The sequence below is a fragment of the Oryx dammah genome, unplaced genomic scaffold, assembly GCF_014754425.2.
Source record: "Oryx dammah isolate SB20612 unplaced genomic scaffold, SCBI_Odam_1.1 HiC_scaffold_18, whole genome shotgun sequence".
NCBI classification, from domain to species: domain Eukaryota; kingdom Metazoa; phylum Chordata; class Mammalia; order Artiodactyla; family Bovidae; genus Oryx; species Oryx dammah.
In genome coordinates, this window is record NW_024070202.1 from 72,230,450 (window position 1) to 72,374,628 (window position 144,179).

The 144,179-nt window shown below is 37.9% G+C and overlaps 3 protein-coding genes and 1 pseudogene across 5 annotated transcripts in view; 1 reads left to right on the forward strand and 3 right to left on the reverse strand.

The window, feature by feature from the left end:
* Window positions 1–3,592: 3,592 nt before the first annotated feature.
* On the reverse strand, window positions 3,593–84,746 carry STK31 (serine/threonine kinase 31). The gene is made up of 23 exons (XM_040259770.1): window positions 84,706–84,746; window positions 84,565–84,617; window positions 78,072–78,170; window positions 73,256–73,330; window positions 71,602–71,760; window positions 69,412–69,770; window positions 68,121–68,295; window positions 66,028–66,143; window positions 64,300–64,459; window positions 61,309–61,431; window positions 47,083–47,262; window positions 45,441–45,557; window positions 44,347–44,466; window positions 40,084–40,215; window positions 38,776–38,877; window positions 37,190–37,270; window positions 35,393–35,518; window positions 34,660–34,785; window positions 32,791–32,877; window positions 31,925–32,074; window positions 28,150–28,272; window positions 10,379–10,447; window positions 3,593–3,980 (listed from the first exon to the last, which is right to left on the reverse strand). Exons 1-23 carry the CDS (start codon window positions 84,731–84,733, stop codon window positions 3,753–3,755), a joined length of 2,988 nt encoding a protein of 995 aa, XP_040115704.1. The 5' UTR covers window positions 84,734–84,746; the 3' UTR covers window positions 3,593–3,752.
* Window positions 84,747–91,636: 6,890 nt separating this feature from the next.
* Window positions 91,637–117,013, reverse strand: FAM221A (family with sequence similarity 221 member A). 3 transcript variants are annotated; one of them, XM_040259772.1, is made up of 7 exons: window positions 116,890–117,013; window positions 114,368–114,541; window positions 109,378–109,568; window positions 105,994–106,200; window positions 100,683–100,787; window positions 97,991–98,070; window positions 91,637–91,738 (listed from the first exon to the last, which is right to left on the reverse strand). In XM_040259772.1, the coding sequence occupies exons 1-7, from the start codon at window positions 116,952–116,954 to the stop codon at window positions 91,670–91,672; spliced, it is 891 nt and encodes a 296-aa protein (XP_040115706.1). In that variant the 5' UTR covers window positions 116,955–117,013; the 3' UTR covers window positions 91,637–91,669. The 3 variants fall into 3 exon arrangements, with proteins under 3 accessions (XP_040115706.1, XP_040115705.1, XP_040115707.1); XM_040259771.1 differs by having other exon boundaries at window positions 97,991–98,073; window positions 116,890–117,012; XM_040259773.1 differs by having other exon boundaries at window positions 97,991–98,073; window positions 109,432–109,568; window positions 116,890–117,001.
* Window positions 117,014–127,167: 10,154 nt separating this feature from the next.
* Window positions 127,168–127,624, reverse strand: LOC120877455 (annotated as a pseudogene).
* Window positions 127,625–132,697: 5,073 nt separating this feature from the next.
* The window catches only part of ADAM22 (ADAM metallopeptidase domain 22), a 235,196-nt gene continuing 223,714 nt past the window's right edge, over window positions 132,698–144,179 (forward strand). The window contains exons 1-2 of the mRNA XM_040259774.1: window positions 132,698–132,788; window positions 133,250–133,410. Coding sequence (XP_040115708.1) covers window positions 132,698–132,788; window positions 133,250–133,410 — 252 coding nt within the window. The remainder of the gene's footprint in view (window positions 132,789–133,249; window positions 133,411–144,179) is intronic.

Sequence of the window (144,179 nt, forward strand, 5' to 3'; positions counted from 1 at the left end):
ATGCCACAAAATCTGAAACTCTAGTTTCAGAAGTTACTAGGTATGCAAAAAAAAATTGTTGCGCCGATTTCAACATATGTTGGTTAAATAAAACTAAACAAATTTCTTTTCTGGAAAACTTTTTAGAAACTTTACCCTCTAATATGCATGATCAAGTCTCCAATTTAGCATTACTACCCAAAACAGCTAGTCACAATTTTTATGTGATGAACATCCCAAGGGACTAGTGTTCAGAACACATCTGGAATATGCTTATCTAATTCTTTATTTAAAATAGTAAGTAAAGTGATCTATTCTTTGTCCCTTTATTCAGGTTTAAAACCTAACTACTATCTCTTTATTACTTAATCAGCTAGAATTAATTCTACTGTAAAACAAGAAACCCCCAAAAGAACAAAAGCTTAAATGTGTGGCAATGGTTCTCTTTAGTATATATTACAAAAATTATTTAGAAGAAAATGACTTATACTAGAACAATGTTAGTGGAGGCCATGGAATTCCAGTTGAGCTATTTCAAATCCTAAAAGATGATGCTGGTAAGGTGCTACACTCAATATGCCAACAAATTTGGAAAACTCAGTAGTGGCCACAGGACTGGAAAAGGTCAGTTTTCATTTCAATCCCAAAGAATGGCAATGCCAAAGAATGTTCAAACTACTGCACAATTGCACTCATCTCACAGCTAGCAAAGTAATGCTCAAAATCCTCCAAGCCAGGCTTCAACAGTACGTGAACCATGAACTTCGAGATGTTCAACTAGGATTTAGAAAAGGCAGAGGAACCAGAGATCAAATTGCCAACATCCGCTGGATCATCAAAAAAGCAAGAGAGTTCCAGAAAAACATCTACTTCTGCTTTAATGACTATGTCAAAGCCTTTGACTGTGTGGATTACAACAGCTGTGGAAAATTCTTAAGAGATGGGAATACCAGAACATCTTACCTGCCTCCTGCAAAACCTGTATGCAGGTCAGGAAGCAACAGAACCAGATATGGAACAACAGACTGGTTCCAAATTGGGAAAGGAGTATGTCAAGGCTGCATATTATCACCTTGCTTATTTAATCTCTATGCAGAGTACATCATGCAAAATGCCAGGCTGGATGACTGGAATCAAGATTGCTGGGAGAAATATCAATAACCTCAGATATGCAGATGACACCACCCTTATGGCAGAAAGTAAAGAGGAACTAAAGAGCCTCTTGATGAAGGTAAAAGAGGAAAGTGAAAAGGCTGGCTTAAAAATTAACATTCAAACAACTAAGATCATGGTATCCAGTCCCATCACTTCATGGCAAACAGACGAGGAAACAATGCAAACAGTGACAGACTTTATTTTCTTGGGCTCCAAAATCACTACAAATGATGACTGCAGCCATGAAATTAAAACGCTTGCTCCTTGAAAGAAAAGCTATGACCAACCAACATAGACAGCACATTAAAAAGCAGGGATATTACTTTGCCAACAAAGGTCCATCTAGTCAAAGCTATAGTTTTTGCAGTAGTCATGTATGGATGTGAGAGTTGGACTATAAAGCAAGCTGAGCGCTGAAGAATTGGTACTTTTGAACTGTGGTGTCAGAGAAGATTCTTGAGAGTCCCTTGGACTGCAATGAGATCCAACTAGTCCATTCTAAAGGAAATCAGTCCTGAATATTCATTGGAAGGACTGATGCTGAAGCTGAAATGCCAATACTTTGGCCACCATATCCAAAGAACTAACTCCTTAGAAAAGACCATGATGCTGGGAAAGGTTGAAGGCAGAAGTGAACTACAGAGGATGAGATGGTTGCAGAGCATCACTGACACGGTAGACATGAGTTTGAGCAAGCTCCAGGAGTTGGTGATGGACAGGGAAGCCTGGTGTGCTGTAGTCCATGGAGTGGCAAAGAGTCAGACATGACTGTGTGACTGAACAATGACTTACAGTGCTTGCTAAGAAACAGACTGCCAGGCTCCACCCCCAGATTCTTCTTATAAAATCTGGAGTGGAGCCTAGAATTTGCATTTCAAATAAGCCTTCAGGTGATGCTGAGTCTGTTGATATAGGGACCACACTCTGACATAAGGATTTCCTCTCTCAAGTAACATGAAATCTTGAGAGTAGTTCAAACACTCCAGAATTACCAGAAACATCAGCTCTTCTAACTTGCTGCTCCATCCTCCTAGTTCATGAGTTTCATCCTCAAAGTTACCTCATGATCCAAGGAGACTGCTCAGATTCTAACCACCATGTTATCTTCTGCTGGTGCTAAGTCTCTTCAGTCATGTCTGACTCTGCGCGACCCCACAGACAGCAGCCCACCAAGCTCCCCTGTCCCTGGAATTCTCCAGGCAAGAACACTGGAGTTGGTTGCCATTTCCTTCTCCAATGCATGAAAGTGAAAAGGGAAAGTGAAGTCGCTCAATCGTGTCTGACCCTCAGCACCCCCATGGACTGCAGCCTTCCAGGCTCCTCCATCCATGGGATTTTCCAGGCAAGAGTACTGGAGTGGGGTGCCATTGCCTTCTCCGATGTTAGCTTCTAGGCAACAGGAAAAGGACAGGATAAAAGGATACATCTCCAGTCTAAGTCAGCTCCTTTAAACTAGCCTTACTTTGCAAAATTTAGTCAAAAAGCTTAAACTAAAAAGGAAAATGGTAAATGTATTCTTTTAGCCAAGTACACTGCCATCCTAAACAAAACTGTTACGTATTACTAAGGAAGAAAGGAAGATTAGATTTTTGAATAGGCATTTAGAGACTCTAACATACTACTTTAGTCTACATATCACCAAGTCCAACAAAACTTGGCCTATTTCATAAATCTGACCCATATGTTTCATTACTTTTTCTCTTTCTGTAAATCTTACTTTCATCACAGCTCACCTACTTTATCATAATATCCTTTTGATCACTCTCCCTACCTCTTATCCTGGTAGTAGGTATAAGGTGGATTTTGAGGGAACCAAAGTGGTCTAAAATCCTTCAATAGCTCCACATTTCCTATAGAATTATAAGGTATGAGGCATTTTAGTATTTCATGTTATATCCCCCATATGATTATTCTCTATTAAACACAACAAACTGCTTCTCCCCTCAGTGCTCTCATCATGCTTTCTCTGCTAAGAAGGTACTCTTGATCCTCCTTCACCTTTACTACTCATCCTTTACAATTTAACTAAGGTAGTACCTCCTCCAGAAAGGTTTCCATGACACCCCTCTTCCACAGGATGAGTATCCCTTCTGTGTAATCACATAAAATCTGTCCAGAGCTATCATTAGATATTCTACATTGTATTATGAAGATCTGTTTAGATCTCCAACTTTCTCAACAGATGTATGTGCTTTTAAGTGTAAGGACCATGTTAAATTTATCTTTATATTCCCAGAACTGGGAATAAAGCAGATGCCACCTACCATCTGTTAAACAAAAGTATCACCCTTCATCGTGAGCTGGCCTACATACTGTAACTCTGTATAGAACCTGTCCAACAATCTAATAACCTTTTCTATTACAAGTAATATAGTCTGATAATGCAATTTCAAAAAGTAACTACAGACAGAAAATCCTTCCTTAATAACTCCAGTTAAATGAAATTTCAAAGTATACATTTTTTTTTGCATAGCCAACCATCTTTTATTTTTTACAACTAGAATACCAAAGATACAACCCAACTAGCTCCAGAACACTTCCAGATTTTTTGTTTATTTAACCAAACTAAACAAAAGTTTTAAAAGGAACATCTGCAACAACAAAAGAATACTAATCTATCAATCAAAGCTGGCTTCACCATTTCTTGTCTTTTCCTTATCTTTATCCAAGTTCTTCACCTTTACTTCTTCTTCCTCTTTTTGGGGGACATACTCAGTATCTTTCCCTGAGTTTGGCATTGATTTTCCCTTTGGTAGCAAGAAACAGTCAGCATTCAAAACCTGCTCGGCAGTCACTGAACTTCTACAACAGATCAAGCTACAGAGGAGGGATTTGACATTATCATCCTGCAAGAAAAGAGAGATGTTACAAAGCAAAACTAAAATCGAACTGAACAGAAGGACAAACTTGTAATAAGGAGTACCCAATTCAAAGATAATCTCAATTAATGACATAGAGCTAAAATCAATTTTTCCCATTTTTTAAAGCTTTTTACCAAAATCAACTAGTTTTTATTGGAAAGGGATTAATCTAGTATCAAAACAATGGAATCAAATGACGGGGGGGGGGTAATGCAGAAGGGAAAAGAAAAGAATCACAACTGAAACATTTATCAAAACCAAGTGAAATTCCCAAAAAACACCTAGTATTTTTTTACTTTCCATTTTCTCTTTTTCTAGGGGAACAGTCAGAATTTGACAATGAAAATTTTACATTTAAGTGCCTCTGTCTGAAACGGTAGCCTCCTTTACTTGGTCAACTGCTTTTGGTTTCACTTCTGAAATGATCTCTTGAAACACATCCACCACCACTAACATTACCATGATCATTATGGAGGTCAGAATTTATTATGCACCACAATTTCAAAGAACGTTATTTTGTGTTATCACATGTTGATAACACAATAACATGTTGCTCTTCCATTAATTCCACCTCCCAAAGTATGTTTTTTCTTTTTTGTTCCCTGTGGATGACTCCAATGAGAGCACATTTTATATGGAATAAAAATCACCTATTTACTGCTAGTGTCCTCTAAGGAATATAAGACCAGAAATTTTACTTTCTCATTTCATCCCCAACAATGAGCACAGTGACAGAGCAGGTATTCAGTTTACATCTGGTAACTGAATGAACGTCAATGCCCATACTGCATTCTACAGAGTATGTTTTTAAACATAGTTAAAATGTTTAAGATAGTGACAGAGTCAATTTATAGGCAGATTGATAAGAATTCTGGGGGTCCTCAAGGAGAGAGGGGTCTGGGATTCTTAAGGAGATAGGGGTCTGGAATGCTCAAGGAGAAGGAAAGGACAAACTTTTTTTCTCTCTACATTCCTTAGTCTTAGTCACATAAAACATTTTTAATCTTTAAGCCTGATGTATCTATAACTGATGATTACACAACAAACAACTCAGTTTAAACTCTGTACTAAGGATTAAGATGGAGAAGCTCTATACAGTCAACAAAAACAAGACCAGGAGCTGATTGTGGCTCAGATCATGAACTCCTTATGACCAAATTCAGACTCAAATTGAAGAAAGCAGGGAAAACCGCTAGACCATTCAGGTATGACCTAAATCAAATCCCTTATGATTATACAGTGGAAGTGAGAAATAGATTTAAGGGCCTAGATCTGATAGATAGAGTGCCTGATGAACTATGGAATGAGGTTGATGACATTGTACAGGAGACAGGGATCAACACCATCCCCATGGAAAAGAAATGCAAAAAAGCAAAATGGCTGTCTGGGGAGGCCTTACAAATAGCTGTGAAAAAAAGAGAGGCGAAAAGCAAAGGAGAAAGGGAAAGATATAAGCATCTGAATACAGAGTTCCAAAGAATAGCAAGAAGAGATAAGAAAGCCTTCTTCAGCAATCAATGCAAAGAAATAGAGGAAAAGAACAGAATGGGAAAGACTAGAGAGCTCTTCAAGAAAATTAGAGATACCAAGGGAACATTTCATGCAAAGATGGGCTCAATAAAGGACAGAAATGGTCTGGACTTAACAGAAGCAGAAGATATTAAGAAGAGGTGGCAAGAATACACGGAAGAACTGTACAAAAAAGATCTTCATGACCCAGATAATCGTGATAATGTAATCACTAATCTAGAGCCAGACATCCTGGAATGTGAAGTCAAGTGGGCCTTGGAAAGCATCACTACGAACAAAGCTAGTGGAGGTGATGGAATTCCAGTTGAGCTGTTTCAAATCCTGAAAGATAATGCTGTGAAAGTGCTGCATTCAATATGCCAGCAAGTTTGGAAAACTCAGCAGTGGCCACAGGACTGGAAAAGGTCAGTTTTCATTCCAATTCCAAAGAAAGGCAATGCCAAAGAATGCTCTACCGCACAATTGCACTCTTCTCACATGCTAGTGAAGTAATGCTCAAAATTCTCCAAACCAGGCTTCAGCAATACGTGAACCATGAACTCCCTGATGCTCAAGCTGGTTTTCGAAAAGGCAAAGGAACCAGAGATCAAATTGCCAACATCCACTAGATCATGGAAAAAGCAAGAGAGTTCCAGAAAAACATCTATTTCTGCTTTATTGACTATGCCAAAGCCTTTGACTGTGTGGATCACAATAAACTGTGGTAAATTCTGAAAGAGATGGGAATACCAGACCACCTAACCTGCCTCTTGAGAAATCTGTATGCAGGTCAGGAAGCAACAGTTAGAACTTGACATGGAACAGACTGGTTCCAAATAGGAAAAAGAGTACGTCAAGGCTGTATATTGTCACCCTGCTTATTTAACTTATATGCAGAGTACATCATGAGAAACGCTGGACTGTAAGAAGCAGAGGCTGGAATCAAGATTGCCTGGAGAAATATCAATAACCTCAGATATGCAGATGACACCACCCTTATGGCAGAAAGTGAAGAGGAACTAAAAAGCCTCTTGATGAAAGTGAAAGAGGAGAGTGAAAAAGTTGGCTTAAAGCTCAACATTCAGAAAACGAAGATCATGGTATCTGGTCCCATCAATTCATGGGAAATAGATGGGGAAACAGTAGAAACGGTGTCAGACTTTATTTTTTGGGGCTCCAAAATCACTGCAGATGGTGACTGCAGCCATGAAATTAAAAGACGCTTACTTACTCCTTGGAAGAAAAGTTATGACCAACCTAGATAGCATATTCAAAAGCAGAGACATTACTTTGCTGACTAAGGTCCGTCTAGTCAAGGCTATGGTTTTCCCTGTGGTCATGTATGGATGTGAGAGTTGGACTGTGAAGAAGGCTGAGCGCTGAAGAACTGATGCTTTTGAACTGTGGTGTTGGAGAAGACTCTTGAGAATCCCTTGGACTGCAAAGAGATCCAATCAGTCCATTCTGAAGGAGATCAGCTCTGGGATTTCTTTGGAAGGAATGATGCGAAAGCTGAAGCTCCAGTACTTTGGCCACCTCATGCAAAGAGTTGACTCATTGGAAAAGACTCTGATGCTGGGAGGGATTGAGGGCAGGAGGAGAAGGGGATGACCGAGGATGAGATGGCTGGATGGCATCACGGACTTGATGGACGTGAGTCTGAGTGAACTCCGGGAGATGGTGATGGACAGGGAGGCCTGGCGTGCTGCAATTCATGGGGTCGCAAAGAGTCGGACATGACTGAGCGACTGAACTGAACTAAGGATTATAGAACAACAATGTATCCTGCTTGAGGACAGTTTCTCCTTCCTAAAAACCTCTGGCTAATCCTATTATCTTAAAATGTAAATTATAGGAGTGGGTCTAGTAAGATCTTTACAACCTCCAGATATTCTTTTGATTTATTGTAATAACTAATTAAAAAGTATTTAAAATGAATCACTCAGTCGTGTCCGACTCTTTGCGACCCCGTGGACTGCAGCCCACCAGGCTCCTCTGTCCATGGGATTCTCCAGGCAAGAATACTGGAGTAGGTTGCCATTTCCTTCTCCAGGGGATCTTCTCAACCCAGGTCTCCTGCATTGCAGGCAGACACAGGCAGACGCTTCTGCCTGCGTCTGTTACATAAAAAGTATGTAACTCCCTTGCTAACATGAGCAAAGGGGCACTCTTTCTGCCCCCTTCTGATGTCTATGTCAGAAGTTTTCTCTATTTTTCATACTTTAATAAAACTTTGTTACACAAAAGTTCTGAGCAATCAAGCCTCATCTCTGGCCCCAGACTGAATTCTCCTCCAGAGGTGAAGAATCCCAGCGTCTTTCCTGGTTCAGCAACAGCCTTTCAATAGTACCTTTAGTATGTATTGTTTTTATTTAGTCACTAAGGTGTGTCTGATTCATTTGCGACCTCATGGACTGTGGCCTGCTAGATTCTGTCATGGGATTTTCCAGGTAAGGAGACTGGAGTGGGTTGCCATTTCCTTCTCCAAGGGATCTTCCTAACCCAGGGATCGAACCCGCGTCTCCTGCATTGGGAGGCAAGTCCTTTAGCTCTAAGTCACCCGGGAAGCCCAATGAGATACTAGTATACATCTCCAAGAATGGCTACAATCCAAAATACTGACTGAATAGCAGTAAGGCTGTGGAGCACTCTCATTTATTGCTGATGTCAACCAAAACTGAAAAATGTTACTTAGAAGACAGTTCTATACTATATTATTTAAAACTACTATTAAAAACCATACTATTTTAAAATATTATTACCATATAATCCAACAATTGCACTCCAAGGAAATAAAAACTTATGTCCACACAAAAAGCTGCACATGGATGTTTACTGCAGTTTCACTCATAATTTGTCAAAACCTGGAAACAACCAAGTTGTCCTTCGGTAGGTGAACGTATAAATAGACTGTGGTACATACAGATAATGGAAAAAGGTTAAGAATAAATGAACTATCAAACCATGAAAAGATGTGAAGGAATCTTACGTGCCTATGATTATGTGGGAAAAAGCCAATTTTAAGAGGCTACATACTCTATGGTTCCAATTATATGACATTCTGGAAAAGTCAAAACTATGGAGACAAGAAAAAGATCAGTCTTCAGGGGTTTGGAGAAAGTAGAGATGAACAGGTAGAGTATAGAGGATTTTTAGGGCGGTGAAAATACTCTGTATATTAATGATAGATATATGGCATTATACATGTGTTCAAACTTTAAGAATGTACCACACTAAGAGTAAGTCCTAATATAAACGATGGACTTAAGGCAACAGCAATGTCAATGGAGGTATCACCTGCAACAAATAACTCTGCTTGGGAATGTTGATAATGGATAAACTATGTATGAGAGAGAAGGAGATATATGGGAAATCTCTACCTTCTATTCACTTTTGCTATAAATCTTAAAATTGCTCTTAAAGCCATAAAAGCAGTTGTAAAACATAAAATAAATAATTTCTTTAAAAAAACTGGCAAGAGAACTTGTACAGCCTGATCATTACACTTAAAAAACAATTATTATTATTACTTTCTGGCTGCACTGGATCTTCACTGCTGCGTGAGACCTTTCTCTATTTGTGCTAGAAGGGCTGTTTCTAGTTGTGATGTGTGTGCTTCTCACTGTGGTGGCTTCTCTTGCTGCAGAACAAGGGCTCTAGGGCACGGGGGCTTCAGCAGTTGCAGCCCACAGCCTTAGCTGCCCTGCAATGTGTAAAATCTTCCCAGACCAGGGAGCAAACCCATGTCCCCTGAAATGGTAGGAGGATCTGTAACCACTGAACCACCAGGGAAGATCATTATACTTTTGTAGACTTGTTTACTGCCATATTTAACCCCTTAACATCTAGTCACACTGGGGATGATTCCATTATAAAAGACTTTAATATTTTCATGTCTTAGTTCAGATACTGTCTTTACCTGAAATGCCTCGTACCTCATTCTAACTTTCCTAAAATCCTAATTCAACCTTGAAGATTCACTTCAAATAACTATGTGGTGGCATTTACCAATAGCTTCTTCCCTCCATCTTTACCTGACAAATTTAAATATTAGCTTCCTCCAAACTATTTTCTTAAAATTCTGTATAATCAGATATTGGTTGTTTACTTGTTCATATTTCTAAATCATTAATTTCTTCAATGTTTCAATCCTAAAAAGCAGACCCTAGTTCAATTCCTGATATAGAACAGACTCAAAATATGTTGGTTGTATACATATGTATATCTCAAAGCAATATGAATAGCATAGATGTACGACAAAGAAAAGATACAGCTGCTGCTGCTGCTAAGTCACTTCAGTCGTGTCTGACTCCGTGCGACCCCATAGACGGCAGCCCACCAGGCTCCCCCGTCCCTGGGATTCTCCAGGCAAGAACACTGGAGTGGGTTGCCATTTCCTTCTCCAATGCATGAAAGTGAAAAGTGAAAGTGAAGTCGCTCAGTTGTGTCCAACTTTTAGTGACCCCATGGACTGCAGCCTACCAGGCGCGTCCGTCCATGGGATTTTCCAGGCAAGAGTACTGGAGTGGGGTGCCATTGCCTTCTCTGAAAGATACAGCTAGGTACTTATAAAAAGTAGTAGAACACTAATTTTAATAAACTATTATCTTTGAAGGTATAGAAACTACTGCTTTTCCTTAATTATTACACACATTATATATAATTTATTTGAAAAATTCCAGTAGTAATCTATAGCAATAATTTTCTGGCAAGGGTGTAAGTAGGGCACTTAAATTTTTTCAGTACTTATTTACTGGGAACGTTATTTGTAGTCTTAAAAAAATTAGAGGACTTCTTCAGTTAAATAAGTTGATACTACTGCTCACACCTGTATCACAGGTTTCCAACAAGTAAATGACAAAAAGGTCACATACCAAATGAAACTGATCCATCTTTGGGGTTCCATCCTCATTAGTTTCAAATTCCTGATTCTGAACTGAAAGCTGTTAAAGAAATGAGAATGAATAAATTCCAAACATACTAAAATACCAATCCTACAGCAAAGGCAATTCTGAAACTGTTAAGGTTCTAGAGAGAAGAGAAGAACTCAAAGAAAGCATATTAGTCCTTGCAAGAAAAAAAAAAAACTTTCATAATAACAACTACCAAGAAGTCCCTGGGGTTCCTAACATATCAATGCACACACTCTTAAGCACATTTAATACTTCATTTTACAAGCAAATATATTAAAATGCAGTGGCTTATAAAGTGTTGGTTTAACCAATACTCGTACGTTAAACACAAAGAAAATTTTCATGCAAGTTTCCTTCTTCCCTGAAACCTGTGTTCAAAAAATTCGTTAAAATTTTATGAAGTATTAAATATGAAGAACTTCTTACATGTACAAGTTCAGTTCAGTCGCTCAGTCGTGTTCAACTCTTTGCAACCCCATGAATCCTAGCACGCCAGGCCTCCATGTCATTTACCAACTCCCGGAGTTCACTCAGACTCACGTCCATCGAGTCCGTGATGCCATCCAGCCATCTCATCCTCGGTCATCCCCTTCTCCTCCTGCCCTCAATCCCTCCCAGCATCAGAGTCTTTTCCAATGAGTCAACTCTTTGCATGAGGTGGCCAAAGTACTGGAGTTTCAGCTTTCGCATCATTCCTTCCAAAGAAATCCCAGAGCTGATCTCCTTCAGAATGGACTGATTGGATCTCCCTGCAGTCCAAGGGACTCTCAAGAGTCTTCTCCAACACCACAGTTCAAAAGCATCAATTCTTTGGTGCTCAGCCTTCTTCACAGTCCAACTCTCACATCCATACATGACCACAGGGAAAACCATAGCCTTGACTAGACGGACCTTAGTCAGCAAAGTAATGTCTCTGCTTTTGAATATGCTATCTAGGTTGGTCATAACTTTTCTTCCAAGGAGTAAGCGTCTTTTAATTTCACAGCTACAATCACCATCTGCAGTGATTTTGGAACCCAGAAAAATAAAGTCTGACACTGTTTCTACTGTTCCCCCATCTATTTCCCATGAAGTGATGGGACCGGATGCCATGATCTTCGTTTTCTGAATGTTGAGCTTTAAGCCAACTTTTTCACTCTCCTCTTTCACTTTCATCAAGAGACTTTTTAGTTTCTCTTCACTTTCTGCCATAAGGGTGGTGTCATCTGCATATCTGAGGTTATTGATATTTCTCCCGGCAATCTTGATTCCAGCTTCTGCTTCTTCCAGTCCACCGTTTCTCATGATGTACTCTGCATATAAGTTAAATAAGCCGGGTAACAATATACAGCCTTGACGTACTCCTTTTTGTATTTGGAACCAGTCTGTTGTTCCACGTCCAGTTCTAACTGTTGCTTCCTGACCTGCATACAGATTTCTCAAGAGGCAAGTCAGGTCGTCTGGTATTCCCATCTCTTTAAGAATTTTCCACAGTTTATTGTGATCCACACAGTCAAAGGCTTTGGCATAGCCAATAAGGCAGAAATAGATGTTTTTCTGGAACTCTCTTGCTTTTTCCATGATCCAGCGAATGTTGGCAATTTGATTTCTGGTTCCTCTGCCTTTTCGAAAACCAGCTTGAACATCAGGGAGTTCACGGTTTCACGTACTGCTGAAGCCTGGGTTGGAGAATCTTGAGCATTACTTTACTAGCATGTGAGATGAGTGCAATTATGAGGTAGTTTGAGCACTCTTTGGCATTGCCTTTCTTTGGGTTGGGATGAAAACTGACCTTTTCCAGTCCTGTGACCACTGCTGAGTTTTCCAAATTTGCTGGCATATTGAGTGCAGCACTTTCACAGCATCATCTTTCAGGATTTGAAATAGCTCAACTGGAATTCCATCATCTCCACTAGCTTTGTTCGTAGTGATGCTTTTCAAGGCCCACTTGACTTCACATTCCAGGATGTCTGGCTTTAGATGAGTGATCACACCATTGTGATTATCTGGGTCGTGAAGATCTTTTTTGTACAGTTCTTCCGTGTATTCTTGCCACCTCTTCTTAATATCTTCTGCTTCTGTTAGGTCCATTCCATTTCTGTTCTTTATCGAGCCCATCTTTGCATGAAATGTTCCCTTGGTATCTCTAATTTTCTTGAAGAGCTCTCTAGTCTTTCCCATTCTGTTCTTTTCCTCTATTTCTTTGCACTGATCACTGAAGGCTTTCTTATCTCTTCTTGCTATTCTTTGGAACTCTGCATTCAGATGCTTATATCTTTCCTTTTCTCCTTTGTTTTTCATCTCTCTTCTCTTCACAGCTATTTGTAAGGCCTCCCCAACAGCCATTTTGCTTTTTTGCATTTCTTTTACATGGGGATGGTCTTGATTCCTGTCTCCTGTACAATGTCACGAACCTCATTCCATAGTTCATCCGGCACTCTATCTATCAGATCTAGGCCCTTAAATCTATTTCTCACTTCCACTGTATAATCATAAGGGATTTGATTTAGGTCATACCTGAATGGTCTAGCGGTTTTCCCTATTGTCTTCAATTTGAGTCTGAATTTGGTAATAAGGAGTTCATGATCTGAGCCACAGTCTTGTTTTTGTTGACTGTATAGAGCTTCTCCATCTTTGGCTGCAAAGAATATAATCAATCTGATTTTGGTGTTGACCATCTGGTGATGTCCGTGTATAGAGTCTTCTCTTGTGTTGTTGGAAGAGGGTGTTTGCTATGACCAGTGCATTTTCTTGGCAAAAGTCTATTAGTCTTTGCCCTGCTTCATTCTGCATTCCAAGGCCAAATTTGCCTGTTACTCCAGGTGTTTCTTGACTTCCTACTTTTGCATTTCAGTCCCCTATAATGAAAAGGACACCTTTTGGGGATGTTAGTTCTAAAAGGTCTTATAGGTCTTCACAGAACCGTTCAACTTCAGCTTCTTCAGTGTTACTGGTTGGGGCACAGACTTTGATTACTGTGATATTGAATGGTTTGCCTTGGAAACGAACAGAGATCATTCTGTCATTTTTAAGACTGCATCAAAGTACTGCATTTTGGACTCTTTTGTTGACCATGATGGCTACTCCATTTCTTCTGAGGGATTCCTGCCCACAGTAGTAGATATAATGGTCATTGGAGTTAAATTCACCCATTCCAGTCCATTTTAGTTCGCTGATTCCTAGAATGTCGACGTTCACCCTTGCCATCTCGTCTGACCACTTTCAATTTCCCTTGATTCATGGACCTGACATTCCAGGTTCCTATGCAATGCTGCTCTTTACAGCATCAGACCTTGCTTCTATCACCAGTCACATCCACAGCTGGGTATTGTTTTTGCTTTGGCTCCATCCCTTCATTCTTTCTGCAGTTATTTCTCCACTGATCTCCAGTAGCATATTGGGGACCTACTGACCTGGGGAGTTCCTCTTTCAGTACAAAGATACTCTAAATCCCATGTATCTATCACCCAGCCCTGACAACCATCAACCAATGACCACTCTTGCCCTATGTACAAATCCATGCATATTATTTTTGAAACTCTACACATCTCATCATTTTATCTATAAATATTTCAGTATATACTTCTAAAAGGTCAAGTCTTATTTTGACATAATCACAAAATCACACTTGTTCTGTCGCTAAGTTGTATCTGACTCTGTGAACCCAGGAACTATAGCACACCAGGATTCCCTGTCCTCCACTATCTCCCAGAGTTTGTTCAAACTCCTGTCCATTGAATCAGTGATGCTATCCAATCATCTCATCCTCTGCTGCCTGCTTCTCCTCCTGTCCTCAGGCTTTTGCAGCACCAGGGTCATTTCCAATGAATCAGCTCTTTGCATCAGGAGACCAAAGTACTGGAGCTTCAGCATCAATTCTTCCAATTATATTAAAGATTGATTTCCTTTAGGATTGACTGGTTTGATTTCCTTTCAGTCCAAGGAATTCTCTAGAGTCTTCTCCAGCAACACAATTCGAAAGCGTCAATTCTGTGGTGCTCAGCCTTCTTTATGGTCAAACTCTCACATCCATACATGACTACTGGAAAAAAACATAGCTTTGATTATACAGTCCTTTATTGGCAAAGTGATGTTTCTGCTTTTTTACTTGCTGTCTATATTTTCCATCATTTTTATTCCAAGGAACAAGCATCTTTTAATTTCACAGCTGCGGTCACCATCCACAGTGATTTTGGCACCCAAGAAAATAAGATCTGTCACTGTTTCCACTCTTCCCTACCTATCTGCCATGAAGAGATATTTCTAAAAGATAAAGTCTTATTTTGACAGAGTCACAATACCATATTGAAAATTAATATAAAATATTGTTTTCAAATTTTTAATCATCTCATACTTTATTTTTATATCATTTAAGTTTAGATCCAAATAAATTCCATGTATTATAATTTAAAAATGAGCAAAACCACTTCTAATCTCTTCCTGTTCTTCATCACTGAGTACAACTATAAAGGCTGAAAATAACATAACATATAATCAAAGGAGAGCTCCATAGGTCAAAAGAGGAAGGCAAACTGATGAAAAGTCCCAGAACTGGACTACAACAGTGACAAGGTGTCTTATGACTTTCTTCCACTAAAAAGAGATAAAGTCTTATTTTGACATAATCACAGTATCACAATAAAAATTAGTAATTCTCTTTAATATAAAATACCGAGTTTTTTTTTTTAAAAAACATGACTCAAATAGGGTAAACTCAAAGAAAACTAACTACATTTCTAAAAACTGAAATTAAATTAATGAAATTAATGAAAACTAATGAAATTAACAAATATTTATAACATTTATGAAAAGTGAAAGCAAAGAAAAAAATCTTAAGTGAAAATAAGCATAAGAAACATTACCTACATGGTAACAGAAATTTGACTAAGAGAGAATTTCTCATGCAAAACCATGGAAACAATAAGTGGGACATTTTCAACTGATAAAAAGAAAGAATTTTCAACCACAAATTCTATATTCAGTGAAACTCTCAGGAAAGAAGGTGAAATCAAGCAGTTTTCAGATGATGGAAAATTAAAGGAATTTGTCACTATGAGACTTAAAGAATGGCTAAAGGAAATACTTCAAACAGAAAGGAAATAATTTTTCTAAAAAAGGAGTATTGGAGCATTAGAAAAGAGGAAATGACAATGTAAAGAACAGACACATGAATAAACCAAAGACTTTCCTTCCTGTCATGAGTTTCCTAAATCATATATGATGACTATTTAAAAGTGGGGTGGGTAAAGCAACTTAAATAGAAGGCTTCAGCACTTTGGTCAAACTGTGAAAACACTCATACCAGTAGAATAGGGGAAGACACACAAATGTGAAAAAAGCTATTATCAAAAAGACAAGAAAGAACAAGTGTTGGAGAGGATGTGGAAAAAAAGGAATCTTGGAATCTTTGTACACTATTGATGACACTGTAAATTAGTGCAGCTGCTGTGTAAAAATACAGAGAATTCTCAATTAGGAACAGAACTTGTATATGACTCAGCTATTCTACTTCTGAATATTTATCCAAATAACACAAAACCACTCATTACCAGCGATGGGGATTTGAGACAAATCATCTCATTTCTCTTTGCCTCAGGTTCCTCACTTATAAGGCTAATGTAAGAATTAAAGTGGTTAAATACTTAAAAAGTAACTAATGCATGGCACATACTCCATGTTATCTACTTTTTTAAAATTTCAGATAACTTGGAACATATTAGTAAAATAAGGCTCAAATTTCTCCAAGCCAGGCTTCAGCAATATATGAACTGTGAACTTCCAAATGTTCAAGCTAGTTTTAGAAGAGGCAGAGGAACCAGAGATCAAATTGCCAACATCCGCTGGATCATTGAAGAAGCAAGAGAGTTTGAAGAGGAACTAAAAAGCCTCTTGATGAAAGTTAAAGAGGAGAGTGAAAAAGTTGGCTTAGAGCTCAACATTCAGAAAACGAAGAGCATGGCATCCGGTCCCATCACTTCATGGGAAACAGATGGGGAAACGGTGGAAACAGTGTCAGACTATTTCTGGGGGCTCCAAAATCACTGCAGATGGTGATTGCAGTCAGGAAATTAAAAGACGCTTACTCCTTGGGAGGAAAGTTATGACCAACCTAGATAGCATATTAAAAAGCAGACGTTACTTTGTCAACAAAGGTCTGTCTAGTCAAGGCTATGGTTTTTCCAGTGGTCACGTATGGATGTGAGAGTTGGACTGTGAAGAAAGCTGAGTGCCAAAGAACTGATGCTTTTGAACTGTGGTGTTGGAGAAGACTCTTGAGAGTCCCTTGGACTGCAAGGAGATCCAATCAGTCCATTCTGGAGTTTGAGTGAACTCCGGGAGTTAGTGATGGACAGGGAGGCCTGGCGTGCTGCAATTCATGGGGTTGCAAAGAGTCGGACACGACTGAGGGACTGGACTGAACTGACCTAACATATAGTTAGCAATGTATACACTGTCTCTATGAGGGTCTCTGGTCTTATTACCAAGAACAACTATAATTAAATACTGACAATAGTTGAATCTGGCTGAAGGTAAGGGGTTTCCTTATTTCTTCCTTTGCTTTAAATATGTAAAACTTTCCACAACAACAGTTAAGGCAATATCTGTGCTTGTCCTGACTTACTGACTTGCTTTTACCTGACGGATAATGATTTATGTAACAGATTAAGTTTCTCATAATGGTTGGAGGAAAGATAAGAGCTATCCTAGTGACTCATTCATCAGGGAGGGAAACAGGTTTGTTTATAAATACCAACTCTGTTCAGTCAATGCTACTTCTTAATGGGTGCTGTTTGAGGTCATATAAGAGCTCAGTGAACAGGATTATTATGTTGCAGTGTCTGCTATGAGCATAGAAGAAAGGAATGGCAACATATACACTGTACATTATCAGCTTTAAGTAGGTTTTTGTGGTGTGCATTTTGAAGCACTCCCATTCATGGCTCCACTTTATATCCACATCCTTTATTTTCTTTCTTCTCATCTTCAATATATAATGTCCTGTTCTGCTTTCAATACCCCATGAACTGTCTTATAGCCTTTCTGGAACAAGACAAGGTATTTTGCAAATGAAGGTAAAGTTAGCCGAAAGGAAGGCACATATATATATATATATATATATATATATATATATACACACATACATACAGTGCTGAAACTCTGGCAAAAGAACTACTTTTTAAAAAATTGATAAATTTTTAATCGGAGGAACACTGTTTTACAATCTGTGTTGGTTTCTGCTGTGTAACAATGCAAATCATTCAAGATTTACTCTCTTAAATGCGAGACTCACAACAAACAGGTGACACAAGAAGTTATGAAAATAAAAAACACCAGCCAAGGGAGGTCTGTAAGTGAAAACTTCAGCAGGTTGTGAGCTAAGTCCTTAGACATGCTAATGTTTAATAGACAGGCAGTACTAAAGAGGATTAAAACAAATGCCCAAACATAAGGCAAAAGAATAATTTAGTAGGTGGTGTGTCATAAAAAATTATTACCTTAGATATTTTTGCAGATAGATCAGACTTACCCATAATTTTAGGCTGAAGGAAAAGTGAAAAGAGAAATAGACTAAAGATACAGTGAAGGTCGAGGGCACATACAGAAGGCTTGCAATGAAGAAAGAGCACTTTAATTCTCTGAGACAGAAGACGACAGAAAACTGGGTAAAGAGACAACCAGTTTGTAGACAGAAGCACTGAAATTCGATGGAAAGCACATTACCATGATCTCAGTTTTTTGCTTTTTTTTTTTAAAGGCAAGGTCTACTTAAATGAATGGGGATGAAATTTAGGCAGGGTCCTGAGGATAGCAGTAAAAGGTTTAAGTAATCATTGAAGGAAATAAGAGAATGAACGGGCAGGTAAAAGGACTAAAAGAAAACTCTGAGACCTAACAGAACTGAGACTGATGGGGTTTCAACATTCTTCAAAAGCATTCACTTCCCAAGGTATTCAAGGGCTCCCATTTTCACACTAGTATCCACTTTTAAATCTGAATAAAACACAATCAACAAACCTAAGACGACTCAGAAAGGTGGAAATGAGAAGGTAAAATGCAAAGAAGAAGGTGAAGTGATGAGGAACCTTGGGACTTAAGAAATGACATAATGGTCAATTCCGTGGGTTTTGACTCTCCTATATCTCACACTGAATGCTAGAGAAGTCTGCAACCCAGAAATGGCAAGAGCCATAGACCAAAAAAGTCCCAAGAAAAGCCTACTACATCTAGTCAAAGGACTGGGAATAGGGTCTTGTAGAACAGAAAATGTTTTTGGTTCAGTTCAGTCGCTCAGTCGTGTCTGACTCTTTGCGACCCCATGAACCCCAGCACGCCAGGTCTCCCTGTCCATCACTAACTCCCAGAGTTTACCCAAACTCATGTCCAGTGAGTTGGTGAAGCCATCCAACCATCTCATCCTGTGTCATCCCCTTTTCCTCCTGCCCTCAATCTTTCCCGCATCAGGGTCTTTTCAAATGAGTCAGTTCTTTGCATCAGGTGGCCAAAGTACTGGAGTTTCAGCTTCAACATCAGTCCTTCCAATGAACACCCAGGACCGATCTCCATTAGGATGGACTGGTTGAATCACCTTGCAGTCCAAGGGAACTCTCAAGAGTCTTCTCTAACACCACAATTCAAAAGCATCAATTCCTCAGTGCTCAGCTTTCTTTATAGTTCAACTCTCACATCCATACATGTCTACTGGAAAAACCACCGCCTTGACTAGACGAACCTTTGTTGACAAAGTAATGTCTCTGCTTTTTAATATGCTGTCTAGGTTGGTCCTAACTTTCCTTCCAAGGAGTAAGCTTTTAATTTTGTCTTTTAATTTCATGGCTGCAATAACCATCTGCAGTGATTTTGGAGCCCAAAAAGATAAAGTCTGACACTGTTTCCCCATCTATTTGCCATGAAGTGATGGGACCAGATGCCATGATCTTAGTTTTCTGAATGATAAGCTTTAAGCCAACCTTTTCACTCTCCTCTTTCACTTTCATCAAGAGGCTATTTAGTTCTTCTTTGCTTTCTGCCATAAGGGTGCTGTCATCTGCATATCTAAGGTTATTGATATTTCTCCCGGCAATCTTGATTCCAGCTTTTGCTTCTTCCAGCCCAGCGTTTCTCATGATGTACTCTGTATAGCAGTTAAATAAGCAAGGTGACAATATACAGCCTTGACATACTCCTTTTCCTATTTGGAATCAGTCTGCTGTTCCATGTCCAGTTCTAACTGTTGCTTCCTGACCTGCATACAGATTTCTCAAGAGGCAGGTCAGGTGGTCTGGTATTCCCATCTTTTTCAGAATTTTCCATAGTTTACTGTGATCCACACAGTCAAAGGCTTTGGCATAGCCAATAACGCAGAAATAGATCTTTTTCCGGAACTCTCTTGCTTTTTCGATGATCCAGTGGATGTTGGCAATTTGATCTCTGGTTCCTCTGCCTTTTCTAAAATCATCTTGAACATCTGGGAATTCACGGTTCACATATTGCTGAAGCCTGGTTTGGAGAATTCTGAGCATTACTTCACTAGCGTGTGAGATGAGTGCAATTGTGCGGTAGTTTGAGCATTCTTTGGCAGTGTCTTTCTTTGGGATTGGAATGAAAAATGACCTTTTCCAGTCCTGTGACCACTGCTGAGTTTTCCAAATTTGCTGGCATATTGAGTGCAGCATTTTCACAGCATCATCTTTCAGGATTTGAAATAGCTCAACTGGAATTCCATCATCTCCACTAGCTTTGTTCATAGTGATGCTTTCTAAGGCCCACTTGACTTCACATTCCAGGATGTCTGGCTCTAGGTGAGTGATCACACCATCATGATTATCTGGGTCATGAAGATCTCTTTTGTATAGTTCTTCTGTGTATTCTTGTCACCTCTTCATAAGATCGTCTGCTTCTGTTAGGTCCATTCCATTTCTGTCCTTTATCGAGCCCATCTTTGCAGGAAATGTTCCCTTGGTATCTCTAATTCTCTTGAAGAGATCTCTAGTCCTTCCCATTCTGTTGTTTTCTTCTATTTATTTGCATTGATCACTGAGGAAAGCTTTCTTATCTCTCCTTGCTCTTCTTTGGAACTCTGTACTCAAAAGGGTATATCTTTCCTTTGCTTTTCGTGTCTCTTCTTTTCACAGCTATTTGTAAGGCCTCCTCAGACGGCCATTTTGCTTTTCTTTTTTGGCGGGATGGTCTTGATCCCTGTCTCCTGTAGAATGTCACGAACCTCAGTCCATAGTTCATCAGGCACTTTGTCTGTCAGATCTAGGTCTTAAATCTATTTCTCATTTCCTCTGTATAATCATAAGGGATTTGATTTAGGTCATACCTGAATGATCTAGTGGTTTTCCCTACTTTCTTCAATTTAAGTCTGAATTTGGCAATAAGGAGTTCATGAGCTGTTCCACAGTCTGCTTCTGGTCTTGTTTTTGCTGACTATATAGAGCTTCTCCATCTTTGGCTGCAAAGAATATGGTAATAGTCTCTATTCCAGCCAAATACCAAGGGAAAAACTGTGTCAGCAAGGCTGAGTGGCGAGTTGGACCTCCACCCTATCCATCAATGAAGAGGCAGAACAAAGCTGTATATGATGGCACTAGCTGCAATCTACCCAAACTGGTACTGCCAATGGGACCCAGCAGAGAGGTATCTTCTACTCTACCCTCAGCAGCAACAAAGCAGAAAAATTAGTGCAGGCACTATTAGCCAGCACTCTATTTTCCCTCTCTATTCCCCAAGGGTCAGCAGGACCACGCCAGTGGAAACGAAACTTATACCCTCACAAGGCAGCAACAAGGCCGTAACAGTTTAACACTTTGCTCCCCCTCTCCCCAGCATCAACAGGAGTCAAGAGAGAGATGATTTCCTCTCCTACCCACCAGGAAAAAGAAGAGGCAAAGCAGTGCAAATCAGCATCTCACTTTTGCTGAGGTGGTGTCAGCTGAGCTCAGAGGGGAGCTGCAGATCTAATCTCATCTGAAACTCTACACTACACCTAAACAGGGTAATAACTGTCTGCAAAAAAAAAAAAAAGATTAAATAGGATGCACAGTCTCAGAACATAATAGCAGAAATGTTCAGGCTACAGTTAAAAATCATGTCAAAATAAAAACCAACAAGATCTTAAATGAGAAAAAAATAATCAACAGACATCAAGATGACACAGATATAGAGATTATCTGAAAAGATTTTAAAGTAACCATCATAACAATGCTTAGAGACCAATTAGAAACCTGCATGAAAGAAAAAAAAGAAAAGCCTCAGCAAAGAAGACAGAAACGACAGACAAAATCAAATAGAAATTTTAGAACTGAAAAACAACATGAGAGCAACAGAAAGAAAAAACTCACTGGACTGGCTCAATAGCAGAATAAATATGACAATGGAAAGCACCGATGAAATTGAAGACAGAAATGCCACAAAATACCCAATTTGAACAAGAAAAAGAAAATGAACAGAGACTCAGGACCTGTGGGAAAACAACAAAGATTCAAAATGTGTATCATCAATCTCAGAAAAAAAAGGAGAGGGTAAGACTCACAAACTACAGGAGTAATAGCTGAACCAAATTTTACGTATTTGCTGAAAAACAAAGTGCAGCTGAACAAACCCCAAACAAAGTTAAACCCAAAGAAATCCAGGCTAAGACACATCATAATCAAACTTCAGAAAAAAACTGACAAGAGAAAAGTCTTAAAACCAGATGGAGAGGAAAATTACCTACAGAGGAATAGTGATTCAAATAACAGTGGATTTTTCATGAGAAACCAAGAAGGTCCAAAGAAAGCTGAATAGCATTTTTTAAGCAATGAAAAAAAAGAACTATAAACTCAGAATTCTGTACCAGCAAAAAATATTCTTCAGTAATGAAGGTGCAGTTAAGTAAGATGCTCTCAGATGAAGGAAAAAGAAAACTAAAGACTTTTTTGCTCAGGAGACTTACCTTAAAAGAACGGCAAAAACAAGTTCTTAAAATAGAAAGGAAATGATAAAAGAAGAAACACTGGAACATAAGGAACAAGAAAGAACAAAGAAAAGAGTAAAAACATGGGTAGACGTTATAAAAGATCCTTCACTTCACACTTTGAGAAGTGAATTCCAAGTTCTCTGCATTTGGATCCAATACGAAATCAATGATAAGTCTGAGATTCTTGGTTGGATCTCAGAGCAAGTTCAGAAACATATGAAATTCCTGCACAGAGGGCATTAGAGATGTTAGCAGTTCCATTCAGCTAGGAACCCTTAATCCTCCTACACCCAACTCCATAATAGTGAGATCTATTCCACTCATTCTACTTAATTATGATGTTAGAATCACTTCCAGATTTTAGGGGGCTGCCATCCATTTTCCTTCTCTGAGATTTCTCTTAATTGGGGTGTTTTTTGAGAGGTAATCATCATTGATCACATTAGCTGGGTCTAAAAGGAAAAACAAGACATGGAATATTACTTTTCCCTTGTCTCTTATTTTGGGATTAAACATCAAAATGAAGCATAATGTGCCAAAGGTATACCTGAACTCTAAACATAAGTGTTACTCACATCTATTCAAGACTTTCTAGAAGGAGGACATCTCATCAGAGAACTCAAGGTTGGAGATATCTTAATAGGGCACTGTAAAATGTAAGTGTCTTCATAGTAGTCACGGCAATGGCACCTAGTAGCTTCTCTCTGAAGCCTGAGCCCCTTCTGCAACTGTTCATCAATTGGCTTCAGTGAAGGCTATACCTCCAAGGCTGAATATGTGATGTGAATGCAGCAGGCGGTCTTGCATGGAGCCTCAAGACACAGAAATTCTGCGACAGGGCATTACTTAAGAAGTGGTATCCTTCTCTGACTCTCACATGCCTAATGTCTACACTTGGGATAATGATGTGCTCCCTTCACACAATTGTTTAGGAGAAAGCAATGAGATAAAGTTCAAAAAGTACTTAGTAAGTACTTTAGTTACTTACTAGGTGCTCCCAACAAGGGAGGATGTTATCACCATGTTATAAATAGACATAATAACGTCCTTAGTTGGTGAAAATCGCTTAGTCGTGTCCAACTCTTTGCCACCCCATGGACTATCCAAGCCAGAGTACTAGAGTGGGTAGCCTTTCCCTTCTCCAGGGGATCTTCCCAACTGAGGGATAGAACCCAGGTCTCCCGCATTGCAGGTGGATTCTTGGGTTTGCATACTAGTCGAGCCACAAGGGAAGCCCAATAATGTCCTTAAATGAATAAATACAAAGTCTGGTCATACTTTGAAGAAAAATCAAATACATGTAACTTTTATAGTTATTCTCAAGAAATAAAACCTTAAAGGGAAAATATTTTTCTAAAAGCATATAAAGCAGATTACAAAACATCTAAAAATGAAGATTGTGTAAAGAGGCTAAGCAGAAGAATAGGAGTCAAAGGGTGGTCTAGACGTTTTATGATGAAATCCAAAGCTGAAGAAGAAAGGAAGAGAAGCTAGGAGGTTGCTGATTGATTTGGCAGAAAGCGAAGATAGTTAACAAACACACAGTAGATGTAATAGTAGTTACAGTAAAATGAGAAGACAGAAAGTCTTGTCCAGATAAAAATGTACTGGATTGGATTCTACTACTTTCATAAAAGAAAAATTATAGGAAATTACAAAATCCTGGTTTTGGAAAGTAACTTAAATTTCATGAAGACATGGGTCTCAAATTGTTAAGAAGGTCCAAAAAATGATAGGGAAGCCTAGCGTGCTGCAGTCATGGGGTTGCAAAGAATCAGACATGACTGAGAGACTGAACAACAGCAAAGTTGTTCAATGGGTGATCAATATGGCCACTAACATCTTCTAGGAATACCTATGGAGTTGGAATAAAAAAGAAAATCTTCAAATAAGGTTGCAAAGAAAGGTGTAAGTGGCCACGGTGGAGAGTTCATCTACTGATCTTGTTTCACTCAGGAAACAAGAAACATTTATTTAAAAGGAAAAAAAAAAAGAAAAACCTAATACTTTAGCACATAAATGTGGCTAAAATTTAAATGTCCAATTTGCTACCCACAAAGGCATGCTTTTGTTCAGTTACTATTCCAGTGACAGCACTACTAAGAACACTTCTAGGCACAGGAAACAGTAACAAACAAGACAGACAAGCTGCCTAAAAGGAGATTACATACTATGGAGAGAAGCAGATGATAAAAAAGACAAAAGACATAAGTAGTATGCTAAGAGAAAACTAAAGCAGGGGGAAAAGAGTTGCATTTTAAAGAAGGCCAAATTGAAAAAGTGATACTTGAATAAAAGAAAAAAACATTCATTCTTCATTTTAAAATTATTCTGCTTCCTCGCAGTAGCACCCACGGATTTTTTTTTTCAGTATCACATCAGAACTGCTCTAATTTTTAAAACTGACTTCTAGAAATGCCTTTAAGAATTTCAATATAACCTAGAAATATACAAAAGAACCTTAATATAAGGAACTTTAAGAATGTACCAGTTAAAAGATGACTTACTGCTAAAGGTGGGAGGGTCGCCAACACTCAAATACTAAAATTTTCTGTAATTAAAGGCAGTTTTCAGAATGTTTCTGTCATTTAATATGAGTCTCACAACAAAAATGATCCTAAAGCAAAATATCTTTTATGATACATTCCAAAATATTTAGTCAGTATTCCAGTGTTTTAATACTAAATAAGCTGTTAACTTTTACTTTTGCTAATTCCAAAACTTTTAAAAGTCATAATGTAACAGTAAACTATTCATGATGCTGGAAATGAGATCCTTTGCTAATGATTCCAGTTTAACTTTGAAACACAGCCCTTGGGTCCTGACTTTTTTGCCCTTTTATATATTTCACACTGTGGTTTCTATTTTAACTTACTTAGTTCTTTGAGGAGGAAGACCAAAGTATCTGTAAACTTTGGTAGTAACTAACTTTCCTATCAATAAAATAGCTGTTTTTTAAAATAACTTGAACAATTAGAAAACAGTTTTTTAGTTTTTTTACGGTATCACAATAGCTCCAAAAAATTAAATACTGAAGTATAAAATCTAACAACACATATATAGGATCTCTAAGTTCAAAAATAACAAAATGCTGATAGAATAAATTTTAAAAAAGGCCTAAATAAATGGATTTGTGAATTAAAGGACTTAATAAAGATGTCAATTATTCAAATTGCTAATTCTCCCTAAATTGATCTACAGATTTAATGCAGTTCCAAGCAAAGTCACAGAGGTTTTCTGCATTTATAGACAAGCTGTTTCTAAAATGTGTATGGAAAGGCAAAGATACCTGAATTGCTAAAACATTTTTAACAATGATGCAGAGCATCTGAAACTCTCATACAGTGCTGGTTCTGATAACACAAAATGGTATATCCATTCTGAAAAAGTCTGGCAGCACCTAATAAAGTTATACATATAGTTACAATCTACCCAGCAGTCTCCCTCTAGAGAATTTATTCTGGAGAAGTAAAAATAGGATTACACAAAAACCTATACCTAAATGTTCATCAAAGTTTTATTTGGAATAGCCCCAAACTGGAAACAATCCAAATGTCTGCAACAGGTGAACAGATAAACAAAGCTGCTACAGTCACATAAGAGAGTAGTACTCAGCCACAAACATGGAATCAACTCTCAATATACTACAAGGCTTGAATGAATCTCAAAGTCATTATGCTGAGTAAAGAAGTTAGTCTCAAAAGGTTACATACTGTAAGGTAACATTTATATGGCCTTCTGTTAACAAGACAAAACTGTAGTGATAGAAAAGATCAGCAGTTGCCAAGGGTTAAGGGTTAGGGAGAGAGAATAGGGACAGCAAATAGAATTTCTTTTTTTTTTCCTATGAGTTATGGAACTGTTGTGCATTCTAATTGTAGTGATGAGTATACTAATCTACAGTTTGTTAAAATTCACAGGACTGAACACCAAAATCCAATCAACTGTACTACATGATAGTTTACAAATAAAATTTGTAGAAGACCTCAGTCAACATTACAGAAGAGCAGGAATGCAGCACAACAATAGTGTCATATTCATAAAGCGTTTTACTACCAGCTAATGAAGAAAGGAAATTGATGGAATAAAGAGTGCCATTACCACACTTAATTGATATTTTATGATAACTCTCAGGAACCTAAGAACATTTGAGACATTTACTTTTATCCTTATGATGTAAAGATTAAAGAGATTACTGAAGCAATGACAAAAATCATGCCAGTACAATAATCATTTCTATGGCTATCGTGGTTCTATGAAACCAGACAACTTTAAATACATATGACAATATAAGGCTAAAACTTACATAGGATTAACTGGGGCATGGAACTCCCACTGATTACTACTTGGGTAGGTATAAACACCCTTTTAATAATAGCTTTATTGCAGTGTAAGTCATGTACAATAAACCACGTGCATTTAAAGTATATATGATATATACTTCTACAAAATCATCACCATTATCGATGAACATGGTGATCATGCCAAAACATTTCCTTGTGCTCTTTTGTAATCTATCCCTCCCTTCCCCTCTACCCTCAAACCCCAGACCACTGCAAATCTCCTTTCTGTCACCATTGGTAAATTTGCACTTTTTACAATTCTATATAAATAAAACCATAAGTATGCATTCTTTCTTTCCTTCGGCTTTTTTAACTTTGAAGAATTATTTTGAGATTCCTCCATATTGCTGGGTATAAAGGCATACTTTGGAGACAGTGAGAATTCAGTTCTAGATCACTGCAATGAAGCTAAAACTGCAATGAAAAAGTGAGACAATTTTTTTGGCTTCCCATAACATATTTAGTATGCAATAGCATAATTTCTAAAAAACAATGCACATACTTTAAGAATAGTTAATTGCTAAAAAATGCCAACCATAACCTGACAATGCAGAGTTGCTACAAATTTTCAATATATAAAAAACACAATATCTGCAAAGTGCAAAAAAGTGAAGGGCAATAGTATAAGGCATGCTTGTATTAATACTTCATTCCTTTTTATTACTTAGTAGTATTCCAATGGGGCTTCCCTGGTGGCTCAGGGGTAAACAATCTGCTTGCCAATGCAGGAGATGTGGGTTCAATCCCTGGGTCAGGAAGATCCCCGGGAGAAGGAAATGGCACCCCACTCCAGTATTCTTGCCTAGGAAATCCCATGGACAGAGGAGCCTGGCAGGCTACAGTCCATGGGGTCACAAAGAGTAGGACACAACTTAGCAGCTAAATAAAAACGATAACAAGTATTCCAATGGATATAAAGTAGACTATTTATCCATTTACCTGTTTATGGACATCTAGGCTTTCCCACTTTTGGTTATTACAAATGTCTCTACATGTTCAGAGACATTTTAATATATTGAAGAAAATGACTTCAGATCATCATCACTTTCCTTCTTATACTGAAATATAACACATCTGTATGTGTATATCTACACACACTATATATCCCTGTATAATGCATTATTATAAGGCAAAATAGCCTTTTTTTGTGTTTTCCTGTGAAAAGTGAAAGTGTTAGTTGCTCAGTGGTGGCAATCTTGAGCTTCCTTCATGGATCAAACAGTAAAAAATCTGCCTGCAATGCGGGAGACCTGGGTTCTAGCCCTCGGCTGGGAAGATCCCTTGGAAGAAGTCATGGCAATCCATTCCAGTATTCTTGCCTGGAGAATCCCCATGGACAGAAGAGTCTAGCGGGCTACAAACCATGGGATGGCAAAGAGCTGGACTCCAGTGAGCAACTAAGCACTTAACAACAACAAAATGACTGTTTCAATAAAAATGTAACATACCCACAATAAAAGGCAGCCATAAGCATATAAGTCAGAACTCGGAGAAGCAGGTTTTCCCATTTTCAGTTCAGGTGATAGCAAACTTAAGTCACCAACCATCATGTTCACTGAGGCTCGCTGACTCTACAAAAACAGTAGGTCAAATATTTTAGAGGCAACACAGTTGAAGCAGCTTTCTGTGAAGTAATCTGCATTTAATCAACACAAAAAATATTCATTTGAAATATTTTATTCTCTCTCCACTATGAAATATTTTTACCTAATTTCCACTATTATAAACTGCTCTTAAAATCAGTCTCATGAAATTTAACAGTGAGACTACCGTTACACCGCACATTGTAGACTCCAGCTTAAATATTAAGAATCACCGATTCAATAAAATTTAGTACTTTCTTAAAATATACACTTCACTAAGGCAAGAGGTAGTGCTATTTTCTAACTCTGAAAATTATAAGTAATTTTTAAAAATACAAGTATAAAGTACTTTCCTTCCCTACTGACCATTTTCTAAGTATACCATTTCTAATGTGTCAAAAGGATGATCAATGGCAAGAACATGAACCCTGGATTCAGATAAACCTTGACTGCAATACTCACTCTGTCATTTACTTGCTATATGACCTCTGGCTTTAATCTCTTTGAGCCTAAATTAATTAATTTGTACAAAGGAAATTAACTTGTAACTACCCTAGAGTTATTGTAAAGGTAATCAGCACACTAATTACTTAGCATATATTGCTAAGTGTTAATTATCTTCTCCTACCATCCTTATCCTTGCTTCTCAGAATAGGATAGTTTGGGAGTAGTACTTACAAAGACCAGTAGCTATAGTAACACCTGGGAACTTGTTAGAAACACAAAATTTCCACTGCAGAAATGCTGAGTAAAAATCTGCATTTTATGCACACTTGAAACATATACTATCATATAATAATTTCACCTCAATTTCTAAAAACTGCATTTTAACAAGATTCCCAGGAGAATCACATGTAGTGTAAAATCTGAAAAGCAATGTTTTTGACTACGGACTACTTTTCAAATTACTCTTCTGGTTAGTACTTCAACTGAGATTAGGGTGAAAAATTAAGCAAGAAGTGAGTTCAATCCATATTTCAGAATAAGTAATTTTAAGGGTTTCCCCAGTGGTCAACGGTAAAGAATCCACCACAATGTAGGAGACACACAAGACATGGGCTCAATCCCTGGACTGAGATCTCTTGGAGGAGGAAATGGCAACCCACCCCAGTATTCTTGCCAGGAAAATCTCATGGACAGAGGAGCCTGGCTGAGGGGGTCACAAAGAGTCGGAAATGACTGAAGCAACTGCACATGTGCATAACAGCTGACAAATCAGTATAAATCAGGAAGAATACATTGGACTCATATTTATAGCTGGAAGAATGGCATGCCTTGGTAAACTAACCAGGATTCCTAAAAACAGAGAACTTTTAAAAACACACAGTTCAGTTATTTTTAAGATGTTATCCTAATCTTCAAATAAATATAAAATAAACCTTTCAGCAAATTTTATTTGTATAAATCCTCTATAGTCAAGCATTTCATTATAGTTTTACATTTTTATTTTCTCATCTTTTTGAGGTACCGCATGAAAACCACTGAAACTGTATATAAACAGGTGGCATTATTCTAAGACTTGCAGATGACCAATATATAAAGCATTCTGACTTTTATTAGTCAAAAGGGAACTCCACACACAATAAATATTGGCAAGGATGCTGAGAAACTGGAATCCTCATATTATCACTGATGAGTATGTAAAACAGTACAGACACTTTGGAAAACAGCTTTGTTTCTTAAAAAGTGAAACACAGACATCTACCATTTAACCCAGTAATTCCTTCCCTAGGAAAACATATCTCCACACAAAAACTTGTATACTGATGTTCACAGAAGCATTATTCATAATAATCAAAAAGTAGAAACCCAATTACCCACAAACTGATGAATGTAAAAACAAAGTACAGTACATCCATACAATGAAATACTAATTGGGCATTTTAACACCATAATCAAAAAAGACACATGTACCTTAATGTTCACTGCAGCACTATTTACAATAGCTAGGCCATGGAAGCAACCTAGATGTTCATCAACAGATCAATGGATAAAGAAGTTGTGGTATATATATACAATGGAATATTATTCAGCCATATAAAGGAATGCATTTCAGTCAGTCCTAATGAGTGGATGAACCTAGAGCCTATTATCCAGAGTAAAGTAAGTCAGAAAGAGAAAGACAAAGATCATATATTAATGTATATATATATGGAATCTAGGAAGATGGTACTGATAAACCTATCCTCAAGGTAGCAGTAGAGAATCAGACATAAAGAATGGACTTATGGACACAGGTAGGGAAGGAGAGGGGTAGGAAGAATTGAGAGAGTAGTAATGAAACATATGGATTATCATGTGTAAAATTATTAAACTGGTGCAAAAGCAATTTCAGTTTTGCATTGTTGAACTTTACCATTTGATACTGGAATACATTCTGAAATAAATGTGGTTATGTTATTAAAAAATTTTTAGAAAAGGAATGAAGTTCAGGCACATGCTACAAGATGGATAAATCTTGAAAACATTATGCAGAATGAAATATGCTAATCACAAAAGGCCACATATTGTATGATTCCATATGCAGAAAATGTCCACAATAAGTCCATAGGGACAGAAAGTGGATTAGTGGTTTCCAAGAGACTTAATAGAGGAATAGAGGAGGAGTGACTGCAAAGCAGTATGGGGTTTCTTTCCGAAGGTGATTAAAATGTTTCAGAATTAGACAGTGGTGACTGATGCAGAATATTGTGACTATATTAAAATTAGTACTGAAATGTACACATCATATGTGAATTATATTTTAATAAAGAGAAATGCTCCCTTGTGATTATATTTTGAAACTACTTACTCTACCAAAAAGAAAAAATATTTGAAACTACTTACTCTACCAAAAAGAAAAAATATTGAAACTACTTACTCTACCAAAAAAAAAAAAATCACAATATTCTCTTTATCTGATACATGTTATTGCTACAAACTGCCTCTTCTGAGGTAACATGACACCAAATTAACAGCCAATGTCATCAAATTAGAACTTAAACTAAATGGAAAAGTCCAAGATTCCCAAGTTTCTAAAAATGCCCACTAATCAAAAAATAGCAAAGCATGTGTATCTAAATCTAATCTATTAACTCGGAGAGCACCAGCAGATGGGGAGACAGGAGATGGCCATCTACTTTTCCTTGTGTATTCTAGCAATTAAGTGCTTCTTGATGATGATGAAATAATTGTTGTTTGCTGTTATTTGTTCTTTAAGTTATGTCCCACTCTTTTGTGACTCCATGGACTATAACCCATCAGGCTCCTCTATCCTGGGATTTCCAAGACAAGAATACAGGAGTGGGTTGCCATGTCCTTCTCCCAAGGATTGAACCCACGTCTCCTGCAGTGGCAGACAGATTCTTTACCACTGAGCCACCAGGGAAGCTCCAACTGATAAAATAATTAATGCTAATGTTGTCAATGCCATCAACGGTAATTTCAGGTTGCTCCTAAAACTTATGGTTAAAAAAAAATTTAATGCACAACTTCAGAAACTCTTGTCCTAGCATCTAGCTGATAACAAATTAATAGCTTATACTACATGATATACCTTAACCGAAGGCAAAGATCTTATAATAAATTACCGTATGATGCAAAAGTGCCTAATAATACTAAATGAAGTCTAGAACTTATTTATAAAACCACAATATTTTACCCCAGATTTGGTGAAGTCAAAATCTCCAACAATTCCATGTTGACGGTTTAAAGCAAAAACATTGTTCTGATGAAGTGATCCATGAATTATGTCAGCCTTGTGCAATGTATGAAGGCCCTGGGCTACACCCTTCATGACCTTTAAAGCTTCCTATAGAAAATACAAAAAGAAGTCAGGAAGTAGACAAATCATTTTAATAACTGAACCTCTTCTCTAGTTAAAAAACTTTTTCACAAGTGACTAAGCTTCCTCCAAATGAACCTTTAAAAACAATACAGCATAGAGAAAGAATTAAAGGCCAGAAGTCCTGATTATATAACTGGTAATATCATGTAAACATATGTATCACATATGTGTGTATATATATATGTTTAATATGTCTTAGAGACTATAGTCTCTAAGAAGACTTGGATTACAAACAATGACCATAGACCATCTAGGAAAGAAAAGAGGCCAAAAGAGTTACTGTGCAGAAAGAGTCAGGTCATTGTTTACTGTTATTACTAATTCAAATTTACAACAGAAATGAAAGCTACTGCTTAAGACCAAGTGCTATACTATACAATTTACATATGACGCAGCCTAATAGTTACAAGGATTATGCTTTGGTGCCAAAAAGTTCCAATCCCAAGTCCCAACTCAGCCTCTGGATGAGGGACCCTGTAACAGTCACTTTAATCTCTGTGAGCCTCACTTTTCTAATCTGTATATAATGGGATAACTCATAGCCCAGGGGTGATGTGACAAATAATCAAAACTGTACGTTGAAAGTGTGCAGCATACCCTCAACAAACTTTAGGTGATACTTTCTCACTAGACACATCCATGGGAATAATGTGTGTGTGTTTTTTTTTTTTTTTACTTACTTCTGAAGTTAAAGGCATGGTGGACTGAACAGCATTCAGATTTGCCCTAGGATAATATGGGACCATCAGATAAGCCATAGGATCAGACTAAAGAGCAAAACAGAAAATGAGAATCTAAGTGAAAAATTCTTCAAAATATCTTCAGTATACAATGAATGTACAAAATAATTTTTCCACAAAGAATTACTTCTCTGCTGTGCAAAATCTTTTAAATTTAATTAGGTCCATTTGTTTATTTTTGCTTTTTTCTTTTGCTTGGGAGACTGATACAAGAAAATATTGCTAACAATTTATGTCAAAGAGTGTTTCATATATGTTCTTTTCTAGGAGCTCTATGGTTTCCTATCTTACATTTATTTATTAACCTATTTTGAGTTTATTTTTGTATATAGTGTGAGGGAATGCTATAATTTCATTGTTTCATATGTCACTATCCAGCTTTCCCAGCACCACTTGCTGAAAAGACTGTCTAAATAAACGTAAAAGCTTTGCACAGCAAAAGAATCCATCAACAAGATGAAGACAACCTATGGAATGGGAGAAAATATTAAAAAATGATGTGACTAACAAGTAGTTCAATGGTACCCCACTCCAGTACTCTTGCCTGGAAAATCCCATGGACGGAGGAGCCTGGAAGGCTGCAGTCCATGGGGTCGCTAAGAGTCGGACACGACTGAGTGACTTCACTTTCACTTTTCACTTTCATGCATTGGAGAAGGAAATGGCAACCCACTCCAGTGTTCTTGCCTGGAGAATCCCAGGGACGGCGGAGCCTGATGGGCTGCCATCTATGGGGCCGCACAGAGTCGGACACGACTAAAGCAACTTAGCAGCAGCAGCAACAAGTAGTTCATATCCAAAATATACACACAGTTCATACAACTTGATATTAAAAACAATACAAAAGTAAGCAGAATAGATATGTTTCCAAAGAAGACATATAGATGGCTAACAGGCACAGGAAAAGATGTTCAATATCACTAATTATTAGAGAAGTGCACATCAAAACCACAATGAGCTAGCTATCACCTCACAGCTATCAGAAGGGCTATCATCAAAAACATCTACAAATAAATTTTGGAGAAGATATAGAGAAAAGGGAGCCCTTACATTGTTGGTGGTAATGTAAATTGGTACAGGCACTAAGGAAAACAGATGGAGTTCCTTAAAAAACTAAAAATAGAACCACCATACAATCCAGCAATTCTACTTCTGGGTATATATCTAGAAAACAGTAATAACAACAACAAAAATCCTAAAGATATATACACTTCAGTGTTCAAAACAGCACTATTTACAGTGGCCAAGACATGGATGTAACCTAAATGTCCATTTACAAATGAGTGAATTAAGAAGATGTGGTATATACAATGGGATATATATTCCCATTTGCAGCAATGTGGATGGACCTAGAGCATATTATGCTTAGTGAAATAACTCAGAGAAAGACATATACTATATGATATCACTTACATATAGAATCTAAAAAATAATACAAATGAATATATATACAAAACAGAACCAGACTGACAGACATAAAAAACAAACTGTGGTTACCAAACAGGAGATGGAAACTGCAAGGGACATATTAGGGGTATGGGGTTAGTAGATACAAACTATTATATATAAAATAGATAAGCAACAAAGATTTACTATGTAATACAGGGAATTCTACCCATTATCTTACAATGGAATATAATTTGCAAAAATACTGTGCTATGAAATTAATATACCTGAAATTAACACAAAATTGTAAATCAACTATATATTCAATTTAAAAAATTAAAAGCATTTACTTCTATAAAGCTTGTAACTAAAACATATTTTAAATAAAATGTTTTCTGAAAGAGATTAGCATAAAAACTTTACCTTACACAAAAATAAGAATATCAGTGGTAGCAACCCAGATTCTCCTTTAGCTTCTCTCCAAGCTCTGTGATAGGCAGCTGCTCTCTGAATTACCCTGGCTTCCGTGTCGACATCCACAGAATAGCCCTTTTACCAAAAAAGAGGAAGTGGCAGTCCTAAGATTAAAATCTCACTCTAATTATATATCATTTCAACTTAAATTTTATGTAAGTTAAAATATATCTAAATTTATTTTTTAATTGCATGAGTAGTTTTCCTATCTGCTTTTAATGATATAATTTAAAAAGAAAAGAACAATTCTACCAGTAGCTTAAAATGTAGTCTACAATATATACCCACTAAGGCCAAATTAATTATCCAACTATTATGATTAACAGTTTTGCAGGTCAATGAAGAGAAGAAATCAAGGAACAGAAGACTGTTGGAAAAATAGTTGAGATTTCAAATAGAAACCTAAGAAAAATAAGAACTTTGAATCTTAGCTAGATCATATTAAGTTCTCCTGAAAAAAAGAAAAGCAAGTATATCCTATTAAAAAGATATATTATTTAGGGAAATGAGGGAAACTTTAAAAACAAGGTAGTTATGGCAGCCAAACTGGAAATATAATCATGATACCAGTTAATTTATATAATTTAGAAAATAAACAGTGGGTCTTTACTTTCCTGTAAAAGTACCACTACCACATGGTACTTCACTGAATCTCCCACAAGTCCAAAGGACTTAAACTTACCTTTAAAAGAATTATCTGCCCATTAACCTCAGAACGTATCAAAGGACGCTTGCTGCTAAGCTCCTTCATAGGCTCAGCATCAAGAAGATCTCTTTCCAAGCTCATTGTAAGAAGACCACCAGAGTTCTAAGAACAAGTTTTTGTTATAGTTCAAGAAACCAACCAACCACAGCACTTTCAAATAACAAAATTAGTAACATACTATCAGGTGGACTGGATATCATGAACTCTACTGGAGATAACAATAAAATAGAAATATTTAAAGTTTTATATTTTTTCTATTTCCTGGCACTTGAATTCCCACCCAGAATGTAATCACCATACACTTAATCATGCTACACCTCTATACAAGATTCTGAAAATGACTGGGATGAACCCTGTGTCCAAGGAACCCTGATGTTTACTTGGGAAACTTAATGTGTTTCCTAAAAAATATTAAAATGATGAAAAATAAAAAGAAGGCTGCAGAATGGGAATGAGAAGTCTAAAAATTAAGACTACCACAATTCTAGGAACTAACAGAGTTCTAACACCCCTGCCTCTGTTTGAAATGGAATCATTAAAATTGAAAATTTCTTTCAAATAATTTAATTCTACTATGTATTCCTGATAGTTTTTAAAAGGAATAATTTTTTGCACTAAAACATGACTATCGACATTTTAAACCAAGCTGAGTTTTACTGTGGTATAGTCTTATTAATAAGAGGGACTGTGAAATTATTTTGTTTTTTTAAGTGTTGTCACCATATTTAAGTAATCCACAATATATAATCAACCTACAAGGGATTTCCTAAAGCACATATCACAGGAAAACACCTTAAAATAATTAAGGGTATCCATAAGCCAATCATATGATTATGATTAACAGTTTTGCAGGTCAATGAAGAGAATCATAAGCCATGATTAATCTTCCACAATAAAACAGATTAGCGTATTTTTGAAATTAATTTTCAAGCCCCATATAGTATCACATATTTACTCACGCATCCTACATAAAATAGTCTCTAAGCAAAATTAAATAATTGCAAGGAAAATCTCACATTATTTTAAAGTTTAGTCTGAAAAGATTATTCAGTAATTGCTTTAACAGTTTACAGGACTTTAATCTTATATATTTATCAGTTCAGACATCTATGTGAACATTCCTTTAGGTACTATATTTAAACTATTATCATGAATTTAATGACAATGTTAAAGACTATCCTCTAGACCCTCATGGGAAGCAGACAAAATAATAAAACACAGAGTTAACAGACTCTGCTCTGAGAGCCAGAGTTTACCAATCCTGCTCCACAATGTCCTATCTAATACACTGATCTCCTAGCTTTGAATCCTGACTGCCTAGAAAATCATACTCACATTAACATATCTACCTTAACTTCTATATCAACTTCCCTAGAATAATTTTTCCAGCCTGCTTTAAAAGATACATTCTGTTTATAAATTCTTCATGACTATCAGAGTCCTGCTTTTATTCTAACTCTTGGAACAGGAGGTAAAATTGCTTCATCAATTCAAAAGATAAATACGCTTAATTCAAATAAGTGTCATGCAAGATGTTTTCTCTTTAGTCATGAGAAAAAGAGAAAATACAGAAAACATGCAAATTGATATAAAAATTAAAATACAGAGTGCAAGTATGAAAGACAGTCTTGAGAAAGTTCTAATACTAAAAACCATTCAGCAGAAACATTTTTATAGCGAGATTATTATAGATTTAACAATGATACATAATTGTAACATCATCACTTTTCAGCACTCTGCATAGTAGTAATTCTCAAAGGAAACAAAGCTTACCATGTACTTAAGTAATCCTATTTCAGGATGAAGTAGAGGAAGCTCAGGGAACCATTTTTGTACTAAGCTACTCAGCTTCGCCTAAATTTTAAAAATATATATTTTTTATTATAGATCAATGTATATTCAACCGTACATCCTGGTATCTCCCTTATTAAATATCTAACAAGACTTCTAATCTAATAATATATATATAACCTCATAAGACATAAAATCATTGATTTTGCCTTCTACCACAAAAAATGAAAACCAAGCATCAACCTGGATCTAAATTAACCACCTTACTAACAGAAGAAAAAGTTTACTACAAATTTTAAGCTTGGCTTACATATACAGGCACAAAATCTTGCCTAAGGTCAAAGTCCACACTCACTTCCAAGCTAAAATGAAAAAATGTGATGAAAAATCAACTGGAATCACAAATTGTCACTAGTTCTCAAAATATAAGAACACAGTAACACTTTAAAATACTGGCCATTTCATGTAGGAAAAAAAAATCATAAAAGGCTGGAAAGAAAAAAATAAACATGTAGCTCTACAAAAGCTAATTTGCAGCAAGTGTGTCAATTGAATATCCTTAGAAAAGTCACTTATCACATGTTTTATTCAGTAAAATTTCCAGACAGTTATCTAGTTCATGGGAGACAGTTATTTTATCCAATATTCACAAGGTGAATAATGAAGTACACACAGGTAAGTTTGCTAAATATCACATAATAAAGTGCCTATTATTTTCATAGTACTTTTATTCTTCAGAGCACTGTTTCTTACCTTCCTTTTCTTCCCATAATATCCCTAAAATATGAAATGCAACATTCTTTCCATTTTAAAGACAAGATATGCTGACTGATTCTTCCAAAGTAACAAAAATCAGTGGTAAAACTTACCCTCAACCCAGTAGTATTTTGTAATATTCAACTAAATTATGGGGCCGTGTTAATGTTTTCACTGCAGTTTTAAGCTAAAATAATAATCATACAGATTTTAATAAAGGAAAAATCTTTGGACTTTATGTTAAACAGAAAACAAGTAGTGTGCAAAACTGTCTATGATATTATCTTGATTTTCGTAAAAATAAGACTAGAAGGAAGATAAGTTAAAAGTTTAGTGTAATTATACTACTGTTACCACCGACTGAGAAAGTTACAGATGATATTTCTTTATACTTTTCTGCAATTTTCTGCAAGCATCTGGAACAATGGTTATGAAATATTCTGTCATCAGAAATTAATATCTAAGTTCACATAAATATTATTCTATCAACAGTTAGTCACTTAGTTGTGTCTGACTCTTTGTGACACCATAGACTACAGACTGCCAGGATCCTCTGTCCAAGGAACTCTCCAGGAAAGACTACCAGAGCAGATAGTCAAGCCCTTCTCCAGGGGGGTCTTCCCAACACAGGGACCAAACCCACATCTCCTGCATTGCAGGCAAATTACCACCTGACACACCAGGGAAACCCCCATACCAAGATAACTATGCCAATATAATCTCTGCCTTGTGATTACAGTCCACTTCATAAAAACAGATATTTGAATCCAATTTTAAAACTAATTCAACATTTCAAAGAATCAAATACTTACATATTCCTCCTGCTCATGATAAATTCCCTGAAAGACACTATTCCGTAACTGAGTTATTTCTTGTTTTATTTTTTCAATCTCAGATCCATCATGGTCATCAGACTTTAACCAGAAAGAAAAAAGTAACGTTACCGCCTTATTAAAGTAGACGGAAAACAAGTTCTTCCTAGTGAGAATTAACGTAACTTCTATGGCAAATCACTGTCTAATTTTTACGTATCCTTCTATATCTAGCACTTAACAGTCCCTCATAACATAACTGTCAAATTAATATTAGTTTAACATTAGTTTATTCTAACCCTGAATTTTCTAAAACCTACAAAAAGGAATTATAAAAATAAAGCCATAAAGTCTATTACATAGATTTTTCTTATCTCTTAATTTGCTGTATAGATATTCTCTAAGATGACCAACTGCCACCATAAAATAAATATCAAGAACAGGAACCAGAATACAATTAAATTCCACGGAATCTTTCTCCATGTAAAACTTCATTTTAAAAAATCAGTAAACATGTGGCATGCCTAGGAAAAACAATGTAGGACACCTAAAGACTCTGTAAACATTAATGATAATAAATAAGTCTCCTTAAAAGGTACATGTCTTTAAGGTTAGATGTATTTCTAAAACAGTTAAAAAATTAAACTAAAAAAGACCTCACGTCCTACAGCCCAGAAGAGGCTAAAACTAGAAGAATTTTAAACTATTAAATTAGTTCCACTCCATGCTTAACTGCTCTGAGGAAGAAAGCTAATTCAAGTTGGATTAAGATACAATGTAAACCCCTTTGATAAGTAAATGGAATCCTCAAGGGAACAAAGAATGGCAGTTTATTCACAAAGTTTCAAGCCTAAAAGCTAAAAGTGTCCTAATTCTTTTTGTTCTATTACATATGAAAACAACTTAAAATATCTGCAAGAAATACTATGTCCAGCCCTTAAAAACAGAGTTAACAAAAGACATCCTGATCTTTATAACAAAATTCTACCTTTGGGGGAGCACCCTGTCACCTCTCAGCATGTAAAGGCTTGTTTTTAATAGACATTGCAACAGTCCCAGTAAAGTTTTTTAAATTATTCAAAAACATTTATGTTACTAACAACCAAGGCAACCACGTAAAACATTTTTAGAAAACATTTCATGACATAGGAAAATGTTTTACATTATTAACATAGTAACTTACAGAGGGAAAAAGTGATAAAATATATAAAACAAAAAGTGAATAATTTTAAAGAGTGTATTTAAGAAGCAGACCCCAAGTAAAATTAGGTACACACAGAGTTCATTAAGAACCAACTGTTTTCTTACTTCTTCCAAATTATTCTTTTCAACCAATTTCCATCTCAGTCGAGCCTTTAAGCTTTTCAGTGTCTTTTTAATGGAGAGCAAGTGATCCACGCTGGGGCTCTCATTTAAACATTCAATAATCTGTTTCTTAAACTAAGTGAGAGAAAGAGTTGTTATATTTTCAACACACAAATAGCAATATTCATTCAACAGTCACCTTCGGACCACTCTCTCTATTAAGATTCAACTAATATTTACTGAGCTCAGATTGAAATAAAAAATTCTACAGTTTTCAACAAGACAATTTTACGCACTGACTTCTTGAATTTCTGTATATCTATTTAGAAGAATATCATTCTAGCAGTCAAAGGAGAAAAGGTAAAAAGTATTTCAAGCTGGACACACAGTGAGACACACTTCACTACAGAAAATGCAAAAGGGAATTTCCAGTGAGGATGTAAACTGAATTTATCTTTTCCAAAAGTAGTTTGAAAATATATATCAAGTTTCAAGAATATTCATTCCTTTTGACTAAGTAACAATTTTTAGGAATCTACTTGAGGAAATACACAAGACTATGTACAAAAACTACATACAGTTTCATGGTAAAAAAAATGGAAGTAAACTTAATATCTAACACAGATGAAAGGTTAAATAACATCATATATCTATGCAAGAGATGATGTTTTATTCACTCACAATCACAGTATAGAAGAATTATTAATCATATGGGAAAATGTTCAACAAAAACCATTAAATGACAAACACATTTTCAAAACAGTTTACAAAATGATGCAATACACATAATATTCATATGTACATATATACTATAAATGCCTTGAGAACCCCATGGACAGTATGAAAAGGCAAAATGACAGGATACTGCAAGGGGAACTCCCTGGGTCGGTAGATGCCCAATATGCTACTGGAGATCAGTGGAGAAATAACTCCAGAAAGAATGAAGGGATGGAGCCAAAGCAGAAACAATACCCAGTTGTGGATGCGACTGGTGATAGAAGCAAGGTCCGATGCTGTAAAGAGCAATATCACATAGAAACCTGGAATGTCACGTCCATGAATCAAGGCAAACTGGAAGTGGTCAAAGAGGAGATGACAAGAGTGAATGTCGACATTCTAGCAATCAGCAAACTAAAATGGACTGGAATGGGTGAATTTAACTCAGATGACCATAGTATCTACTACTGTGGGCAGGAATCCCTTAGAAGAAATGGAGTAGCCGTCATGGTCAACAAAAGAGTCTGAAATGCAGTACTTGGATGCAATCTCAAAAACTACCGAATGATCTCTGTTCATTTCCAAGGCAAACCATTCCAGTACCACAGTTATCCAAGCCTATGCCCCAACCAGTAACACTGAAGAAGCTGAAGTTAAACAGTTCTATGAAGCCCTACAAGACCTTTTAGAACTAACACCCCAAAAAGATGTCCTTTTCATTATAGGGGACTGGAATGCAAAAGTAGGAAGTCAAAAAACACCTGGAGTAACAGGCAAATTTGGCCTTGGAATATGGAATGAAGCAGGGCAAAGGCTAATACAGTTTTGCCAAGAGAACGCTCTGGTCATAGCAAACACCCTCTTCCAACAATACAATTTTGAAGACTCTACACATGGACATCACCAGATGGTGAATACTGAAATCAGATTGATTATATTCTTTGCAGCCAAAGATGAAGAAGCTCTATACAGTCAGCAAAAACAAGACCGGGAGCTGACTGTAGCTCAGATCATGAACTCCTTAATGGCAAATTCAGAATTAAATAGAAGAAAGTGGGGAAAACCACTAGACCATTCAGGTATGACCTAAATCAAATCCCTTATGATTATACAGTGGAAGTGAAAAATAGATTTAGGGGACTAGATCTGATAGACAGAGTGCCAAATGAACTATGGACAGAGGTTTGTGACATTGTACAGGAGACAGGGATCAAGACCATCTCCATGGAAAAGAAATGCAAAAAAGCAAAATGGCTGTTTGAAGAGGCCTACAAATAGCTGTGAAAAGAAGAGAAGCGAAAAGCAAAGGAGAAAAGGAAAGATAAAAGCATCTGAATGCAGAGTTCCAAAGAATAGCAAGGAGAGATAAGAAAGCCTTCCTCAGCGATCAGTGCAAAGAAATAGAGGAAAACAACAGAATGGGAAAGATTAGAGATCTCTTCAAGAAAATGAGAGATACCAAGGGAACATTTCATGCAAAGATGGGCTCAATAAAGGACAGAAATGGTATGGACCTAACAGAAGCAGAAGATATTAAGAAGAGGTGGCAAGAATACACAGAAGAACTGTACAAAAAAAAGCTTCATGACCCAGATAATCATGATGGTGTGATCACTCACCTAGAGGCAGACATCCTGGAATGTGAAGTCAAGTGGGCCTTAGAAAGCATCACTATGAACAAAGCTAGTGGAGGTGATAGAATTCCAGTTGAGCTATTTCAAATCCTGGAAGATGATGCTGTGAAAGTGCTGCACTCAATATGCCAGCAAATTTGGAAAACTCAGCAGTGGCCACAGGACTGGAAAAGGTCTGTTTTCATTCCAATCCCAAAGAAAGGCAATGCCAAAGAATGCTCAAACTACCGCACAATTGCACTCATCTCACACGTTAGTAAAGTAATGCTCAAAATTCTCCAAGCCAGGCTTCAGCAATACGTGAACCGTGAACTTCCAGATGTTCAAGCTGGTTTTCAAAAAGGCAGAGGAACGAGAGATCAAATTGCCAACATCCGCTAGATCATGGAAAAAGCAAGAGAGTTCCAGAAAAACATCTATTTCTGCTTTATTGACTATGCCAAAGCCTTTGACTGTGTGGATCACAAGAAACTGTGGAAAATTCTGAAAGAGATGGGAATACCAGACCACATGACCCGCCTCTTGAGAAACCTATATACAGGTCAAGAAGCAACAGTTAGAACTGGACATGGAACAACAGACTGATTCCAACAGGAAAAGGAGTACGTTGAGGCTGTATATTGTCACCCTGCTTATTTAACTTATATGCAGAGTACATCATGAGAAACGCTGGGCTGGAAGAAGCACAAGCTGGAATCAAGATTGCCGGGAGAAATATCTATAACCTCAGATATGCAGATGACACCACCCTTATGGCAGAAAGGGAAGAGGAACTAAAAAGCCTCTTGATGGAAGTGAAAGAGAGTGAAAAAGTTGGCTTAAAGCCCAACGTTCAGAAAACTAAGATCATGGCATCTGGTCAAATCACTTCATGGGAAATAGATGGGGAAACAGTGGAAACAGTGTCAGACTTTATTTTTTGGGGCTCCCGAATCACTGCAGATGGTGATTGCAGCCATGAAATTAAAAGATGCTTACTCCTTGGAAGAAAAGTTATGACCAACCTAGACAGCATATTGAAAAGCAGAGATATTACTTTGCCAACAAAGGTCTGTCTAGTCAAGACTATGGTTTTTCCAGTGGTTATGTATGGATTTGAGAGTTGTACTGTGAAGAAAGCTGAGTGCCGAAGAATTGATGCTTTTGAACTGTAGTGTTGGAGAAGACTCTTGAGAGTCCCTTGGACTGCAAGGAGATCCAATCAGTCTATCCTAAAGGAGATCAGTCCTAGGTGTTCAATGGAAGGACTGATGCTGAAGCTGAAACTCCAAACTTTGGCCACCTCATGTGAAGAGTTGACTCATTGGAAAAGACCCTGATGCTGGGAAGGATTGAAAGCAGGAGGAGAAGGGGACGACAAAGGATGAGATGGCTGGATGGCATCACCGACTCAAAGCACATGAGTTTGAGTGAATTCCAGGAGTTGGTGATGGAGAGGGAGGCCTGGGATGCTGTTATTCATGGGGTCGCAAGGAGTCAGTCACGACTGAGCAACTGAACTAAACAAATAATTTACCATTCAAAAAGGAAATACTCTGAAATCTAGCACTGAATATCTCTTACGCTAAGGGGAATACAATCAGTTTTTATTTCTCCTCCTTATCTTTCTGTATATAGCAAGTTTTCCACTATAAACTTGTATAGGCAGAAAGAAAAAGATGAAAGTTATGTTTTGGCGAGCATAATAAAAACCAAAGGTTAAAAAAAAAAAACTCCATGTATTTTATCAGTAAAATTGCTATTGCCACTATAGGGTGAGTTTAATTATATACCAGCTAACAATGGCTATAATATTTTTCCAGAAATAGTAAATAATTTATCTACACACTGGGTGTTAACTACTTAAGAAAAGTTTAAGTATTAAAAATTTCAAAGCATCTGTATATAAGACCAATAATATAAAGCATACTCCAACCTCAACACTGTCCTTGTACTTGGATTGTACTGTGGCAATAAGGCTTTCCTCTGAATGGATCTTTTGAAGTACTTGACTACATGTTTTTAAAATGATGTCCTTGTCTGCATCACCTTGTTCCTAAATGAAATTACACAAACAGAATTATATTTAAAGGAGTACAAAATAATTAAAACTTTTGATAAAACTGGACAAAATTCAAAATGATATCTTTAACAAATTTGTATATTTCAAAATATTTCTTAAACATAGATCTTTTTCTAGGGAGAAGTGAAACTTATGTCAAAGATGTTCACATGGGAAATTTTATTTCCATAACACTATTATTCCTAAAGCTGTCTAAACTAGAGCATTAAAGGAAATCAGGAATACTACTACGCTAGACATAAAAACTAAATAATATATAGAACTTCAACACTATTTTTATTAACAACCACGTCTAAAATCAAGCCTAACAAACCATCTAAATAAGGACAACTTGACACAGTTGACAGTGGGGAAATACAGTAACGCGTATGCAGTTTTTTAAATGTCAGTCTGTATAAAATTACAAAGGGAAAAGAGAAACAAGCAAAATAAAGAACATAACCAAAATAAAGAACATAACCAGTTTAGTGAGCAACCTAAAAAGCTGATTAGGAGTCCCAGTGAGCAGTATTAACATTACAAAATATACTAATTTTTAGCTTTATACAGTAATAGAGAATATATACAATATATACAGCTACTAATCAATCTTGTGTATTCACTTCCAAAAGGTCTCTCAGATTTTATTTCAAGTTTTTATAAACTCTGAAGAGTCTTATCTTATGGTTACTGAGTATGACAGACTTAAGTGCTATTGAAATCTGATAGAATCAGATTAATCTAAGAGTTGTTTTCCTAGAATTAAACATTAGATTTTTTTTTTCTTGATGTGAAATATCCTACTAAAATGAAAATATCACCCTGTGGAAGAATAAGACTTCTCATTGTGTTTGGATTAGAACTTGGCAGTATTAGTATTTCAGACAGGCTTTTTTAAAACAAAAGCTAAGTCTACCTGGTTAAAAAAAACAACAAAACACTCTGCTTTAAGGAATACCAGTACTCACAATCAGAGATATCTCCAGCTCCTTGCAGACACCTGACTCAGTATTGTCTAGGATTTCATCAATATTATCAATTGTGTCAGCAGAAATCAGTGATTCTTCCACAGACAGATCAAAGGCCTCATTTGTAAAAATAAAAACATGAAGTATCTCATTTAATTATTTCAATTAGTATTGTATTCTTATACTTGGAGCAGAGCATTAGCCTATGTATTGCATAATGTGGGCAAAATAAACATAAGAAATATAAAGTACTACCTTCAAAAACATTATGCATGGGAAAAGGTACACACACCTTGCACACTTAAAGAAAATACAGATTTTGTTAAAGTAATTAGTGGTTAAGAGAGATGAGAGGACAATACAGAGGCAAAGTATGAGAAAAAAACAGGGACAAGACCAAGATGATTTGAGGGAATAATAAAAGAGACTGTCTAACTGGTAAAGAACCTTGACTGCTCAGGTGGCAAGTTCAAACTGGACAGATGGTAGGTAGACAAAACCAGCCTTTATACAAAGGAATGGGTATGATTATACCTGATATATAATGATGACTCACTAGAATTGAGGAATCTAAAGAATAAAAGTTAAAAATTAAACTCTGATAGTTTTCATCTCATTAGGAAACAGACTTTATAATAAGGTATAAAATAGAATAAAATCATGGGTCCAAATTATAATATAAAACATAAAGGTCATAAGCAGTAATTCTGATTTCAGAGGTTCAGATTTGTGATTATGGAGGTCTAGATTTGGGAAATAGCAATGGAAATGAAAGATAACAGACAACCTAAACAGAGGATGATTCTGAAACGAAGACAAAGAAATAACTTTGTTATGTTAACGTATCCATAAGAAAGCATCAAAAAAGAAGAATTCTACAGGTAGCTGGAGATCAAAAGTTTTTTTTTTTCCCCCAAAACAAAGCTAGAAATGCATATATGGAAACCAATCACATAGAGAGATAAATGATACCAAAGATGTTTTTTGTCCTTGATCAGGAGGTTGCAAAGCAGACAGAAGAACAGAAAATCAGTAACAAAATTGGGCAAAAATTCAGTTAGGGTTCTGAGTACATTATACAAACCACATGTCTCAAAGCCTTCTAGAAAATTATGTAGTGTTTTCACAATAATAAATAAGAACTAAAAAATTATATCTTTTCTAATATTTAATAACCAAGACTAATATTTGCCATTTTAGATATCTTTAAGATATTTAAGATAAGTAAAACCTGAATGACTTAAACATGGCCAAACACTTTAATGATGACTAGTTAGCCAACTAATGTTAAAACACATATATCTTTCTAAAAAAGAAACCAAAAGGAGGAAAGCTCTATCTTCTAAAGCACATACCATTATCTCTACACTATAGCTGTAAAATAAACAATTCACTTGTAATAAACTCCAGATATTATCTTACACCTGTAGCTTGACTGAAGCTGTTTTCATATATGTCCTAAACAGAGAATGTAAATAGGTAAATCCCTCACTCTACTATCCCAGCATTTTCATTCTTTTTTTTCTCTCTCTCCCCCTCCCTCCCTTGCTCTCAGAAAGAAGTAAATTACATGTGGAAAATTAAAAAATATATATTCCCTGGTTTATGCTACAACATCACCAGGCAACAGAACTCCTGTTACCTTTAAAGTATTCTGGAACCATGCTACAAGACGTTGTATACAAGTCTCTGTTTCACTTCTAACACTGGTGAACTCCTCTCTTTTATTACACCTCCAGTCATTAAATTTTTCCAGTATTTCTTCAGAGTTAATTCCTTCTTTGGCCTGTCCATATACTGCTTCTAAAGAGGCTGACAAATCCTGCAGAGAGATACTTCTGTTTATTAAAGTTAATTAACTTTATATTAAGAGTAAAGCACCATATTAGAATCTGAGAGACAGTGAAATGATATATTGAATCTCTATCTTGGAGAAGTTTATAAATAAAACTTTGAATATCTAGACATAAAAGCATAAAACTACCTAGAAGGTAATTTATTTGGATTATAATAGTAAAAGTTCATTAAATGAATTAAGTTTATAAACAGACAGCTTTATAGTCTTAGGCTTTTAATTAAGTAGAAAGTATCCTCTTTTCTCTGACGTTACATAAGAATCTATTTTGTCCTGACATGGAAGTTTCTAAGGGCTACTGCTAAGTAAAAATAAACACAACAAATTGTATAAATAATTCCAATTAAGGAAAGACATTAAGCATATATATCTAGACAGCATATTAAAAAACAGAGACATCACTTAGACAACAAAGGTCCATACAGTTTTGATCTTCCCAGTAGTCATGTATGGATGTGAGAGCTGGACAATAAAAAAGGCTGAGCACTGAAGAATTGATTCTTTCAAACTATAGTGTTGGAGAAGACTCTTGAGTATTCTTTGGATACAAAGAGATCAAACCAGTCAATCCTAAAGGAAATCAATCCTGAACATTCACTGGAAGGAGTGATGCTCAAGCCGAAGCTCCAATACTCTGGCCACCTAACAAGGGCCAACTCACTGGAAATGACCCTGATGCTGAGAAAGATTGAAGGCAGGAGGAGAAGGGGGCCACAGAGTATGAAGTGATTGGATGGCAGTATCGACTCAATGGACATGAATTGAGCCAACTCTGGGAAATAGTGAAGGACAAGGAAGACTGGCATGCTGCAGTCCATAGGGTCACAGAGTTGGACATGACTGAGCTACTGAACAAGAATATACATTTAAAAGCATTTTTAGAAAGGACTAGAAGAGACAAGATAGCTTGATGGCTCCCTCCAGGACTAAGACCCGAGAAACATCACAGAGACGAGGAAAACTTAATAGATCCCAGAAATTTTTATCACAAAACTGAAAAACCCTTGGAAAGAAAGGAGATGGCTAGTATTTAGCACTGAATGAATACAATCACTGCAAGTAGGAGACAGCCTGTACAGAGCAAAGAATCATCTTGGGAAAAAAGACTTTTCTTCGTATGTTCTTCTCCCTTCCTCACACTGGGCAAGAAAGCAGCAGCACAAGCAAGAGGCAGTGGGTTTACATAAGTACAGTACGGAAAACTAGAGGAAGCAAAAACTGACAACCAGGACAGAAGACTCGGCCAAGCATTCTTCCCCTTCCCTTGAATACCCAGTACCATTTACACCTAATGGGGAGCAGCCCCTGGAAAAGAGGAAAGGCTGAGGGAGAGGGACTGAGAGGGCCTCTGAAGAGTAAGATTATCTAGAACAGAAGCCAATAGGAAGTAGTTGAGCCAAGACTGTGTTATGGTCTTGACAGACCAGAACCTGGGGACAGGAGTCGACGAAAAGAAGGCCAAGAAAAGAAGGATGCAGGGGACCCAAGTCTCTAGTGGAATAAGGGTGCTTTATTCAGGGCAGCGTGTGCTTATATATTGTAATACAAGGAAGCTTTAGGTAAAAAATAAGGTTAAGTAAAAAACACCGAAACCCAGACGCATAACAACAGTAACTAGGGGAGTAACAATCGTCACAGGGCCAGAAGACAATCCGTGTATTGGAAATAGGAACACGACTAAGGAGTTTTACAGAAAAGTAAAAGGTTACTGAAAGGAATCCATGTGCGTGTTCTGCCTCATGACCTCAGTCCTGAGAGCTGCGTGCAGCTCTGCTCGTTCCTGTTTTCCAGGAACTGATAAGGAACAGAGGGCCCTTGGGAAACAGAAAACAACGTATAGGATTCCTTAAAATTAAGGAATTCCCTGACAAGACTGCAACCCTCTAAGTTCTGAGAAGCAAGCCTATCCTATTCCCTAAATCCACCTGAAGTCTCAAAAGGTATGCTCCAAGCTTTCACTCTTCCCAAGGTCCCTCTTCCACACTAACACATACACACGTAACAGCACACCAAGATAGGTGATAATTCTTCAAGAGCATATGCAGTCCTGAGGAGAAGTACAGGGGAGCATGAAATGTGGCAGTAATACAAGCACTCTGAAAAAAATATAACAAACTAAGCCATCTTATTGATATTTCTCCCGGCAATCTTGATTCCAGCTTGTGCTTCCTCCAACCCAGCATTTCTCATGATGTACTCTGTATAACAGTTAAATAAGCAGGGTGACAATATACAGCCTTGAGGTACTCCTTTTCCTATTTGAAACCTGTCTGTTGTTCCATGTCCAGTTCTAACTGTTGCTTCCTGGCCTGCATACAGGTTTCTCAAGAGGCAGGTCAGGTGGTCTGGTATTCCCATCTCTTTCAGAATTTTCCAGTTTCTTGTGATCCACACAGTCAAAGGCTTTGCAATAGTCAATAAAGCAGAAATAGATGTTTTTCTGGAAACTTCTTGCTTATTCCATGATCTAGCGGATGTTGGCAATTTGATCTCTGGTTCCTCTGCCTTTTCGAAAACCAGCTAGAACATCAGGAAGTTCACAGTTCACGTACTGCTGAAGCCTGGCTTGGAGAATTTTGAGCATTACTGTACTAGCATGTGAGATGAGCGCAATTGTGCAGTAGTCTGAGCATTCTTTGGCATTGCCTTTCTTTGGGATTGGAATGAAAACTGACCTTTTCCAGTCCTGTGAACACTGCTGAGTTTTCCAAATTGCTGGCATACTGGGTGCAGCACTTTCACAACATCATCTTTCAGGATTTGAAATAGCTCAACTGGAATTCTATCACCTCCACTAGCTTTGTTCATTGTGATGCTTTCTAAGGCCCACTTGACTTCACATTCCAGGATGTCTGGCTCTAGATGAGTGATCACACCATTTTGATTATCTGGATCGTGAAGCTCTTTTTTGTACAGTTCTGTGTATTCTTGCCACCACTTCTTAATATCTTCTGCTTCTGTTAGGTCCATACCATTTCTGTCCTTTATTGAGCCCATTTTTGCATGAAATGTTCCCTTCATATCTCTAATTTTTATGAAGAGATTTCTAGTCTTTCCCATTCTGTTCTTTTCCTGTATTTCTTTGCACTGATCGACGAGGAAGGCTTTCTTATCTCTCCTTGCTATTCTTTGGAACTCTGCATTCAGATGCTTATATCTTTCCCTTTCTCCTTTGCTTTTCGCTTCTTTTCTTTTCACAGCTATTGTAAGGCCTCCCCAGATAGCCATTTTGCTTTTTTGCATTTCTTTTCCATGGAGATGGTCTTGATCCCTGTCTCCTGTACAATGTCACGAACCTCTGTCCATAGTTCATCAGGCACTCTGTCTATCAGATCTAGTTCCTTAAATCTATTTCTCATTCCCACTGTATAATCATAAAGGATTTGATTTAGGTCATATCTGAATGGTCTAGTGGTTTTCCCTACTTTCTTCAATTTAAGTTTGTATTTGTCAATAAGGACTCAGATATGCAGATGACACCACCCTTATGGCAGATGGTGAAATGGAACTAAAAAGCTTCTTGATGAAAGTGAAAGAGGAGAGTGAAAAGGCTGGGTTAAAGCTCAACATTCAGACAACGAAGATCATGGCATCTGGTCTCATCACTTCATGGCAAATAGATAGGTTAACAGTGGAAACAGTGTCAGATTTTATGTTTTTGGGCTCCAAAATCACTGCAGATGGTGACTGCAGCCATGAAATTAAAAGACGCTTATTCCTTGGAAGGAAAGTTATGACCAATCTAGATAGCATATTAAAATGCAGAGCACATTACTTTGCCAACAGAAGTCTGTCTAGTTAAGACTATGGTTTTTCCAGTGGTCATGTGTGGATGTGAGATTTGGACTATAGAGAAAGCTGAGTGCAGAATTGATGCTTTTGAACTGTGGTGTTGGAAAAGACTCTCGAGAGTCCCTTGGACTGCAAGGAGATCTACCAAGCCATTCTAAAGGAGATCAGTCCTGGGTGTTCATTGGAAGGACTGATGCTAAAGCTGAAACTCCAATACTTTGGCCATCTCATGCGAAGAGTTAACTCATTGGAAAAGACATTGATGCTGGGGGTGATTGGGGATAGGAGAAGAAGGGGATGACAGAGGATGAGATGGTTGGATGGCCTCACTGACTCCATGGACATTAGTTTGAGTGAACTCTGGGAGTTGGTGATGGACAGGGACACCTGGCATGCTGTGATTCATGGGATCACAGAGTTGGACACAACTGAGCGACCAAATTGAACTGAAGCCACCTTATAAAAAGGAAGCAAAATCAATGGCCCAGATAATAGGAAGAACTCAAAATAAGTATAACAAATCTTCTCAAAAATAGAAAGCACGTTGGAAACATAAAGTAAAACCAAGTAATTATAAATAATAAACAACTGAAATTATTAAGCATGAAGAAATAATTTTTGAAATAAAGAACACAATGATTTGGTTAAATGGCAGAATACAGCAAAGAATCAATTAGTGACTATTGATTAGGACAAAAATGACACTCATCAACAACTACAGAAATAAGAAAACAATGGATTATTATTTTCAAAAGTCTTAAGAGGAAATAGCCTTTGCATCTAAGATATTTTACAGCTCATTAAATAACTGTTGAAAAGAGTTTAAATGTAATCAGCGGCTTAAATATTTGAGTTGTTTAAATATGATATCCTGAGACATTTAATACCTTACAAAGTCAACCGCTCAATCTCTGCTTGAAAGGACTCTCAGAGAAAGTACTCTAAAATACAGAGTAAACCAAAAGATATCCAACAATTTATGAAGAGTCAGAAAATAACTCAACTCTACAAAGTTTCTTACTTGAGTTTTCATATACGATATCTGTAACAGTCTCTGAGTAAAATCATAGACAGCAATTGTGATTGTTTGGTTAGCTGGTATTTGGGAAAGAGATACAGACAGATAAGACCCACCAGAGGCAAGGGAGAATGTTCTAAGGTATACAGGGAAGAGGGTAGAAAAGGAGGGGAAAAAAAAAATCATGATAAACAGAAACACAAAAGTAGTCACAGAAATAAGTTCTAATAAAATAGTAATTACATATAAATCAATTAAGTTACCCATTCATTAAAAGGCAGATTTAAATGTTTGATCCTTTTAAAAAAATGATCCACTGAAGTGTTGTCTAAGAGAGACATATAAAATAAATGGAAAAAAAAAAGAAACTATATATAATGCAAGTATTAACCAGAAAAACAAGTAGGATAAAAATTTTAAAAGGAAACAAAAATAAAATTTTATCCCAAAACACCTTAAGGGAAAACTATTATTACCTAATAGTTTAAAAACACATAGTTTAAAATAGATAACAATCATTAATTCATTAACACTTAACAATAAGCTCTGAAATATTTTGAAAAGTTAAAGAAAACTAGAATATATATTAACTAGAAAATATAAAAAATCTCAAAACTTACAAAACGATCAGATAAAAAACTAAGCAAAGATACAGAAGATTAAAGCTTCAGATCACAGCTTAAGCTGTAGATCAGAAACTGCACACAAAAATCCTAGAATATATTTTCTTTTTGAATTTATAAAAACAGTCATGAAACATTAACCATGTATTGTAGGCCACAAAAGAAGCCCCAATAAATGCTAATGAAATAAAATATCGTGACATTTCACTTCTTTGACCTTCATTATAAAAGTATATTACTTAAATACTTGAAGAAAATAAATAAAAATCTAACTATTTTTTAGCAAAATAAAGAGAAATTTAAGAATAATCTGGTGACAAAAGGGAAGAGTAGAAAGGGAAACAAACCAGTTTTGGCAAAAAGTCTTTTAAGATTAAATTTTAAAAAGAAAAGAGTTTTAAAATGATCTTGGTTGCCGATCCTTTAACTCTGTAACAGTTAATGAAAAGAAATAAACCATTACAGAGTAAAGCTGCACTGTTGCTGCTGCTAAGTCGCTTCAGTCGTGTCTGACTCTGTGTGACCCCATAGACGGCAGCCCACCAGGCTCCCCCATCCCTGGAATTCTCCAGGCAAGAACACTGGAGTGGGGTGCCATTTCCTTCTCCAATGCATGAAAGTGAAAAGTGAAAGTGAAGTCGCTCGACCCCATGGACTGCAGCCCACCAGGCTCCTCCATCCATGGGATTTTCCAGGCAAGAGTACTGGAGCAGGGTGCCATTGCCCTCTCCAGAATGTCTAAGGCCAGTCAATTTTCCCCATGCCATTTTGCTGGTAGCATCTGTTTTGCTATTCCCCTTAGAGCATCTCTGGTATAGTTAACAAACCTCTGTTGGTTATAGTAAATATAGTTTATCCAATCAACATTTTTATTAATGGTGGATCACCAGAATAATACTGACTCGAACCCTGCTGCTATTTGGTTTCTAGCCTTGGATTTATTAGGAATACCTCTAGGGACCCCAATAGAATAAATATATAGGGATCAAATGACCCACTCGGGGCAAGAGTGTTCCTTTTGGCTCTATGGTTAGTCTGCTTAAGAGGTGGATCCGAGTGTCGAAATGCCAGGGTGAAAAGGATAGCCAACTGAACTAGGGTGCAAATTCCACTCCAATTGGCTGGTAGAGTCTCAAGCAATGGTCCTCCACAGCACCAGATGTCTTCCCAGGCACAGAATGGTTGCTCATTCCCTCAAAGGACTGGCCTTCACTGCACCCAGACACATTCCGCAAGAATGCTAACTGTTCCCCCCACCTAGAGAGGCACGAGGTATAGTTCACATTATGGAATGGGGGTTTGACAGTCCTTGCGGGTTATGCCTAGGACCCTTCACAGTCACAAACATTAGACAGGTGCATTCTTACATCACTGTCCTTTTCTATGCAAATCTTATTTCACCATTCTGGAATAACCTATACTATTTATTCAATTCTGTTTAAGAAAATGTTTCAAATAATGGCTCCAATGGTTCCTGAACCATACATAATAACAGGAAAACTACATATTAATCAAATTGCCAACATCTGCTGGATTATATAAAAAGCTAGAGAATTCCAGAAAATCATCTATTTCTGCTTCACTGACTAAGCTAAAGCCTTTGACTGTGCAGATCACAATAAACTATGAAAAATTATCTTAAAGAGATAGGAATACCAGATCACCTTACCTGCCTCCTGGGAAACATGTATGCAGGAGGTCAAGAAGCAATAGAACAGGATATGGAACTGTTCCAAATTGGGAAAGGAGTACATCAAGGCTGTTTATTGGCACTTTGCTTATTTAAGTTATATGCAGAGTACATCATGAGAAATGCTGGGCTGGATGAAGCACAAACTGGAATCAAGACTGCTGGGAGAAATACCAGTAACCTCACATATGCAGATGATACCATCCTCAGGGCAGAAAGCAAAGAAGAATTAAAGAGCCTCTTGATGAAGGTGAAAGAAAGAAGTAAAAAAGCTAGCTTAAAACTAAATTTCAAAAATCTAAGATCATGGCATCCAGTCCCATCACTTTATGCATGGCAAACAGATGGAGATACAATGGAAACAGTGACAAACTTTATTTTCTTGGGCTCCAAAATCACTACAGATGGTGACTGTAGTCATGCAATTAAAAGATGCTTGCTCCTTGGAAGAAAACCTATGAAAAACCTAGACAGCATATTAAATAGCAGAGACATTACTTTGACAACAAAGGTCAGGTTCATATAGTCAAAACTATGGTTTTTTCAGTAGTAATGTTCATATATGAGAGCTGGACAATAAAAAAGGCTGAGCACTGAAGAACTGATGCCTTCGAACTGTGGTGCTGTGGTGCTGGAGAAGACTCAAATCTTGAAATTGAGTCTTCCTTGGACAGCAAGGAAAGCAAAGCAGTCAATCCTAAAAGAAATGGGTCCTGAATATTCATTGGAAGGACTGATGCTGAAGCTGAAACTCCAATATTTTGGCCACCTGATGCAAAGAGACAACTCATTGGAAAAGACCCTGATGGCTAGGAAAGACTGAAGGTAGGAGAAGAAGGGGATGACAGAGGATGAGATGGCTGGATGGCATCACTGACCTAATGGACATGAGTTTGAGCAAACTCCAGCAGACAGTGAAGGAAAGGGAAGCCTGGCATGCTGCAGTCCATGAGGTCGCAGTCAGACATGACTGAGTGACTGAACAACAACATCTTCAACCAGGTGGACAGAAAGACACAAGTGCTCGGATGTCCCTTAATAACCTTTTATCCAATTTTCCAGCAAGCTTACCCCCTCCCTACAGTCCAAAACAAGACAGCTAGTATTCAGCTTGGTATTAAAGATACTGTCAAAAGCAGTAAAAATTCAAAGATACATAAAATGTAGGAGTAGAAGAGGGTTATTCTGTTCAAATGATATTATCACATAGAAAGTTCAAAGAGTATCAACTGACAAAAACTAAAAAAGAGTTCAGCAGAGTTGCCAGAAAAACATCAATATATAAAAATCATTAGTATCCCTCTATACCATCAAAAGAACAAGGGAAGTGAAAGTAAGATAGCATTCACAAAAGGAACCAAAAGTGTAAACATCTTGGAGTTAAATCAAGAAAATGCATGAGGACTTAAGAGAAAAATTTTAAACAACATTAAAAGATATAAAAGATCCCAATAAGCAGAAACAAATACTATGCTAATAGGTGGAATGATAACACTGTCATGCTCATTCATTCTAAATTAGTCATTTCTGAGATGGTAGGATTTGACTGAAGATAAGGAGCAGCGGCTGTGCTTTGCTGGAGCAGCCGTGAAGAGATACCCCACGCCCAAGGTAAGAGAAACCCAAGTAAGATGGTAGGTGTTGCAAGAGGGCATCAGAGGGCTGACACACTGAAACCATACTCACAGAAAACTAGTCAATCTAATCACACTAGGATCACAGCCTTGTCTAACTCAATGAAATTCAGCCATGCCCACGGGGCAACCCAAGATGGGGAGGTCATGGTGGAGAGGTCTGACAGAATGTGGTCCACTGGAGAAGGGAATGGCAAACCACTTCAGTATTCTTGCCTTGAGAACCCCATGAACAGAATAAAAAGGCAAAATTGTAGGATACTGAAAGAGGTACTCCCCAGGTCAGTAGGTGCCCAATATGCTACTGGAGGTCAGTGGAGAAATAACTCCAGAAAGAATGAAGGGATGGAGCCAAAGCAAAAACAATACCCAGCTGTGGATGTGACTGGTGACAGAAGCAAGGTCTGATGCTGTAAAGAGCAGCATTGCATAGGAACCTGGAATGTCAGGTCCATGAATCAAGGGAAATTGAAAGTGGTCAGACGAGATGGCAAGGGTGAACGTCGACATTCTAGGAATCAGCGAACTAAAATGGACTGGAATGGGTGAATTTAACTCCAATGACCATTATATCTACTACTGTGGGCAGGAATCCCTCAGAAGAAATGGAGTAGCCATCATGGTCAACAAAAGAGTCCAAAATGCAGTACTTTGATGCAGTCTTAAAAATGACAGAATGATCTCTGTTCGTTTCCAAGGCAAACCATTCAATATCACAGTAATCAAAGTCTGTGCCCCAACCAGTAACACTGAAGAAGCTGAAGTTGAACGGTTCTGTGAAGACCTATAAGACCTTTTAGAACTAACATCCCCAAAAGGTGTCCTTTTCATTATAGGGGACTGAAATGCAAAAGTAGGAAGTCAAGAAACACCTGGAGTAACAGGCAAATTTGGCCTTGGAATGCAGAATGAAGCAGGGCAAAGACTAATAGACTTTTGCCAAGAAAATGCACTGGTCATAGCAAACACCCTCTTCCAACAACACAAGAGAAGACTCTATACACGGACATCACCAGATGGTCAACACCAAAATCAGATTGATTATATTCTTTGCAGCCAAAGATGGAGAAGCTCTATACAGTCAAGAAAAACAAGACTGTGGCTCAGATCATGAACTCCTTATTACCAAATTCAGACTCAAATTGAAGACAATAGGGAAAACCGCTAGACCATTCAGGTATGACCTAAATCAAATCCCTTATGATTATACAGTGGAAGTGAGAAATAGATTTAAGGGCCTAGATCTGATAGATAGAGTGCCGGATGAACTATGGAATGAGGTTCGTGACATTGTACAGGAGACAGGAATCAAGACCATCCCCATGTAAAAGAAATGCAAAAAAGCAAAATGGCTGTTGGGGAGGCCTTACAAATAGCTGTGAAGAGAAGAGAGATGAAAAACAAAGGAGAAAAGGAAAGATATAAGCATCTGAATGCAGAGTTCCAAAGAATAGCAAGAAGAGATAAGAAAGCCTTCAGTGATCAGTGCAAAGAAATAGAGGAAAAGAACAGAATGGGAAAGACTAGAGAGCTCTTCAAGAAAATTAGAGATACCAAGGGAACATTTCATGCAAAGATGGGCTCGATAAAGAACAGAAATGGAATGGACCTAACAGAAGCAGAAGATATTAAGAAGAGGTGGCAAGAATACACGGAAGAACTGTACAAAAAAGATCTTCACGACCCAGATAATCACAATGGTGTGATCACTCATCTAAAGCCAGACATCCTGGAATGTGAAGTCAAGTGGGCCTTGAAAAGCATCACTACGAACAAAGCTAGTGGAGATGATGGAATTCCAGTTGAGCTATTTCAAATCCTGAAAGATGATGCTGTGAAAGTGCTGCACTTTGGAAAACTCAGCAGTGGTCACAGGACTGGAAAAGGTCATTTTTCATTCCAATCCCAAAGAAAGACACTGCCAAAGAATGCTCAAACTACTGCACAATTGCACTCATCTCACACGCTAGTGAAGTAATGCTCAAAATTCTCCAAACCAGGCTTCAGCAGTACGTGAAACCGTGAACTCCCTGATGTTCAAGTGGTCAAAGAGGAGATGGCAAGAGTGAACGTCAACAATCTAGGAATCAGCGAACTAAAATGGACTGGAATGGGTGAATTTAACTCAGATGACCATTATATCTACTACTGCGGGCAGGAATCCCTCAGAAGAAATGGAGTAGCCATCATGGTCAACAAGAGAGTCCGAAATGCAGTGCTTGGATGCAATCTCAAAAATGACAGAATGATCTCTGTTCGTTTCCAAGACAAACCATTCAATATCACAGTAATCCAAGTCTATGCCCCAACCAGTAACGCTGAAGAAGCTGAAGTTGAATGGTTCTGTGAAGACCTACAAGACCTTTTAAAACTAACACCCAAAAAAGATGTCCTTTTCATTAAGGGGACTGGAATGCAAAAGTAGGAAGTCAAGAAACACCTGGAGTAACAGGCAAATTTGGCCTTGGAATGCGGAATGAAGCAGGGCAAAGACTAAAAGAGTTTTGCCAAGAAAACGCACTGGTCATAGCAAACACCCTCTTCCAACAACACAAGAGAAGATTGTACACATGGACATCACCAGATGGTCAACACCAAAATCAGATTGATTATATTCTCTGCAGCAAAAGATGGAGAAGCTCTATACAGTCAACAAAAACAAGATCAGGGGCTGACTGTGGCTCAGATCATGAACTCCTTATTACCAAATTCAGACTTAAATTGAAGAAAGCAGGGAAAACCGCTAGACCATTCAGGTATGACCTAAATGAAATCCCTTATGATTATACAGTGGAACTGAGAAATAGATTTAAGGGCCTAGATCTGATAGAGTGCCGGATGAACTATGGAATGAGGTTCATGACATTGTACAGGAGGCAGGGATCAAGACCATCCCCATGGTAAAGAAATGCAAAAAAGCAAAACGGCTGTCTGGGGAGGCCTTACAAATAGCTGTGAAAAGAAGAGAAGTGAAAAGCAAAGGAGAAAAGGAAAGATATAAGCATCTGAATGCAGAGTTCCAAAGAATAGCAAGAAGAGATAAGAAAGCCTTCTTCAGCAATCAATGCAAAGAAATAGAGGAAAGGAACAGAATGGGAAAGACTAGAGATCTCTTCAAGAAAATTAGAGATAACAAGGGAACATTTCCTGCAAAGATGGGCTCGATAAAGGATAGAAATGGTATGGACCTAACAGAAGCAGAAGATATTAAGAAGAGGTGGCAAGAATACACAGAAGAACTGTACAAAAAAAGAGCTTCACGACCAAGATAATCACAATGGTGTGATCACTCATGTAGAGCCAGACATCCTGGAATGTGAAGTCAAGTGGGCCTTAGAAAGCATCACTATGAACAAAGCTAGTGGAGGTGATAGAATTCCAGTTGAGCTGTTTCAAATACTGAAACATGAGGCAGTGAAAGTGCTGCACTCAATATGCCAGCAAATTTGGAAAACTCAGCAGTGTTCACAGGACTGGAAAAGGTCAGTTTTCATTCTAATCCCAAAGAAACGCAATGCCATAAATGCTCAAAACTACCGCACAATTGCCCTCATCTCACATGCTAGTACAGTAATGCTCAAAATTCTCCTAGCCAGGCTTCAGCAGTATGTGAACCGTGAACTTCCTGATGTTCTAGCTGGTTTTAGAAACGGCAGAGGAACCAGAGATCAAATTGCCAACATCTGCTAGATCATGGAAAAAGCAAGAGAGTTCCAGAAAAACATCTATTTCTGCTTTATTGACTATGCCAAAGCCTTTGACTGTGTGGATCACAATAAACTGTGGAAAATTCTGAAAGAGATGGGAATACCAGACCACTTGACCTGCCTCTTAAGAAATCTGTATGCAGGCTAGGAAGCAACAGTTAGAACTGGGCATGGAACAACAGACAGGTTTCAAATAGGAAAAGGAGTATGTCAAGGCTGTATATTGTCACCCGGCTTATTTAACTTATATGCAGAGTACATCCTGAGAAACGCTGGAATGGAAGAAACACAAGCTGGAATCAAGTTTGCCGGGAGAAATATCAATAACCTCAGATATGCAGATGACACTACCTTGTGGCAGAAAGTGAAGAGGAGCTAAAAAGCCTCTTGATGAATGTAAAAGAGGAGAGTGAAAAAGTTGGCTTAAAGCTCAACATTCAGAAAACCAAGATCATGGCATCTGGTCCCATCACTTCATGGGAAATAGATGGGGAAACAGTGGAAACAGTGTCAGACTTTATTTTTTTGGGCTCCAAAGTCACTGCAGATGGTGACTGCAGCCATGAAATTAAAAGACACTTACTCCTTGGAAGAAAAGTCATGAGCAACCTACACAGAATATTCAAAAGCAGAGACATTACTTTGCCGACTAAGGTCCGTCTAATCAAGGCTATGGTTTTTCCCGTGGTCATGTATGGATGTGAGAGTTGGACTGTGAAGAAGGCTGAGCACCGAAGAACTGATGCTTCTGAACTGTGGTTTTGGAGAAGACTCTTGAGAGTCCCTTGGACTGCAAGGAGATGCAACCAGTCCATTCTGTAGGAGATCAACCCTGGGATTTCTTTGGAAGGAATGATGCTAAAGCTGAAACTTCAGTACTTTGGCCACCTCATGGGAAGAGTTGACTCATTGGAAAAGACTCTGATGCTGGGAGGGATTGCAGGCAGGAGGAGAAGGGGATGACAGAGGATGAGATGGCTGGATGCCATCACTGACTCGATGGACGTGAGTCTGAGTGAACTCCGGGAGTTGGTGATGGACAGGGAGGCCTGGCGTGCTGCGATTCATGGGGTCGCAAAGAGTCGGACACGACTGAGCGACTAAACTGAACTGAACTGAAGGTTCCACAATATCTTATGAGCTACTGTACTCTATCTAAAGATCTTAGAAGCCATTATTACTCACGGATCAAAATCCCTCTCCTCAACTCTGACATAAAGGCTTTACTAGATTTTCTGCTAGAAAAATGTCTAACCTGCTTGCTACTGCTTTTGTCTCTGTGAGTTTTCCCAATGAATGCTGCTCTAACAAGCCTTATATGCCTGGCTATTTTACCCTGCTTGCAGGATACATATATACATATTTATATAAAAACATACTAAATATATCAATATAAAATTTTACATCATTAAAAAGAATCTAGGATTCATCAAAAAGAAAAGGTTCTGCAGCCATCAGTCCTGTGTGAAGTCTAAAGGCAAATGCTAATTTCACCTCTCAAATGGTAAACATATTTTAATGTATATTTAATATCTTTTAAAATTCCAACCTGCAATGTTTTTAAGCGTTTATTAAGAGATAACTCATCAACTTCCAGAATAAAAACTTCTACTGCCATGTACAGCTTCTGTTGTACTTCATTTCTTTCAGCAATCAAAATATTCCCTTCATTCTGAAAGAAGGAAAAAGGGAATAACCATCATTAATATATCAGGTGTTTTTACACACTGACCTATATGGAAAAAACTGATCTCTTAAAATTAGCAAAATTTAACATTACATTCTCCAACATAATATTGAAGACAAACCCCTCTTCTTAGATCACCAAACTGACAAAGTTTCTTTTCCTTAATTAGAAATAAGATTTAAATTCCACAATTCTGCTCTGTTAATTTTACTTTTCCAAAACAATAAAATTTTAGTTAAGAAAATTATACAAGTGTCTGTGACTAATTACATACTGCCTCCTTCCTACTCCCACCCCATGCTCAATTCCTTCATCTATTTATGTTTCAAGATTTACTTAATCTCCAACAGGATAAAACCTCCAACTCCCCCAAGAAGCTATGCCTGGAAACAGATATGAGAGATATCCAAGAACCCTATGCATTAGCTCTATTATAGTTCTTAATAAACTATATTGAACTACCTATTTATGTATTTGTCCTATACCTGAAGTAGAGAGAGAAATAGGACGTCTTAAATTTGTGTCTCTACTACTTGTAACAGAGGTATATACACTTAAAAGTCCGAATTTTAGAATATTCTTTTTTGTGTAAACTCAACCAGACCATTACATAACTAATTATGAAGACAAAAGAAAAGACTCTCTTTCATCAAAAGTACACATGGCAGGCTTTTCTGGTGGTTCAGTGGTAAAGAATCAGCCTGTCAATGCAGGAGACACGGATTCAATCTGGGAAGCATGCCACGGAGCAGCTAAGCCCATGTGCCACAACTACTGACCCTGTTCTCTACAGCCCAGGAAGCCAACTACTAAAGCCCTGGTGCTCTATATAGCCTGTGCTCCTCAACAAAAGAAGCCACGCAATAAGAAGCCCACACATCACAACTAGAGAGTAGCCCCCGTGTGCCAGAACCGGAGAAAAGTTTGTGTGGCAATGGAGACCCAGCACAACCAAAAATAAATACACAAATAAAAAATGTTTTAAGAAGTACACATGGTAATCAAAGAACTGTGCAAAATATATAAATGAAAATAATAATCTTAAGATGCAAATTAAGTACAACAAGGGAAATAAAAAGACAACTTTATCTGAGGGACAATTATGCCTCTGTCCTTAATAATCTACAGTAATCTACTCTTCAATCTGTCAAATGAACTTTAGGGCAATAAAGCCCAAAAGTCAGTCCTGAAGTATCAGCAGTAGTGGAGACAAATTGTTTTAAAAAATCACAATTCTCCTACTAGAATACCAAATCTGACAGACACTATAAGACCTTTTCCCCTCCGTGTCCTGAATCACTTTGCTATTTTTAAATGACAAAAGTTAAAAAGCAGTTCTTTTTCAAGTTTCATCTTACTACATGAAAATAATTGTGAAATATTTTAATGATGGCAGTATGGAAATAGAATCCACTTTGTAATCAAGACATCTGGTTTAAAATTCCAGATTAACATTTAGAAGTATATAATCTTGAAGTATGTAATCTTGAGCAATTTCCTTAAACCTTGTGGGCCTCATTTTCCTGAGGAGCAAAAATGCCCATGTTTATAAAGTACCTATACATACATGTTTCTAAAAGATCCAAAAATTATTACTTCTGTCACCTTTTTTTGTCTATCATCAGAAGTGACCAGTAAAGGTCTAATGTGTAAAGTAACCCAAATCTATTTTCAAATTATATATTCCTGGCATTTCCAAAGGTTTAGTTATCTTATTTACTTTTCTCATTCAGAGCCAGTTAGGCTGCCAACTGGCCAAACGAGGTATGACTAGGGAATAAGACCTTTAGGGTACAATTTTCAGAGGCAGACACCAACAATACTTAAGACAGGACAACTCCAAACTCAAGTATAAAGCTCATAGGTACTATGGAAAGCTATGACTATTTTATCAGATATCTTATATGGAAAACATGGAGTTCCACTCAGCTGAGTATAATAAAGAAAATTCCCACAGGAAAAAAATATTTGTACCTACACTAATTAAGAATTCACACGAAATATTCCATTCTTCATATCCCTTTCCTACCCACATATAAAGGAAAGGAAAAGAAAGGAGTGAGGTCACTCAGTTGTGTCCGACTCTTTGCAACCCCATGGACTGTAGCCTACCAGGCTCCTCCATCCATGGGATTTTCCAGACAAGGATACTAGAGTGGATTGCCATTTCCTTCTCCAGGGGATCTTCCCTAACCAGGGATCGAACCCGGGTCTCCCACATTGCAGGCAGATGCTTTACCGTCTCAGCCACCAGGGAGGCACCCACATATAACTACCTTTCAAGAACGGATGGTTTAGAGAGCATTTAATAGTAAGGCAGAGTCCTATACTGTAGCATAAAGCATGCCCCTGTGACCAGAAGATCCACATTAGCAGGTGTGGGAGTCATCCTGGCTTATAAGCCTCATGCCCCTCAAAAACCATTCTCTCTTATAGGTATAGCTTCCAGGGTCCCTCAAGGATTATGTCCAGTTGTTTAGTATTTGTAGTTTGCAGTTCCTCCCAATCCAGATACAATTTATCAATTAGGGATTTTATTTACCTAAACAATGTTGCCAGTAACATGACTGAAATTTCAATTTATCAAATTACCAAGGGAACAGAGAGAAGTAAATCCTCAGGCAAAAGGGGAAAAGATTTTGTTAACCCTTTTCCACAACCACTACTCATTTACCTTACCTTTCTTCTAAGGCAACAAAAGAAATCAAATTACTAATATGAAGATATTCCAAAAGTTAAAGATTTCATATAAAATATCATTACAATATCTGCAGTCCTTCTGCTTTTTTAAAAGATATTATCTCCTTATATTCAACAGATAAAAATCATAATGGAGAAAAATTCTTGACCCACCACATTCTCACAAGTTTGAATCTTCTCCTGAGCCAGATTATATTCTGCCCAAATTAGCTCTAGTTCATTCAGAGAAGCTGGGATAGTAAAGCGGTCTTCATTCAACACTTGTATAGCATCTGAAAGGTCATTTCCAAATCGAACACTGATATTGACACGTCTATTCAAAAAAAAAAAAATAGCAAAAGGAAAAGATCAAGAAATGTTTAAGATGGTGTGAGAAAAAAAATTACACAAATAATAATGGTCTAAAGTTACTATTTACAACACTGGCTATGAAGAGGTGTTTTTTAAAACTATATAAAATCATAGATAACTTTTATACAAACCTGTAACTAAAAATACATTTCACTGGGAAAAAATTAAATATTTTATATAAAAAGACAGCTTCATAAGTCTGCAGAATTAGATTTGTAAATACTTCTTTTAAAATGTTATATTTAAGCCAATTTTATCAAGATGAAGGCACAGAGTACTTGTACCTTAATAAGCAGACCAGCATTTGCATCATCTTAAAAAAAATCCCCCCAAAAAACCCAACAAAGCAATCAGAGAGGCCAATTTAGGAAAACCAACAAGGTTCACCATTTTATTTGTTTTAGCTTCCAACTAGACTTCCGCCATTCTAATAGCACACTATTTCCTCAAATACAGGTCAAAATATATTGAACTGTTTTGGTCTAAAGTCTGTCTCACAGCTTTTCCAGTGTAGTCACTTTGGCTGTGCGTTAAAAGTTGATTAACCTCTAGAGAGACCAAACTACTCAAACTATTTAAAACCTATAAACCAGATGCTGACTGACAGATTTATACTGGAAAATAGATTCCCAATGGACAAAAAATGAACACACAGTATTAACTGAGAGCAACATCTTAGTATTTCCAAGTACATGAAAAAATGAATTACTGGTTTAAGTTTTGTGCACAGCACAAAAAGAGAACTAGATTGTTTTGAGAACCATTTTCCACATTCCAGAAAAGGGTGAAAAATTATCCCTAACCAACAATAAAGCAATTTTCTATAAAGTAAAATACCTACTTAATTCACATACAGAATCTGGGACATGCTGATTAAACTGCATGAGACTTGCTAACCAACTGCTTTTCTTCTGACTCCATGAACATCACTTTTCCTCTGATTTAGGTAGACTACTTTTGTCTTTCTTTAGACAGAGTATAATTAAATAATCTGGATTACTGAAATCTAGTTTCTGAATAGGACTGAAAATAACCCCAAGCAAAACAATGGGACCTAGTAGTTTCCCATCAAACTATTACTTAGAAGTTGTGTTGACTTTTTAATTCCATTCTCATATATAACTTTAGACACTATCATCCCACACGGTGACAATAGAACACTATAAAAACAGTATAAAATTTGTCTCAGGAGTAACTATCTTTAGTTTCCCTCTTTAAAATAATGAAAATACAAAGAATAAGTTTCAAAGTAAATATGAAGTGGGAGGGGACATGGGTAAACCCATGGCTGATTCATGTTGATGTTTGGTAGAAACCAATGCAATAACTGAACAAGTATATATATGTGTATATATACATATATATATGGAGAGAAAGACAGAGAAAACCAGGAATAAAACCATCAAGGGTCCCCATTAAAAAATTTAATTAATTTTAAAAAAGAAAAAGGAAAAATGAAATAAAGAAATTAAAGCACAACTAATCAGCATTGTTTTAAAGCATTCTCCTCAAAAATTCGCTTTTACCTACCTTATTTCTTTCAATATTTCAACCTTAGCTGCCAGATTTTTCATTCTGGTACCTATACAAGTCTTCAGAGTGCTTTCCAAACATTTAGTCAAATCCATGGTAGTTGCTTTCTCTTGCTGAAGCAAAGAACAAACATATCTTAGTCAGACCCACATAGGAAACTGTATTTCTACTGTTATTTAAATAACCTTTAGGTTTAACTAAAATTTTAAAGGATTTATGAGGCAGTGTTCCCTGAAGAATGCCACATATGAATTCAAGGGTTGGAGATTGAGTTCAACTACCAATGGTCAATGACTTAACCAGGCCCAAGTAATGAAACCTTGATTTTAAAAAACTCAAAATGATGAGGTCTGGGGGAAGCTTCCAGACTGGTGAACAAACCCATGTGCTGGGAGAGCGACAGGTCCAGAGAATCCTCCAAATGATCTCCATCTCCACTCCCATCATAACTTCCCCTTTGCGTCTCTTTTTATATTTGCCTGTTCCTGAATTGTATCCTTTATAATAAAACTGTCACCATAAGTACAGCACTTTCATGAGTCCTGACAGTTGTTACTGAATTACTGAATTGAGAGCAAGGTGTGGGAGTGGGTCATAGGAAGTCCTAAACTGATAGAAAAAAGTGTGGGTAGCCTGGGACCTGATTTGTGGCTGGTACCTGAATTGAGCTAAGTCTTGAGGGACTTAATCCTTGTGGAGTCTGAGATAACTCTTGGCATTTAGTGTCAAAAATGAACTGTAGGCCATTCAGTTGATGTTAGAGAAATGGCAACTCGTGTTGGGGTAACATATTTGGTATTAGAAAAAGTTATACATTTGAAGACTTGAGCAAACCTTGATACTTAACTATCATAAAAGGAAATACATGGAGATATAGCAGCCTGTTACGCAACAACAGGATGCAGATGAAGCACTTTAAGAGATCTATCAAGCAAAATGGAATGTATAGGCCTAACTGGAAATCTGATTGGAAGAAACCAAACATAAAATGGCTTTCATGGAACAATATGGGAAATCTGAACACTGGATATTAAATGATATTATGGGATTCCCTGGTGGCTCAGCTGGCAAAGAATCCTCCTGCAATGCGGGAGACTTGGATTCAGTCCCTGGATTGGGACGATTCCCTAGAGAAGGAAAAGGCTACCCACTCTAGTATTCTGGTTTGGAGAATTTAATGAACTGTATAGTCTGTGGGGTCACAAAGAGTCGGACACGACTGAGTGACTTTCATTTAGTGTGAACATAAGTTAGTGAACTTAGTGAAAAGATTATTACTAATTTTTAAATGTAATTGTATTATGGTTATGTCTCTTTTGAATTTCTTTTCTGTTAGAGATACATAATACATTAAAGCATATACATTAAATTATTATGAATGGGATTTGTTTTGAAATTACTAGGAGGCATAGATTTTTAAAAAGACTAATTAATAATTGTAAAAACTGGGTGATGGATACATAGTACTAATTATTCAATTCTCTTTTTAAAATGTTGGAAAATTTCCAGAGTTAAAAAAAATTTAAAGAACATAAAAGGAAATATAAATGAGAAATTATTAATCTTTCAAACAGCCAATGAAATTCAAAGATCATTAGTTTGTAGCATAAGAAAAAATTTCATCTATAAATAAGTGTGAAGAAAGAGAGAATAAAGAGTAGGGAGAAGAAGGGATGGTAAGAAAAGGAGACAGAAAAGTATAAAGACAAATAAGAACAAATCAAGAGCTTCCCTGGTGGTCAGGTGGTTAAGAATCCACCCGCCAATGCAAGGCACATGGGTTGGATCCCTGGTCCATGAAGATCCCACATGCCTCAGAGCAACTAAGACCATGCACCACAATTACTGAAGCCTGTCTACCTAGAGCCCATGCTCAGAAACGAGAGAAGTCACTGCAATGAGAAGCCTGCGCATCGTCAGCTAGAGAGTAGCCCCACTCCTCGCAACTACAGAAAGCCTGTGCACAGCAGTGAAGATCCCAATGCAGTCAAAAATAAATAATGAATAAATCTCTTTTAAAAAAATAAGAGTAAATGAACACAATGATTTCCCAGTTGATCATTATCTTAAGCCACTGAAACATTCCATACCTGCAGCTCCTGGGCAGTCCGTTCTACTTTCAATTCTAATGCTTTGCACCTTTCAAGAAGAACCTCCTTCTCTGTTTTAAGTTTTTCATTTTCTTCAATCAGTTTCTGGTCCTGCTTAATTTTTGCCAGGCTGACATTAGACCCTAAATTAAAGTCACCAACAGCCAAATTTTCCCTATTAAAAACAAATTCACTCATTTTAAAAACCAAATTGTTTTAAGTGTGACAGAGATCAAAACTTAAAATTTGGCTTTTTATACCATAATAAATATACATATGTGTGTGTGTGTTTATATAAAGTTAATTTTGGAAACTAATCTAATCTTTACCTAGTTTCAACATTCAGTTCAGTTCAGTCGCTCAGTCGTGTCCAACTCTTTGCGACCCCATGAATCGCAGTACCGCCAGACCTCCCTGTCCATTACCATCTCCCGGAGTTCACTCAAACTTATGTCCATTAGAAAGCATTTTAATGCAAACTAGATTTTGTAACTGAAGTCATACTTCAAAAGCAATGCCTCCTAATCTCAGATAAATCATATTCCAACTTTTTCATATCAACTCCAGCAAAGCCAGTAAAAAGCATTTCTGTATCAGTTTCTCCCAGTCTCTCCTCATTACTCCCACTCCATTTGACCATTTAGTTCCTAAAACACTGATAAGGTCCCAACAAAAAGCTTTATTACCCATGACACAGTATCATGGGCTAGACCATGATACAGAAGTAAAAGGATGGTTTTGTACTTTTAAAAATCAAATCTGGCTTTCTGCTTCAAGTTTATAACTAAAAATTATCTAAAAAATGAACATTTTTGTTATAATCAAATTTCATCACAGTAAATTTTCACAGGAAGAAAAAAGAGCCTCTCTTTTGTTAAAGAGAAAAGGCAACTCCCTAAAACTCATTAAAATATTCTGAGAGCCATAGGAAAAACTTCAAAGTTTATCTGAAATTCTGTCTCTTGACTGAATAATTTAGATTTAGGGGTAGATTTTTATGATAAATGTATTCAAAAGACTTGGAAAGAAGAGTTGGTATGTGAACTTCAAACAATTCAGGAATGATTTTTCTTTCAAAATGACTTTTAATTAAAATATCCCTGTTAAAGAGGAATTTTTTTTTCAGTGTGTTAGAGAGGAATACCTGTTTGAGAAAAACAGAAATAATCAGTATCATCCCTCACAATCACTGACATAGTTGAGGACTCTAAAAACATAAGCCTTGACTACTATGACAAGAGCTTCTAACGTAAGTCAAAAGGTAGGACTGAGAATCCCACTACAATCTTACTTTGGAAATGTCACATTATTTCCTGCATCATTTTCATTCTTCAAGTCAAGAGACACTCTCCCACTTAAGCGCCCTTTTGGCCGGGTGAAGGTTGACTGGCTTGATCTATGCCCCCACAAAGGAATGGGGCTTTTGAGGTTCCTGAGGACAAGCTGACCAGGATCTGATTTTTTTTCCTCACAGACATTAGTGCTGGAAGTGAGTCTGCATTTTTCTGCAAATCCTTTCTTAGCCACCTCTTCCCCAATATCTACATTGCCATACTCAGCCTGAGCAATTACTGTTCCATCTTGATAGGTAGCTTTAATTCTCATTTTAATTTCCTTTTCAAAAATCAAGCTCCCCAAAAAGGTTCTGCCCTAAGAAAGATAAGAAAAAAGAAGATATTAATCAGCTATACCAACATATTTTTCTTCACTTATTTTTTCTATTAATATCTAGTTTTTCCAATCATTTCTTCATTCTGAAATCTCTACAAACGTGGTTTTACCTTGTTGGCTAAATATAAATATACTTCCTTATGTGAATACTATACTCCAATTATACACGATAAATCCTTTCCAGAAGAAGAGCTAAGACCTGTACAGGCATCTATATTTATACATGTTTTAAAGTGTACCAATTAAATATCCTAGAATAATCTCTTTAAGCAGATTCTGTTGACCATTTTGGTCCTAACTAAATACAAAGGTGTCCTGAGGAATTATGGCATGTAAAAATGAAATCTGCTATCTAGGAAAAAGGGGAAAATGTAGAAGCAGTGACAGATTTTCTTTTCTTGGGCTCTAAGACACTGTGGATGGTGACTGCAGCCACGAAATTAGGAGATCCTTGCTTCTTGGAAGGAAAGCTATGACAGACCTAGACAGTGTATTAAAAACCAGAGACATCACTGTGCTAACAAAGGTCTGTATAGTCAAAGCTATGGTCTCTCCAGTAGTCATGTACAGATCTGAGAGTTGAACCATAAAGAAGGCTGAGAGCTGAAGAATTGATGCTTTTGAGTTGTGGTGCTAGAGAAGATCCTTGGGAATCTCCTGGACTGCAAGGAGATCAAACCAGTTCTAAAGGAAATAAATCCTGAATATTTATTGGAAGGATTGACACTGAAGCTAAAGTTGCAATACTTTGGCTACCTAACGCAAACAGCCGACACACTGAAAAAACCCTGGTGCTGGGAAAAACTGAAGGCAAAAGAAGATGGTGGCAGAGGATGAGATGGTTAGACAGCATCACTTGACTCAAAACACATTAATTTGCGCAAACTCTGGGAGGTAGGGAACAGGGAAGCCCATGTGGTCGCAGAGTTGGACACGACTTGGTAACTGAACAACACAGTTCTAGGTACAGAAATGTTTCTTATAGTAACTATAGTGCAGACAACACTACAGCCAGTGACCTAAAAGATACTAAAAACTAAAAAAAAAAAAAGAGGCAAAGAGAAGGTTTTCAAATTTTATTGTTCCTTCTAGTACTGATTATTTTCACATAAGTCATTTGAGCTGCTGAATATAAAATACATATCTGATTACTTTGCAGTGTAACATTCCTTCAATAGCAGTATCAATTACAAAAAGAATATCATTTTTGCACAGATTTAAAAGGAGGTAGGATTCTTGTTAAGACTACCACTGAAATTATGAGGTCTTCCAGAATCAGGTTGCTAACCTAAAATTTAATGGAAATGAATGCAAACTGGAATCTAGATTAACAGAAATGTCACTGCCAATTACTATGTTGAACAGTATAAGCCTCTGCCAAGAAGATAAAATCTGATTAATTTACAACTCTGCTTATTTCAAATTTGTGATGTTTATGGCCACAGCTAAAGATCACTTTTATTTTATAAATATTTTCTCAAAAGCAAAAGATAACAATAATTATATGCATCAGTCTCTCAATAATAAGAGACTATTCTTTGAAGCTTTCTCATCAGAAGAAACTATTTACATTTATTATATGTGTATACACACAAACACCCGTCTTATCTGATCTAGAATGTGTATTCTAGCAAAGAGTACAAATATATTATTATATAATTGCTTCTGAGTTATTCCATAATTTCACATTTTTCACTAATTTATGCAAGTTTTCATATTATAGAAAATTAATGGATTTTAACCAGACTTTTTTTTTTCAAGCACATAGTTTTCTTTCCATAAACAAAAATATTTTAAATCTGTAACTTGCCTGATCAAACTGGGTAACTTCTTGGCCAGAGGGAATTTGTAGTCCCCAAAGTCTATACTTTTTGGCAACACTAGAAAATTGCAGATCCAAAGGAATCTCTACTATATCCGATCGATTCAGAATTTCTGTATTTCCATAGTCAATATATCTCACCAGACACTGGAAAATAATCAGATAAATACCAATACAGAACTTAGATTAAATATCTCAAAAAAAATCATATAATTGCTTCTTTTTGTCAATTACCTGTAAATCATGATAGCATTTCACCTGAAATTGTCTAAATGCATTCAGAAACAAGAGCTCCAGTAATATCCTCAAAATACAGAAAACCCATAGTCCATGAGATCCCAGGGATTTTTCTATTTGGTACTAGTTCAACTAGTATCAAACAGTACTATTTCCAACAGTACCATTTCTCATTTTGATTTTTTTAAACAGTGGTATTTAAATAAATATAAGTCTATGAAACTTATGACTCTCTTCTATCTCTAATGTTAAAATCAATCAACATTCTTAAATTCAAGTTGGAAACAAAAAAATCTGAAAAGGCAAAGTTTTAGGAAACTTTCTTTGATAAACTTAACTCCAGCTATTAGACCTTTGAAATGAATCAAATTCACCCTTTCCTCCAGCTCTATAACTATAAAAGGTAAAAAGATAAATAGTTTATCACAAGGTCAAAAGCCATTTCGCCCGTAATTTACAAAGTTAAAGCCAAATCAAAAGCAAACACAAAATATCATTTCCAGTTGTCAAACTGTGGGGAACAGGTCAATTTTAATAAGATAAATCATTACCTATAACAATAATAAATCACAAGATTTAAAAAATATATTTGGAACATTACTCAAAGCGTTTCATCTTACTTTATTGCACCAAGAACAATATTTACAAAATATTATATAACATATTTTTAAGTCCAAGAAAGCAGACATTTTAAAAAAAAATAGTAACAGAAACCCTACAAAGATGTTTTTACACAGCCTGAGATGTCCAACTGCCACCAAACAACTATTTAGAATCCTATCTCCACAAATTCCCTTAAAAATAGTCCAGAATTTCACAATGTAAAAGACAAAATAGCTAAATGCAAAGAAAATTCATCACATTTAACCAAGGAACAAGAAAGAGGCAAGCAAATCTTCACTATTAACAACATGCATGTCTACTAAGTAAAATATAAACATAATTTTAGAATCAAATGTTCTTTTTCTACTCAATCTTTATAGAATAAACTTTAACTTACTCAGCAAGACTCAAATATAATTATTAAGAACTAAAATACAAAGAACCAACTGGTCACCAAAATAATGCACAAATTAGGTAATCTATTCTTTGATAATCCGGGGTGATTATATGACAACGTAAAATCAGAAGAATATTTCTGAATCTAACTTTGACTTTTGTAAGCACTTCATTTCTTTTGTTGTTTTTTGAGCAGGGGGATGTATGTTTTAATCAATTCATATGTTATTCAACCATATTTTAAAATTTATTTAATTGGAGACTAATTACTTTACAATATTGTAGTGGTATTCAACCATATTTTAATACTACTATGAATAAGCAATGTAAGGCTAAATAAGCACCAAAGTTTGGAATGAAAATAAATATTCCTCATGGCAAAAAAAAGTTAAACACTCATTCTTGCCTTTTCATCGTTAATGACTTTCAGTACTTGGCATCTGTACCAACATTTATCTTCAGAAAATAATCCACCATAAATCTACAGACAGAAAAAGAAAGCAAAATTATTTGGCATTTTAATGAATAGTAATGCTAAGTAATCAGCTCATTTACTAAGTACTTTATGTATAATAACTTATTTTATTCTCACAACCCTATGAGGCAGGTACTTTGTTTTCACCATTACATGCCCAAAGTCACAAGCTAGTAAGCAGCAGAATCAGTTCAAACTCAGGCAATTGCCTTTAGAGTCCATCATATTATTCTGCCTCTCTAAAAAATAAAAAAACAGAAGACTAAAAGCATAAAAACTGAAAACTCAAAAAAAAAAAAAAAAGGCACAAACATCAAAGACTTCAAATCATGCTGTTTTGATGTCTGAAAACATTAATTGCTCTTAAAACACAAACATGCCAAGGTACATGCCACTTAACTATAATTCTTGACCATTACAGGATTCCTATGTTCAACCGGCCAAAAAAGATTCTCACGTTTTTTACTTCAGGCTTCCCTCGTAGCTCAGTCGGTAAAGAATTTGCCTGCAGTGCAGGAGACCTGGGTTCGATCCCTGGGTTGGGAAGATCCCCTGGAGAAGGAAATGGCAACCCACTCCAGTATCCTTGCCTGGAAAATCTCATGGACAGAGGAACACGGTGGACTGCAGTCCATGGGGTCCCAAAGAGCTGGGCATGACTAGGCGACTAACACACATTTTTTACTTCACATAGAAGGACCCTGGTATTATTTAAAAGTAAATAAATGATATTAGATAATATCCTTAATACTGAACCTTCATTTATTTTAAATTTATATCTTAATTTAATTATGTTTAATAAAAAAAAACAAAGAAAAATTTACATCCTTTAAGTCAGTGTATCAAACTCACCACTATTGACATTTGAGACAGGATAATTCTTTGGTGATGCCAGTGATACCACCAACTCAATGGACATGAGTTTGAGTAAACTCCAAGAGAGGGCGATGGATTGGGAGGCCTGGTGTGCTGCAGTCCACGGGGTCGCAAAGAGTGGGACACGGCTGAGTGATTGAACTGAACTCTTTGGTGGGGGAGGGAGGGAGATGTCTTCTCTCCTATACATTGTAGAATGTTTAGCATTCTACCTGTTTAGCATTCCCCCCACCCAGGCCCCCTGCCTCTACTGCTATAACATGCCAACAGCCTTCCTTCCAGTTGTAACAAACAAAAATACTCCCAAATGTTGAAAATGTCTCCTGAGGGTGGAAATGGGAGATACAAAGTCATCCCAAGTTGATAATTACTTTAAATCATACATTCTTAATGGGAGAATGGGAGAAATAATATCCCTAAGGGAGTGAATATTGGTTCCTGGAGTGTGGAGGAGAATCTTAGATATAACAGTGGTTTGTAGCCCTCCCAAGTTCAACCCTACCTGACAACATAAACAGATATGCAGTGTATCTGGAGTGTTAAAATGTCTTGCAGAGAGGAGACCCACTGGCAGGAAAAGTGCCTTAGAAGGGCAAAATGAAAAAAAGGATTACTTTGTGTTCTAAAATAGGGATCTACCACAATCCATTAACTATTCCAAGAGAGATAACAGTTAAGAAGGTAGGCTCTGTGAGTTTAAATATTTGATCCACCATTAACTAGCTGGTGACTTTCATAAAGTTATTCTAACTGTGTCTCAATTTCCAGAAAAAGAAAAAACAAGTATCTGCCTCACAGGGCTGCTGTGAGGATTAAATAATTTGGTACAAATGAGTAAGGATTAAATGAGTTAGTAGCGAAGTGCTTAGAACACTGTCTCTGTCTCATGGAGGGCAAGATTCAAATGCTGCTGCTGCTGCTAAGTCACTTCAGTCATGTCCGACTCTGTGTGACCCCATAGATGGCAGCCCACCAGGCTCCGCCATCCCTGGGGTTCTCCAGGCAAGAACACTGGAGTGGGGTGCCATTTCCTTCTCCAATGCATGGAAGTGAAAAGTGAAAGGGAAGTCACTCAGTCATGTCTGACTCTTCGCAACCCCATGGACCGCAGCCTACCAGGCTCCTCTGTCCATGGGATTTTCCAGGCAAGAGTATTGGAATGGGGTGCCATCACCTTCCCCGCAAATGCTAGCTATCATTATCATCACTACTACTACTGTATGTATTAAATGATATTTAGCTAACTTCATTTTTGCCTATTACAAATAATGCTATACAGAATATCTTTGTATAGACATCTTTGTGTACTTTCTGTACTTAAATGTCCAATGGGTAAATTCTTGGCAGAGAAGTTGATGTGTCCATGATTACAGGCATTTACTGTTTTGAAAAAGATGATTAACACTCATATATAGCCATCTGATTTAAAACAAAGATTCCAATACAACTGAACAAAGAAAGGATCATCATTTCAATAAATGGGGCTGATATAATTGAATATTCATATGGAAAAAGGTTAAGTGTGATCTCTACTTGAAATCAGGGGCTTCCCTGATAGCTCAGTTGGTGAAGAATCTGCCTGCAATGTAGGAGACTTCGGTTCAATTCCTGGGTCAGGAAGATCTGCTGGAGAAGGGATACACTACCCACTCCAGTATTCTTGGGCTTTCCTTATGGCTCAGCTGGTAGAGAATTCACCTGCAATGTGGGAGACCTGGGTTCAATCCCTGGGGTGGGAAGGTCTGTGGGGCGGGAAGATCCCCTGGAGACGGGAACGACTACCCACTCCAGTATTCTGGCCTGGAGAATTCCATAGACTGTATAGTCCATGGGGTCACAAAGAGTGGGACATGACTGAGTGACTTTCACTTTCAACTTCAAATCACAACCAAAAATTTATTGGAGGTAAATACCATAGCCCTAAATGCAAAAACTTCTAGGGGAAAAACAAAATTGGAGAATATAGTCAAGGCCTTGGGGTAAGTAAAGATATCTTATGTCGGAAACAGAAAGCAGAAGCCAGAAGAGAAAAATTTAATAGATTTCAAATATTATTTTTTTTTTTTCATTTTGGCCCATCTTTTATTTCTTTTTCCACCTTTTAGAAAGTGAGCAGGGAAGCCATGGACTAAGAGACATTGGCAACACGTGTAAGGCAAAGGATTCATTTCCAGAATATATAAAGAACACAAGCAGTTGTCCCTTGGTATCCACAGGGGAGTGTTTCCAGGACCCCCCTGGACACTAAAATCCCTTATATAAAATGTCACAATATGTGCACATAACTTTCACACATCCTCCCATACAATTTAAAACATTTCTAGATTACCTGTAACACTTAATACAAGGAAAATGCTATGCAAATAGTCGCCAGTATGTGGCAAATTCAAGTTCTGCTCATTGAAATTGCCTGAAAAATTTTTGGAATGTTTCTAACCTGCAGTTGGGTGAATTCATGAACATGGAATACATATATAATGTATATGTATTATACAGTTGGAGGCCCAACTGTATAGAACTTCCTATAAATCAATCAAGACAAATAACCTTGAAAACTGGAAAAAGATCTAAATAGGTACTTCACAAAAGATATCCAAATGGCTAATAAAACTTGAAGAGCATGCTTAAGCTCAGATTCCTAAGGTAAATAAAAGTAAAATTACAAAATAACATTACACACCCACCAGAAGTGGCTAGTATTAAAAAGACTGACAATGTAAAGGGTTGGTGAGGACACAGAAGAACTGGAACTCTCAAACTCTGCTGGTAAAGATGCAAAGTGGTTCAATACTTTGCCAAACTGACTGGCTGGTACCTACTAAAGTGAAACACATCTACTCTATGACTTGGCAATTTCACTCTTAGGTATATACACAAAATAAATTAGTTAAAACATCCATCAGAAGTCTTGTATAAGGAGTTCATAGCAGTTTCATTCACAGTAGCCAAAAACTACAAACAATCCAAATGCCCAGCAAAGGAGAAGAGATTAATTTTGGTGTATTTATATATTTGGGCTTCCCTGGTAGCTCAGATGGTAAAGAATCTGCCTGCAATACAAGAGACCCAGCTTTGATCCCTGGGTCAGGAAGATCCCCTGGAGAAGAGAATCCCAACCCACTCCAGTATTCTTGCCTGGAGAATCCCATGGACAGAGAAGCCTGGCAGACTACAGTTCATAGGGTCGCAAAGAGTTGGACAAGACTGAACTAGTATTTTCACTTTCATACGCTGAAATACTGCATACGTTGAAAAAGAACAAACATACAATAATATGGATAAATCTCAGAAATTACATTGAACAAAAAAAGCCATACATACACAAAAGAGTATATATATTGTATAACTTAAGAATAGGCAAATGAACCTACGGTGACAGAAGTCAGAATAATGGTTACCTCTGTTAAAGGACTACTGACTAAGAACTGACTGAGAGGGGCCTGAGTGAATTTTCTAAGCTGACAGAATTGTATCTTGATCTGGGTGGTAATCACATAGATGAAAACATGAAAAATTCATCAAGCTGTGTACTTTAAAGATACATACTGCATTGTAAATTATGCCAATTAAAAAATACATGCACATATATACTGTCAAACTGTTGTCCATAAACATCTCTCTCATAAATTTTTGTGAATCAAGGTCAAGGACAATGATTCTACTCTGTTCACCACCATTCTATTCTGTTCACCGCTGTGTTAAGTACCAGTGTTTAACACAGTGCCTGGTAGATAGCAGACAGTTCATAAGTATTTTTGAAAAAATAAATTTATAATGACTATAGTCTATACAAATTCTAAAAATGTGCCTCTTTCTTCAAATATAACAAAAATTCCAAAATCTATAAAACTAAGATCAGGATATGGCTCACCTTCTTTGGATCAAGATTCCCAAAAACTGAATTGGCAAGGGGACAGACTTCAGACAGTGAACGACCAATCTTCATAATATCCTTATTTCTACTGATACTCTAGAAGGAAGGACAGAAATAAATTCAGTAAAATATTATTAATATTTGCAATGTTATGCAAACAAGGGTTCTATTATGCATGATACTTAAAAGGTTTTGGAGCATTAGAAATTAAATAAATTCTCACATCGTTACTTTTCATCATTCAAATGAGTTCTTTACTAGAAATGGAACTAGGCTATAGAAAATTTTTTACCTCCCAATGAGTTTAAATTACATGGAATTCAAAATTAGATACTAAATATTATTAATATCATATGAAGAGATAACTTTGTCTCTGGATTTTACTTTAAATCAAATCCTAATTGCTCAAAATAGGTACCGTATTTTAGTCAAGTGACATGGGTCTTCTCACATATTTGTTGCTGTGTACAGGAAAAAGATGTAAAACTGATTTCAAAATGTATAGGTTCCTCTGTACATAAACACTGTTATCTACTTAGTAAATTTATTTCTCATAGGGCATGGGTTAAAGATTTTGAAACTACTTTAGATGTATATGAGGATTGAACAAATAAATAAATACACTGTATATAATGAAAGCAGGCAGAAATAAATTACAAATAAGGAAGGCAGGCTAATGAACCTGCAATGTTAGATTACAATTGCAAAATATCAGTATGAATTCATGTATATATACATACATATGTACACAACTACACATTTATGTGTGAATATATGTATGTATGAAAGAATACAGATAAATATAAATATGCACATGTGTTAGTTATATGTATTTGTATTTTTGTATTACATTGATAAATATATTTCCTAGCTCTGTCTGCTAAGAGGAACTAGAAGCAATAATACTCAAGTAGTGACAAGCACACCTAGTACCCAGATCTTGATTTCTAAAAACCATTCTCTGATAAAAGAAACAAGATTTCTCTGGAGAGTGGATCATTCCAGGACTAGGACAGGGAAATAAATGATGATCCTGGAATATCTGGCGGTGCCAAAAAGTAAAGAAATATTCAAAAAAAGAATGGGTGTAGCTTAAATGATACAGTAGTCAATGTGAACAATCTCCTAACGGCCAAAGCTGGAACAATGTAAAGCACAAAATAAATGACAGTACTAGATTATAACCCACAGGTGTATATTAATAACTGATTAACTAAACAAAAAAAAGGTCATGAGCAAACAACTCTTCCTTAATGAGTAATTCCAATTAACAAATGCAGAAGGAATGAGGAAAATAGAAAATCATCATCAAAGACCATAGCCATAAATAAAATATCTGTGGGTATAAAAAGTTTAAGAAAAACAAGATTAGATAGTCTCAATGTATCTTCTAAAACACTCATTACTTTCTGGCTTACTTCACTCTGTATAATTGGCTAAGTAAAACACCAATACAGTATACTAACACATATATATAGAATTTAGAAAGATGGCAATGATGACCCTGTATGCAGGACAGCAAAAAAGACACAGATGTGTATAGCAGACTTTTGGACTCAGAGGGAGAGGGAGAGGGTGAGATGATTTGGGAGAATGGCATTGAAACATGTATAAAATATCATGTAAGAATCGAATTGCCAGTGTATGTCTGATGCAGGATACGGCACGCTTGGGGCTGGTACACGGGGATGACCCAGAGAGATGTTGTGGGGAGGGGAGTGGGAGGGGGGGTTCATGTTTGGGAACGCATGTACACCCATGGTGGATTCATGTCAAGGTATGGCAAAACCAATACAGAATTGTAAAGTAAAAAAAAAAAAAAAAAAGACTATGTACCCTGATGTAAGTTGTACCATGATATTGGCTGGAAAAAGTAAGCTGCAGAATCATCTTACACCTTACAATGGCCTTATTTTTGTAAAAATAAATTAAAAACTGTATAAAACAAAAACAAAAACACTCATTACTTACAAAAGAAAAAACAGTAACTTTACAATTAAGACACGTAGCAGTTATCCCCTTAACCAAGTGCATCAAGGTTAATACCACCAATAAAGAAATATCTCCGTATTATAAGTCCTCAATATGCCATAATTTCAGTAATCATACTGTAGTATGTACTGTAGTGCTACAGTCACTTCTGTAGTACTACTGTTGATTTGTTTATGAGAAACCATAAACAAATACAAACTGAGGGATCCTCTATAAAGTAACTAACCAGTACTCATTAAAAATGTCAAAATCATGAAAAATAAAAGTATAATTTAATTACCAAATGTTGGATGAGACTAAGGATACCTAACAACTAAATAAAATGTGAGATCCTGAAGCAGATCCTGGAATAGAAACAAAAAGAAAATAAGAAAAACACTGGTGGGATTTGAATTAGGGCTGTACTTAAGAGTTACTAGCACTGTACCAGTGGCAATTTCCTGACTGTGACCACTGTACTATGGTTATGTAAAATGTCAGAAACAAGGAAAGCTAGGTGAAGGGCATAATATTGAAAATAATTTTACAACTTTCCTGTATTTATTTCAAAGTAAACCGTTAAATACGTATGTTCTTTAAAAATATATCAATAACACAGTCAATAAGGCTAGAAAGAATATGATTATCTTCGATAAATGAAAATAAACTCTTGAGTTTCTACGTACAGTAAAAATGTGAAGTGAATTCAAACCGACCCCAAAACACACTGAAATCAGTCTTTAATAATAATCCCCAGGAATGAACTCTCTGAAGTTCAGAATACACCAAAACATTTTACATAATTAGATTTTGTAGGTATATGGACTAGCATAAATGGAAGCTCTTTATTCAAATGTCAAATACTTAAGATTCCTCCAATGGCTATTCAGCAAACTAGGCCTACCGAAATTTTCAAAGTGTTCTCATGTAAGTGGCTTAAATGGCAGAAAATCCAAAGTGGTAGAAAAACAGAGAATACATGTGAGCAGATCTTCATCTTGACCTGCCTCCATATGTTTCTTAATCTCTACTTACTCTTCATCTACAGCCTATCAAAACCCTAATCAAATGCTACAATTAGCTTTTTTTCTGCTATATTCTTTCTGTAGAATTACTGTTTTATTGTTGCCTTTTCTGTTAAACAGTATGTACACATCAGGTGTTAAAAAGTACATCTTACAATTGAGCAGGGGAGGAAATTACACTGAAAATTAGCATCGTGCAGCATTTTTCAGAAAAAAAAAAAGTGACGAGGTTTTCAGGAAAAAAAGTGACTATTAAATTACATCTATTATTTGATACTAAGAGATCCAATACAATTATACAAAATATAACAAAACGTTAACATCAAATAATAAAACCAAAATTAAGATAGCAAAAAAGTCTTTTTTTACAGGAAAATACTCTTGAAGTAGGTATGTAACTGACCATTCTTTTTAAAGAAAATCCACTGCATGCAAAATTATCAACCTCCAGAAAAATCACATATACTAAGTCTATTCTCACAAAGTATACCACATGCACACTTGGAAAACACAAAATTAAAACAACTGTAAGCAACAGAGTGAGCTTCATGTTTATAAGAATATGAGAAGTCCTTTCACGCCTAGCACTGCTATATAAAGAAATGTCTTTTAAAGTGAAATTCATGACGTGTCCCCCTGTTGGGACCACACTTTACAAAAATACTGTGTTCCTGAAATGACCTGGGCTTCCCAGGTGGCGCTAATTGTAAGGAACCTGCCTGCCAATGCAGGAGACATAGATGTGGCTTCAATCCCTGGGTCGGGAAGACCCCTGTGAGAAGCAAACGGCAACCCACTAAAGTATTCTTGCCTGGAGAATGCCATGGACAGAGGAGCCTTGTGGGTTATAGCCCACGGGGTTGTAAAAGAGCAGGAGAGGACTGAAGCGACTTAGCATGCATGTGTTCTTGAAATGAGATTACAGACCAAGATAGAGCATCTTAGCAATGTCATCTTGAATTTTTAAAAATTTTAGCATTCTATCAAAACATATCAAAATTTCATCAAACATCAGAAGATGTCCCTTAGATGCATAGGATTCATTAAAATTTTTTTTTCCTAGAAACAACATACAAAGGAGAAGCACAGTTATTGCCAACCAACCTTCTGGAAGATGCTTCCCAAGGTTGAGAAGGGTCTTCTCTTCTTCTTAATGACTGTTTTTGGCCTTAGCATGTGTTAAGGCACAAGATTTCAGGTTAGTTGACCAAGGAAATCTCTTATTACAACTGTCAAAGGGGCACACATAGGGCCTGTCTCCAATATGGAGTCACATGTGTGCACAATTTGCTTCTTAAAAAAAAAAAAATCTGATTCATATGGACACTTTAGTAGTTTTAGTTCTTAATCTTTTCATTCAATTAAGACATGCTTTCTCTGTTTTTGAAATGTGTTTCAATTTCTACAGGAGCCTCAACTTCATGGTTGAAATCAGAGGTTCAAAAATTATGAGTTCTGCTGTTTTGGTAAATAAAATTTTATTTACAGATCTACCTATATCTACAGATATATTGTCTATGGCTGCCTTTGTACTACAATGGCAACTTTTGTAGAGCTGAACAGTTGCAAAACAGCCACAAGCCTTAAAATACTTACTAATATTAAACAGAAAAAGTTTGCCGACATCTGGTTTAAATCATAATTTCAAATTCAGGCTACAAATTCACATAAATGTCAATAAAAATTGAAGTCTAGAGCTGCACTGACCAATACAATAGCCAATTCTTACCTGAAATGTGGCTCATCTAAGTTGTACTGTGAGTCTAACATATACACTGAGTTTTGTAAACTTACTATGAAAAAAGGAAAATAAAATATCTTGTTAACATACTTGTGTTCATTACATTTTAAAAAGATATTTAGGATGTGCTGAGTTACATAAAATGTTTTTATTAAAATTGATCTTGCCTGTTAATTTAAATTACTTATATGGCTCAAATTATATTTCTACCAGACAGTACTCGTCTAGAAAACCTTATTTAATTAAGATAGTAAATGTTGTTCCTATTTAATAAGCTTAAAAATATTTATCATCCAACACTGGACACTGCTGAGAGGGACATGGGTGCTATTAATGCAGAGGTAATGGGGAAATGGGCAAGGAACCAGAACATGTGGGCACCCTTTAGAAAATGTGTCCATAAGCTGAGATAGAAATTTGTTGAACTTTTTCTATGAATATCACTCTTCTAAAATATGTTTTCTAAATAGATTTAAGAAGCCTGAGTTAATCTTATTTCTTCTTTAATCATTCTTTTTCATAGATCCTGTTTTCCATATTGCCAATTCACTCTACCCGCACAAAGAGAGTTGTTTTCAGGCTGCAGAAGTACACAGAAATGTTATTCCCTTCCCCTTCATATCACACAGCTCATAAAATTAAAAGTTATTGAGTAACTGTACATTAGAGAGATTCACCTTCTTAAATTCTGGAACATAAGCACTTTGGTGCTTCGCTTTGTATTTAAAATTGAGTAAACTTATTTGCCTTGAAGACTGCCAATATAAAATTATAAATGTTCCATTAGTACTTTCAATTATATGATGAAAAAGATATTGTACCTCAAATTCAAAATTAAGCCAACAGAAAAAAAGACAGAAATTTAAAAACAATATCACTTAAGAAATTTAAAAACAGTATTGCTTGCTCCTCGGAAGAAAAGCTATGACCAACCTAGACAGCATATTAAAAAGGAGAGACATTACTTTGCCAAGAAAAGTTCATATAGTCAAAGCTATGGTTTTTGAGAGTTGGACTATAAAGAAAGCTGAGTGTGAAGAATTGATGCTTTTGAACTGTGGTGTTGGAGAAGACTCTTGAGAGTCCCTTGGACTGCAAGGAGATTCAACCAGTCAATCCTAAAGGACATCAGGCCTGAACATTGGAAGGACTGATGCTGAAGCTGAAACTCTTAATACTTTGGCCACCTGATACAAAGAACTGACTCATTTGAAAAGACCCTGATGCTGGGAAAGATTGAAGGCAGGAGGAGAAGGGGACGACAGAGGATGAGATGGTTGGATGGCATCACCGACTAAACGGACATGAGTCTGAGTAAGCTCCAGGAGTTGGTACTGGACGAGGAAGCCTGGTGTGCTGCAGTCCATGGGGTCGCAGAGTCTGACATGACTGAGGCGCTGAACTGAACTGAATCACTTAAGAAACAATCACATCCAAGACCTCTAGATGGAGCTGTAACTTCACAAACACAACAGCTTCTCAGCATCTTCAGTAATTTATGCAGCCTAGATTGCTGATGCTAAATTAAGTGTAATTTTAAAACCTCACATTCATAATTCTGGTATGAAGTTCAATTTTTAGCCATTTGTCTTCTAATAATGCCCTGTGTTAATAATGTTCAATAAAAATTAAGCATGGAAAATAACAATGACATATATATATCATATTGCGGGGTTTTACTTTCATTTTTGTTAGCGAGGATCTGGGTTAGTGGAGGAAGAGGTGGGAGAGGAAATAAGTCAGGCTATTTTACCTGGGCCCAAAATGTTACTGCATCTTCCACGTGACTTCCAACCACATCTTCAACTAAAATCAAATTACAATGCAAAGAAAATTAGAAATTCATCAAGATCATCTAACTTTTACATACAAAAATAATTTTTAGTGTCAGTACCTTTACTGCAATGTTTATCTTCCTCCATTTGGACAATTCCTGAAAAACTAAAACAATTCAATACTTTGAATTATGTTCTATTAATCTGGCCATTAACAGTGAATTAAAGACAAAATCATATAATGTTCAAATTTCTCTGTGTATGTTTTGTCCCAAATAAAGTTATCAAAATCCAAACTCTATATTAAAAACAACCTCAAAGATGTTTTCTGCAATAATTATTTTGAGTATATCTTGCAATTTCATTGGATGCAATTTCTATCTTTGAAATTATCTCTCTAAACAAACTTTTATAAATTTACACTGAATAGTATAATTGATGCACACTCTTTTCAGTTACATAAATATTTCAGTACAAAGTGTATATTCTTTAAAATAATTGATGCCTTCCCTAAACAAGAGTAGTGGCTTCCCTGATGGCTCAGCAGGTAAAGAATCCACCTGCAATGCGGGAGACACAGGAGAGGTGGGTTCAATCCCTGAGTTGGGAAGATGCCCTGGAGGAAGAAATGGAAACCCACTGCAGTATTCTTGCCTGAAAAAGTCCCATGGACAGAGTCTGATAGCCTACAGTCCAAAGGGCTGCAGAGTCTAACACAACTGGGCAATTAAAACACGCATGCACTAAACAAGAGTAGCACTCCCACAGTTTAAACAAAAAGAAATACTACAAACATATATACATAATACAAATGCTTCAGACTGGTATTTCATTTTTAAACAAGAATATCCATTTTATGGTTTCTGCTTTTGAAGATACGCTGCATTTAAAAACTGCAAAATCAATCAAATTGTGCCCCTAACTTCAAAAATAATTTTCATTACATAATCTGCTTTCCCAAATGCAAGGTGTTTCAAGATGTGTACTAGTTCTAACTTTGCCCTTAAAACACTAGAATATGGCACTTTATATGCATAAACATTAGGTTTTGGAATTGAAAATAGATCTTTCAAAGAATTTTATGAGTTAATTAAGAACATCACAACACCAAATATCCAAATCCTCCCCCAACCACAGGAAAAGAAGTTAATCTTGTGTCACACTGGGGGAAAGGTCATAAAAAATTTTAAACTATTATGATTTTTGTTACAACTTTACATTTTTCACATACACTAAGTAGGATCAAACCATCTTTAAAACAAGGATTCTTGCTCATGTACACTCAAAAGATAAATTTTAAGTTGAGCAAAAAGTTGTAAAAACAAGTTAGAATCTGTCCAAAGAAACTTATTTCGCTGGAAGACACTCGCTTAATTTAAAAGATGGCGGCTTCCCTGGTAGCTCAGCTGGTAAAGAATCCACCTGCAATGCAGGAGATCCCGGTTTGATTCCTGGGTTGGGAAGATCCCCTGGAGAAGGGACCAGCTACCCACTCCAGTATTCTTGCCTGGAGAATCGCGAGAGTCAGACACGACTGAATGACTTTCATTTTGTTTTCTTTCTTTCTAAAATGAAAACCTTTACTTTGGAAATGGCACCACACGACGTAAAATGTTTTAAAATCTTATTTTTAAAAGGGGTCAAAAACACTTTTTGGCAATGGTTAACACGGGAGTTGGTGAAGGAAATGGCAACCCGCTCCAGTCTTCTTGCCGGGAGAATCCCATGGACGGAGGAGTCTGGAGGGGGCTCCAGTTCACCGGGTCTCAGGGAGTCGGACACGACTGAGAGACTTTCACACACTCACAAGGGAGTGGTGCTGTACCCACTATCTGCAAACCGGGATTACCAAACAGCACTTCCAATTCACATCGAGAATTAGGAGTGAGTCCAGGTCGCTCCTCAACGCCTGTCTTAGCAGGCATTTTGAAGTTTAAAAGCGCACAGAATTTGCTGGAAGAGAGAATTCCGCCCGACAACTGGTCTGCAGGCCTCTGTCTTCACCCAGAGCAGCAGGCCCAGTTATTTGCAGGCCAGCTTCGCCTTCCGGCAGCACCCTTAGCGACTGCGGTGGCTTCACCCTCAGAAGCAGCAGGCAGCTTGGAAACCAAGAGGGCCAGGAAACAGCCACGCCCATACTTGTGGACTTAAAAGACAACCCAGGGTGAAAATACGGTGCTACTACCACCAAACCCACCGAAAGGACCGCTACTGACCTCGCACTTCCTGCCACAGAAGTTCTAGAAGAATGCCCCGGGCCCCACATGCTGGGCCCTCAGCTCTCTGCCCGCCGCCGCAAACGTGCACACTTACCTCACGTGTTCTGGCCACTGGGTCTCCAAACGGCGCTTGCGCGCTCGTTGCTGTGCCAACATCCTGCCTTTGCTCAACTGCCTCGCTCACGTGAGCATCAGGGGCTGTGGCCTAGGGCGGGGCGTTCCGGCTGGGGGGCATGCGCTCTGCGAGGAGCGCACGGAGTCTGCGCACAGGCTTTATATGACGGCATTCCCAGCACCTGTAGACTAATGGCCGTTTGCTGTCTCGTTTAGCAAACTTCAAACGGTGACGTGAGATAGTGGTGTGGACTTTTGTGTCCTTTCGTAATTTGTACATGTTGCTTAATTTTTTTTAAATACCCGAGTTGGAAGAATCCCAGCATTTTTTTTTTTAACAAGGTAGAAAGGAGAAAATGACTTTAGTACAATGAAAGCATGATGTTCAGGTTAGTAGCTTTGCAAACATTTCTCAGTCCAGCCTAGGGTCAGCTCTCGCTCGTGTTGCTGCGTTTTTCTCATTAAGGCGGGGAGGGGGGGTGGTAACTAATATAGCTTATCTGGTTATGAGCAGATGTTACACTTTGTGGCAAACCTTGCACAACAGTTGAAAATTATCTCCACTAATTTTTGCCAGTTTGAAGTATTATATACAGTAATACAGCAGTAAAGTAGTAACAATACACATATTGATGACAGAACATATGTGTACACTATTGAAATTAACCTCACAATTAAGAGGACAGTCGTTTCCTTCACACCCCCCGACCCCCCCGCACCGCACTCGGAAGTTTCTTCTTGCCCCTTTATGGTTGTTGGCCCCCGTCTGCTCCAAGTAATAGATTCTGCTTTCTGTCACCAGTTTGCATTTTCTAGAATTTCATGTTAACCAAATCATGCAGCGTGTCCATTCTGTTTTCTTTCATTCAGTATAATTGAGATTCATCCATTTTGTCACATGTATCAATAGTTCCTTACTCTGTATTCAGTTCAGTTCAGTCTCTCAGTCGTGTCCCACTCCTTGCGACCCCATGGACTGCCGCATGCCAGGCTTCCCTGTCTTATCACCAACTCCTGGAGTTACCCCAAACTCATGTCCATTTAGTCCATAGATAGCTATCCAGCTATGTGATCCTCTGCCATCCCCTTCTCCTCCTGCCTTCAATCTTTCCCAGCATAATGGGTCTTCAAATGAGTCAGTTCTTCGTATCAGGTGGACAAAGTATTGGAGTTTCAGCTTTAACATCAGTACTTCCAGTGTACACTCAGGACCGATCTCCTTTAGGATGGACAGATTGGATCTCCTTGCAGTCCAAGGGACTCTCAAAAGTCTTCTCCAACACCACAGTTCAAAAGCATCAATTCTTTGGCACTCAGCTTTCTTTACAGTCCAACTCTCACATCCATACATGACTACTGGAAAAACCATAGCCTTGACTAGACGGACCTTTGTTGGCAAAGTAATGTCTCTACTTTTTAATGTGCTATCTAGGTTGGCCATAGCTTTCCTTCCAAGGAGTAAGCGTCTTTTAATTTCATTGCTGCAGTCACCATCTGCACCGATCTTGGAGCCCCCCCAAAATAAAGTCTGACACTGTTTCCACTGTTTCCCCATCTATTTGCCATGAAGTGATTTGACCAGATGTCATGATCTTAGTTTTCTGAATGTTGAGCTTTAAGCCAATTTTTTCACTCTTCTCTTTCACTTTCATCGAGAGGCCGTTTAGTTCTTCTTCACTTTCTGCCATAAGGGTGGTGTTATCTGCATATCTGAGGTTATTGATATTTCTCCTGGCAATCGTGATTCCAGCTTGTGCTTCATCCAGCCCAGCGTTTCTCATGATGCACTGCAGACAAGTTAAATAAGCAGGGTGACAATATACAGCCTTGACGCACTCCTTTTCCTATTTGGAACCAGTCTGTTGTTCCATGTCCAGTTCTAACTGTTGCTTCCTGATCTGCATACAGATTTCTCAAGAGCCGGGTCAAGTGGTCTAGTATTCCCATCTCTTTCAGAATTTTCCATAGTTTGTTGTGATCCCCATAGTCAAAGGCTTTGGCATAGTCAATAAAGCAGAAATAGATCTTTTTCTGGAACTCTCTTGCTTTTTTAATGATCCAGTGGATGTTGGCAATTTGATCTCTGGTTCCTCTGCCTTTTCTAAAACCAGCTTGAACATCTGGAAGTTCACATTTCATGTATTGCTGAAGCCTGGCTTGGAGAATTTTGAGCATTACTTTACCAGCGTGTGAGATGAGTGCAATTGTGTGGTAGTTTGAACACTCTTTGGCACTGCCTTTCTTTCCATTGATACTGGCTGTAGAATTTTAGTAGATACCGTTTACCAGTTGAAGAAATTGCCTTCTATTTTTAGTTTGCTGGGAGTTTTTATGAATGTATATTCAATTTTATCAAATAGCCCTGCATCTGTGATAATGATCATGTGGTTCTTTTTTAATTTGTTGATACAATGAGTTATTGTCACTAAGTTGTATCCTACTCTTTTGGGACCCTATGGACTGTAGCCCACCAGACTTCTGTCCATGGGATTTCCTGGGCAAGAATACTGGAGTGGGTTGACATTTCTTTGTCCAGAGCATCTTCCCCCACCTAGAGATCAAACCATCCTCTCATGCATTAGCAGGCAGATTCTTAACCACTGAGCCACCAGGGAAGCCCAAATGATAAATTTGGGCTTGATAAATTATACTGGCTAATTTTCAAATGTTAAACCAAACTTGCAACCCTTGCATAAAACTTGGTCATGATGTATTATCTTTTTTTATATATTCTTATATTAGATTTGCTAAAATATTAAGTATTTTTGCATCTATGTTCAAGAGGGATATAGGTCTGAAATTTTCCTTTCTTGCAATGTCTTTGTCTGGTTTGGTTATCAGAGCAATACTGACCACACAGAATGAGCTGTAAAATCTGCTAACTTCAATTTTCTGAAAAAGTCTGCATAGAATTAGTAATTTTGTTCCTTAAATATTTGGTAAAATTCACAGTGTAGCCATTGAGACCTGGAATTTTTTGTGGGAATGCCACTAACCACAAATTCAGTTTCTTTAATTGAAAAAGTCTAATCAGCATAAACTCAATCTAAGGCTAGTCATCTATTAATTACTGAATGAACTTTACATTTTGTGTCTTTTAAGGAATTTAAGCAAATTCATTGGCATGAATTGTTGATAACATTCCTTTACTATCTCAGAAACTATGGTAACATCACCACTCTTGTCCCTAATGGTGAATTGTGTGCTTTTTCTCCTTTGCTGATTAACCTAGCTATTAATAGAGGTCTATCAATTTTTTCTTTAAAAAAAAAAAACTAAACAGCATTTGGTTTTATTCATGTTTCTATACTTTTCTGTTTTCTATTTCTGCTCTGATCTTTATTATTTCCTTTTTCCTATTTAATTTTAATTTTTTCTTCTTTCTCTAGCTTCTTAAGGTGAAAGCTGAGGTCACTGATTTGAAATCTTTTCTGGTATAGGCATTTGCCACTCTCAATTTCCCTCTAACTACTCCTTTAACTAAATCACACATATTTTTATTTCCATCCTCATTCCATTAAGTGGTTTGATTCTTTTTCTGAATTCTTTTTCAACCCGTGGGATATTTAGACATATGTTGTATAACTTTCAAATATTTGGCGAAGTCCCAGATATTGGGACATCTTTGTTACTGATTTCTAATTTAATGTCATTGTAGTCAGAGGACATAATTTATTATCTGAATCTTAAAAAAGCATTGAGACTTGTTTTATGTCATAGAATGTAGTCAGTCATAGTAAATGTTCCACGCGCACTAACATGTATGATGCAGAGGGGTTCCAGTGAGCATCCCAAGCTACAGTGTCAGAGGATCTTTAGATAATACAGCAAGAGAGTCACGGCGTGGTCCCAAGACAGAGTGCCATCAAACAGCTTCCATGTGAAGCTGTCAGAAGTCTGCTTGGAAGTGTTTCACAGCAGTACTGTGGTTAGAGGGGGACCAAAAAAAATTTGAAATGGCAGACAGGAGGTGTCAATACACTTATCAATAATTCATAGTTAATGTGCATGCTTACTAAGTCACTTTAGTCATGTCTGACTCTTTGCAACCCTATGAACCAGTGAAATTGCTGAGTCATGTCTGACTCTTTGCAACCGTATGGACTGTACCCCGCCAGGCTCCTTTGTCCGTGGGATTCTCCAGGCAAGAATACTGGATTGGGTTACCATGCCTTCCTCCATGGGATCTTTCCAACCCAGGGATCGAACCCATGTGTTCTGCATTGCAGGCATATTCTTTACCATCTGAGTCACCAGGAAAGTCCCTCATATTAACAAAACAACCTAAAAACCATTCGATACCACTATAAAGTAATTATATAATTTTAAAAGTTTTTATTTTAAAACATAAATCAACATTACAAAGTTTAGAAAATAAAAAAACTAAAGATTTTAACTATTTTGAGTGAAATGTTTGTTCAAACCCTCAATAACATCTTACAATTTTTAAGTAGCCTGAAAAGGTTACATTATTATAAATTCAAAATAGCTACTGTATTTTAAGGTTTTCACTAACATGAAAATAGCCTCATTTGTTAGGAGAGAAAAAAGTTTATATAAAGTAATAAATCATAAATTTTGGCAAAAGTATATATAAGGTACTGTCACGTGTAAATAAGGAAACATTCAAAAGACATTTTTACATAGAAAAAATGTAAGTAATTTGAGGAAAAATAAACTATTATTATGTTTAAATAATTAACACACAAAAGACATATTTGGATGCTGGTTTTAATTTCCCCAGTAGCGTTCATGAAGGTTTCATAGTTGATGGCAATGGTGCTTTTCCTTTCTGCTTAGCAGCCTTTTCCATTTTTATCTGAAAATTTAAAATATTTGTTGATATAATAATTTGTAAAACATCTTAAAGAAAAAAAAAAGTGGTACATACCTCATTTGGATTCATGTCTTATTTATCACAGCCATTTTACACAGTTATTTAGCAGTTCTTAAGCTGCTAAATACTAAAGCCACAACCTGATGTTGAAGGGACCTAACTGAATTTTTAAAATATGGTTTATTTGGGTATGCAAGCTCCCAATCCCTCTTGCTCCTCTTTTTCTTCTCTTTCTCTCAGAGCAAAGGCAGACTTCAGCAACACCTTAGAGACAGAGAGAGTGGGCCAGAGGGAGGGGAAGAGGCAGAGAGTCTCACTTATACACACTCATAAACACATACACACAGAGCTCAGCACACAAGAGAGACCTGAGGAGTGTTGACTGAACAGAGGACTCACACAATGAGCAAAAAAGCAAGAACCCTGCAGAGAGGGTCCTATCAAGGGCTCTGTGTGTGGGTGAAGCATTGTCAAAGACTGACAAGATTTTCTAATTACAAACATAATCAAGTATGGTTTGATTTCAACTTTACCAAAGCATTTTAGCAACGTAACATATATGAATATTGATTTGGAGAAATGATTATTTTTAATTGCCTCTAAAATTAAAAAAGAAAAAAAAAAAAGCTTGAATGCCTAACCTTAGATCCAGCCTGTGCACATTCCCTACATCATTACAGGAAACACCTAATCCAGTTCGATTACCCCTGGAACACATACTGCTTAAAGGACAGTTTCCTAAAATTCTGATTTCTGCATTGCAACAGTTACCTTCCAGAAGGTTGTCTTTCTCCACTGTAACTGAAACAAAGAAGAAGCTTGCATACCCTAAGAAGCAGCCTTCTGATCTTTTAGAAACACACGAAGTCTTTTCTGGGGGGGCGGGGGAAAGACTCCAAAGAACACAAAACACATCTTCTTCTTACTGCTACTCATGCTCACATACACCAATTCCCACAGGCAGCACCACTGCCTTGGCCCTGAAGGAGAAGGAAGAGAAATTATGGGGCTGGGTGGGTGGAGGCAGGGCCTCTTATCTTCTAATGTGACAGGAATAATACCAAGAAGGCAGAAGAGATCTAGTAAAATCAGTCTACCCAATCTCACCAACTTACAAATAACACCCTAATTATAAAATTGAATGACTCCCAGCTCAATCTCTTTCCCATTTTTTCCCCTTTCTCTCTCCTCTTTCAGTTGGTTGGGAACCTCATTTATACATACACTCAGGACTTCTCTGGTGGTCTAGTGGTTAAGACTCCACATTTCCACTGCAGATGACAGGTTCGACCCCTGGTCAGAGAACTAAAATCCTGCATGTCTCATAGCACAACCAAATATAAATATTATACACTCATATCACACTTATACTCTGTACCAGTAGTCTGTCAACAGGCCATCCGTAGGTCCCTCAAAGAACACTCCATTCTAAGACAAAGATTATAAGCCTTAGAATCAGACAGAAGAGTACTTGAATTCTCTGTGTGTGTGTTAGTCGCTTAATTGTGTCCAACTCTTTGTGACCCCGTGGACTGTAGCCTCTCAGGCTCTTCTTTCCATGGAATTTTCCAGGCAAGAATATTGGAGTGGGTTGCCATCTCCTTCTCTAAGGGACCATCCTGATCCGGACATTGAACCTGGGTCTTCTGCACTGCAGGCAGATTCTTTACCATCAGAGCTATAGGGAAGTCCCTTAAGTAGTGATTAACCACCTAAGGCAAGTTATTTAGCTAACAGCTTTGTAATTTCTAGAAAAGGCATAGTAATAGGTACTATGTAAGGGGTTGTTCCAAAGGTTTAATAAGATTATATATATATAAATCTAGGTACTTAGTAAGCACTCAATAAATGCTAGAATCCGTCTGTAATGCAGGGGACCCCCGTTCGATTTCTGGGTAGGGAAGATCTGCTGGAGAAGGGATAGGCTACAACCCACTCCAGTATTCTTGCCTGGAAAGTCCCGTGGATGGAGGAACCTGGTGGGCTGCAGTCCATGGGGTCTCAAAGAGTCGGACACGACTGAGCGACTTCACTTTGACTTTTCACTTTCATGCGTTGGAGAAAGAAATGGCAACCCACTCCAGTGTTCTTGCCTGGAGAATCCCAAGGATGGCAGAGCCTGGTGGGCTGCTGTCTATGGGGTCGCACAGAGTCGGACACGACTGAAGCGATTTAGCAGCAGCAGCAGCAACCGACTCCAGTATTCCTGGGCTTCCCTTGTTGCTCAGCTGGTAAAGAATCTGCCTGCAATGTGGGAGACCTGGCTTTGATCCCTGGGGTGGGAAAATCCCCAGGAGAAGGGAAAAGCTACCCACTCCAGTATTCTAGCCTGGAGAATTCCATGGACTGTGGTGTCCCTGGGGTTGCAAAGAGTCAGACAAAACTGAGCAACTTTCACTCACCCCTCTCATTTAGGGTCAAGGGTTAGATTTGTAGTAACATCAAAAAGGGCTTCCCTGCTGGCTCAGATGGTAAAGAGTCTGCCTGCAATACAGGAGACCTGGGTTTGATTCCTGGGTTGGGAAGATCTCCCAGAGAATGGAATGGCTACCCATTTCAGTATTTTTGACTGGAGAATTCCATGGTCAGAGGAGACAATCCATGAGATCACACAGAGTCAGACATGACTGAGTGACTAACACTTTTACACAACATCAAAAAGATCAAAGATCCTAAACATACAAACAAAAGCCAAAGCAGTGTTTGCTCATTTCAAACAGTACTTAGCAAATGTATGTGTGTGCTCAGTTGTGTCCGAATCTTTGTGACCTTGTGGACTGTAGCCCGCCAGGCTCCTCTGTTCATGGAAGTTTCCAGGCAAGAATACTGGAGCAGGCTGCCATCTCCTTCTCCAGGGGATCTTTTTAACCCAAGGACCGAACCCAGGTCTCCTGTGCCTTCTGCATTGTCAGGCAGATTCTTTACCAATGAGCTCCCTGGGAAGCCCACCTAGCAAATACATCCCCCTAAGGGAGGCCTGGCGTGCTGCGATTCATGGGGTCGCAAAGAGTCAGACACGACTGAGCGACTGAACTGAACTGAACTGAATACAGTGTCCAAATGGCAAAACACCTCTTTTTGCTCCCTTTTAAAAAAATTTTCTGGCATTAACACAGTATTGTGCAACTAGTTGACCTTTAATAATTGTTTCCTTAATACAATTCTCCTTTTATAGGGAAAAGAGACCAAAGGTCATCCACAATGGAAGAAAACAAGTTGACCTGATATATAAAATAAGCTAAGAAGCAACTCTTCAATAAGATATAGACATAGTTAGTAAGCTATTTTACCACAAAAGCTTCAATTATCAAAACCAACTTTTCCCCACACCCAATGATACCAATTAGCAAAAAACAAAACCAGACTTGGATGTTACTGCTTTCTACAGGCGGCCCTGAACCCATCAGATTCAGCTTCCTAATTGTCCTTTTCCCTCAATGGTGCTTGTCTTAAGTTTTTTGGAGTATAAGACAAGCACTAGTAATGTGAATGGTACAGGTCAGCTGAGAGAAAGTCGTTAGGTTTGAGTTTCTCAGTTTTTACACTCCATTCATCACATAGGCTAAAGAGTTATAATAAAACTACAACTAATAAATCCATAAATTCTAGGTCTGGATGGGCCAGGGATATCCCCTAAAACATTCACAGATAAGAACCCCCCCATTTACCTTGCCACAAGCAAATACTATTCACATGTTTTCAAGGCAGTCAACACTGCCCAAGTTCCTGGAGGAGGGAAAGAAGGAATTTAGAACCCTGCCCCTCATAAGCTTATGAGGAAACACTAAAAGCTCAGTTGTGTCTGTGTGTTTTCCAAGAACACTGATTTGTTTAAATCCTTGATGATGCTGCAATAATAGTCTCCCTATTCTCACTCTGACCATTTCCTCTTTCCCCCTGAGATTCTATCACACTTCTTTTTCTTAGATCAGTGTTTTCCAAAAGAACTTTCTCTGCTGCCCAATAAGGTATATACTCTCTGCGACCCCATGGACTGTAGCCTGCCAGGCTCCTCCGTCCAAATGATTTCCCAGACCAGAGTACTGGAGTGGGTTGCCATTTCCTTCTTCCGGGGATCTTCCCAACCCAGGGATGGAACCTGTGTCTCCCGCATTGGCAGGTGGATTCTTTATTGCTGAGCCACCAGAGATGCCCATATATATAGTATATATATAGTGTATATTATATATTATTAAGATATAAAATATATCATAATATATAATAATATCATATATTATCAATATATCATATTAAGATATAAAATATATCATTTATTGTATCTTAATAATATATAATATACATTATAGATATATGGGCATCCCCGGTGGCTCAGATGGTAAAGCATCCTCCTGTAATGCGGGAGACACAGGTTCAATCGCTGGGTTGGGAAGATCCCTTGGAGAAGGAAATGGCAACCCACTCCAGTACTCTTGCCCGGAAAATTCCATGAACAGAGGAGCCTGGTAGGCTACAGTCCATGGAGTTGCAAAGAGTCAGACACAACTGAGCAACTTCACTAGTTCACTGGATATCTCATTTCAGTTCAGTTCAGTTCAGTCACTCAGTCGTCTGAGTCATTGCCAACCCCGTGGACTGCAGCACACCAGGCTTCTCTGTCCATCACCAACTCCTGGAGTTTACTCAAACTCAAGTCCATCAAGTCGGTGATGCCATCCAATGATCTCATCATCTGTCGTCCCCTTCTCCTCCTGCCTTCAATCCCTCCCAGCATTAGGGTCTTTTCCAATGAGTCAGTTCTTCGCATCAGGTGGCCAAAGTATTGGAGTTTCAGCTTCAGCATCAGTCCTTCCAATGAATATTCAGGACTGATTTCCTTTAGGATTGACTGGTTTAATCTCCTTTCAGTCCAAGGGACTCTCCAACACCACAGTTCAAAGCATCAGTTCTTCAGTGCTCAGCCTTCTTTCTGGTCCAACTTTCACATACATACGTGACTACTGGAAAAACCATAGCTTTGACTAAAGACTATCCTTTGTTGGCAAAGTGATGTTTCTGCTTTGTAATATGCTGTCTAGATATATATGCTGAATGTCTTTCAATAATTGGAATTATTTGTACATGTTGGTATATTTCTTATTACTTAGAAGTAGCCCTTAGAAACTTCCATGTCAGGACAAAATCGATTCTGATGTAAAGTCAGATAAAAAAGGATACTTGCTACTTAATTAAAAACTCATTTTTTTAATGTTGAGGTTTAAGCCAGCTTTTTCACTCTCCTCTTTCACTTTCATCAAGAGGCCCTTTAGTTCCCCTTTGCTTTCTGCCATAAGGGTGTTATCATCTGCATATCTGAGGTTATTGATATTTCTCCTGGCAATCTTGATTCCAGCTTATGCTTCATCCAGTCCGGCATTTCACGTGATGTACTCCGCATATAAGTTAAATAAGCAAGATGACAACATACAGCCTTAACATACTCCTTTCCCAGTTTGGAATCAGTCCATTGTTCCATGCCTGGTTCTTAATGTTGCTTCTTGACTTGCATACAGATTTCTCAGCAGGCAAGTAAGATGGTCTGGTATTCTCTCTAAGGATTTTCCACAGTTGTGATTCACACAGTCAAATGAAGCAGAAATAGATGTTTTTCTGGAACTCTCCTACTTTTTCTATGATCCAACAGATGTTGGCAATTTGATCTCTGGTTCCTGCCTTTTCTAAATCTAGTTTAAACATCTGAAAGTTAGTTCAAGTACTGCTGAAGCCTAGCTTGGAAAATTTTGAACATTACTTTGCTAGCCTGTGAGATGAGTGCAACTGTGTGGTAGTTTAAATATTCTTTGGCATTGCCCTTCTTTGGGATTGGAATGAAAACTGACATTTTCCAGTCCTGTGGCTAATGCTGAGTTTTCCAAATTTGCTGGCATACTGAGTGCAGCACTTTCACAGCATCATCTTTTAGTATCTGAAATAGCTCAGCTGGAATTCCATCACTGCCACTAGCTTTGTTCATAGTGATGCTTCGTAAGACCCACTTGATTTTTCATTCCAGGATGTCTGGCTTTAGGTGACTGATCACACCATCGTGGTTATGTGGCCATTAATATCATTTTTAGCAGACCTGTTTCTCTCTGAATTATTCTAAATAAGCCTCAAGGCCTAACACCAGCTGTAAGTAAAGATTTTAATGATGATCCACAATCAATATATAATTGCCCTACAGTGTCTCTGTTACAAGTAATTGCTTAATGTAAGCAGATTTTCCAACAGACTTACCCTCTCCTGGTGTCGTCTTTCAAAGAAAGCCATATCGTCCTCTTCCGGTTTCCTTAAGGAAGAAACTTGACTACTTGTACCTACCAACAAGGAAAATCAAATCTCAGTACAAACCCTTGAACAATATGGGTTTGAACTATGTAGATCCACTTGGGTTATTTTCAATAAATACCTACTACATACAGTACTATATGATACTAGGTTGGTTGTATGCCCAGATGTGGAGGAACTGCAGATAGAGAAGGCCAACTGTACACTTTCATGAGGATTTTCAGCTGCACAGGAGTTGGGGCCCCTAATTCTGCTGTGCTGTTCAAGGGCCAACTGTAATACGTAACATTTGATATAATTATAAATTCTTCTGAAATAAAAAACAGAAAAAAAAAAACCTTTCCTCCTACCAAGTGATTTTACTTTTCAAACCAGAAATTATCTAAATGAATCACTGATCCTATTTCCTCTTTTTCAAAAAGCATCATAAGACAAAAGTAATGTTAGGGGGTTGGGGGGAGGGACAGGATTGACTGCGAGTTTGGGGTTGTTAGACACAAATTTATTACATTCAGATGAAAAAAAACAAGGTCCTACTGTATAGCACAGGGAACTATTTCAATATCCTGTGAGAAACTATAATGGAAAACAAATATTAAAAAGAATATATATGTGTGTTTTTAAAAAAGTAATGTTCACTGGTAAACATTCTCCAAATATTTAAGTGGACTGTAGCCTAGTTAGGCTTCTCTGTCTATGGAATTCTCCAGGCAAGAATACTGGAGTGGGTAGCCATTCACTTCTCCAGGGGATCTTCTCAACCCAAGGACTGAACCTGGATCTCTTGCATGGCAGGCAAATTCGTTACTATCTGAGCCACCAGGGAAGCACTATTAAATAGCACCATATAGCTATTTCACATCAGCGCTCAATTTTGTTCAACTACATTTTACATTTTGTAACTAAAAATTGATGCAACCCTGCCACAGATAATACACAGAAGTAACTACGGTCTGAATGTGTGTGCCCCCACCACCAAAATGCATATGTTGAAATCCTAATGCCCAGTGTGATGATCTTAGGAAGTGGGCCCTTTGGGAGGTTCTTAGGTTATGAAGGTGGAGCCCTCATGAATGGGATTAGTGTTCTTATAAAAGAGACACCAAAGAGACTTCCCAACCCTTCTACCACGTGAGGACACAAGAAGGCAATGCATGTGGATCAGGAAGAGGCCCTTCCCCAGAACACAGCCATGCTGGCACCCTTACCTGGACTTCCCCACCTCCAGAACTGAGAAGTAACTTTTTGTTGTTTATAAGCCACCCAAATCTATGGCATTTTGTTACAGCCACCTGAATGGACTAAGACAGTTTGCATAGGCAACCATAAGTGATGCTAATATCTGCTTTCAAATTTTTCAAAACTGAAATAATTTTTTAACTATCTCCAACTGACTATACCTTAACTAAAAACAACAAAACAAAATGACACAATTATGTCCTTTTGGTTTGGTTTTAATTTCTTACTTCTGTCTACATTTTATAATTTCGTCATTGTGTGTTGTTTTGTAAGCAGCCTTAAAATTCTTTATGGAAAAGCTCAGGGTACCTGGAAAGGCTGTATGAAAATAAAAGGAAAATTCTTACTTAAAAATATTTTTAAATAGTAGTTAGTTAGTTAACTCGCTTAGTCGTGTCCGACTCTTTGCGACCCTGTGGACTGTAGCCCACCAGGCTTCTCTGTCCATGGGATTCTCCAGGCAAGAATACTGGAGTGGGTTGTAAGTACCTCATAAATCATATAGTCTTTCGTTGTTTTTATTCTTATTTACAATAAGGAAAATGCAATAAAGTGCTTAAAAATAAATTCCATTCATTTTTATGTGTAACTTATGAATGATAAAACCTTGCTAACCTATGATTATCACTGTATTACATCTTACTTGGGAGAACCTAAAGTTTCAAGATCAAGGCAATTAGACCACTAGAGGGTGTTCTTATTCAGACATCAAAGCAATTACATGAACCAGAGTAAGGTTTTAAAGCTCCAAACTATAGTATTATCAGAATCTTCTTCCTGGGTGGCTCAGAGAATAAAACATCTGCCTACAATGCAAGAGACGCGGGTTCAAACCCTGGGTCGAGAAGATCCCCTGGAGAAAAGAATGGCAACCCACTCCAGTACTCTTGCCTGGAAAATCCCATGGATTGAGAAGTCTGGTAGGCTATAGTCCATGGGGTCGCAAAGAGTCGGTCACGATTGAGCTTCACTTCACTTCATAATTTAGCAGTTTTTCACAGTTAAAAATGAAGTTCATTGTTTTTTCTTAGTGCCTGGGTAATATGAAAGAAAAATTATAATCAAATTATGGTAATATTGGGGGAAAAACAGTAATCTGGAAAATATATCAATTTACATTCTTGTTTCAGTTCAGCTCAGTTGTGTCCGACTCTTTGCGACCCCATGAATCACAGCACGCCAGGCCTCCCTGTCCATCACCATCTCCCAGAGTTCACTCAGATTCACGTCCATCGAGTCCGTGATGCCATCCAGCCACCTCATCCTCTGTCGTCCCCTTCTCCTCCTGCCCCCAATCCCTCCCAGCATCAGAGTCTTTTCCAATGAGTCAACTCTTCATATGAGGTGGCCAAAGTACTGGAGCTAAAACCAAAAATATTTCTCAGTTTAATTTCATTACCACCTGTTAGCATTTCTGGAGAAGAACTAGATGATGCTTGAAATGCCTTTAGAAATGGGTGGTCCATGGCCGTAACTGGAGAGTCTAAAAATTCAGCTGATGGTGCACCTGAGGACAAAAACGTGAAGAATGAAAATTAAATCTCTGTTAGGATACAAGGAAGTTATTTCAAAAGTGAAATAAATTAGAACCTTAATTAGAACCCCAGTAGAATCATTAGAAAAATCCTTTCTGTAAAAAGAATTTTTTTTTTAGATTTTTATCTGCCATATAAAGCATAGTCAAATGGGTAAAAGTATTTTTGCATTTCTGAGAGATCTTTTACACAGAAAAAAAATTATACAAAAACACAACTATACGTCAGCAAAGAAGTATAAAACCTTAACACAGTCAAAAAACATAATAAAAAGTGAGATATTCAGAGCGGAAAAAAAAAGCCTCTGGTTGAAGAGGGCTGAATAAACGCATTTTTCCTCCATTCCTCACTGGGACACCATCTAAAGACAAGGAATGCAAAAATAAAGAAAACTTATTCAATAAAGGAAACTTATTCAACGAGGAAACATCCACAACCCTAAACCCCAACCTACAAAGACCTCCTGCTGAATACACTGACTTCTGGACCAAAAGGAAGGAAACTGCAGAGAGAAGTGGTAAGTGCCCTACTTCTTCATAAACGTCACCCTTCCCCCACATGCCTGTCCCCTTCCACGGGTAGAGGGGAGGAAATAAATTTTAGTCCCATTTGCTTTTTAAACTGAATCCTTTCCTATAAAGTGAACAGTGTGCTGTTCAGGACAACCGCTCCGGACTTCAGATTCCTGCTCCCTTCTTTTCCAGTTCCTCCCTCTTGTGACCTGTGGGAATTTCAGCCAAGAGGGCTCAGGTCCAGCCAGGTCCCTGTGTGTCCTCTGGTTGCTACGTACACTACTGATCTCAGGTGCTAAAGGCTGGCCTTAAGTTGGAATTTAATCTCCCGGCTTCTCAGGGCCTGGTAGCCTCACACTCTTGCACAGGAAGCCTCACAGACCTCTCAGATGCCTGCCTCTTTTTCTACTGAATTCCCCAGAGCTCAGGAGACCCACATGGAGCTCTGCTCTGCTGTCACCTTTGCCCTTTGCTATGACAGATGTCATGGCAGGCCTGCTGCCTCACAGCTCTGCTGCCTTCCAAGCACCCTCTATGAGCTGGGAATCACAGCCTCCTTCAGCCTCACAAAGGAACCAAATTCCAGCAGGATGTTCTCTCTACCCAGAACTGTACGTGGCTAGTAGGGCAGACTTCTCTCTGCTCCAGGCTTCCCTACATATAAAATTAAGACAAAAACATCTTATGTTTCCTCTTCTCACTCTCACCTCTCTTTACACCCACCATCCCTCAGAAGTCAAAAGGGGGAGGTTTCCTTTCTTTCTATTATAAAGATGCTTAAGTGATAAAAGACCAATAGTCACAAAAAGGCAAAGATGTTGGCTACTACCACTATTACTTAGCAGTGTTCTTAAAGTACCAGCCATTTTGTTTAATCAAAAATAAGAAGACTCATAAATATTGGAAAGGAAGAGGCAAAAATATCATTACAGTTGACCTTTGAACTATGCAAGGGTTAAGGGTATTAACCCTTTACATGCAGTCAAAATCTGCATATAACTTTATAGTCAGTCTTCTGTATCTCCAGTTCCACATTCACAGATTCAACCAACTGCAGATCATGCAGTACTGTGGTGTTTACTATTGAAAACAATCCACATATAAGTGGACCCTCATAGTTCAAACCCCTGTTGTTCAAGGGTCAATAATATTTGCAAAATCAACTAAAGATTTACATTTAAAATTCTAAGGTTAAGTAATAATGACTGGTCACAAAAGCTACATAAAATATTTCTTTTTCTTTTAATAAACAATCAGCTAGAAAATACAAAGGAAGGGAAAAACTCATGTATCATAGCTACAAAAGATGATGAAATACCTAGAAATAAAATTAAGAATTGTGTAGGACTTTTATGAAGATAACTTGAGAATTCCACGTAATTACACAGAAGACAACAAAGAAATGAAGACTCAATATTTTAAAACAGTATTTCTTTCCTATATTAATCTATACATTCAACTAAAATAATAGAATGTTTTCAAAAAATAATATCAAAGTTCTGAAAAAACTGAAAGGAAAGAATAGGTCAGGAAAATTCTAAAGTCATAAAATGAAGTCATACATAATAATTTATTATAAAGCTGTAGTTATGGAAACAACAGAGTAATTGCACAGAAATAGGCAACAATGAAGGCAATGAGAAGGCAATGGCACCCCACTCCAGTACTCTTGCCTGCAAAATCCCATGGACAGAGGAGCCTGTTAGGCTGCAGTCCATGGGGTCGCTGAGGGTTGGACACGACTGAGTGACTTCACTTTCATTTTTCACTTTCATGCATTGGAGAGGGAAATGGCAACCCACTCCAGTGTTCTTGCCTGGAGAATCCCAGGGACGGGGGAGCCTGGTGGGCTGCCGTCTATGGGGTAGCACAGAGTCGGACACGACTGAGGCGACTTAGCAGCAGCAGCAGCAGCAGCAGCAGACAACAATGAGGCAGACTAATGAGACCAGAACAATTTCTGGGTTGAGCTCAACCCTACCACTTAGTTGCTGAATAACACAGAATAAAATGTTTTACTATTCTGCACTGATGTTCCTTGTCTGTAAAAAGGATTAATAATAGCACCTCACTCAGAATAGTTATGAGGATTAAATGAGGTAATAGACATAAAGAAGCTGGACCAAACCCTGGCAGTACAAAGCCATAATTATCAGTAACATCACTACCATCATTTTTTGTTTGCCACTGATAATTGGGTTTTCTGTAACAGACGCATAAGCCTAATACAATCATGTATCCATAAAAACTGAAAAGAATTTATTTATGGAATTTAACAAGCTAGTTGTAAAATAACCAAGAGAAGAAAATACATAAATATGTCAAGGCAATCTTGAAAAAAGAACACAAACAGAAAGAATTTAACCAAATATCAAAACACACTATGAAGAATAATTAAAAATATTAAATATTTGCACAAAATAGATAAATAAGCCAATGCTATAAGATAAGTATGATAGAATATAGTAAAGATACAGTTTCAAATTATTTGGGAAAAAATGTTTTTGGATAACTTCTCATCAATTTGGACAAAAACTGAAATTATACACACCTTACTCTTTCACACACAAAAAAATTCCAGATACAAGAGAAGGCTAAACATAAAAACAAAAGAAAAATTAAGCATTAAATTAAAATGAAATAAGTTGGAATGGAATTTTAAAAAATTAAATAAAGTGAAGGAGAGCATATTTATAAAATGAGAGTAGGGTAAGGCCTGCCTCCAATATTTAAAAACTGTAAAACCACAACAAAATCCCAAAAGACAATTGATGTATTGGAAGAAAATACATCCAAAATAAATATAAAGGATTAGTACACAGCATATATATATAAGAAGACTTCCTATAAATCAATGGGGAAATATAAAGCATAAAAATGAGTGACTCATATGAACAGACAACTCACAGAAAGTAAAATGGCCACTGAGTATAAGGAGACTCTTCTCTCACTAATAACCAGGGAAATCAACTGACTGAAACAATGACAATATTTTCACACATTAAACTGGCAATGAAACTAAGGTTAATGACATCAATGATCAGTATAAATGTTTGGAAATAGGTAAACCACAACATCACTAGAGGAAGTATAAACAAGTACAGCATTTTTGAAGGGCAATTCAGTAGAATGTATTAAAATTTCACATATGCAGACACTTCAACCCAAGAATTTTACTTCTCTCCATCTACCTTAGACTCAAATTTACATAGTACACAAGGAAGCAAGTTCAAAAGCAAAAATGAATAAATAAATAAAATGGAACTAATCTAAATACCATGAACAAGGAAAATGTTTAGATAAACTGCTATGTGTATATATATGTATATACATATATATACACATATACAAATTGATGTACACATATACAAATATATATGTGTGTGTATGTATATATGTATGTGTGTGTGTGTATATATATATATATATATATAGACATACATACATATATATATATGGGTTTCCCCTGGTGGCTCAGATGGTAATGAATCCACCTGCAATTCGGGAGACCCAGGTTCTATCCCTGGGTTAGGGCATGGCAACCCACTCCAGAATTCTTGCCTGGAGAATCCCCACTGACAGAGGAGCCTGGTGGGCTACAGTCCACAGGGTTGCAAAGAGTCATACACCACTGAGCTAAGCACAGTATATATACATAAAATGTGGAATACTCTGAAGCAGTTACAAAAAACAAGAGATGTGTATGTCCTGGTATAATAATGCTTTAAAAAAATTTAAGTTAAAAATACTAAACTATAAAAAATATATGCTAAAAAGAATAATAAAAATCAACTGATGTCAGCAAATTACCCTCTATGAAAGAATCTGGGGTTAAGAGAAATGTTCCGGAGGGATTTGTACTTCATCTCTATTATTCGAATCTTTTATAACAAGAAAATATTCACTTATGATTACATAATTTTTATAAAGTAAAAATTTGTTTTTACAAAGTAAACGCTTATTATTTAAAAATCCACATAAACAGAAGTATTTACAGTAGATACAAAACAGAAAGAGACTCACAGACAAGAGAACAAACTTATGGTTGCAAACGGGAAAGATGTGGGGAAGGGATAGTTGGGGAGTTTGGGATGGACATGTACACACTGCTCTATTTAAAATGGATAACCAACAAGGTCCTACTATAGAGCACATGGAACTTTGCTCAATGTTATATGGCAGGCTTGACAGGAGGGGAGTTTGGGGGAGTATGGATACACATATATGTATGGCTGAGTCCCTTTGCAGTGCACTTGAAACATCATATACAAACATGCATGTGTATATATACACACATGTACAAAAGCCTATGTTTCCAAAATGAGGTAGTTATAATGGTAAAACTTACATACAGTAATTTAGGGTAACAGGTAAACTGTATCACATCAAATAAAATAAGTATTATTTCACTATTACAATGGAGCTTTGAGTTGGAATAATCTAAATACCATGAATAAGGATCGTTCCTCTTATGTTTTCTAATTTTCCTTTAATAATCAAACATTGCATATGACAATAAAATATTTTTAAAAATAAAAATCGAATGAGTTTTTTTTTTTGAAAATAACATGAAGAACTTAAAGTGCAAAACAAATATAAGGGTTCAGTATTGTTAGCACACATAAAAGCAAAATGACGAGCTTACAGTTCATGTATCATCACTTACCAATTCCACTGTCATCTAATCGTGTGTAGCCTTCTGCCAGCGAGCTGAAGCCAGTTAATCCTCCCATTGCTGCATAAGGAACATCCTGCCCCACTGGTTTTCCCTGAGCCAGTCTTTCTTGCTTAGTTTCCACCACTGTGTCATGGGCATATGCAGGCTGACCACAAGCACAAGTGAAGCAACTGTGAAATCCCGAACACTTAGAACCTGAAGCAAGATGTAAAAGGAGTTCAATGTTTTCAAATTTGGGTAATCAGTTATATGCCCTCTATACTAACTTAGCTTGGCCTAAATCACTTGAATTTTGTGCCGGGGTCCATCCCCGGTGGATCCACAGTAATTCGAAGGGGAGACGGAGTAGGCGAGGAAAAACTTATTTATTTAGAAATGTAGAGAGATTAGGAAAGAATAGTATAGTAGGAAAATTAGTGGAGAAAAGATTCTAAATAACTTGGTTTACGTGGAAAGCTAATAAAACCTCGAGACAAGAGGTTTGCACCATCTACGTAGGCCACTGGCGCCCGCTTGAATAGCGGAGGGTCCCTCTCACGTGGGTCTTAGAAGCCAGGGCAAGTAAGTAGACATGGTGAGCCTGCACGCCCCAGATGGGAATTCAGCCTGAAAAGGAGAGGGAGAAAAGACCACACAGGGAAAACCACTCTTTCCAGTGACTGGCCTGTCCTTTATTGTTCAGGAAAGCTTTTTATACTTTTGGTTGTACATAGAGATCAATGGATAATACAAAATTATGCAGCGTCAGCAGCCCTCACTCTTATCGAGACCAGACTTTCTCTCTGCATACCTAGCTGTATACACAAGTCTTAGGTGATTTACATCATCTTCTGGTCAGAAGGCCAATTAACATTTTATGGCCTTTTTCTGATAAGGGTCTGTCAACCAGAAAACTTATTTGCCCTTAAAAGTGTTGTTCTTTCCAAAGTCTGGTGCCACTCTCAGAAAGCACTAAATAAAGTTACATTCTTACATAGCAAGGACACAACAATTTATAACAAAGAGTACAGTGTTTATAACAAAGAGAAAATTAATTAACTCAAAAGTCTAGTGTTGTTAACATCAAAACTACTATATTCCTTTTTCTATACCCCAATTACATTGATTAATATCCTTCAGGTGCCTAAAAGATAAAGAATATGGAGGCCTGGCAGCAAACATTAACTCAACAGTGAAACCCATCACCAATATAATTTTTAGCTCTTTAGAAAAGGCTCTATATTTTTAAGATGTTTTAAGCTGCGTGCCTCTCACAGTTGAGGGGCTGTAAACAATCGCAAGTTGTAAAAGTCCGGGGGAACCTGTCAGGCAAGTTAGAGAGCCATTAGAGGGATTTGAGCTGAAACATTCCTTTCATATGCAGGAGACCAGTTGGAGCTCTAAGTTAACTTTTTCCAGAGAAAGGTGGTCGGGGATAGCCCCCTGTTATGTCAGAAGTGTGGAAAGCACAGTACAATAAGACAGGCAGACTCTGGTTTTGGGGGTAGATGCTCAAAAAAATTCAGCGAGGCTCCCTTAAGGCTCAACTCGCCTTTGCCCGTCGGACCCCTTAACCTCATGACCTTTGCCATGGGCGGGACTCCTCATGCTGGCTCCCAGCAATTCTGGATCTTTCATATACTGTCCTCTGATGCCAGTGCTTCTTCTTACCTCTACCCCTGAACTCCTTTCCTCCAGCCACTGCTCTTATTTCTAAAAGATGCTAAAGCATAAGTGAGTATGCAAAAACAACAACAACAACAAAAAAAAAAAACTGGAAAAACCAACTAGGACTAAAGGATACTGGGCTAAACACTGGAGAAGGAAGTGAAGGCCCTCTCCTCAAATACTGAGTTAAAAGCAGGTGTGGGGGGGACAACCCAGTAGTGAAGAAATAATGTAGAAACATGTCTCTGCATCAATTCCCCATAAAAGCCATAATGGAAGGCCAACTCACAGATACAGGAAGGATGTAATGGAATATTGTTTAGCAATAAAAATGAAAGAAGTACTGATGTGTGCTACAGCATGGATGAATCATAAAAACATTAAACTAAGTGAAAGATGCTAGTCTGGAAAGACCACATACTCTATGATTCCACTTACACGAAATGTTTAGAACAGGTAAATCCATTGAGATAGAAAGTAGGTTACTGGCTGTCTAGAGTTGAGGGGTAAGAGGAATAAGGAATGACTGATAATGGATAGGAAATTTCTTTTGGGGGTGATGAAAATATTCTAAAATTTATTGTGGTGATGGTGAACAACTTTGAATGTAAAAGCCACTGAACTGTACCCTTCAACTATATATGAATTTTTTAGCATGTTACTTATATCTTAATGAAATCACCATATATAAAAATATAAACCATATTGAAAGAGTCCAGAATATACCATTAACAAAATGCTTAAACATTCACACTTTTGACAAATATGTACAGAAACCAAGGAACATAGTAAATAAGTTTTATTCAAATAGTTCCATACTTAGTGAAACAATTTATGTCTGCCATTGTCAATAAAAATGTTTTATAACATACTTAATCATAAGATTTCAATTCAAGATACTACAAAGAGAACTGGGAAAACTATCTCCTGAAGAAAAATACTGGACTTAACTTTAAAAATATTCTACCTATTTCAAAGGGTTTTTAAAAGGATGATCAAGGGAAAAAGCATATGAAATGGTGGCTGGGATTTGGGTACAGGTATTGAGATACAGTAATTCAGTGGGTAAAGAATCTGCCTTTAAGGCAGGAAATGGGGTTTGATTCCTGGGTTGGGAAGATTCCCTGGAGGAGGGCATGGCAACCCACTCCTGTATTCTTGCCTGAAGAATGCCATGGACAGAGAAGCCAGGCAGGTTACAGTCCATAGTGTCGCAGAGTCGGACATGACTGAAGGGGCTGAGCACAGCACAAGCACGTTGAGATAAGGGTGCTATTGCCTACAAAGTGTTAAAATCATCAAGCTACATTTTGTTTTTCCCATCAAGTCATGTTTTATGCAGTAACATAATAATCTGCAAGCGAATCATAAAAGATTTTTAGACCTGTAAAATCCTTTTTAAGGATGATTATTCTGTAAATGGAATTCAGTTCGTAGAACATCCAGAATTTGAAATTTTGAATTAGATCACATCTAGTAATTTTTTAAAATCTTTTACTACTACTTAACCTTATTCAAATTACATGAGATTAGAGATTAAGGTCGATGACTACAAAGCATATGAACAACCAAGTTTTTCCACAAACTTTTAGAGTATGTGTTCATCAAATTATTCCCAGTTGTCCAATGTCACTGTAGCTGAATGAAATTGGCACAGAGACACATCAAACATTCAGTAAGGGGATAAAAGCATTCTGTTTATATATTTATCATAATGTAACTCACAGGCATTGCATACAAAGCCAGGCGCTGCACTGTGTTGATCAGCAAAGTGCTTACATCTGCAGCGAATGGGCTGTGTGCCGTTCAGAGGCACATAGAGGTAAGCCCTGCAAGGGCAGCCCCTCACTTGGCAAGGCAGACTGATGGGGCGCTGCGGAGGAATCGTTTCAAAGTCAGTTTTATGTTGCTTATACCTAAAAGAAATGAAAGGGATGAAATAATAGCACAATGCAGATACTGTCAGAAATTACAACTGGTATTCTTTTACAGGCAAAATGATTCTCATTTTTATTTTTTGTTCATTGTTCTTGTTAGTAAGGTGTAAATACACTCCCCTGAAATGCAGTACTTGTCACTTACGTTGCTTTGGTCAGAGAAAATCTTCACCCATCTAGATTTTTAATCAAGGAGAATTTTCACAGCAACATACAAAGATACAGCATATAATTCTCTTAAAATACTATTACAGATTCTTTAATATAGAAACACAACCCACGAGTATGAAGAAAAGCTCATGAAATTCTCTTTATCAAAGTGCATTATTTACATTTATTTTCACAGGTCTGCTATTTAGAATTGAAATAAGTTCAATAAACACATATTAATATAATTTATTTTAATATACTTTAAACTTCAAAATAAATTATAAACACTGTTAAAAGCCAAAACTCTTTGCTAAAATGCTGTACGTAATTTTCTCAGACCACTGGCTTCCTTCTCATTAGATGATACTCAGTAAAATCATATTAAATTTATTACTCTCAATATTATACTAGGTAACAAGTTAAAATAACAATAAGATACCATTTTTACTTAGCAAAGAGAGTCAAAGTTTTTTTTAAAAACTGTGCATATTTCACAACACTATAAAGAGTGTTATAAAAGAACCAATCCCATTTAATAGGGTTTCAAGAAAGAGAAAAAGATCCATCCATTAAGACAGATAGTTCATTTTTGAAAAAAAAAAACCCTAAGAAAATTATTCCATGTATATAAAGAGCTCTGTGCATAAGGGTAATATTAGCAACAGTACTTTAAATAGTGATGTACACAACACAAACTAATAATAAAGGAATGGATAAGTATATTACAAGAAAACAGTTTTCTAACTTTAACAGTGAAAACTTATCTTCAAATAAAATCTTTTACAGACCATAAGACTACATAAAATAGATAACACAGAATTGGCTAACACTAGGGGAAGAGCCATAAGTAGAGTCTGTCCTTCCCTTTAGCTGCCCCTCCAACTGGTGAGCCCCTGAGATTCTGTGGGAGCTCTGGGGGAAACATGGTGAACACAACTGGATTAGCCAGAGTATCAAGGAGGTATTAAAAATCTTGTGTGCAATTACTATGAACAAGGTGGAAACATTTCTGTGATTCTGTCATGAAAAACTGGTTCAATATTTATCACACGTATAATTAACAACTAAGGCTGTATATTGGCACCCTGCTTATTTAACTTATATGCAGAGTACATCATGCGAAATGCTGGACTCGAAGAAGCACAAGCTGGAATCAAGATTGCCGGGAGAAATATCAACAACCTCAGATATGCAGATGACACCACCCTTATGACAGAAAGGAAAGAAAAACTAAAGAGCCTCTTGATGAAAGTAAAAGAGGAGAGTGAAAAAGTTGGCTTCAAACTCAACATCCAGAAAACTAAGATCATGGCATCTGGTCTTATCACTTCATGGCAAATAGATGGGGAAACAGTGACAGACTTTATTTTCTTGGGCTCCAAAATCACTGCAGATGGTGACTGCAGCCATGAAATTAAAAGACACTTGCTCCTTGCAAGAAAAGTTAATGCCAACCTAGACAGCATATTAAAAAGCAGAGACATTACTTTGCCAACAAATGTCCGTCTAGTCAAAGCTATGGTTTTTCCAGTAGTCATGTATGGATGTGAGAGTTGGACTATAAAGAAAGCTGAGCACAGATGAATTGATGCTTTTGAACCGTGGTGTTGGAGAAGACTCTTGAGAGTCCCTTGGACTGCAAGGAGATCCAACCAGTCCATCCTAAAGGAAATCAGTCCTGAATATTCATTGGAAGGACTGATGCAGAAGCTGAAACTCCAATACTTTGGCCACCTGATGCAAAGAACTGACTCATTTGAAAAGACCCTGATACTGGGAAAGACTGAAGGCGGGAAGAGAAGGGGATGACAAAGGATGAGATGGTTGGATGGCATCACCGACTCAGTGGACATGAGTTTGAGTAGACTCTGGGAGTTGGCGATGGACAGGGAGGCCTGGTGTGCTGCAGTCAATGGGGTTGCAAAGAGTCAGACACAACTGAGTGACTGAACTGAACTAAACTGAATTGAATTATGTAAATAAAAAAAGTACATACACATGTTAAAACTTCTTAACAGCATCTGGCTTTAGATGGTGTCTTTTTTCTACATTTGTTTATATTCTTCATTTCAATGTTTCCAATGTTTTCACTTTTCTATTTTTAAAAAAATATTTATTTTTAATTGGAGGATAATTGCTTTATAATACTATGCTGGTTTCTGCCATATATAAGCATGAATCAACCATATGTATTCATATGTCCCCTTCCACTTGAACCTCCCTCCCACCTTCCAAGTTTCACTTTTATAAAAGAGAAAAATTAATTTAGACAGAGATCTCACTGAGCAACTGGTACTAAAGAAAAGAACTTTTTCCATCCAAGTGGGGTTGGTCAATTTTGAGGGTCAATTCTATGCTGTACCATTATACACAGATATGAGACTGGCGCTAAACGTATATAAGGATAAATGATAAAACTAACATAAGTTTACCAGAAAACATTGGAAGTGTCAGTCTCTCAGTTATGTCCAACTTTTTGCGACCCCATGGACTCTAGCCCACCAGGCTGTTCTGCCCATGGAACTCTCCAGGCAAGAATACTGGAGTGGGTAGCCATTCCCTTTTCCAGGGGATTTTCCCAACACAGGGATCAAACCCGGGTCTCCTGCATTGCAGGTGGATTCTTTACCACTTTCACTTCAATGGAAGTTTACCAAAGCTCTCTTCAATTCTGAACAATATCAACATAACCCTCATCCTCTGTTCCTCCAGTGTTTTTAGTTGGGGTTGCTAAATAAATTTCAAGTCAATCTACACACAACATTACTCATCCTAGCAACTGCCTAAGAACCTCTGGCAAATCTTAAGTGTGTAAACAGCAACTGCACAAAGACTATGTCAGGAAAGAGCCCCAGAAATGATCAGGACAGGAAGGCTCTCCCATGGCTCCTCTGGAATAGAAAGCTAAAGTTTTTACCTAAAACCGCGTAATAGTTTCTGTAATTTTTCCAAGAAGCAGCTTTGTCCTTTTGAGCTTTACAACTACGATCTGTAGCAGTGATAAAATTTAAAGTAGAAAATGACAAACACAGCCAAATGCAAATCTCAAGTGCAGGTAACACACATCAATGGCTGCAGCCTCATGTATTTCCTTTTCTTGTATGCTTGTATTTTTGTTTAAAGAAAGGTATATACATACACATACAATACACACACACACACACAACGTTGACCCTGAACAATATGGGTTTAAAGTGTAGATTTTTTTTCAATAAATACACAGTAGGCCCTCAGTGTTTATGGGTTCCATATCTGTGCTTAAACTAACCACATATCATGTTCCAAGGATCATGTTTATGATCCAAGGTTGGCTGAATCCACATCTGCAAACAGGAGGACCCAGCTATGGGGCACAAGCATCCCCAGATTTTGGTATCCACTGTGGGTCCTCTGTGTGTGTGTGTGTGTGTGTGTGTATAAATAAAAGAGAAAGGAATTCATATAAAACATTTCTTAACATATAAAAAGAGACTAGTAAATGTGAGGAAAAATGCTTCTATTTGTAGATTGGTAAACTTTTTAGTGTGGATCAGCTCAAGCCACTTTAAAATCAGTTTAGGGAATGCTACTCAGTACTCTGCTGCTGTTGCTGCTGCTAAGTCGCTTCAGTCGGGTCTGACTCTGCGCGACCACATAGACAGCAGACCACCAGGTTCCCCTGTCCCTGGGACTCTCCAGGCAAGAACACTGGAGTGGGTTGCCATTTCCTTCTCCAATGCATGAAAGGGAAAAGTCAAAGTGAAGTCGCTCAATCTTGTCCACTCTTTGTGGCCCCATGGACTGCAGACTACCAGGCTCCTCCACCCATGGGATTTTCCAGGCAAGAGTACTGGGGTGGGGTGCCATTGCCTTCTCTGACTCAGTACTCTACAATGACATAAATGGGAAGGAAATCCAAAAAAAGAGAGGATATACATATATCCTGATTCACTTTGTTATACAGCAGAAACTAAAATGGGCTTCACTGGTGGCTCAGACAGTAACGAATCCGCCTACAAAGCAGGCGACCTGGGTTCGAGCCCTGGGTTGGGAAGGTCCCCTGAAGAAGTGAATGGCAACCCACTCCAGTATTCTCACCTGGAGAATTCCATGGACAGAGGAATCTGATGGGCTACACAGTCCATGGGGTTGCAAAGAGTCGGACACGACAGAGTGACTACCACTTTTCAGAAACTAACACAATATTGTAAAGCAACTGTACTCCAATAAAAACGAATTTTAAAACACATTTGACAAAAATAAATTAACAAAATAAAATCAGCTCTGCAATCTGATGACTCATTCTCTACTACCTTGTCCAGTGGTGGGAGAGGCATAGTGAATGTGCTCCCCTGTCAAACCGAAAAACCCCCAGCAAAGCCTGCAGGCACCAATATCTTTATTATCAATGCTAAGAGGTAAGATGCTTAATGGTGATGGGACTCCATAATGAGTTCTAACAAGATACAACAGAAAAAATGTAAAATATAGCCCCCAAAATCTTAGATAATTTCTGCCATATTATAAAAATACCTGTTTTCAAATGTTTCTCAATTATCATCAATAATGTTATTTATAGAAGGAAGATATGCCCTGCTACAGTTTTATATTTCCTAATCACCAGAAAACTTAGCAATAAAATAACTTACCTATGTGTACAAAAACACAGTGTCTCTGGACCCACAAGTTTACAATCCATTCCCGTGGGTGATCGCCAACTCACATACAATCTGTTCTGTAAACGCATAGGTAAGACTTTTCTTTTGTATTCTTCATATTCCTCAGGAGTAAAAAGTTTCCCTCCATCATCCTCACCAACAATTCTACAACAAAAGATACTTCTCTTAAGCCATGTGTATTTCTTTTCTGGGTTAAAAATAATAAATTCTAAAATTAAGCTATACTTGTATAGTCAAATGTATAGTCAGAAGAAAGACTGCTGCTTTGGCTTTATTTTGTCACATTAGGCTCATGTTAACAGCAAAATTACACACAATAGTAATAAAGCTTTTGCTTCCCATATGAAAAAGGATTATAAATAATAAAGTCAATGAATTCGTAACATCTGACTTCACAGATCCAGGTTTATCACTGGAGAATTACCACATATTCATCTCAATTTCTCCTTTGATTCTGAAGTAAACATGCTCATTTTTCACATTAAAGTTGGAGACTAAACTGCTAAAAATTCTAATATTTTCCTCCTTCAAATGTACTTTGCCCCCAAAACAAAATAGTACAAAAATCATCCATGCTGAAGACAACATGATTAATGTCCATACCTGACTCCAAACCCTGGCCAGAAGTTTAAACTAAGATAGAACCCACAAACACCCTTAGATCTGCACCACTTCATATCTAACATATGCCTTGAGTAATCAGGCATATCATTTTCTAATTCTGGAAGTAAGACCTCAAATGTTTATGGGAAAAATTAAGCTACTGCTATTTCTTAATTTCTTAGGAAATTAAGAATTGTCCCCCTTGGAAAAAAGGAAGCACAACCAAAAGCATGTGGTCAAAACTGAAGAAATTTCTCACTGAACATACTCCCTTTAAAAGTCATGGAAAGTGTTATTTGCAGAATGTTACATAATTTTTAGTGCAGTCAGTGCCTTTTTTCATATTTTCAAGGCTTTAGCTATGGTAGATAAAATAAAAACCAATTCAGAAGCTATAAAATCATCACAACTGTCTTCCTTAAATAATTAAGGTACATAATAATAAATAAATAATAAAACTAAGGGCATTTTATTCTGAGCTAAGTTTTGGGCTATTTCATCTTTTTATAGCTACCAAGAAGTATATCAACAGCTACTGAAAAGACCTTAAGATCAATGCAGACTTTTAAAGAAAGAGATAAATTATATATAGTTCTAAACCAGTGTTGCCCAAACTTTATTTACAGAATCCCCAGGAGATCTAGTTCAAATGCAGATTCAGGTTAATATGTCTCAATGGGCCTGGCAATGCTCCCCAACGACGGTTACACTGCTGGTCCATGATGGCTACACTATGAGCAGCAAGGCTCTAACTTCTACAGAGAACTATTTCAAGTAGTTTATGTTTGGAAAATAATTTCGCCCCAGGCCCTAACATTTCATAGGCCAGGCATGAGACTACAATTGAAGGCCCACATTCCACATACCTAAACATCTAGGAATCTAAGGTGTCCAGTCAACATCAGGACCCAGCATAGTGCTCCTAGGGAACTGGAGGCGAAAGGAGCAGCTCTGCCCTAAGTAAGGTCTGGGTAGAAGCTGTTCCGGACTGCTGGCCTTACGTGAACCTAACCCGGAATGGGACCTGACCCATCAAGCTTCTCATCCTCACTTTTTCTGGCTCAGAATTACTAGATATTTCTAGACGTCACTCAGAAGTATACCACCTAGACAGTCCAAGGGAAGAGCAGTCAAACAGCAACCCCTTTACCCAAGGGATTTGGCGGGACCACCTTTAGATGGAGCAACCCCTGTGGCTCAGGTTTCAGGCTGCACCTGCTTCCCACTGAGGCAGTGATCGTCTGACTTCCCCTTTACACACACACACACACACACACCTGCCTCTCATTCAGTTTCCCAACTGTCAAAAATCTTTCTTGGGAGACCTTAAAAAAAAAAAGAACACATTCTTGCAGGTACACCAGCTTTTGTCAGGGCCCCAGGCAGTGAGTCACTACCAAAAGCCCTAGGGGCGGCTGCGCTTCCAGTCTCCGGATAAGAGTTTCTCTAGAACCAGTCAAAGTCTCTCCTAAAACCAGCACCTCGTGGTCCGGGGCACGTTTGGAAGTTCACGTCCCACCCTATTACAAAGTGAACATGCAAACCTAATGTCTGCTTTTACAGGCCAGGTGTACTCAACGTGTGATCTACAACGGCAGTTAAGAACAATGGACCTTTGCATAAATCTGGAGTTAATAATCCTTTCTCAAAGGGATCAGAGCCAGAGATCTTTTAAATGGCCTCGGAAGAGACTTATTAGAATAGAACTGCGTGTCATCACAATACTAGAAATAAGAAACCTGCAATCAAAGTAAGCCACCTCCACCAGCCCGGGAACGGGATTCCGGGAGCCAAGGCCACCCAGCGCCGGTCCCCTGCCCGCGCCTCCAGCACTCTTCCCGCGAAGGGGGTCGGACCGGCCTCCTGGCTCCGCAGAGGCGCTGCCTCACCTCCGGTACTCCAAGTACTCGTCCACTGCCGCCGCGCCGCCAGGAGGTAACGTCAGCCGTTCCATGGCGTGCGGGGAACCGGGAGGCGCCGGCTCCAGCCGCTCTGCGCACGTGAGCCGAGCCCGGAGCAACCAAAACCTGCCCCGCCCAGGCCGGCCGCGCCCCCTCTCGCCCGCTCCGCTATTGGCCCGGCAGGACTGCCGCGGTGACTGCGCAGAGCTCGCGCTTTCACCTGGCTGGCCACTCCCGGCACTAGAAACTCACTCTTCACGCTGAACCCTGCTGCTGTAGGGATGCTGTTTACCGCACTCCGCAAACCTCGCCCGTCTCCTTCTTCCTGGTCTGACAGGTCTCCTTGTAGTAAATAAAATAATGAGTGACGATGGAGTGCAGTGTCTTGCATGTAATGGATGCACAGAATGGGCGTATTTCTTTGTGCAGCACTTTTCACTGGTTCTGAGAAGGTTTTGGATAGTTTGAGAGCTCTAATCGCTATAATTCCCAGCTGTGTTTTCAGATTTGGCATTAAAAACACTGTGACGTAGTAAATCAGATAGTCTTGAGTGTCTGTGTTCTGTTTGAGTGTCACTATAGGAACATTTTCTTCAAAAAAAAGTGAGTAGCAGATTTAAGGGGTAACAGGAGAAACTAGTTAGGATTAAAACAAAACCGAAAACCTTTGGAAATATTCTCCGCAAAATCCATTTTAAAGTTGAATTACCGGCGATTGGTAATATGTCCAGAATTTGGTTTAGTTACCTGGAAAAGAGGTAGGAAACCCATTATTATTCAGGAATCAAACTGAGGCTCCCTAGAGATCAGGTTGAAAGTGAAAGTGAAAGTCGCTCTGTCTTGTCCGACTCTTTGCGAGCCCATGGAATTCTCCAGGCCAGAAGACTGGTGTGGGTAGCCTTTCCCTTCTCCAGGGGATCTTTCCAACCCAGGGATCGAGCCCAGGTCTTCCGCGTTGTGAACTCTTACAGGAAGCTGCTGGAGCAGTAAACTCTCTGATCAAAGAAGTCAACAAAAATATTAGAAATGACAAAACTACAGAACAAAATGCAAAATATTATCCTATCCTTGGAGAAAACTGACACCTTTGCTAATTAGAATGTTATATATGGTTTTGACCTCTGCTTTAATTTATTTAAGTATAATTGAACTATAATTTATCCCCAAAGGTATCTAAATTGATCCAGGAAATAAGATGGACAGAGGGACATGAAAGAGAGAAGCTTGCCTTGGCAAGTATTAGACATTTTACATATTTAGTTCTCATAAAATGAGATCGGAAATATCAGCATTTTGCAGTGATGTATAAGTTAATATAAGTTTTTTTCTGAAAATAACAGAATAATCTAACAAAGGCTTAATTAAACATAAAGTTTTTGTATTTGTTACTCTGAAGAATTATTGGGGTAAGTGATTGCTGGCATTTGCTCAAGACATTTTCCCCATAGCTGCAAGAACTGCTGAGATTATATCCAAATTCAAAGAAGAAAGAAAGGAGGCAACAAATATCTGACATTCCTTTTATCAAGTAAGAAAGAGTTTTCCCAGAAGCCCCTCTAAACATTTTTCACTTATGTAGTATTGATCAGACCCATTCATATGGCTATCCCTCGTGTATAAAGGAGGCTGGGAAAGCAAATCCAGAACTAATGTTTCCCAGGGTCTATGATGAGGTGGTCACGAAGAGTCTAGAGAAGTGTGTTTGGTTAGTCAGTTTATAGTCTGCCCAGCTCACCCCTTGAATTGCTTAATACCCATGTACCCCTTTCTTCCAGATGCAGGCATTTTACATTAAATGTATTCATCAGACCCCTAAGGAAGGCAACCCCAAAGTCTTAGCCAGCTACTGAAACTGATTTGAAGTCTTTTTTGTCATTCACTCTTTCTTCTTTTTTTTTTTTTTTGTTTTTTTTGTTTTTTGTTTTTTGGAGTTTTTTGGACACGCCTCATGTCATGCGGGATTTTAGCTCCCTGACTAGGTATAGAATCCTTATCCCCTGCAGTGGAAGCACAGAGCCCTAACAATGGACTGCCAGGGAATTCCCACTATCATTCATTCTTAAAGGTTCGGCAGTCAATAGCTAAAGGACAAGAAAGTCACTTCTCCCTGTCCCAAAATATCCCATATAGTAGCTAGCATGATAGAATAGTGGGAGTCAATTGCCCTTTCGTTCTCCAGGGGATCTTCCCAACCCACGAATGGAACCTGGGTCTCCCGCACTGCAGGCAGACTCTACTGTCTGAGCCACCAGGGAAGCCCTCAATTAAAAAGCTCTCAGAAAAGGAAAGAATGGGGAATGTCCAAGGTACATCTCTCCTGGTGCAAATGTTTCCCCAGGGGACACTTAAAACAATTTTATCCTATGTAAGTTATGTGTCAATAAACATATAAATAAAATATAAAAATATAAATACATATATTGTTGTTATTTAGTCTCGAAGTTCAGAGAAGGCAATGGCACCCCACTCCAGTACTCTTGCCTGGAAAATCCCATGGACGGAGGAGCCTGGTAGGCTGCAGTCCATGGGGTCGCGAAGAGTCGGACACAACTGAGCGACTTCACTTTGACTTTTCACTTTCATGCATTGGAGAAGGAAATGGCAACCCACTCCAGTGTTCTTGCCTGGAGAATCCCAGGGACAGGGGAGGCTGGTGGGCTGCTGTCTATGGGATTGCACAGAGTTGGACACGACTGAAGCGATTTAGCAGCAGCAGCAGCAGCAGTCTCAAAGTTGTGTCTGACTTTTTCGACCCCATGGACTGTAGCCTGCCAGGCTTCTCTGTCATGGGATTTCCCAGGCAAAAATACTGGATTGGGTTGTTATTTCCTTCTCCAGGGGATCTTTAAGACCCAGGGAGCAAACCTGTGACTCCTGCATTGACAGGCGGATTTTTTATCACTGAGCCACAAAGGAAGTTACATATATATCCTTTAAAAAAGTTTCTCTAGGACAATCGTTGTTTAATTTTAATATACATTAAAATCACCTAGAGGACTTGTTAAAACAAAGTGTTGTCCCCATCCTCAGAGCTTGTGATTTAGAAAATCTGAGAAGGGACTCAGAATTTTTATTTATAATGCCTGTTCTGCTGGCTTTGGAGACTACTCACCCTCTCCCCTTGTCAGCACAAGTTCCTGCACCAGGCACACAGTGAGTCCAAGCAAAACAACATGTTGGAGTTTGGAACAGAGAAGGTTTGTTGGAGGGCCATGCAAAGAGACAGATGGCTCACGTCCCCCCAAAATTCAAAATTCCCAAAGGGTTTCAGCAAAGCATTTTTAAAGGCCGGGTGGGTGTGGGGTGTTTTCTGAAGCTTGTGTGATCAACTTGTGCACAGTTCACTGACTGATGGTAAGGAACAGGGTGGTGTCAGTCCTTGGGTCCTGGTAGGTCTGGGAGCTATGTGCTCATGATTATCAGGTACTTACCATCCTCCACTTGGTGAGGAGTTTCCACATCTGTAAAAAACAACACAGGAAGGTGTTTGTGTGCATGTGTGTGGGCTAAGTTACTTCAGTAGTGTCCAATGCTGTGATCCCATGGACTGTAGCCCACCAGGCTTCTCTGTCCATGAAATTCTTCAGGCAAGAACACTGGATTTGATTGCCATGTCCTCCTGCAAGGGATCTTCCCGACCCAGGGATTGAACTCACATTTCTTATGTGACCTGCATTGGCAGGTGGGTTCTTTACCACTAGGGCCATCTGGAAAGCCCCAGAACGTGCATTAGATAGTGTTATCTAGGTGTCAGTACTTCAGAGAGGAGCTGAAGCAGAGGATATGTGGGAAGGGCCTGTCCTGGGAAAGCCCCACCATAGAGTCCTGTTTAGTTACACCCTGTAACTTGGAATGTAGGCTTCCCAGGTGGCTCAGAGCGTAAAGCGTCTGCCTGCAATGCAGGAGACCTGGGTTCGATCCCTGGGTCAGGAAGACCCCCTGGGGAAGGAAATGGCATCCCACTCCAGTACTCTTGCCTGGAAAATCCCATGGACGGAGGAGCCTGGTAGGCTACAGTCCATGGGGTTGCAGAGTCGGACACGACTGAGAGACTTCACTTTCACTTTCACCCACCATTCCTGCTCAAGGCCACAGCCTTGAGAGAGTTGTTGAGACCATCTGAATAGTATACGTGACTGAACCTACTTAAGGTCTGCATATAAAATATAAGATTCTATAAGGCTAATGTGGAGATCTGCCTGTCCTGTGGTCACCGAAGACAAGCCCTTATAAGTAACTTCCCTTGTTTATTAACCTGGCACCTACCAGTCTGGAGTGGTCTGCCTCTTTCTTTAGTCTCTCCTTGCCCTCTGTGTACAAGGATCAGTTTGTGAATAAACACTTTACCTATGTCCCTCCTGATATATTTTAAAGTGTTTTAGAGCAAAATGCCAGGTGTCATATCTTTTCATACTTATAAATGCTTTGGCATCTATCTTTAACAAGTTTTAAAAGATCTACAATATGACTATGATACCTAATAAATTAAGCAAGAATTCCCTAATGTCATCTAATATCCAACTTTCATTCAAATTTCTTTGATTTTGTTCTAATTAGAACCCAGGTAAAGTCGATACTTTGCATTCAGTTTATATGTGCTTAACAGGGCTTCCCTGGAGAAGGCAATGGCGCCCCACTCCAGTACTCTTGCCTGGAAAATCCCATGGACAGATGAGCCCGGAAAACTGCAGTCCATGGGGTTGCTGAGGGTTGGACATGACTGAGCGACTTCACTTTCATTTTTCACTTTCATGTATTGGAGAAGGAAATTGCAACCCACTTCAGTGTTCTTGCCTGGAGAATCCCATGGACGGGGGAGCCTGGTGGGCTGCCGTTTATGGGATCGCACAGAGTTGGACACAAAACTGAAGTGACTTAGCAGCAGCAGAACAGGGCTTCCCAGGTGGTGCTAGTGGTGAAGAACCCGCTTGCCAATGCAGGAGACCTAAGAGACACAGGTTCAATCGCTGGGTTGGGAAGATTCCCTGGAGGAAGTCATGGCAACCCACTCCAGTATTCTTGCCTGGAGAATCCCATGGACAGAGGAGCTTGGTGGGCTACAGTCCACAGGGTCACAAAGAGTCGAACATGACTGAAGCAAGGCAGCATGCAATATATAACAAGTCTTTTGTAATTTTAAACAGTTCCCTTTCTCCCATGCTGATTTTTTGTGCCATTTATTTGTTGGAAAAAACAGTCAGTTTTCTTGTAGAATATCTTTCTGGATTGTTTTGTTTAGCAAAAAATGTCATTTAATATAATCTTCTAGCCCCGATCTTCCATAAATTCATACATGAATCTGAAGACTTCAGGTCAGTTCAGTTAAGTCCCTCAGTCGTGTGCGACTCTGCAACCCCATGGACTGCAGCACGCCAGGCCTCCCTGTCCATCACCAACTCCTGGAGTTTTTTCAAACTCATGTCCATTGAGTCGGTGATGTCTGAAGACTTCACTGGCTATTACACTCAGAAGTTGTTTTCAAAAGAATTTTTCACTGTTGATGCTATGTTCTGAATTCTTGACTTCTGGAGACAGCCTTGCCTGAAAATTCCTATAAGGCCCATATAACATGGTGCTGTATACCTAAGAACCCATTTTCTAGGACTTCCCTGGTGGTCCAGTGGCTAAGGCTTTGTGCTCCCAAGGCAGAGGGCTGGGGTTTGATCCCCGCTCAGGGAACTAGATCACACATGCTGCAACTAAGAGTTCACAGGCTGAAACTAAGACCTGGCACAGCCAAATAAATTAATAAATATTAAAAACAAAAACAATTTCCCTTCTTTCCCCATCTCTCCATCTCTCAACTCAGCTCAGTACCAAGGCCATTTTCTCTGTAGTCCTCTTGGATGAAGGAGAGATTTTGGAAATACTCCATTCAGCCTTACTCGGAGCCCTTTGGGATCCCAGCTTAACGTGAGAAGGTCTCCTATTAGGCATTACCCTAGACTTTGACCTCAGTTCTTCTCCCTGAGCTAAGCCATCAAAACCAAAGCACAAGTTTGCCTGGAAGAGCTAATGTTCTCAGAGCTATTTTAGTGTAGGAAATTTCTTGCTGTTCATGCACGGGCAAAACCCAGAAGGGCAAGTTAATGCCCTTGGGAGCAAACTTTGACCAGTGGAGAATGTGAGCCAATAAATATGTCCCTCTTTCTCCCCTACAGTATTTATGAGATGTGTTTCATATGGCATCTCCAAAGCTCCCATGGGATTGAATGATTTCCTCATCCGTAACCTGTCCTCACTCTTTCTCTTTTCACTTCCTTAATCTCTATGTTCTCACTCCCACATGAAAGACTCACTTTCAGGAGGAACCAGCCTAAGACAGGGCTTCCCTGGTGGCCCAGCTGATAAAGAATCTGCCTGCATTGTGGGAGACCTGGGTTCCATCCCTGGTTTGGGAAGATCCCCTGGAGAAGGGAACGGCTACTCTCTCCAATATTCTGGCCTGGAGAATTCCAAGGGGGTTGCAAACAGTCAGACATGACTGAGCCTAAGACAATGTCCTAAACGTATTTTAAACTATGCATTTATCCTTTTTCTCCCCTTTAAATGTATTTATTGAAGACACTGGGCCCCTTTGTCCTGTATTTTTTCCACATTGTGAGTTTCATTGATTACCTTCTTGTGGTTAGACTTAGTTTGTTCCTTTGTACTCTGTATTTCCCATGATCTAGAGCCTTGATCAGATTGAGGTTCAAAATTTTAGCAAGAATATCTCATAGGTGGTGGTGTACATTCCCATGGTGGAATGTACATATCAGGTTTGGGTGTCTCTGTGATGTTAACATTGATCTCTGAGTTTAGTTTTTGCCAACCTGACCCACAATGTTCCCCTTCCACTTTTCCCTAATCACTTCTTTCACTTTTTGCTTTATACATTTTGAATGCTAAAGTTGTTTTAGGCAAGTAGCAGCAATACAAGTTTTGAATTGTTATGAAAGTGAAAGTGTTAGTTGCTCAGTCATGCCTGACTCTTTGCGACCCTGTGGACTGCAGCCCACCAGGTTCCTCTGTCCCTGGGATTTTCTGCTCAAGGATACTGGGGTGGTCTGCCACTCCCTTTTCCAGGGGATCTTCTTGATCCAGGGATCAAACCCGGGTCTTCTGCACTGCAGGCAAACTCTTTACCAACTAAGCCACCAGGGAAGCCCTGGTATTGTTATAATTGCTCCATTTGGTGCATTAAGGTATATGTCCAAATGAAGTAAATCCATTTTAGAGGGTTTTTGGGGTTTTTTTGTTTGTTTGTTTAAAGTCTATTTTATTTGCTATTAACAAAAGCTATACCAATTTTATTTTGATTATATACCTTTTTCCATCTTTTTATTTTCAATAAGAAGTAAGCAACATACATGAAAAACCTGGGATTTTCCAAACATATCTCCTAAAACTATAGCCTTGTTACAGTTGTGTTTTCTTAGTCCCCAAACACAGCAGATGATAATTCGACCAATTTTTCCACTGTTATCACCAACCTAGAAAAGTTATAGGTCTTCACTGCCCACTATCCTAACACTTCTAAATAGCCAATTCTGTATTTTAAAGTCTCTTGTTTTTTGTACTCCATTGTGGTACTGAATTCTCTAGAGTTTGAAATGCATTTTACTAAAAATAATAGAAAACTCAACTGAGGCAGTTGAAACAAATTTAGCTGGTTCAGCAGCTAAATTGCTGACATCTCTGCAGTGCCTTTGGCCTTTCCTTCACCATCACACAACTGCTAATGCAGCATCAGCCCTCCTTCCTGCCATCTCTACTTATCCAACTCCCATCCTCAGGAATCAGCTCAAATTTCCCCTCCTTTGAAAGGAAAGGAGGCACCCTGGAGGAGGAAATGGCAAACCACTTCAGTATTCTTGCCAGGATAATCCCATGGGCAGAGGAGCCTGGAGGGCTACAGTCCATGAGGTCGAAAAGAGACTGAGCAGAGCACAGCACCCTTGCCCATCTAGAGCACGTTATGCACATTATGATGTTAATGCAACCTCTTTGCGTGTGATGGAAGCAGCATCCAGAATAGGTGGAGCAGGAAGGGTGGGAGATGATGGAGTGAAATGTAGACAGTTCTTTTCTAATTTTTTAAAATGATTAATTTATCTTAATTGGAGGCTAATTATTTAAAAATATTGTGGTGGTTTTTGCCATACATTGACATGATCAGCCACGGGTGTACATGTGTCTTTTTAGTGAAAACAAGTTTGGTCATGAAGGTGAAACCAAAAGACAGTCTGTTGTTCTGTCTGGAACAGTTTATACAGTTATATATATATAGTTATGTATGTATATATTCTCTTTCAGATTCTTTTCTATTGTAGGTTATTATAAGATATTCAGTATAGTTCCCTATATTATACAGTATCTTGTTTATTTTATACAAAGTAGTATGTATATGTTAATCCCAAAGTCCTAATTTATTCACCCCTCCACAATCCCCTTTGGTAACCATAAGTTTGTTTCTATGTCTGTTAGTGTATTTCTGTTTTGTAAATAAGATCATTTATATCATTTTTTAATGATATATAAATAATGTTATATTTGTCTTTGTCTGGCTTAGAGAGTATTGAGAAGAGTTCCTCATCCTATACAATATATCTTTATTAGTTATCTGTTTTATGTATAGTAATGTTTATATGTCAATCCCAACCTCTCAATTTGTCCCTTCCTCTTTTCCCTGTGGTAAATGTAAGTTTGCTTTCCACATCTGTTTCTACAAAACAGACTCTCTTTCTGTTTTGTAAATTAGTTCATTTATGTCATTTTTTAGATTCCACAAGACTGACTTAGTATGAAAATCTCTAGGTCCATCCATGTTGCTGCAAGTGGTATTATTTCATTCTTTTTTATGGCTGAGTGATATTCCCTTGTATACATGTACCACATCTTTATCCATTCTTCTTCTCATGGACAGTTAGGTTGCTTCTATGTCTTGGCTATTGTAAATAGTGGTGCAATGAATGCTGGGGTGCATGTATCTCTTCCAATTAGAATTTTCTTCAAATATATCGCCACGAGTGGGATTGCTGGATCATATGGTAGCTCAATTTTTAGTTTTTTAAGGAACCTCTGTACTGTTTTCCATAGCAGTTATATCAATTTATATTTTCACCAACAGTGTAGGAGGGTTCCCTAATGTTCCTAAATTTTCCTTCAAAATTTTTTCTTTGTAGACTTTTTTTAACTTTCCAAACAATTTATAAGAACATTTAACAGATGTTCACAGTACACAGGAGAATAAGGATTAGCAAAGAAAGCAGCATCTGATCTCTTTGGCTAGGGGCAAGAAATACATATCCATAGGAAATGGAAATACGTATCCAAATGGAAATATGTATACCAAAATATTAACATTTTGGGAGTAGATTACAAGTGATTTTTCGCTTTTTTTCCCTACCTTCTGATTTCTCCCAAGGTGTTTTTTAGTTTAATAATAAGCATGTATTGCTTTTCACCTGGGGAAATATGGTATTGGTGTGGGGGGCAAAAAACACAGAAGACATAAAAAAATCCAGTTGTATTTTTTCAATCTTCTAATTTTTAAACTATGAAGAATCATGATATCTAAGTCTATGTGTAGGGAGAAAATGTGTAGGGAGATCCTTTTTTTTCTAGTTATAAAAATATCAAATACAAAAGAGTAGAAATTATTGCTTTACTTGAGAAACTTACTTCCAAATTACTTTCATGTGTTTTAAAAAGTCATAAAGAGCATCCAAGAAAAAATCATATACAGTTTTCCTAGGAATAAGTACAAAAAAAGGGGTTGATGACTGCCCCAAATGATATTTCCTAAAGGAAAAAATGTAATATTTAACTTTTTTTTTTTTAGGCAGGGTAAGTGAACTACACACGTCATAATAAAATTTTCTTACTTTACAAGGAGGAAGGACTGTGAGCCTGTTTTTGATGCATGTTAAATACAAAATCCACTGTTCTGATCAAGATGCTGCTGCTAAGTCGCTTCAGTCATGTCTGACTCTGTGCGACCCCATAGACGGCAGCCCACCAAGGCTCCCCCGTCCCTGGGATTCTCCAGGCAAGAACACTGGAGTGGGCTGCCATTTCCTTCTCCAAAGCATGAAAGTGAAAAGTGAAAGTGAAGTCGCTCAGTCGTGTCTGACTCTTCGAGATCCCATGGACTGCAGCCTACCAGGCTCCTCCGTCCATGGTAGTTTCCAGGCAAGAGTACTGGAGTGGGTTGCCATTATTGCCTTCTCCGTCTGATCAAGATGAGGGGAAAAAAAAAATCATTCTTCAAGACTTCAGTGCTCATGCAATGAAATCCAAAGGTCTGTTGAATCCACCTTTTCAATCCATGTACTGCCTATACTTTCTCTTCTTCGACACATTTATGGACCAGGCATTTACAGAGCCATCCACCTTTTTCCCTTTTGTGGAGTCAAAGGAGGCAAATCCCATTAACTTCATTTCTATTTCTTCCTCTGTGTTGCCCTCTAAGTCTTCCTCAGTTATCTGATGTTCTTTACTCTTTGTTTCTTTTCTTTCTTCTTCTCATTTCTTCTTTCTTTCAGTTGAGAAGGGGCAGGACATGTGGATCCATGTCTTCTTGGGGACCTAGACGGCCTTCTGTGCGGGGAACGAGAGGGGATTCTTCTATCTTGCTCCCCAGACTGGGACCTTTCTAGGTGCCTAGGTTCTCTTTCTCAGATGTGGACCCGGACTGCCTACCCTCCATCGGTGGGGAGCCGCTGCAGCTGCAACCCATTTGGAATCCTCCTCCAATACAAGTCCTCTTTGTAGTCTTCTTGCTGATTGTCACTCTGACTGAAGGGTGGTTATACCTCATTGTAGTTTTGATTTGCATTTCGTTAATAATAGTGATGTTGAGCATTTCTACACATGCTTATAGGCCATCTGTATGTCTTCTTTGAAGAAAGGTCTATTTAGATCTCCTGCCCATTTCTGGATTGCATTGTTTTTTTAAATATTGACTTGTATAAGCTGTTTGTATATTTTGGAGATTAATCCCTTGTCGGTTGCATTATTTCTCCCCATTCTGTAGGTTGTCTTTTCATTTTGTTTATGGTTTCCTTTGCTGTGAAAAAGCTTTTAAGTTTAATTAGGTCCCATTTGTTTATTTTTGTTTTTATTTTCATTACTTTAGGAGGTAGATCCAAAAATATATTGCTGCGATTTATGTTAGTGTTCTTTCTGTTTTCCTCTAGGAGTTTTACAGTATTCAGTCTTACATTTAGGTCCAAAATCCATTTTGAATTTATTTTTGTATATGGTGTTAAAGAATATTCTAATTTTATTCTTTTACATCTAACTGTCCAGTTTTCCCAGCACCAGTTATTTGAGACTGTCTTTTTCCCATTGTATATTGCTGCCTCCTTTGTCATAGATTAGGTGACCATAGGTGCATGAGTTTATCTCTTGGCTTTCTATCCTGTTCCACTGATTTATATTTCTGTTTTTGTGCCAGTACCATTCTGTCTTAATTACTGTAATTTGTAGTATAGCCTGAAATCAGAAAGCATGACTCCTCCAGCTCTGTTCTTTTTTCTTTTTAAGATTGTTTTGGCTATTTTGGGGGTTTTTTGTGTTTCCAGAAAATTTTTAAAAATTATTTATTCTAGTTCTGTGAAAAATTCCACTGGTAATTTGATAGGGATTATATTGAATCTGTAGATCACCTTGGGTAGTATAGTCATTTTAGCAGTATTGATTTTTCTAATCCAAGAACACAGTATAGCTTTCCACTTGTTTGCATTGTCTTTAATTTCTTTCATCAGTCCTATAGTTTTTGGAGTACAAGTCTTTTGCCTCCTTAGGTAAGTTTCTTCAGATGTATTTTATTCTTTCTGATGTGATGGTAAGTGGGATTTACCATCTCCTTCATTTCTTTTTCTGATATTTTGTTGTTAGTGTATAGAAATGGTACAGATTTCAATATATTAACTTTGTAGCCTGCAACTTACCAATGAGCTCTGATAGTTTTCTGGTAGTGCCTTTAGGATTTTCTATGTATAGCATCACGTCGTCTGCTAAGGGTGACAGTTTTGCTTCTTTTCCAATTTTAATTTCTTTTATTTCTTTTTCTTATATGATTTCTGTGTCTAGGACTTCCAAAACTATGTTGAATAAAAGTAGTGAGAATGGGTATCCCTGTCTTGTTCCTGATCTTACAGGAAATGTTTTCAGTTCTTTGCCTTTGAGTATGATGTTAGTGGTAGGTTTGTTATATATGGCCTTTATTATGCTGGGGTAGGTTTCCTTTACGCCTACTTTCTGAAGTTTTTTAAAAATCATAAATTGTATTGAATTTTGTCAAAAGCTTTTTCTGTATCTATTGAGATGATCATATGGTTTTTATTGTTCAATTTGTTAATGTAGTATATCACATTGATTTTCAGATATTGAAAAATTTTTGCATCCCTGGGGTAAATTCCATTTGATCTTGGTATATGGTCCTTTTAACGTATTATTGCACTCAGTTTACTGTTTTTTTTTTGATAATTTTTGCATCTATATGTTCATTAGTGATATTGGCCTATAATTTTGTGTGTGGTTATATATATTAAAAAATATATATATTATTCAATATAATCCCAATATAATCACCTTACTTTGGGTGATGGTGCCTCATAGAATGAGTTTGAAGGTATTCCTTTCTCTACATTTTTTGGGAACAGTTTCAGAATAATAAGTATTAACTCTTCTCTAAACGTTTGGTAGAATTTGCCTGCGCGAAGCCATTTAGTACTGAATGTTTGTTTATTGGGAGTTTTTAAGTTACTGATTCAATTTCAATACTGGTGATTGGTTTGCTCATAGTTTCTATTTCTTCCTGATTCAGTTTTGGGAGATTGTGCCTTTTTAAGAACGTGTCCATTTCTTCTATAATGCTCATTTTATTCGTGTATAGTTGCTTGTGGTAGACTCTTATGATCCTTTGTATTCTGATTGTATTGATGTGAGCCCGCTCCTTTTTTTTCTTGATAATCTGGCTAAGGGCTTATCAATTTTGTATATCTTTCCAAAGAACCAGTTTTTAGTTTTATTGGTTTTTTTCTATATATTTTTTGCCTCTATTTTATTTAATTTTGCTCAAATCTTTATGATTTTTTTTAACTTTGAGTTTTGTTTGTTCTTCTTTTTCTAGTTGCCTCAGTTGCAAGGTTGGGTTATTTATTTGAGATTTTTCATGTTCCCTGAGGTAAGCTTTTATTGCTTTCAACTTCCCGCTTAGAACGACTTTTGGTGCATCCCATAAGTTTTGGATCGTCATTTTTTCATTTCCATATATGATGGAATGTTATTCAGCCCTAAGAAAGAAGGAAATCCTGTTACTTGTGAATGGACCTTGCAGATATTTTAATAAGTGTAATAGGTCAGACAGAGAAAGACAAATAGTGCATGGTATCCCTTATATGTGGAATTTAACCCCCCAAAAGTCAAAATTATAGAAATACAGAGTAGAAAAGTAGGAACTGAACACTGGAAATGGAGATAGAGAGAGGTTAGTAAAAGCATGCAAACTTTCAGCTATAAAATGAATAATATCTAAGAATGTAATGTAAAAAGGTGACTATAGTTGATAGTGATAGTTGCTCAGTCATGCCTGACTCTTTGCAACTCCATGGACTGTAGCCTGTCAGGCTCCCCTGTCCATGGAATTTTTAAGGCAAGATTACTGGAGTAGGTTGCCATTTCCTTCTCCAATATTGATAACACTGTATTAAATAATTGAGATTTGCTAAGAATAAAATTTAAATATTCTCATCAAAAAAGAGATAAATATGTGAGGTGATAAATGTGTTAATTAACTAGATTAATTGGTTATTAATTAAATAACTAGGTGGGAAGGAAATGAAAATGAAGACAGCAAAAATACCATATATATACATAGGCACTGCCTTCAAATAGAGTCAAAGGAGATATTCTGTCCCTAAAGGATGGGATGCTGTATTTTAAATTGCTATTAAGACAAGTTTATTCCCACTCCTCTGCCTCCATAATACACCTTGGGAAACTATAGCTTAGTACCAGAGGCATTTTCTCACTTACCTCGCCTCTCATGATGTCCATTCTGTGCCAGGGAGATGGAATTGTTTAAAGGTATGCATCTATTACACTAAAAATAATGGGCAAACCCTGTAAACCAAACAATTTCTTGTTCTGGTATAATCTGCCTTAAAGAAATGCTCACAACACATACACAGGGCATTGCTTATAACAAGAGATTTAAATTTAAAAATTTCGGGGTATATTTACAGCAGCACAGTAGTTACAAAACTGTAAAATTATTTCTCCCAACTGAGAGAACTGGGGTAAGAATTTGGGTTCATTATGTAGGAAATGAAGGTTAAGGGCTTCTCTAGGCCTTGGGTTCTAATTTTATTTTACTGTATTGTGAAATCTGCATCAAGGTCTAGAGTACACTATTGAAATCTTGTAGCCCTATTCAGGCTTCAGTTGCATGTCATATACAGAATTCTTAAGGGTCTCATTAGTTGAAGATTTGGGGGAAATTTTTCAAAGTGACAATAAGTTTGGTGAGATACAATTACCAAAATATGATGGATTGTTCTCTTAGGCAAGAATTTAGGACAACAGAGAAAAGAATCTCTTTCTGTGAAAACTTGTCTAAGTTGTATTTAATTCTGGATACCACACTTGATCTGGGACACTGGCACATTGGCATGTATTTTCAAAACACCACGATGGTGAAGGAATCTGAAACCACCTCAATAGAAGTGAAGTGAAGTCCCTTAGTCATGTCCGACTCTTTGCGACCCCGTGGACTGTAGCCTACCAGGCTCCTCTGTCCATGAGATTCTCCAGGCAAGAATACTGGAGTGGGTTGCCATTTCCTTCTCCAGGTGATCTTCCTGACCCAGGGATCGAACCCGGGTCTCCTGCATTGGAGTCAGATGCTTTAACCTCCGAGCCACCAGGGAAGGGAGTAAAAAAGGCAGGGAGTAAAAAAAAATTCTGCCAGGGAAAGAGGAAAACATCCCAGTATTGTACAAAATGGTATTAACTCAATAGCTGGTACCTCCTATAGCCCTGTCCTTCAGCATTGTGTCCCTTGCTCTTAAGTCGACCGCCGCGCACACAGTGGGTCCTCAATCGATGTTTGTTGAACAGTGACGTTACCATGTAACCCATGTAATCTTGAGGGTATGATTGCCTGATCATAATTTAACTACTACATCTGGAGGAAGCATCACTGCAGTTCTGGGGGACGCAGTGGCTGGATCCAGGCTTCCGCAGTGGCGCATCTAGGGCATCTTCGGTCCCAGGAGGCCTTGCCAGGGATGACCTTTCTTTCTCTTGCCCTTTTCCTCCCTCCCATCTCCAGGCTGTAGATGATTCCGTGGTCACGAGGTCGCGACAGTCCGCGCCGTCGTGGAGACAGCAGGACGTAGAGAGAGAACTACATTTCCCAGCTGACTCTCGTGCGCGCGCCCCTGCTCCAGTGCGGGGGGCGATTGCAGCAGGCGCTCGCTCCCCGCCGAGCGCTCGTCGCCCGCCGGAGCCTCTGCCAGGGGATGAGGTGGGAGGCGCTAGAAACCACTTAGCTACAGCCAACCGCCCAATGCAGCACTCGCTCGCTCCCCCCACCAGCGGAAGCGCCCGCGGAGCACAATGCAGCACTGAGGCAGCGCCGCGGTGGAGGCTGCAGCGCCCGGGTCGCCACAGCTCGGGTCGGGGCTGGGAGCTGGTGGCCCAGGCTAGCCCCGGGCGCGGGGCGCGGGGCGCGGGAGCCGGACGCGGCTGCCTGGGCATGAGGAGCTGAGCATCTCGGGCGAGGCGGGCGGACGGCAGCACCATGCAGGCGGCGGCAGCGACGGCTGTGTCCGTGCCCTTCTTGCTGCTCTGCACCCTGGGGACCTGTCCCCTGGCGCGCTGCGGCCGGGCAGGTAAGTTCGCCGCCCTCTGTGGCTCTGGGACGTACCATTTTCCGGGCATCTTTGCAGCCCTCAAGCGCATGATAAAGGGGCATCCCCATTTCCCGAGTTAGCGGGGAGATTTTTTCATTTAGAAGGGTGGTGAGAAGTGAAGCAAAAATATATTGTGGGGGCGCGCGGATGCGTTAGAAGCTTTAGGTCAAATGCTTGTTTTTCTTCCGAAGTAGAAGAGGAATGCGGAGGATGGGAGAGGGGGCTCTGCTTTTGGGCCCCGATCTTGGATGCTCTCAGATGAGCTGGTCCAAGGCTTTGCGTCTGGTATCTCTGCGTCCTTTCCAGATGGGGTCTGAGAGGGAGGGGAGGTAGGATCTTCTCTGGGGAATCATCGGACCGCAGGATGGACGAGTGTCCGTCAGGGTCATTATTTTCTCCTTTTCTCCCTAATTCTTCCTTCCCCTCTTTCCTGCCCGAAGGAGACGCCTCGTTGACGGAGCTGGAGAGGAGGAACGAAAACCGCTTCCTGGAGCGCCAGAGCATCGTGCCACTCCGGCTCATCTACAGCTCGGGTGGAGAAGACGAAACTGGGCACGACGCGCTGGACACGCGGGTGCGGGGCGACCCCAGCAGTGGGCAGGTGAGAGGCGCGGTCCAGGGGGGTGGTCCTACGCGCGGCCCGGCCCACTCCGACCCTGCGTTTGCTCTCGGTTGCCCTGGAGATGCAGTGTCTTGGGTGAAAGCAGCGCATTTCTCTTGCGAGTCATATATGGCGCTCCCTGTGCAAAAGAAAGAAGAGAAAGGCGGACAAAACCCCCAAAGAGTCACAGGCCAGGGGCTTTGCTCAAGAGGTGTTTGTGCGGGATGCCTCCATGTGTGCGGCAACCTGAGTGAAGGGGCGGAGACCCTCTCACAGCGGCCAAGCAAAAGCCGTGTGTAGGCAAGAAGGGATATAATATTTGAGCAGGATTCACATCATTATTGTTGTGGTGGTTGTTGTTTTAATTCTCAAAGAGAAGGCTTTGTGTGATTTAAGCCAAGATTGGTACTGTAGGAAAATTGGAAAAACAAGCGTCGACATCCCTATCTAAACTTAAATCTTAAAAGTAAGCTGAACTACAAGGTTCTCAACTCACTCAATTTGTGGACATCGGAGATGGACCCACTCACCTCCACCTTACAAAGAAGACATCCCCTTCTCCCCTTTCTTTATTGGTAGCAGTCCTCTTGGTGTAATTAGGGCAGTGTGGCTTTGGGGGCATTGATAAAGTATGTTTTAAAATAAAAATGTAACTACCGTTTAGCATATTTAGGTCAATATCACACATTCACATATATGCTTGAAAATTCATTTTTGAACTTACTGTTTAATCTAAGTAAATATTTTGGGGCTCTGCAAGCATTTTTTTTATTTACATGTATCAACCTGGCAACCAGTTCATCCACCTGTAAGTACATATTAAGATAGAACATGTTCATGTAGTTGAAAATTTTGCACACTTCACTAAAGTAGGCTGAATATTTTTACATGTCTAAATGTATTCTTAATATTTTAAGATGTGTCTTGATGTGATAATCATAGTAATTTACTATAAGTGTAAAATATGTAAAAATAGAAAAATGCTTCTTGTTTGTAGCCAAGTCCTTAATTTTGTTAAAATCTTAACATGATAGAAATTAATTTAAATGCTATAGTAATATCCGTCAACTAGATTATTATAATAGAAAATTTAATATGTCAAGTTTTAGTGAAGGATCCCATCATTTGAATTAATGTTTGGTAAATACCTTTTCCATTATGATTTGTTTCCATAGTAAAGCTGAAGAAGCATCAGACACTGTTAGAATTACTTCTGTAGAGGAATATTCTCATACTCATTTGCAACTTTTATTACAAAAAATTTCAAACACACACACAAAAGTAGACAGACTATTATAATGAACTCTGAGCTTCAGCAATTTGTAACTCATAGCCAATCTTATTTTATATACATCCTGTTTTCTTTTCCTTTCTGTATTATTTTGAAACATTTCATAAAAGAATTTAACTATGCACCTCTAAAAGACAAGGATTTTTTAGAAAATGTAATCATGATATTATCATAGCTAATATATATTAAATGTTAATATATTATATATATATAAATATATAAAATAGACATATAAATATTATATATGTTTGTTTGAACCAGGATCCAGATAATGTTTATAAACTGCAATTAGTTTTTTTAAAGCCTCTTTAATGCATGGTTTCCCTCATCCTTTTTCTTCCTTTTTTCCATACAATGTATTCATTGAAGATATGGGATCTCTCATCCAGTAGAGTCTTCCACAAGCCAAATTTTTGCTGATATAGACATTGCTTTAAAACAAATCACTGTGCTTTAAAACAAATCAGAGAGGAAGAAAGTAGAGATGGAGAAAAAGAAAACTGCAGGATTGAACCCGGAGACTCCTGGAGCCTCTGCCTCATGCTGGTGATGTCTTTAGGTACCCTCTGCCCTTCTCTGTGTCGGTGAAAGACTGCTATTCTTGGACAACAGGCCAGTCCTCCTTTTTCTCCCCATTTCTGGAATACCACTTTTGTGGGTGTTTTTTTGGTTCATAGATCTCTCCACTTGGGGCAGAAGGTACTTGGGGCCTGTGCAGCTTCTACGTCCTACAAGGATAAACCTCACATTTGAGAAGAATGACCATGACCACCAAATGCCCTCACTTGTGGAGAGGTGTGAATGAATTGGTAAGATTTAGCTTAAATAACTGGAGAAGGCAATGGCACCCCACTCCAGTACTCTTGCCTGGAAGACCCCATGGACGGAGGAGCCTGGTAGGCTGCAGTCCATGGGGTCTCGAAGAGTAGGACATGCCTGAGCCACTTCACTTTCACTTTTCACTTTCATGCATTGGAGAAGGAAGTGGCAACCCACTCCAGTGTTTTTGCCTGGAGAATCCCAGGGATGGCGGAGCCTGGTGGGCTGCCGTCTATTGGGTCGCACAGAATCGGACACAACTGAAGCGACTTAGCAGCAGCAGCAGCAGCTTAAACAACAGCATGAGTAGTTTATTCATTCAAGTCAGCAATGAGAGTGAAGATACTGTCTTGTTATCCAAGTAATTGTGACAAGCAGTTATCTCCATTCTGGTACCTGGTGAGGTACAAATAGTGCATTTGGTTGGGTGCTGGGTCATCTAGGTAGCTACAGCAGTTTATTATGTTCCTCAGCTACAGTTAGTGATCACTGACTAGTAGGGCTGAATCTGGCAGAGTTGTAAAGACTTAGTTGCCACATGCCAACATTTCCTCCAGTTAGGAAACTGAGGAGTGGTCCTGCAATGTGTCATTTCTTATTTAATTGAGAACTGTTCATTGAATCTAAAAACATAAGTTAATTATATATGGACCTTGTTATTTTTTTTGGTGATTAAATGGATATAATTTATACTCATAAATATGTTTAACAACTTCCTTTCTAATAATAAAATTAGGATGCTTTCTATCAGCTCACAAAGGTATATACTGATTTGTTTATTTAAAAGACATTTATTCATGCTGTATACCATTTTTTTTTTTTTTTGTAAGACCCTGGGGATTTAGAGGTAAAAGACTCAGTTCTAGCCTTTAAGGAGTTTACAGACAAGTAGGAAGATGAATAAAAAGATAGGTATTTACAGTGTGTCTTTGTGTGTGATTTTCTGGAGGTGATCACAGAAAGATGTGGAAGCAGAGAAGACAGTGCTTAACCTAGCTGAGCAGTCAGGGTTGGTTCTCAAGGGGAGGCACTATCTGAACTGTGTTTTGAGGGTTGGTAAGAACTGACCAAATTATAGGGAAGGGGTGGTCATATCAAATGAAGGGTCAGCAGGTACATGGACGTGTGAAATCAGATGCAGTTTTGACTGCAAATAGTTAACGATTTAAGGGACAGAAGAAACAAACCAGAAAATAGATGCTGCAGCACTTTCATGACTTGCTGAGGAATTTGGGCTTCTCCTGAAGGCAGTTCAAGGATTTCAGTAAGTTGAGTTACCGGCCTACGTATAGGTAACCTACTAGACTTACCTATACCATCATGTTGTTATGGTATAACCCTAATTGTTAGAAATGAATAATGTTAATTTCAAAGGCTGAGTGAATGTGGTTGTTCACTTTAATTCATTGTTCAATGCCAATTCACATACTTATTAAGCTTCATAAGAACTTAGTTACTAAGCATACTTAGCTGCTTAGTATAAATGAGTTAATATTTACGTAGCACTTAGAACAGTTCTGCATGTTCTACAAGCACTATGAGTTTTGTTAAATAACATTAACTCCCTTAGGCTGCTTGAGTACTATTTAGAAATTTTATGACATCACTTTAATGCAAAATGGTGCCCTAATTACCAGAATTTAACATTTTCCCAGAAGTAAGTTAGAAATTACTCAAGTTTACATAACTAAATGGAATCTTAATGATTATAAAGATGAAAGAAATCTTATAGGTCATCTAACCTAACTGAAGAATCGTTTCTTACCTGGTAAGATAGAGTCATTGATCTAGAGTAAGGAAACCAGCAATGCTTTACTTAATGTTTGAGAAAGCTCACAAGAACTATGATGGTATAAAACACCTTAATTTTACTTTTACTGTGTCCTTACTTCAGTTTTCATCCCAAAATGGAACTGCACATTTTATATTTTTGGAAAATTTATTTTAGTTCTGTGGAAATACTGGCAATTTGATAGGTGTGAAATAATTAATTCTGTTGGTATAAGTCCATATTTGTGTGACCAGTTACTTGAATGTATACTTTTATTTTCATCCTGAATCAGATGACTGACCCATACTGAAAGCTTATTGTGCCATGAAGTTCTAGAAATGGTAGTCAAAGGAATTGTATTTGATCGTGGGTAACCTTGCTCTCCTCAAGACTGTCTTCCTGATCTTAAGTAATTTCAGTTCTGTAAAAGAGCATGCAGAACTGGAATGTTCAAAGTATGCAGTCTTCCTTTCATCTGACTCGAAATTACTTAAGCTGAAAAAATTGTATGTTGCAGATAATAGGATAAAAAATATTTTGATAGAACACCCATATAAGCAAGGTATCACTTACAGAGTCCTGCTATTGGTTTGAAACCAATGGTCACGTAATTGCTATTATAAAGAGCAAGCACCTTCCTGGTTACTCTTTTTTTTTTTTTGCAAGCCAAGCATGATAGATTTAGCACAGCATCAAAGATAGGTTATTTGCTGTGTGGTAGATAGGCTTGTTTTGCTGTGTGGTCACCCCATACATTTTCAATAATTTGTTTGGCAGCCAGTAATTGGTTTTGCTACAAGTAGCAGAATTTCTTTTTATCAGAAGTCTTTGTCAGTGAATAGACAGGCTACTTGTTTTCTATCTCATTCCCTGGAAAGCGTTTGTAAGCCTCTCAAGTAGTCAAGTGTCGAGAACATAGACCTACCATTTATTACAGTTTTGATAATCAGTAATGAATGGGGAAATGCAAGATGGACACAGGAAGACAAGAGATAGCTGTGCACTGTTTTTGTGAACATAATTATCTATATGCCTAAGCATGCATGAGCTGCACCAAAAATTGGGTTGTTTCACTTGGGAATACTGCTTCAGCATGACCGTCCATTGTCTGTAGTACTGCTTTCCTGGAGAAAAAGGGCTCCTAGAAATTAGAAATATTTTTTGAGTATAGGACATACATCTTTTTTTCCCTTAATGCGCATTTGTTAAACCTAAATAGCTCAATATTGATAAAACTGTGCAACCAGTAAAAAATTTGTTCCACTGTAATAAACAGGAAGGAGACATTCCCCAGCACATTTTTATTTTCCTACCAACCTTCTCTTACAATTACATAACTAAAAGAAAATAAAATTTAAAATTGTAGTATTTTTACATCTTGTTTTTAGTCTATGAGATCCCAATTTGTATTTATTTCTTTTGGGAATCTTTGAAATTCTGCCCAATGGTTTTACCGTGCACAAAAGAATGTTGTCTTTCATCACTTCTTTACAGCTACACATGGAAAACTGTGACCAACTCTAAGAGCTTATGGGATGATAAACATTGTCCTTAAGTTTTATTTCCTTTCTCTTATTTTAATGAATGCCAAGTGTTCTGTCATTTTTAATGATGAAAGCCTCTTCTAAAAGTACATGGAGGAAGGCCTGCTTTCTTGTCATATAGGGTTAGTAGTACTGTTTAACTCTAGTGGGGTCCAGATATTGCCACATCCACCATTAAGGATTATGGATAAACCCCAAAAGGAAAAAGGATATTATTAAAGAGTTGGGGAGGATGCAAGAAAAGGAAGACACCTTGAGATGAATGGCGAGAAGGAGAAAGGAAAGAGAAATCAGGAAGAGATAAATACTTATACAGTGTTGTCATGTTACAGAATACACTAAAATATTTAATAATATTTAATAAATGGTAACATATGTGGCTACTTTTTATGTGCCAAACAGTTTTCTGAGTACTTGTGACCTGTACCACTCAATGCATCCTCACAAGAATCATGTAACAGTAATATTTAACTGCAAAATTACAAAGCTGGTAGATAGCTGAGAGGGTTTTTGAACGCAATCTTCAGTTCCACTGCACTGCCTGTGTGCTGAAGCACTATGCTAAACTCGCCTTTGTGCAGGAGGTCATCAACATTTCCTTGGATATCATTCAGTGGTGCTGGGGTCAATGATTTCTTACATCCGTTCCCCTGGAGCTATATATTTCTTGCAGCACTTGAAAATATCTTTAAAAAGTTGTACAGTAGTGAAGAAACTTTTCTACTACCTTGTGAATGAGAATGGAATATATAAAGATATTTAACATTTAAAAGGTGAACAACACCTCTCAAAGGATATGTGTTTTGTTTTCAAACTGGATGTGCACATTGATCTAATCTTCTTTGTAAATCAAAGATTTCAGTATCCAATTGTCAATACTAAAATTATATATGCTTTTTTGTGGTCTAAGCTTTATAAAGCAGAAACATGAGATGCTCAATAGAAATCCGTATTTGTGTGTACTTTTTCAAATTAAAAGATATAAAATATCTTTCGTGTCTTCCCAGAACAAATAGCTCCAGAGTCCCAAATGTCAAAGCATTCAGGTCAAAGAGATACATAATCAGTACTAACCAAAATGATAGCTTCTGTGAACATCTAGCTGGATATGTTCACTTAGGTAATAAAAGCATTAGAAAGCAAATACTGAGGGAAAGAGTTGAAAAATAAAAATTAATATTTAATGTCAGGCACTGTGCTAAGTGATTTACATGTGTTATCTCTCATTATGAGGTAGGCATGATTATACCCATTTTATAGATGAGGAAACTGAGGCTTAAGGAAGCTAATTAATCAGCCCAAGGTTATACAACTGATAAGTAATAGAACTGGGTTAAGAATTCTCAAAGAAAATTTAGAGATTAACATAAAATGACCCTTTTGTAATCTTTGCTTCTTATTTAATATGTGGTTACCCATTTATCTATGAGTTGGAACAAATGTAACATTTCTTGAAAACTCTTGACCTGATCTCCTATCTATCTGATCTCCTACCTGATTTCCTACCCTACCCTGATCTCCTCCCTTGCTAACTTCATTTAGGGGTGACTTGATGTCATGTTTAGGACTTGTTATAGGTTTTCATTTCTAGAAATGGTTACGATTTCTACTTCTATCTCAGATTTTTGTTTTTAAACATTTAAAACATTTATTTATTTGACCATGTTGTGAGGCACAGGATCCTAGTTCCCCAATCAGAGATTGAATTCATTCCCCTTGCAGTGGAAGCCTGGAGTCCTAGCCACTGGACCACCAGGGAAACCGTACCTCAGATATTCTTTTAACCACAAGGAAATATCTGCATGTGCATCTGAATAGCAGCAGAGAATATCTGCACTCTGAGTACTTGTTGGAGTTTTATCTGTCAGAAATTCATGTAACAGAAGCTATTTATGGAGAATTATCATCTGTTCCTTTGTAGGGCACTGGCCTCACCTCCAGAGATTCTAGGGTGGGAGTTTGGTTTTTCTTTTGAGGTCTTCAGGGGATTCCAGTTTGCACCCAGGGCCGAGGAGCTCTTTGTATTCTCAAGATTTAAGTTATTTTTTCATAAATCTCTTTGGATTTCAGTTAGTCACAAGGGAGCTTGGTATTTGAGTTGGTATCAACAGGAGATCTGAGTTCGATCCCTGGGTCGGGAAGATCCCCTGGAGAAGGGAATGGCAATCTACTCCACTGTTCTTGCCTGCAGAATTCCATGGCCAGAGAAGCCTGGTAGGCTACAGTCCCATGGGTTGCGAAGAGTTGGACATGACTGAACAGCTAACACTTTCTCAGTCACTCCCCTGACCACTTCAATCACTTTCCTGGCTTTTTCTAAAGGATAATTTGAAGGAATCTTGTAAGAAATATTCCTGCAAAACCAGTTACATTGAAGTCGTGGAGAACATTAAGCATGGTTTCTCATTAGAACCAAGAGGAGAGATTTGTCTTATACTTTTGCTCCCTTCCTTAATGTGGATGCCAAAAGTTTCCGGGAAAGTTGTTCTCTCTTCCAGAGGAGAAGGCTTAGCATGAATTTTCATAGTAGCTTCATTCCTAGACTATTGTCCTGTTCCTGCTCATCATCCCCATTTCAATACAAAAGTCATCTGAAATCCTCTTGACTTGTGCTAACTTATCAACTTGGGAATTCCTATCTATGCACATTTTCAAGTGCCTGTTAGACTTAGATTGAAGTAAATATTAGACTTTAAAAATGTGATCTCAAGAGGTTTCATTTGTTCACTTTTTAAAAGTAGTCCTATTCTGCTCCCCTTCTTGTCACCAGTACTCTTTTTTCCTTCCTAGCACTTGACATTCCTTTTAACAATTGACTTGTTTATTGTCTCTCTTTCACTATGCCATCATCGAACTGTAAAAGACACAAGAATAGTGATCTTGTCTGTTTGGTCACCACACATCTTCACTGCCTAGAGCAGTGACTGGCACAGAGTTGATGCTTAATAAATATTTATTGAATTAATGAGTTTTCTTTCTCCCCTTGTTTTCTTATCCACTTGAAATTTTTTTCTTGTAATTATCCACATAAAACAAGCTGAACTCTCTTTTGGAATACTGTTGTGTTCTAAGTGAATAAATGAATGAATAATTTTTTGTGTTTTCAAATATTGAATGTACAGCTCCTTTGATAATCATAACTATTTGACGCAGAAATGGAGTTTAAAATGCTATATTTCAAAAAATATGAAGACATCATATAGAAAAACTGATTTTAAAGTTCTAGGTATCCTTCTTCATTTTACCTTTTGAGCTGCTTTTAAGACAGAAATCTGTTTTTCCCAGAGCAGACTATTATATATAAATTTATTTTGAAAATAAAATTTAAAATGTAGTACTATGATCCAGAAATATCAGCAGTTCTAAAGCTGGACAGAGAAGGAAAAAGTTTAATCCTTTCCCTCTGCCCCACCCTGTCTCACCATCTATTTGTTGTTTGTATTGAAGGGATGTTTCAGAATTATATTCATCTGTAAGGGCCCATGCTTAGTCGCTCAGTCATGTCCAAATAGTCCAACTATTTGGAACCCTATGGACTGTAGCCCACCAGGCTCTGCCCATGGGATTTTTCAGGCAAGAATACTGGAGTGGATTGCCATTTCCTTCAACATTTCTCTTCTCCTTTTTAAAAATTAATTTTGTATCAGGAGATTTTAGCACTTAGCAATAGTTGCCCCTTTGCTGCATTTTTCCTTTTGTCCCAAGTAAAAGAACATCAGATGACTCTTTGAAGATGGGAATCAATGATACTTTCCTGAAACTCAGCCTCAAGAGCTCACATTTTACAAGTCATTTTAAAATTTTCTATGTAAGGCAGTAGAATGGGTGGACAGTTCTTTTCAACCACTTATGATTGGCATGGACTTATGCCTCTAGCTTTCCCCTCTGGTTAGTCAATTTTTATTCTTATATACTTTTTTTTTTTTTCAGTTTGCTTTTTAAGCAGGCTTGTTTGCAAGAAATTGAGATCAGGATGTTAGTAGCAGGCTGGTACACACCAATTGCTATACCTGGTCCGCACCAATTGCTATACCTGGTCAGAGCTTAAGCTCTGGGATCAATAGTTTCTCTTTCTTTGGATTAGATTAGCAAGATGCTGCAGAGGAAAATGCCACTTTACAGACCTGATATACATGAATTCTCTCATGGGTTTTTAGTGCCTTTGGAATATCCTTTCCAGAGTCTGGCCTAGAACCTAGCTATGCATCCATAGCAGTCAAGGTTATGCAGGGCAGTATCGATCGAGGAGAGGCTAAAATAGGAGAAGCTGGCAGAAGAGTGATCTTGAGGCATCAGAACGTGGACAGGAGCAAACTGTGGGTATAAGGGTGGTGGAAGGTGAGATTCAGGAAAATAAAAAATATCAGATCTAGAGAGAAGATACTGGGTCCACTGTGCCAGCTCAGTCCAGTATCCTCCTGGCTCAACTAGAGAAAGAGACCTGAAGGAGTCTGAGGCACTTTCTGAGGTTTTAATCTTAGCCCACGAGGTTTCAGTGGTTGGCTCCACTCTTACATTTTAAAAGAGAACCTTGTGTTTTTTGGTCAGACTTGCTCTGATGACCCCTGAGATTGTTTCCATGCCCCCGTGAGCATGTTTGGTTCAGGGGGAAGAGCTACTTTCTCCTCCTCCTTCTTCTTCCCCCTTCACTCCTCTCTCGACTCTCCTCTTCTCTTCCCCATTAATGTAATTCAGACTGCAGACTGTGCCTCTCCTGGGTCAGAGATGATACTTACATAAAGATTGATTTCTTAACTCATGTAAGAATTGATGCTCTGAAAAATCATATTTAGTTTGTACAAAAGGAGCAATGGGCTTATTTTACATACACTTGGTATGTGTTCAAAAAGTATGTTAGTAATAGAAGAATCTTGTTAGTTGGAGTTTGGAAAATTTGTTCCTATTGAGATGGATAATTTTGATGTCAGTCTTCATTTTTTATAAATACTGGGTCATTTTCACGATTAGTTTGGTATCACCTGCAGTTTAGCAATAGTTTAGGAATACTTTGATGTGCTTTTGAAGAAAACTTTAGGAAAGTATTTAATAAGAAGAATGGGAAATTGTTTGTTTTTTTTTACAGATGCATTTACAAATTTACCATTTGCTAAATAATCAAGCCATTTCTTAGGAAGAGTTTTATTGACTATGATAGAAACTTAAACATCATTGAAGACCATGGAAGTTTTGATTCAGGATCACAAAATTGTTCTTGTATTTTAGGATCTTATACAGCTTGGTTAGCTATAAATAGTACATTGCTATTATTTGAACTGATTTCCTCATAAAAGTACCTGAAAGCTTATACAGATATTGATTGATAAGAAGGTGGGCAAAATTGAGG

Excerpts from the sequence above, each read along its gene's own strand:
- STK31 (XM_040259770.1), bottom strand. The coding sequence starts at position 84,733 with ATGGAGGAAGATAAACATTGCAGTAAAG. Across the intron at positions 69,771-71,601 it reads AAGTTACCCAGTTTGATCAG|GGCAGAACCTTTTTGGGGAG; the intron begins GCAAGTTACAGA and ends TATCTTTCTTAG. Across the intron at positions 32,878-34,659 it reads TATTCTTATTTTTGTGTAAG|TCTGATCCTATGGCTTATCT; the intron begins GTAAAGTTTTTA and ends TTTGCTCTTTAG.
- FAM221A (XM_040259771.1), bottom strand. The coding sequence starts at position 116,954 with ATGGAACGGCTGACGTTACCTCCTGGCGGCGCGGCGGCAGTGGACGAG. Across the intron at positions 114,542-116,889 it reads GAGTACTTGGAGTACCGGAG|AATTGTTGGTGAGGATGATG; the intron begins GTGAGGCAGCGC and ends CTTTTGTTGTAG. Across the intron at positions 91,739-97,990 it reads AAAGACGACACCAGGAGAGG|ATAAAAATGGAAAAGGCTGC; the intron begins GTAAGTCTGTTG and ends TTAAATTTTCAG.